General features: G+C 46.5%; 2 protein-coding genes across 2 annotated transcripts; both read right to left on the reverse strand.

Moving 5' to 3' along the window:
* Positions 1–4,096: 4,096 nt before the first annotated feature.
* LOC126519313 (uncharacterized) lies at positions 4,097–5,365 on the reverse strand. The gene has a single exon (XM_050168940.3). It carries the CDS (start codon positions 5,293–5,295, stop codon positions 4,126–4,128), a length of 1,170 nt encoding a protein of 389 aa, XP_050024897.2. The 5' UTR covers positions 5,296–5,365; the 3' UTR covers positions 4,097–4,125.
* A 6,150-nt stretch (positions 5,366–11,515) lies between these two features.
* Positions 11,516–66,591, reverse strand: LOC126519172 (acetylcholinesterase-like). The gene is made up of 4 exons (XM_050168786.3): positions 66,503–66,591; positions 31,554–31,839; positions 24,415–25,637; positions 11,516–11,684 (listed from the first exon to the last, which is right to left on the reverse strand). The coding sequence occupies exons 2-4, from the start codon at positions 31,818–31,820 to the stop codon at positions 11,543–11,545; spliced, it is 1,632 nt and encodes a 543-aa protein (XP_050024743.1). The 5' UTR covers positions 31,821–31,839; positions 66,503–66,591; the 3' UTR covers positions 11,516–11,542.
* Positions 66,592–134,978: the final 68,387 nt, after the last annotated feature.

The raw sequence follows: 134,978 nt of genomic DNA on the forward strand, positions 1-134,978 counted from the left end.
TGAGCAGAACAGACTGCGCATGGGAAAAGTATTACGCTGCTGAAGAGGCGTATTTGGTCGCAGTAAAAAACGCTAAACGTTCCTTTTACCACATCGATTTGCCAAACATACTTACAGATAACCCGTCTAAATTCTGGCAGCTTTTAAACCCCCAATCTTCGCGCGTTGTTACCCTGACTGACAATTCTGGACGTGTTATTTCAGACGTTGAATGCGCTAACATATTTAATTCTGCCTTCGCATCTGTATTCACTAAAGAACAAAAACCACCACCCCTCATGACAGCCAGTGACCCTACAATTGCAATGCCAGCCGTTACGTTCTCAGAAACCGGCATATCCCTTCTTATAGATAAGTTAAAACTTTCTTCATCTACTGGCTTTGATGAAATCAACACAAAGGTCTTGAAAAACACTCGCCACACGTCTGCCAAGTTTTTATGCTTATTATTCTCGCAGTCCATTTCTACAGGTATCATACCCCACGACTGGAAAGTGGGGAAGGTCGTCCCAGTCCACAAGTCGGGTAAAAAAGATTCACCACTTAACTACTGCCCCATATTACTTACCAGCATACCCTGCAAGCTCATGGAACACGTCATTTACTCTTTAACAATGCAGTTTCTGGACTCAAATAATCTCTTTCATTCATCACAGCATGGATTTCGTAAAGGTTACTCCTGTGAGACTCAACTAGCCATTTTCGTTCACGACCTGCATGCCAACCTTGACGCTAACCTCCAAACCGACGCAATCTTCCTCGACTTTGCTAAGGCATTTGACAAGGTACCCCATAACCGCCTATTTCTGAAACTTTCCAGCCTAAACTTGCATTGTGACATACTAGCATGGATAAAAGAATTCTTGACTCACCGCTCCCAATCAGTCGTCATTAATAAACAAATGTCTAACTTACTACCAGTTTCCTCAGGGGTACCCCAAGGATCCGTCCTAGGGCCTCTTTTGTTTTTAATTTATATTAACGACCTACCTAAGAAATTAGATTGCCATATTCGGATGTTTGCCGACGATTGCGTTATTTACAAAACAGTTACTGACACCTTTAACCAACAATCCCTACAAAATAACCTAAATCTGGTACAAAACTGGTGCAACGACTGGCTAATGACACTTAATATAAACAAATGCAAATATATATCTTTCCACCGTCACAGTAATCCTCTCCTGTTTCCCTACACTATCTCTAACGTTCCTATCGACCCTGTCCAATCATATAAATATCTCGGTGTTCATCTTAGTCATGATCTTACGTGGAATAGCCATATCGCGAATATTATTTCATCTGCTAACAAAACGCTTGGCTTCTTAAAGCGTCATCTCCACTCTGCCCCCCTGCATGATAAGCTACTCGCATACAAATCACTAGTTCGACCAAAATTATAATACGCATCGCCCATCTGGTCCCCGAAACAAGTATACCTTGCTAATTCACTTGAATCAGTTCAAAACAGGGCAACTAGATTCATTCATTCCTCGTACTCTTTTGATATCAGCATATCATCTTTGAAATCGCAGTCCAACTTACCCACTCTTGCACTTCGTCGCCACATTTCTAGTTTGGGCTTATTTCATAAATTCTTTTATTCCGAGCTATCACAGGAACCGTACATCTGCCCTCCCCCACCACGTTTCTCTCTTCGCACCGGACATCAGCAGCAGGTGTCTCGACCACGAGCACACACAAAAACTTTTGCTTCGTCATTCTTCCCCCGGACTGCTTGCGACTAGAACGGCCTTCCCCAAGAACTTGCTGCCATCACATGCCCATCTATGTTCCTTAACCAAATTACGCGTGCGCTTGCATCACAATAATCATTTTTGTTTGTATACCTCGTTCGAAATTCTTCTGTATACTGTTGTTAACCTATATGTGTCCCACCCCTTATGTAATACCCTCACATGAGGGTCTTTAAGGAAATAAAGTGAAGTGAAGTGAAGTGAAGTTTAGTGTCATTAACCAAGTGGTACACCATTCTGAAATATTAGTAAGGTCACTTTGTAGGGTTATCTGATCCGAAGTGTTAAGTTCGGTGCGGTAGATAACGCAGTCATCCGCGAACATGCGCATATTACAGGATACATGCAAAGGTAAGTCGTTGATATAGATTAAGAATAGGAGCGGGCCAAGAACCGATCCCTGGGGGACGCCTGACGTTACTGGAACCGGTGTGGATAGGTGGTTATTTATAACAACGTACTGCGATCGATTAGTAAGAAATTCTGCAATCCATCTTAAGACAGTAGGATGTAGATTTAGCGGGGAGAGTTTCGCAAATAATCGTTGGTGAGGGACTTTATCAAACGCTTTAGCATAATCAAGAAAGATCGCGTCAGTCTGTATGTTACAATCCAGGTTAGTGTGGATGTCATGCAGAAAAGCTGCAAGCTGTGTTTCACATGACAACCCCTTGCGGAAGCCATGCTGTGAAGGATGGAAAAAGTGATTACTGTCAAGGAAATTTATTATGTGGGAGTAGATCACATGCTCCATGATTTTACAGGGGACGCTTGTTAGAGAGATAGGGCGGTAATTTAGTGGGGAATTTCTGCTACCTGACTTCAAAACAGGAACGACCTTCCCTGTCCTCCAGTCGTCTGGAATGACTCCTGAAGAAAGTGACTGTGAAAAAATTAGGGTGAGATAAAGTGAGACGTTGTGTTTGGTGTTTTTCAAGATTTTGGTATTAATTTCGTCCATTCCAGCAGAAGATGACAATTTAATATTTTCTATTATGGATGAAATTCCATTTTCACAAAAATTTATCACTGGCATGTCACAATGAAAGTGAAGCAAAGGTAAACATGGGGGTGCGGTCCCTTCATCCGAAAAGACAGTAGCGAACGTGGTGTTGAACAAGTTCGCACAGTCCACGTCCGTAATCCTTTTATTCAGGTCACTGGTGAGTACGATTTCTCGCGGTTCGTCGTCTTTCAGTGTTTTCCAAAACTGTTTGGGATTAGTTTTTAGTAGCTTGGGCAATTCTAAGTGGTAAAAAGAGTGCTTTGCTTGATGTAGAGTAGAAAGGTAGTTTTTATCTGCTTCATAATATTTCTCCCATGCTTTTGGTTGATCTCTAACCTTTGCAACCCGGAATAGACGTTTCTTTTTATTTTCAAGCCTTTTTAATGTTTTCGTAAACCATGGTTTGTGACGACTGGCTCTGAAACTTACTTTAGGTACAAATTTATCGGTTAATTCTTTCAGGTTTTCTTTAAAACGTGTCCAATTGTCGTCAACATTATGGTGGTTGAAAGTTGTCTCAAATGTGGGAAAAAATGTGCAAAGGCCCTCATTTATCGCTTCATAATCGCCTTTGTCATACAACTGTATCGTTTTCTTGTACATTTCGCACTTTGTTGGTCGAAAAGAAAAGGCAGCATGAATTACTTTGTGGTCACTTATTTCCTTGAGATAATGGATCTACGAAAGGCTTTCGGGGTTGTTGGTTAATATTAGATCTAAGATATTGGATGTATCCTGTGAAACACGTGTTGCTTCAGAAACCAGCTGGGTCATGTTAAAATTGAGGCAGATATCGTGGAAGTTCCTGGCTTCGGTTAGTCCTGTCGAAGAACACAAATTGTCAGTGTGCCAGTCTATTTGCGGGAAGTTAAAATCGCCAAACAGTAGTATGTGTGCATTTGGGTGAGCAGCAATAAGCTGACACATGGTTTGGTTAAGCTGGCTGCAAAATTCGGAAGTAGTGTGGGGAGGTCTGTAACAAACGCCTAGTAGTACGGTGTGTGGGCGTGATTGGATAGTTACCCATAATATTTCCAGCTGTGACCGAATATTGATGACTGCACAAGACAATCGTTCGTGGAATGCAATCAGTACACCACCACCGCGCGTAGATACACGGTCATTACGGTACACACGAAAGTTCGGTAGGTCCGATAGCACTTCAGTATCGCTCACGTCGTCAGTGAGCCACGTCTCGGTAAGTATTAGTAGATTACTGCTAGAGGACAATACAATGCTAGATATACGTTCACGTTTTTGAAGAAAACTGCGGATGTTAGTGTAAATTACAGAAAGTGAAAGAGCATCGCGAGAGACAGCATATGCTCGGTTCTTTTCTTTCTTTTTTTGGTGCTTCGTCTGCTATGATAATTCTTTGATGCTGTTAGTACTGTCATCGAAGACGTAACGCTTTTGGTTCATATACAGAGTTTTGAAACGGACGGAAAATGGCTTGTTCTTACTTTTCGCAAAAGCAATTAGTTGTTTACGGGCATTTTGGACAGGGCGCGAGAAATCCTCACCGATGCCATAACTTGTCCCTTTAAGCATCTGGCCATTTGACAATATTGCAGCTTTGGTCTTGTGTGATGCAAGCTTTACTATTATGGGCCGGCAGCGACCAGCTGAGGGACGGCCGAGGCGATGCGCACGCTCTATATCCCTTGGTTCCAAGGTTACCTGTAAGTTATCCCGGCAAAGGTTTGCGACCAACTGCTCTGTCTCTGCGAATGTTTCCGAGGAGGAGGGGTCGGGGATGCCGTAGAAGATTAGGTTATTTCGCCTCGAACGGTTCTCGGCGTCATCCATACGGGCTTCCAGCTCCGAAATTCGAGAGGAAGTGCGCTCTGTGCCAATGCGCATGATTTCAATTTCTTTCCGCAGTGGTACCAATGCCTGATAACGATTTTCGAGGTCTGTTAGTCTTTCGTTCAATTTCCCTATTGTTTTGTCAGTATTGCCGAGTTGAGCTTTCAGGCCTTGTATTTCTGTAATTACCTGCGCATGGCCGTTAGTCAGTTTACGCAATTCCGCGAGAAGGGCTTCAGTAGAATGGCCAGGGTTAGATTCAATATCTCCAGCTTGGAGTAGTAGCGAGTGCATTACATCAACACATTCGGCAATAATAGTAACACAGTACCGTGGGCTCGGTAGTTGTACCAGGCAATAATCACTCGTTTTTTTTTTTGCAAACATAACGTAAGGTTCACCAACCTGCATAGCGAGAGTGAACTGATTAGTGGTCCGTGCACTGGCACAGTCACCAAGCCCACAGGATTGTGCCGAAGGTGCTTGTTCCTTTATAGCTGGTAGACTCGTTGCTGTCGATGATGATGCGGCAGTCCAAGCTTTAGAGAGTTCCGCTGTGCAGCGTGCCCCATGCGGCTTAGGCAGGAACTGCAGCCTGCCGACAGGTAGGAGCCGGGCAGTGGGTCCGTAGCTTCCAGGATCGGTGATTCCGCAGTCCGATGTGGTTTGCGATGCCACATGCGCTAGTGCAGGCAGCAGCAGGCGCACAACGCAGTAAACCATCTGCAAGTTTTCGCCCTTTTGCTGAGCGCGACCACGCAAGCGTTGTTCTGCGCGAAGCTTGCGCACAGCAGGCGACCGAAGACTTCTTTGAAAGGATGGGTAAATGCTGTGCAGGTGGAAATGTTGGATTCATGATTCCGGAACCAGAGATTAGCGACCCTAGAAAGATAGAAGATGACGTTAGTCAGTTTAGCTTTGTCATCCTATTTGTTATGCGCACTCACGCGATCGTACGACGAGAGCCAATCCTCCACGTCATGGTCGTCGTTGCCGCTGAAGACCGGAGCATCTCGTTGACGTCGAGCACCGGAGCAGATGATAGGCAATGCCAGGGGAGGATCGGGCTGCGCGGCGTCATGAGGCATGGCAGAAACGGTAGGGAGCGTACGGCTTCGGAGTTCCAGGTTTGGGAAGGGCCCACCACGTCCACCAATTGTCAAGAGGCGTTGAAGTTCAATGGATAAAACGCTAAGATAGCATAGCACCGCAGCGAGAGGACACATAGCTTCGGCAACACAGGCACAAGGTTTCCAACCACTCGTCGTCGTCGTCTTTCTCGAAGCAGTGCTGCTGCTCGTTTTTCTCCAGTACATCTTACATATGTTCTCTTTTTTTTTTTTTGGGGGGGGGGGGGGAGGGGCGTGATTGATTCCCGTAATACCTCAGAGAACTGGAACTCAAAAGAAAGAGCCACAAAAGGTGGCTTAGGAGTGTTCGAAGCTCGGAATTTAACGTTCTGACTCGTAAAGCACTACCAGAAAGGAAACGTTTCTAATAGCTTTGATTTTATTAGCTGGCCACTAGATGCGTTGTCGCGTTTGAGAGGCTATGTTTTCATCGGCAAGAAACAGGTGAATGCACTGGCACCTATATCAGTTTCGGAGCACTCGCGCAAACAATATTCGTGTGCACGTCACCAACCGGTTCATGCACGGAATAGACGGCGGTCTTGTTGACAGGACGACCGATCTGTCTCGGCGCCGCAGTAGAATATCTGCGCTGCCGAAGCGTTCCAGAGGGTCGCATCGGTCCGTAAAACGCTGTCCTAGAAAATGCGCCGCATCATTAACGAAAGAAAAACTGAGGAGGCAACTGGCGTCCATCTGAAAAAGCCCACGAAGTGAGCGACAGATCACAAGGCAGCGATTTTTACGCACTAACTGCACACGAAGAGCAATTCAATGTAGATGCGGGTCGACCTTGAGACCCACGAGTAAGCCGCTCGAGCTTTCTTTTACTCAAGTTGCGTTTCCCGTGGCGGACGATTTGCGAAGTGAATAAGCGCCTCAAGGAGCATTTTTAGTGTAGGGTCGAGTGGAAGTGCATTTGTGAATGCGTGAGTTAGCCTCTCGTCAGAGAAACACGCGGTTGTGCTCATTAAAAACGACAGAAACCGCACGCTTCTTGCAAATTATTGGTCCAGCACGTTTTTCAATGATCTAGCAGTTTTTCTTCAAAGAACGTCATTTTATTTGTGAACAAAGAAGGTGCACTTCATCCAAGTATTGTACGACTTTTCTTTTGCACCCTATTCGCTCCTAAATCGGAAATCATATTTGCAACTCTTAGCTACTAAAACACAGTTTTCTTTTGTGTTTATCAATGTTCGGCATTTGAAACACAGTGTGATTTAGCGGCTAGCATGGTTCCTGGCGGCTTTAAGCCATTTTGCCTTCCTGTCGAAGCAGGTGAAATTTATGTGGTTTTGCGCTGCAGAAAAAAGGGAAATCTCGCCCGTACAAAAAAGCGCGTACAACTATAGTTGTAATAAAGTTACAGCTAGGAGGCCTAATTGTACATTTCTGTGCCGATATGTTCGCCAAGGGCTTAAAGAAAGCTGCAATCTGCTTGCGGAGAACAGAAAGGTGGTTATGAACGCTTCGAGAGGCACAAAAAGTGTCCATTTACCTTGCTTCGTTTTGCTTCAGATCGACAAACACACATAAAAAAGCAAACCTTTCGTCCCGTTCATTCACAACTGCCTACGTTTGAGGGAGAACGTCGTGGCACTTTGGCATCCACGGGTACTCGCCATCACAAGTTGATACCATGCCTGGCGACCGTGAAAGCAGCAATCGTGGTGACAGTGTGAAGCGGAAATACTCTTCTTGGCATGTGTGCTGCGAGAAAAATTTCACATTGTGCTATGGGAGGGCAGATGCACTGGAAGTGAGATCATGAAGAGGCAACATTGATAGGAGATTAGTAAACCGCATTTAGTGACGGGAGAAAGCCTAATGCTATTTTCGGATGCTTAATTCTGCTGTCCTAGTGTAAGCATATGGTGACAAAACATTTGAATTCATTGAAACTCCATAGTTTTCCATTATTCCTACTTTTACCAACTACAGCAGATTTCCTCCCCCTTTTTAATGCTGCCCACCGATTTCACGGACGCCCCCTTGCATTTTAGCCTCATTTTATTCATTATTTCTCAATATTTTCACCATTTTCTCATTATTCATCCGGTACTACAACGGGTTCTGAGAGAAAGGAGAACTGCCCGCAATAATGAAGCACTCAGAGGTCACCATGATCCCCAAGCCCAACAAACTTCTCAGCGTGGACAAGCTACTCCACATCTCCCTCATCTCGTGCGTGGAAAGCTGTGCTAACATATGAGGCACGACCGCATTACCCAAAAGCTCGAAGATAACGGCCACTTATCGGACACCATGTTCGGCTTGAGGCAGCACCTCTCAACGCAGGACATATTCTAACAACAGTAAGAAGACCTTCTAGACCAAATAACATTCGAAGAAAGTACTCCATAGTGGCAGTATACGTAAAGGGACAACGTGAGCAACGACGCGATCCTCGTCAACCTCGAACGCATCAGCTGCGGCACTAGGGCCTACGCGTACGTAAGAAATGTCTGACGGGCCTTACTGCAACCGTCGGGATTGGCAACATCCACAGTGAGTTTCCAACTTCCAAATAGAGGCACCCCGGAAGGGTCGGTCATCTTACTGCTGCTCTTCAATGGGGCTACGATCGAGCTACCCAAACACCTCCAGACCATACCAGATCTGTGTCACTCTGGACCAGAGATACTAACATTTCAAGGCAAGCAAATAGCTTACAAGGAGCAGTAGACACCACTGAAAGCTATCTCTGGAACTGCGGCCTCCGCTGTGCACCCGAGAAATCTGAACACCTCGTCCTGAAAGCAAGACCGAGAGCCCGACCACTCAGCTACGAAAAGTACGTCATCGTCAAATGGACAATAATCTCGAAAGTCGATACTATACGAATGCTTGGACTCCACATCCACAAGGACGGATCGAGAGCTGTCCGCCTACCGAGACTACAACGCACCCTTTCGCAACTAACACACCTCGTCGAGAGAATCTCCAGCTAATGAATAGGGCTGAAGAAGCAATACATGCTCAGAATAGCAAAAGTACTGCTCACCATCCGCATTACATACGGCACGCTGTACTTAGCTCTAAAACGATGAAATAGAAGAGCTCAACATCATAATAAGGAAGGCAATCAAAGTCGCCTTTGGACTCCCCCCTCCCCCCCCCCCCATGGCCTCCACTACACGTCTCCTTAAGATGAGCATCCACAACACAAAGCGAAGAACAGCAGCCAACTGGAACGTCTCAAGCGCGCGTCCACCGAGGGATCAGTACTTCGACACATGATCTACTGCCAGACGTACGTCGCAGACACAGGAAAGGGGGAATCCCAGGGCACGTTCGAAAGTCCATTTGTATCGCAGGTACGTGTCCCACACAACATGCATCCCATATACCACAAGAGTAGAAGACAGTCTAGAGCCGGAGCGATAAAACGAAGGTTGAAGCAAGACCCGTAAGGCGGCTACACAGACTCAGCCAAGTACGCTCTCAGCGCCGTAGTCTCCCGAGGCTGCGAGTTAACATCGGCAACCATCAAATCACGCAACCAGGAAACGGCTGAAGAAGCGGCAATTGCTCTCGGCACCACTACATGCACAGACGTAGCGCTTATTTACCGACTCTCAGGCCACCTGTAGAAACTTCTCGAGGGGCCGCATCCCGGCGATACACTCAAGATGCTAAGACGACGAAGCACTGCGCTCTCTTACACCTGTGTAACCCGGACACGAAAGACTAGAGGGGAACGAAGCGGCCCACGCCGCGGCCTGCGAGCACATCAGCCGGGCTCCACTCGGCCCCTGCGCTCTCCGACCTGCGGCAGAAGAGGCGGAGGCCGCACCCACCAACTTTTCGGCCATATTAGAACACTACCAGCCGGATCATTGAGTGTACCCTCCACCGCACCCTATTTTCGTTCAATGACAAGAAAGCACGATCCTCAGTCGTCAACAAAGTAACACGCACACTCACGAAACAATATTGCAACACGTCTACCCGACACTCCACGGCTATCTCTGCCCACGCTGCAACGTTCTGACACCTTGGCACACTTGCTCCTGGAACGCCTTTGGCAGGAAGGCAGTAAAATGCAACCGGAAACAGATCCGAAACCAGCACAACAAGCGAACGAAGACAACGTATTCGAAAGGTGGGAGGCCAAGCACGCCTTGGGGGCCTGAAAGACGAACGACAACTAGTCGTCAGGGTCAAGAGGGCAGTCAAAGCCATATGGTTCCTGGACTAAGGAGGCTTCCCACCTCTGGGTGACAGCGAGCCTTGCTCGGGACACTGTTTGGAACAGTAAACACTTCTTTCTCGCTCTCATTATTTGAAATCCGGGTTCTTTCCAGTCGATTGTTGTGGAGTTATGAAGTTCATCTACCGACCCATCCTATTTGAGGTTAAGACAAATTTAATTTTAGCATCAGTTGAATTTCTTTCGTTCTCCCAGGCTGCTGGGCAAGGTCGTCGAATGAAGCAGTTATATTTTCCTTTATATATAGCGGTGCATCTTCTCCGTAATTGCTATAACATCAGTGATCATCTTACATCTAGGCCGGAACTATAGCGTTCTTTTTTACTTTCTGTTGTCTTCTGATTGCTAGCTGCTGTGCTTGCTATCTGTTCGTCTATAAAGTTTAGCCTGGTGCGTTTTCTAGCACGTTTTTCATCTGTTCTTTATCGAAATTGCTAAATGATGCGTTTATTAATATAACATACCTTTCTCCTTTCTTCCTCAGCCATTACAGAATTGTTCGACTTACTGTACTATTCTTTGACACCACCGTTTCATGAATAGATGACTGCCATACCTTTATTTATTCCCAGGTTATTTTATATGCACACTTACTTTTCCTGTTGATGGCTACCAAATTGAGCTGTTTTTTTAGGACATTTCGGCTTAAGTGCCACCGACCACCACTGGTTCAAGGTGGTCCCCGTACGCGATCTCACCACCTTTTTGTCCATGGGAGAGTAGTATGTTTACGAACATCTGATTTTATTACAACGCGCTCTGCACTATTACACTGGTACATTGAGACTCCTCCTCGTTCCCCACATCTCCGGTCCTAGAGGCGCCTTCTTCGAATACCTTTGCTCGCACGGAATATTTGACCATTCTAATGCGTCACCTACATAAACTTCGCAAGCGTCAGAGACGAAATCTAGAGAGGTCAAATACAATTTAGTGAAACCATTACAGACGGAAGCTACCTGACAATCTGGTAACCAGGAGGCCAACACTGTGCCAAAGCAGTGCAGAATTATTGAACTGGAAGCGGATGGAGGAAAATTATTTCATTTCATGCCGCCTTGCGGATGTCCAAAGAATTGATTTGATATATTTGTTGTCAAAGTGCATCGAATAGTCGCATAATTCGGCCTCGCTCTGCGATCTGTTAGCCTCTTGGTTAGCTCACAGTTAAAGTGACCATCCCGTCAGCGCGTTCGTCGAGAGTTTGATTGCCGGACAAGGGCCCGTTTTCGTTCGGTTGCGAAGATTTTTTTAAGAGAAAATCATGTGGATTTCATTTGTGCAACGTGGTGCGTGACAATCGCACTTTTGAAATTTCTAGTTTTCTTCCATTGCGTCCGACAGCAAATTCAACTGAGTGTATGCTCCAAAGACAAACTCAAGGGAAGGAAAATCCATATTGAACTGTTGCGATGCCTGTAAGGGACTATGTGTGCTGTCGCTGCCATTAGCTCTGAAACTGAACACTTCTAATGGTGCACAACTTATTTATGAACAAGCGAACTTTACTTCTTCCAGTGGGGAAAAAGACTAGCGAATTCGCCAAATTAACCACTATCGTCATAGAATGTAGGTTTGATCAATCATAATACACATGGATAAGTAAACCCATTTTTAATTTCTTTTAGAACAGTGGCCTCCATCGCTCGCAGTGACTTGCACGGAAATCCTGCGTCTGGTTGAAGGTATCGTGGTCCATCACCACCACGATGGGAGAGCTCGGCGTGTACGGTGGCCATTGCTGGTTGTTCGGTAATTCTGGAACCCTAGGAGAAGAGAGATGTTGTCCTTGTCCCGGCAACTTATTTACGTAAAAAATAACGATAAGAGAAATGGCAAGGCTTATAATGTGAGCAGTCCACGGCATCGGCGCATTTTTTGTTACAGTGAACCTGTATATGGCTAGGATCTCGGGATTCCTGCTAGGCCGTCGACAGAAAACTGTCCCCATCGATGGCTCATACCCCCGTAAGGAAGCAAAAATGTAATGGCTCATGCCCCCGTAAGGTAGATGCTACAAGCACTCAGCAAAGTGCAGCGAACGGTGCATACATTCTTTGGAATCACTCATACGACACAAAGAACAACATATGTTTGAATAAAGAACAGGCTCAGAACAAGCATCCGAACCACATAATTCATGACAAGGCGCTTATGATAGCAACGCGAAGCACGTGAAGCTCCCCGTATACGTTTCCTGATCAAGATTACTGCTGCGCAAGCTGCCGCAACGACGCTAGCTTGCGACGTGGGCTGGGACGTCCCAAGCCTTTCGTTTATAAAATCAGCAGCCTAGCAACTTATTTCGAAGTTGTTGCGGCACCGCCACGGGTGGATGCATGCCTTCGGAATCACGATTACTCCCATTCCTACCATTACTTTAGAATAGCACTACAACCGTCACTCTAAAGCCATAAAGCATTGCACACAACCTTCAGCCGTTGCAATGGGGGTTTTCAACAGCTTCGCTGAACATTCGCTTTTGCAGGGCCAGGATGGCGAGTTCTTTTTAGGTTTTATTCATTCACAAATACTGCAGGCCTTCTTTGACCCTAGAATGAACGCAACCAAATAATTAAAAGATCACAAGCAACAGTACATGAGAATGACTAAACCTTGCAGCAGAAATGGGTAAAATACGGTTGTACACAATACATGTAATAGAGAACTTAAGATGCAAATTAACAGAGACAATTATACTACAAAATATAAAGCAGCATAAATAAGTACCATAAGTAACCCAAATTACGATCACATTCTGCCGGAGCGTCGTGTACACAATAACAAAATAATGTTATCGAGCTGGTCAGCAAATTTATAGGACTCAAAAAGACTTACTGGCAGGGAGTTCCAATCATTCACTGTTGTAGGAATGCTATAGTTTGAGCAGAAGTAGGTACCAATGAATGTTTCGGGTTTTGTTTTACACACTCTGTAAATTCAGTGAGATTTGACTAGAAAATAAAATTGTGTATGACATGTGTCAGCGAATCATGTCTCCTCTACTTGCCGCCAATAAACCTAACTGCTTTTCTGTGTGCCCCCTCTAGTGGGGCAAAATCTTTTTAAGTATGAAACGCTTGTCGCCCTCGTTGTCGGCGACCTTCAAGTGATCTTGAGTTTCAAGAACAAAACAAGATCATCCGGGCAACCAGCCAAAACTTGATAATATGTGGTCTCTGGCCTCCATGGAGGAAGGAAAACTAAGGAGAGGCCCTAGCTTCTCCGCGAGCTAGGAGAAAAGTGTGGATGAAATGACGTATTAGGTGCGTCTCTTTCTTGCTGTTCTTTTGTTTCTTTTGCTGTAGCGGCCACGTTTTCGGGACACAATGGCGGCTTTGTTATGGTTCTGTGCGCCCGCACGTGTGGCTCCGTAGGTTTCGTACCGTGGCAAAGGCGCCGTGTGGGTAGGTTTGCGTTCGTCTCCGTGTTTTGTTGCGCTGTGTCATCGGGACCATGCTCTCCCGGATGTTGTTGTGGCCACGTGGGACAGAAGGGAATAAAGCTCGTGAAATGAGCGCGCATGCAACACTGTAGGCAATGTACCGCGCCACGGCAATAGGAACGGACGAAGGATTTGGCGCGAGAAATTTTGCCCCCTTCGGCGGAATCATTCTAACATGCAAACGCAAACCGAAACCCATGCGTTTCAGAATCTATACAATGAACGCCTTGCAGGTCAGTGTTTCCTGCTTTTTACCGCGCATGGTGTATTTGATTATATAGTGTTCACTAACTTGCTTTTGGGCAGATTAAAACACACGTTGCTTAACTGTTTTTAGGCTTCCTCCGTTCCTGAGAGCATGTTGAATTCTATCCATATTATACTTCCTTATGTCAGCTGTCTTACGCTTGTTGATTAACTTCGAAAGTTCTGCCAGTTCTATTCTAGCTGTAGGGCTAGAGGCTTTCATACATTGGCGTTTCTTGATCAGATCTTTCGTCTCCTGCGATAGCTTACTGGTATCCTGTCTAACGGAGTTCCACCGACTTTTATTGCACACTCCTTAATGATGCCCACAAAATTGCCGTTCATTGCTTCATCACTAAGGTCCTCTTCCTTAGTTCAAGCCGAATACTTGTTCTGTAGCTTGATCTGGAATTCCTCTATTTTCCCTCTTACCGCTAACTCATTGATCGACTTGTTATGTACCAGTTGCTTCCGTTCCCTCCTCAGGTCTAGGCTAATTCGAGTTCTTACCATCCTATGGTGACTGCAGCGCACCTTGCTGAGCACGTCCACATCTTGTATGATGCCAGGGTTAGCGCAGAGTATGAAGTCTATTTCATTTCTAATCTCGCCGTTCGGGCTCCTCCACGTCCACTTTCGGCTATCTCGCTTGCGGAAGAAGGTAGTCATTAACCGCATATTATTCTGTTCAGCAAACTCTACTAATAACTCTCCCCTGCTTTTCCTAGTGCCTATGCCATATTCCCCCACTGCCTTGTCTCCAGCCTGCTTCTTGCCACCTTGGCATTGAAGTCGCCCATCAGTATACTGTATTTTGTTTTGACTTTACCCAACGCCGATTCCACGTCTTCATAGAAGCTTTCGACTTCCTGGTCATCATGACTGGATGTAGGGGCGTAGACCTCTACAACCTTCATTTTGTACCTCTTATTAAGTTTCACAACAAGACCTGCCACTCTCTCGTTAATGCTATAGAATTCCTGTATGTTACCAGCTATGTTCGTATTAATCAGGAATCTGACTCCTAGTTCTCGTCTCTCCGCTAAGCCCCGGTAGCACAGGGCGTGCCCGCTTTTTAGCACTGTATATGCTTCGTTTGGCCTCCTAACTTCACTGAGCCCTATTATATCCCATTTACTGCCCTCTAATCCTCCAATAGCACTGCTAGACTCGCCTGACTAGATAACGTTCTAGCGTTAAACGTTGCTACGTTCATATTCCAATGGCGGCCTGTCCGGAGCCAGTGGAATGCTATTCCGATGCTATTCACAGCGTGTTTACAGGAGGTATTCAGAGACCTGGATTGGGAAGGATTGGGGATAAGAGTTAATGGAGAATACCTTAGTAACTTGTGATTCGCTGATGATATTGCCTTGCTTAGTAACTCAGGGGACCAACTGCAATGCATGCTCACTGACCTGGAGAGGCAAAGCCGAAGGGTGGGTCTAAAAAATTAATCTGCAGAAAACTAAAGTAATGTTTAACAGTCTCGGAAGGGAACAGCAGTTTACAATAGGTAGTGAGGCACTGGAACTGGTAAGGGAATACATCTACTTAGGACAGGTAGTGACTGCGGATCCGTATCATGAGACTGAAATAATCAGAAGAATAAGAATGGGTTGGGGTGCGTTTGGCAGGCATTCTCAGATCATGAACAGCAGGTTGCCATTATCCCTCAAGAGAAAAGTTTATAACAGCTGTGTCTTACCAGCACTCACGTACGGGGCAGAAACCTGGAGGCTTACGAAAAGGGTTCTACTTAAATTGAGGACGACACAACGAGCTATGGAAAGAAGAATGATTGGTAAAACGTTAAGGGATAAGAAAAGACCAGATTGGGTGAGGGAACAAACGCGAGTTAATGATATCTTAGTGGAAATCAAGAAAAAGAAATGGGCATGGGCAGGACACGTAATGAGGAGGGAAGATAACCGATGGTCATTAAGAGTTACGGAATGGATTCCAAAGGAAGGAAAGCGTAGCAGAGGGCGGCAGATAGTTAGGTGGGCGGGTGAGATTAAGAAGTTTGCAGGGACAACATGGCCACAATTAGTACATGACCGGGGTAGTTGGAGAAGTATGGGAGAGGCCTTTGCCCTGCAGTGGGCATAACCTGGCTGATGATGATGATGATGATGCTTAACTGTTACTTGTTTCTCGCAGTACTAGCGACAGCATGAAGTATTTTAAGCAGAGTGAGTTCGAGGTTCACGCACACCTGCACAGGTGTAACACGATGCACGTGCTCATAGAGCGTTGGGCAGAATATGTGCATTTTGATGCCCTGGGCACCGTGCGCTGGCAAATCGACGCTTCATCCGGGAACACGGGAAAGAAGCAGCTGTTTTGACTTTAGGGACGAATCTTCCCTACTGCAGGCGTATATTATCTGTGCACGCGAGAAGAGCAGGGAAGTGAAGATTAGCGGATGCGCTGCAAGAGTGAGGAGGCTCCGGAGAACGTTCTCCTGCGAACACATCAAACAGCTGTTCCATGGTGGCACATAGACCCGTTTTACGCGCGTATAAGGTTCTGCACCCTGCACCGGCCATTGCAAAACTTTGGTTCTGTGAAGCTTCACTTACCGTTGGAAGAAGACACCTGAGGCCGCAGTCAATGAATCTAAACGCGGAGTCAGAAATGGCATTGTGCCTCTTCGCCGGCGTGCTGTCGTGGTGATGCACGGCCACCGGAAATTTCTTCAACAAAACACGGCGATTCCTAAAGCCACAGCGAGAATGCGTGTTTGTGCTCGTAAACTATGGACGGGTCGCAAACGGGTCGGTATGTCGTACGCGTCTCCAGTGCATTCTTGCAGTGCAGTGAAAATGCGTATGTTTTTTTTTCGTATCGCCACACGCCTAGCTTGCAAGTCCGTCTGAGAGCCCCAGGAAGCCCAAGTAAAAAAAAAAGCAACTAAAAGGCCGTGATTAAGGCGACCTCTTTTTCAAACACGGGAGAACTGGGAAGCGGTCGGTACTTGCGGTTGATGAGAACAGTTCGGTTGGCTGACCTTAAAAAGCATGTTTCTTTTCCTAAAAGCTGGTAAAAGCAGCCGATTCGATCTCACGGCGCAATTTGTTAAGTTCATGATGAGCTTCCTTCAACATGATTTCGGCAACGGTAATGCAATGAGACGGCGCGATTGCATCCTTTTGTTTAGTAGTGCTGCGGAGCGCGCGCTTCCGAGCAGCCCGGTTGCGCGCAGGGCGGCGTGGTTTCGCGAGAAATGTAAACAAGAGAAATGTAAACAAAGGTACGGGGCAGAAACCAGGAGGCTTACGAAAAGGGTCCTACTTAAATTGAGGATGACGCAATGAGCTATGGAAAGAAGAATGATGGGTGTAACGTTATGGGATAAGAAAAGAGCAGATTGGGTGAGGGAGCAAACGCGAGTTAATGACATCTTAGTTGAAATCAAGAAAAAAATGGGCATGCGCAGGACATGTAATGAGGAGGGAAGATAACCGATGGTCATTAAGGGTTACGGACTGGATTCCAAGTGAAGGGAAGCGTAGCAGGGGGCGGCAGAAAGTTAGGTGGGCGGATGAGATAAAGTTTGCAGGGACGACATGGCCACAATGAGTACATGACCGGGGTAGTTAGAGCAGTATGGGAGAGGCCTTTGCCCTGCAGTGGGCGCAACCAGGATGCTGCTGGTGCTGCTGCTGATGATGTTGGTACACAAGAGAGGAGAACTGACCCGATATAATGTCGGAGCAACGCCAATTTCCGGCTTCACTTAGCCCCTCCTCAATTTTTATTCCCCAATGATTGCCTCTATCCCTTTGTACAGTACGGCATTATATCCGTGAGTTTCTGCGAAAACTAGTTAGAAAAGATATTGCTTCCGAGTTCTCTCTAACGCTTCTTCACAATATCACTGAAGCAGTAACTTTTGGTACGCTGAAGAATTATTTGTCATTTCCAATAGCGACGTTCAAAAGGCACATAAAGGGCACCATACACTTTACTGTCATCTTTTTAGCATGCCAGCGATTGCATGCGGGCCGGCGAAATTCTTCGTTTTTGTAATAAAGAGGTTCTCTCTCTCTCTTTCTCTCGGTCTCTATTTTTGGCGCTGAGACAAAGCAGCCTGCGCGCGCGTTTTGCGTCTTCTCGAGAGATGGCACCACGCTGCGTGGTGCCTTCGTCATGCGCATTTCATCTTCTAGTTGGGCCGTGCGCTCTGTGTCCCTGGCGTCTTTCGCTGCCGGTTGTGCCACCATCAGCCGGTTTTCTTATTCTAGGCGGGAAGCGCCCATACGTACTAGTGCACAGTATGGCGTAGTGCTGTGTGGTGCGGTGTGGCGGGGTGTGCTGTTGCGAACATGTAGTTTGTTAAGTCGAACTTTGTTTTAGTACAGAACTCTGCAGTTCCGAAAGTGGCGCTAGGAGCTCTCAACATCGCTCTAATTTGTGGAAATATGCATGTGCAAATAATTTTTCGCAACACGTTCTGGTGGACTAATGTCACTGCTCTAGTTGACTTCTTCCTATTAGCTTACCAGCCGTGTCCATCCCACACAAAATATTAGTTTGGGGTCTGAAATATAAGGTTCCATTGGAACCGACGCTCCAGCAAACAATTCCGTTACAAATACAAGTAGTATTGAAGTCCCACGTGTGGATTCCTTGACCATTTGGTCAGGGCTAAGTGAAAAAAATATGCCTAAAACTCTGCCATACGAATTAGAGAATCCATAATTAATCGCATTACAGTCAATTGCTGGAACATTGAAGTCAGCTAGTAATATTAAGTTCGTACTGAGCCGCAAAGGGTGATCGTAGAAAAAAGATAGTAGTGATCAGCCTCAGGTCTTCGATACAGCACACACAGAAAAAATGAAGCACCAAACACTGAAAGTTTGAAAGCAAACACTTATGCGGAAGAAATCGCTCAGCAACTGAGAGTTCATAGCCATGCTTTGTAACGACGGTGATACCACCGCAAAGCGATTTCTGAGCACAACGGTAAAGCCATAGAGTTTCATACACTAATTACTAGAGGGAACTTTGGCGCTAGCGTCTACGGCAGCCATAAGCACGGTAATTCAGCCAGCATGTGAATGAAGTGTAGTACATGGATTTGTGTAAACTTCATCCTTCCTTCTGGCTTCTCAAGGCTTCTTGACATTGTAAACTCGTCGCTTTTGCCAAAATACCGTGTAATAAATAATTAAGTTAAATAAATATAATCAAATTGTACGACGGTAAGATTTCATTTGAACAGAGGACCTTTACCACAGAAGACCGCTGCTCAGACCATCACGCCACGAAAGTATGCATTGAGAAGTGGCATAAAACGCCCTTGTGAGTTTCTCGCGGAGAAGCCAGCGCATTGGCACGCTTGGCGTCTTTCGATTTGACTACTATGCCAGGCCGAACCACTGCAATGAGCAGCGATTGAACGTGTTTGCAGTCTTCTGCACTTAGAAACGTATAAACAGTAATGAGATAAAGTGTAATGAACAAAGCGAGAAGGGCGTCGGAATTAACAAGCATGAAGATCAGACAAATTCTTGTATTGCCATTCATTCCTATGGTGGCTCAATGACTACAGCGCCATAGTTTCATCTAGTAGTTATTGTGGGAAACTCTTTGAGTAAAGCGATTTCGTCTTGATAATGGCGTCATGCAACTAAGGCTCAGTTATCACACATATTTGTCGGTCATGTGTGAGCAAAATGTGTTCCAGTTTGTCGATTTTTTTAACTGCGCTTCGTTCGTTAGAGCAAACCGAAGTTGGTGTTCCCCTACACGCTACCTGCATTGATCAGTGCTGCTCTCTTGTGACATGTCCGTACGCGCATTTCATAAAACATCCGAGTATTACAGGGTACTCTCAACACGAAGTTTGTTGTCAACAACAATTGCCTTTCTACCTCTCTCGTTATATTGTTTTGTCGTTGCCCAGAAACGCTTTCTTTTACGTAAAGTGTCTGCACAGTAATCATATTGTAGATAGACATCTGACTCCCTGACATAGCACGGGCGTCGCCGTCGCCTCTTGTAGCCGAGCAGAGGAGCACAGCGACAGAACAAAGCGAACGCGGTACGCAGAGGGGGATGAAAGACGCGAGGAGGAATGAGGAGGAGGAGGTGCAGCGGAACCATGAGGCTGAAAGCGGAAGAGGATGCTATGTAGAAAGAGTGAGAGGAAAAGCGCCATAGTTGCGCGCATCGTCTGGGAGGTCTGTCGGCGGCGGCTGCTCTGAATCGCGCCTGCGCGTCGCCCACACGCTCGCTCTCGCGAGCTCCCGATTAGCAAGGCAGTGGCGCCACACTTCGCTCCGTTCGCAACCTACCGCATGAGACAGATTGCCCGTGGCAGCCAATATACCGCGAAATGAAAACATGTATGGAGCTGCGTTCAAATTTCGCATTAGGGAGCATCGCAATCATTGATGAAGTTTTCGGCTTGTTTTTAGGTTTTTATTTATGACGTGACTCAAGAGGCGTCAAACCATGTCCGTTTCTTCCGTACAGGAACTACGCACCTCCTAGGAGGTGCTGTACAGTACACGGAACAGCACCATGGAAGGCGCCATGACAAAGTCGAGACCATTCTGCAGCAGAGATGCTTCCGCCACGGCTGAACAAAAATTAATTTATTCAGTGGATACAAGTGATTTAAAATGAAAACAGTGCTGGCTGAAGAAATAAGTGCGTGCTTACAGTTTAAACACACGCAGAAAAATACACTGCAATTAGGAAATCAAGAGCAATGTCTTGTCTACTGCAAAGTGATCTACGCATAATGGTTTTCCACAGTAAACGCCAGCCAGTATGCCGCAAATAACAGTCTAATCTTGATGGGAAAGCCTCGATGTTTTTGCAGTCACCTTGGACGATTGAATGTATATATTGTGTTCTGTTTATTCAGTGAATTAGTTGACATACACCTAAAGATCGATCAGCCCAAGCACTCCGCACAGGTTGTTAACAAGAGAAGCATAAGCGTGCAGCCCCGGTGCTTATCACTGGGTAAATCCCGAAGGTTTATTATTTCTCAATTATGTTCTTCTTCTTCGTATGATTATCATTGTTATTATATCTCAACTATTCCCAAATATTCCTCAATTACGGGTTACGTGTTTGTGTTCTTGGTAAATAATTAATTAATCACGATGACGAACGCGGGAGCAGTGGCACGAGCGCGTTCACGTGTTATCTCCGAGGGGCACCAACGAGCCAGCTGTGGAAGAAGGCGATGATGCTGGAGCAAATGCTGAAGATAGTTTTTTCTAAAGACCGACACGATACTGGAGAAAGTAGCCCTTAACAGCTTCGCTGTAAAATTACTGATAGGAAATTTCGTCGTCGTTCTCTTCAATCTATAGCTATGGACCTAGTCATCATACCACGAAGTAAAGATGCTGCCAGTGTGCAAAAATATCTAATTATATCGCATTATAAGGCGAATTTATAAGCAGCATCGCTCAACTGGAGAGCGTGCCATGTATGTTAATCCAGAAGCATGCACTAGCAGTCACTAAAGGAAAAAGATTGATGAACGTTTTCACGTCCATGACACTTCCTATGAAGCCGATACATGGCACGCATCTCTGATGAGGATGAACAACACTTGCTGTGGCTCGAGAACGAGTTCACTGTTATATACTACAGGAGGTTCAAATAAGATCAGTCGCCTGAAGGAGTGGCACTCGGGGAAGAAGCTTTACGAACTTTGCTTATACAGTACAATTTACTGAAAAAGCACCAGCCATCGTTCTGCAGAAAAGTGTTTCTTATCTGCTGAAGAGGGAATATTTGGCAGAGTTGGACTCATATGCCGCGGAAACGAATTGACCGCTGTTCTTGATCAAATTGCGCAATCTAAGTCACCTAGCTTGAATATAGCCAAGATGCCCGACATCAGTGCTGAACAACTAGCCATTAACATGTCTGGAAAGGAAATTGACGACCTAAGGGAAAGTTAAACAGCCGCTCCGCAGTCGGTGACCTAGTGTGGCTTGTCATATCTAGGTGGCTGCATTGGTAAGTTATTAGTTGATTTTTGTAGTGGATCTTATGCCAACGTGCAAGAATAATGATCTCCGTACGCTTTCATTTAAGGCCGAAAAGGAATGGCTTGTTTTGTCGAAGGCCAGAGCTCCTGTTTCAGAACAAGCTATTGAGTTTGCATGAGACTGTTTCATAACACCATCGAATGGTGATTATGCTCGAAGCCTTAGGCTGAATAATAAGCCTGAGTTTGACCGTGCGCTAATACGACGGTTGAATGTAATAATGGCAACCCCGAAAAGGGGAAATAAAGGAGCATTGATTGTGAACGGAGTCCTCATACTACATGTATGGTATACCGCAAGCCCTAAACCACAAACACACGCCTTCCGGCTACTCGCACAAGCTATGGAATCATTATGAGGGCTTGTGACAGTCACATGGTATTTAACAAAGAGATAGCCCGACATTGCGCTCTTTTCAGTGGTCCAATGTTTATCTTTGTTTGTCCGGAATGCTGCTGAAACGCCCACTGCCAATGGAATGGTCAATGTTTATTATATTAGCCCCCCTCCCCCTTACGCCTTATGTAACCCATTACAGAGGTATCACAATATAGCCGTCGTCTATGCCTGATTCCATTTCAAGTGTTGAATCATCCCTCGACCGTAAAGAAGGAAGCAAATCAATAAAAGAAAGCAAATTGATGTAAAACATTTCGTACAGCTGAGCGGTAATGCTGAATATATTTTTCCTGGGCAACTGGGACTCCTTTACGGGTACGGGGGATGCAAAATTAAATACATGTGCTTATTACACTACATATAGTGAAGCTTAGTAGTTCAAGACGTCAATAACGGAGTGCGTCGCAATAACCTTATTTTAAAAGGAATCCTTGAGCAATCTTCAGAGTCATGGAAGGACACGGAAGTTGTTGTGACAGAGTCAAAAAATTGAGCGTGCATATAGAATAGGGACGCAAATGCCAGATTACCCTCGGCCGATCATTGTGAAGTTCCTCCACTTCAATGACAAAAGTAACACACTGATAAATGCACCTAAACTGGAAGAACTAAAATCCCCAGGTGTTTAGATTGAAGAGGACTTTTCGCCCCGGATGTAACTTATAAGGCAGAAGCTAAGAGACTTAGCTTGTACTGAGTGAAAGTCTGACTACAAAGCCAAGCTTGTATTTCAAAAGACTGTCCTAGACAACAAAATTTACACCCTCGGCCGTACCATAAGCAGGGTAGCGGCCCTTTCGAAGCACCCTGCACCCTCTAAAATCCAGTGACGAAAACAGGAAAGCCAGGACTCTTCTCTGTCAATTCTTGTATCAGCCTTCCGTTGTCTGTATCATAAGCCAGATCAGCTGTGTTGCTACGCTCAATCATCTTCAGCAGATACTTTTTGAGACGCAGAAATCTGGCTATCACCAGATAGTGTAAACTGCGAGTTGTCATTATGTCCTCAATTTACACTATTCCGAAATTATAGGGTGAAGTTGTGAGGTGACGCTGCGCTAACTGGCAGTAAAAAACATTAAGGAAGCTTACATTTTTCATATTCATTCGTGCCTCGAAATTTTGTGGGCAGCCCTATGGTTGTCCTCACGCGTCACCTGTGTAATTTGCGTCTGCTATGGCCCACCTGATTCATCTGAGGAATTTTGAGAGTGCCTGAACTTTTATCCAAGACAAGTACCCAACTTCGTCAATATTTTAGCTGTCTATTTCCATTATCCAGCTATTTAATGGAAGCCATGCAGGCCTGTATGTAGCGCAATGAAGCGTGAATGACAAGATTTTTGTGACGTATTGTCGTCATTCGAATTACACCAAGTGCTGTCTGCTTCAACACGTGGAAATTCACTTTTAGATCTTGTATTACCTACAGAGCCAAACAGTATCGCAGTAACTGTCGCGGATGGCATGAACGATTACATTATCTTGCCTTGCGGATTCGTATGCGAGCCGAAAAAACGCACTCATGCATCCCATGTATGAGAATATCGAAACATACATACATACATACATACATACATACATACATACATAGATACATACATACATACATACATACATACATACATGCATACATACATACATACATACACACATGCATGCATGCATACACACACACACACACACACACACACACACACACACACACACACACACATGCGTTCCTAGGGAACAGAAAAACTAAGAGGGGAGTCGAAATAACGGAGGCATTTTATATTAGAAAGGTCGGACATAGCTGTGCAAGCGCTCCATCTAGCGCTTTATCAGAAAGAGAAATGCCATTTTTTGCATGGTAGGCTATGACTGTATAACGTATACGTATCTGGGGGAGGGGGGGGGCTGTACTCATGCATATTCTGCGCAATAAATATAAAAGCTGGCGTGCTTCAAATAAAAAGTCAGTATTTTGTCAGCGCTTTCTCTCAGTTATTCGTATCTCTGTTTATTCTTGTTTTACTCGAGTTGTTGAAACTTTGTTATAACCTTTACAAACACACGGGGCGAAAATGCATTATATCGTCTGAAAACGAGATCACAGGTTTCCTTCCCACTGGTGTCAGCCGCAGTACGAAGGTGTTCGGTGTGCAACAACATTTGTGTTTTGACATTTAGGTGCACTTTGCGGAACTCAAAGCCGTCAACGTAATGGGGAGTGCATGCGCCATGGCGGTGTTCATGATTACTTCATTCCTGTGCACTTTCGGTAAGTGAAAACAAATACCTTATATTTCAGTTAAATATATGCCTCCGGACATGCTCACACTAAACATAGATTGGTTCTTAGTCAAGCGAAGGTGAGAAAACGTAACAAACCCATTTTCAGAGAAGGTGGCCACCATCCGCATGAAGGTCTCACTCATGCGGCCGTCCCGCGATGCTAACTCCGCGGCGTACTTCTCTCCGAAAACGAACGGTATTTCGAAGGAATGGGGCGTCCCCATCCAGCCAGGCAGCGGTGCTGTCGCCGACTTGTGGGCGAAGACGTAGGTGAACACTTTCCCTCCCCGTTCGCTGTGCTTGTCTGCCATGAACCGTAACGGGCAGTTGAAAACCCTGTCCGACGAAAAGTCGACGTACTGCCTCCTCAGAGCGTTGTTGTCACCTTGCGGTGCGTCGTCAACGTACATTCGTAGCACGTCTGGTGTGTCTTGCTTCCACAAACGTGACAAACTGGCTTCAAGAGACTCAGTGACTCTATTTGGAGACACCGAAACAAGGTCTTCAATTATGATGTCAGGCGCCGGCGGGAACAAGAAAAATATAGCCGCTTCGTCGGAAGTGACTCCCGCCATGACATCGACAGGCGTGAAAAAACCACGCTTCATTGCCTCTATTGGATTCTTGGGGAGGAAGGCGTCGTGATAGGTTGGAAAGAAAGACATAAGTTTGGGGGCCACACTCTGTCCAGCCGCGGCAACGAGCTCCTCTGCGGACTTGTTGCGGAGGCAATTTATGATATTCTGTGGATTGGAAGACAGGTCGATCGTACCCCCCTCGGAGCAGCCGACGATGGCAGCCACCTTGTCACCCTTGGCCATGCTCTCATGAACCGTGTCCCATACATCAATGCTGAACATAGTGCCACTCATCAAGAGTGCTCTCTTGAAGAGACCCTCGCTCATCGGTGACATGATGTGTGCGTGCACGGACCATGACCCCGCACTCTCTCCGAACAACGTGACTTGTTGCGGGTCGCCTCCGAAAAATTCGATGTTCCGCTGCACCCACTTCAGCGCCATGACCTGGTCAAGAAGACCGACGTTCCCCGGCGCATCTGGGGAGTTCGCGTTCAGGAAGCCCAGGATACTTAGGCGGTAATTCATGGACACGACAAGGACCTCCGCGAACGCAGTCAGCACGGCTCCGCTGTAGTTCGCCTCATTGGCGCTGCCGAACGCGAAGCCCCCTCCGTGGATCCAGATCAAGACAGGTCGACTCGAACTGGCGTTCCTAGCGAGCTCGGGGACCCATACGTTGAGATAAAGGCAGTCCTCCGTAATGTTGAGGTGGTCCATGCCGAAGCCGGGAAAGGTTACCTGCACATCAAAAACGTAGGCACCCGACTGTGTAATGTGTGCGTAACATCGTGTAATGCTTGCAGTGAGTTTTGATATTCATCTGACACTGACGCTGGAATAAACTTAAGGGCACCAGTACAAATTTCATCAGTTATGCCCGCAACGGCGAACATCTACCCCGACAAAATTACTCGCATCCTATTTGCACTTTGGACATTTTACGAGCAGATTGGAGGCGGGAAACAAGAAGGTATTTAGAGTAGAATCATCATCATCGTCAGCCTACTTATGCTTACTTCAAGGTGCAGGCTTTTCCCGGCGATCTGCAATTACCCCTCTTTAGCGCAATAGACACTATGTCACGCCTGCAAATTTCCTGACTTCTTCTCAACACTTAGTAACGTGCTGTAGTTGCCATTACTTGCTTTGTCTAGGCGCTTAATTTGTAATTGTTGTAGACCATCGCTTATCTGTATTGTGCATCACATATGGTCAAGCCATCTCAATTTCTTTTTCCTAGTATGAACTATAATATCGGTTACGAAAGTTCGCTCTTTAATCAACACCGCTGTCTTGCTATCTCCTAATGATATGCCTACATTTTACGTTGAATCACTCGTTGACTGCTTCGCGAGCTTCTTTGCTAACCCCAGTTTTTTCCCATTCCTTAGTGCCGGTAGAGTGCATTGATTTCAGGCTGGCGGTCATGATTTATTAATGCCTGCCCTATGCGGTCTGTCCCAGCAGGATTCTTTTGTAAACTTATTTCCTGTTGCCCCGCTCACCTGTGAGTAAATAGTATTGTAAATGTTACTTGTGGATATATTTTAGAGGTTGAGTGTTAATCACAAATTCTCGTGCTCTACAATTCTCAATTGTAGTCAGCATGTTTGAAAACTGTTTTCAAACGTACTCTTACACTTTATCAGCTAAAGTACTCAATAATTTCTTGCTAGTCATTTACAGCGATGGTGGAAAAGAGACTGTCATTTGCAGACTGCACGTGGAAGATATGGTCTCCTTTTATTCTCACTCCTAACTGTTCCCACTCTAACCACCGTAAATCTCCTAAGCATGCAGTGAATAAAATTGTAGAAGTTGTCTGTATGCGCCAGCCTGACCCCTTTCTTGTTTAGTATTTTTCCGCTTCTTTGTGAAGAATTGAGGTAGTTGAGTATTATTTATACACATTCACAAAGATATTTACATGTGATTCCCCTACTCCTTGACTAGACAGCGCCGCGGTGACTGATTGTATCCTTACTGAAGCGAACGCCGTTCTGTAATCTGTGATATCAACTAGGAGCAGTACTACACCCCAGATTTCTTAATTACTCGATTTACTACATGGATCTGATCCACTGTGACATATCCATTCCTTAGTCGGCTTGCACTCATGGTTCAATGCTCTTTGGGTCGATTGGCTTCAGTAGGCTAGAATTTAACAAATATATCGCCTCAAAGCATCTCATGTGGTCTGAAATACTATAATTTCACCTTCCCAATTTCTTCTTCCTTTATTTAAATGCACAGACCATTTGTAACTCCCATGTGGAGCGACATATTTCAGAACAAGCTTGGTACGGAGTAGGAAGGCAATGTTTCTGAGCTTGTTGATATATTTAGATATGTAGACAATTTGTGTATTGCGCCGCAACGTGACTAATGCCTAACGCGATGTCGCACACATTTGAAGAAAAATTGAGAGACAAGGCATCAAGTTAAATATTTTTTTTTGCCCTATGATTATTAGTTACAGTTCATCGAACCAAGATAGCCCATTAACGTGCATCATGTCTGCTTTTATCAACTACTCAGATATGTTAATGCTACTCTTGTTTACAGTTAAGTGCCCTTTAAACTGGCGAAAATAGGAATCGTGCACGTCAGTGATGGTTCAACGTAGAAAAAATCGTGCGAACCCCTAACCGAATTGACCTTACAATCACAGGTCGACAAGTCACAACAAGCTAGCTATGCGCATACTGTTACCACATTAAACTGTGCTAAATTTATTAAGAAATTGAAAGGCACCCAGAGAAAGGGGCGCAGCCTTAGAGATGATGGTAAAACAAAATTTGCAGTTACTCCGTACCTACGCAGGATAACTTATAAAGTGAAGCCCCTAGGAGCTGGACTTAATTTTGACGTCCTGCTTCAACGCATTTCTTCCCGTGATCTTAGAAAGTTCTATAGCTTTGCTACTGTACACAGCGACGAATGTCTGGTATATATTTCATGCACTCTATTACAGTGGAGCTGTTAGAGCCTCGCTGGGTTTCTCTTGACGTCCGCAGCTTACCGGAGTTAGAGGAGAGAGAGCTACGAGAGTGAAAGCAAAGCATAAAAATAGCATTGCGCAGTACAGCGACGCGGCGAGAGTGGGTGGAGCCTAGCGAGGGAGAAGCAGCGGTGCGTACGCGAGCGAGGAACGCAGCCCGGATGCGTGCCCTCTCCTGTGGCGCGCCAAGCAGGGGGGCGAGGCGAGGGAGGAGGGGTGTTCTCCTCCAGCTGCTGCTAGGGTGCCTTGATGTCCGCCTCGCCCGCCGCTCCATACAGCGTTGAGACAACCGCGGCGTTTACTACGGAGTTGGCCACGCGGATCGCGGACGCCGTAGTGGACGCCTTTAGGTTGTTTCACATGGCGCAATTGGGACGAAAAAAATCGTTCTGCCGCGCACGTCGTGAATCTATTTTCGCTGACAGCTTTCACATGCGTCTGCGACAGCGCGATTTCCGTCGCAGCGATGCGCAATGTTGCCCCTTGCTCACGAACTATCCATGCCTGTACCATTAAATAAAAGCAACATGGAAACTAGTCCTATATTAGATTTTTTCTATTATTCGTCTATAATTAAATAAGTACACCATATTTTAACGTTTAATAGCGTTGAGACTTCACTATCAGATGTGGTGAGTGAGATGTTGCACAACACCGCAAGTATGAGCGTGCGGCTCGTGCAGCGTCGGTGGGGTGGTTCCGTTTAGTGCACTCTAGTTTCGTTGTTACTATGGAAGCCACAACTTCTTTCCTGGAGCATTTGCTTTTGCAGAAGAACATGCTACTATTGAGTGTGCAAGTACAAGCAGGTGGGACAATTTGTAGCGATGAGGAGGTTGACGACGGTGGCGATCAAGTGGGCACGCGCCTTATGTTGAGGTAGCGTCCGCTCCCGACCTGGATGGCGCGCAGCTTCTTCTTTTAAACGAATCGTGTAAGCGTAAGACGCCGTAAAATGCTTACGAAGCTCCTGAGCCGCAGGCGCTGGTGGGTACGCCCTACTAAAACATAACCAAAACAGGCGCGCGACATTGCTTCACAGAGCTATCAACGCGCCGTAAAACGGAAGAGTGCCTATTTTGACGGCGCTTTGTTTCCTCCCGCGTTGCCCCTCTCACATCGCACCGATCGCTGAGACTCTGCGACGGCATGACCAACTTGTTGGAATCCGGCCGCGGAGAACCCACCACGTTGCGGCAGGTCGCTGAGCGGCGGAATTCGCTGTATCGCTGACTGAAAATCGCGCCATGCGAAAGAACCTTTTGGCGGAAACCCTAGGGATGCGTTGCCGGCACTCGTGAGTCGTGTTTGCAGCTTGGCACTATTTTACTGGCCTTCCCCCAGCGCCGCTTGTCTCTCGTGTTTGCGACAGCAGAGCCACGCATAACTTTCAACTATGCGGTTTAGCTGTCGCAACGTTCATGTAGGCTTATTTGGTCATTGTATCCCCGTACATATAAGACATCATCAGACGTCGTAAAATCATCTGGGATGTCGCATTTGTTGCCCATTGCGGAGGGCGTGGGAGCGTTCCCGTTTTATGTGAGACAGAGATAGTTTTTACAACTTTTTAACCAAATCATGCGACAATTATCATAGGCCTTTCATTAGGAAAAGAGGGGATGCTTGCGTCAAGCCATGCTTTTGTGGTGCTAACATTTCACGAATGGTGGCACATATGTATTTTCAGATTTGTGCTTTCGGCTCTTTAGCGTGTAAGTATCGGTGTATCGTTTTTATTTTCATTCCGTGCATTGTTTGGTATGTGCGCTGACTTATATGTGCATAGTTGTGATGCTTCTTCAATACATCCTTTCACTTGGAGTAAAAGCCTTGTCGTGTGGTTTCCCATGTCTTAATTGCGCTTTAAAGGTTCTCATAATAAATGTTACGTTTTAGCCAGGCTGTCCATTTTGGAGCAGCGATATATTGCTCGTTGTCATCAGGAGTCAGGCAGATTAAGTTTTAAAGTTTGATGAGTTTTCAAGGTAGGTAAATGTATTCGAGCAAATTTTTAGTGGTCATTTAAACAGGTTGGCATGATTGGAAATGATGCAGACTGTACTCGGCTTTAGCAACACCTAAAGAAATACTCTCTTCGCGCGTTATCATTTGTGAGGGTAATGTTGCTGGACTCGGAAGAAAGCCCACGTAATACGAAAATGAATGGCGTCATTGTCTTCTGGTGCGTCTGATGTCGAGCGCTTTTAATCAGGTTTCCGTAGAAGGAAGGCCAGCTTCGCGACTTGAAGGCGTTGTTTCTGTATTACCCTATAAAATGAAAAGTTAATTATTGGCATGCGTTTTAATTGACCTATAAGTTCTCCACACAGCGTAGTTGAGACAGACTTTGGCGGTGGACAAATCTAAAATTTGCAGCTCTTTTGGCACGTCTGATGCATATGCTAAGCTTAGTACGTATGTGTCAATGATGCGGCATTTACAAGCGTTGTGCCCATGTTTTACTCGCGTCCTGGACAAAAAGCCAGATTGAGTTTAAACTTTAAAAAAATAGGGCACAGTGCCTTGGGTGAGAGCGTTAGAGCGTGTGGTCTAATTAGCGGCAGCCAAAATGTTCAATAGAACTTTTTGTAAAAAAGAAACTCTTCGTTGAAACTTAAGCTGTGACTCCACAAGGACGAAAAAGTCTACTATGCGTGTTGTTTTTCTTCTGGATTATCATTTAAATGTTTACAATGAATTTGACTCTCACAGAATGCAAACAAAACAGTAGCTGACCAGGAGGTATGAGGTCGAAGTGATCTAGAGTTTGTTCAACACGGAATGTCGTTGGGGCCAACATTTCCACCAAGGAAGTGATTACGTCAATGCAGCAACTGCTTTCCTTAGCGTTGACGTACGCGTAGTTAACTACCCCCTATACTCAATAGGAGAGTGCAATATGCCTGTGTCAGACTAGCCTTTTCTACTTCTCCTCCTCCTGCACTGATGGCGGGGGATTGCGAGCTAGGAGCACATAAAGGCTAAACAAAGCATTTGCTGCTCTGATGAAATCAAGTCCGTTTGTTGAGATGCTGGCTCAAGCGACGTTCCTTGTACTATGACTATTGAGCTCCCGTGGTATGAAATACTGACACGTGTACTTGTTCATCTTGATGGGGTGACCGCGTTTCATCGACCAACAAATGTTATTGTTTGGCGCAGGGCGCACCTGTATGTATTGGAAGTTTCTGGAATGTTATCGATGGGTCTATCCGTTGTCTGGTGTCACCGAACTATGTGTAATCTGATTGCATGTATGCGCTGCGCGAATTGTGTAGTAATTTCCGGAAGACACGCGGGCGCCAGCCGTTTCTCTGGTACTTTCGATCACTCATGTATCAAAGCCGACGCGCTTGACCCACTCATCAGATTTTCGACGATCGCCGACTGTGTTCGCCACTATTGTTCTGCTTTGAGTGTAAGTTTCTTTTGTGGGCACAGGTTCGCCCAATAAAAAGTCAGTTTCGTCATTCACAGTTTTTTGCGACTGCAGTCTTCATCTACACTACAATGTGACAATACTAAGCGCGTGCCCCTTTTGTCAGTTTTTGATTTGCCGCATGATTTCCGGTTACGTGTGTCGTTCCACACGTAACAATATTAAGCAACCTGCCCCTGTAGCACGTTATCGCAGTCTTCTATACACGTACCTGAGGGCAAGCTGTAGATCCTGCAGTGGCATCGAACGTTCCTTCCCACGGTGCCTTTGGCTGTGGAGGACGGAACCTGAGCGTGCCCACGGGAGGCTCGGCGAAAGGAATGCCGCGGTACTCCTCCACAATCTTGCCAAGGCTGCGCACCACCTTGCCACGGACACGGCCCTCCGTTGTTTGCCTCTCGACGTGCATGTCTTCAGCCAGGGCACTCTTAAGGGCCGTGAGGGCAAGGAGCGCCAACAACGCTGCTTTGACCGCCATTGCTCTACACTCTGCTTACCTGCACGTTGAAAGATTTTGTGAAAAGGAATTACGCGAATAAACACAATAATCATTTGTTACACTGGTTGATTTATTGCCCTGCTTTTAAAGGGACACTGAGAGCGACACTTGGTCAGGTTGGGCTTGCAAAATATCCTTTTTTTCTAGTATTTCTAGTATTCATTTCTAGTATTTCTAGTAGTTCTAAAATTTCTAGTATTCATTTGGCTGAGCAAAGTTGAATTCTAGTCGAGAGACCGGACGCGAAACGCCTCACTTGCAGAATCTTGCGGCGGCAACTCAGCTTCGACACGTCAATGTGGCGTCGCTTATTTCATATCGCACGCATTTTCGAGTACTTGGGCCGTTTCGGCACAGGAAAAGCTTCTGAAACCACTTCAGTCGTGCTTTCTTTCGTTAGTATACAGTGTAACCCTTCTTTATCTTAAAAAGTTGGATGCGAGTAAGCGCTGTTATCACAGGTGTCGCTAGAGGGAGTTGGTGCTCCAATATCATTTTAAGACAATTCTGATTCAACTAGGCTCTTGTCATGGTTAGTGCGGCTAGTGGAAGGAATCCTTTCTATTGTCATTTTCACCACCACGCCTTACATCATGTGCCATCATCATCAGCGTCGTGTGTATGCCTGTACATAGCCTCCTATATAACTTCTGTTCCTGCCGGATGATGGGTGAACCAATGGAAAGCGGCCGTAGTTGGAACTATGGCTGTGGCGCCGCTTACGGAGGGTGGTATCGAGCACACTTACGTTTTTGGTGCTCGCTGCTGACAACAAAAAGCATGTGCATCAATAAAAGAGCAGCAACATACATCTGACTGCCGAATTATTAGCGAAGCTATAGCGAATCAATAAATACCAGCCGCTGTTTGAATTTCTACAGAGAGGCGCCACTTACGTTGAGGTCTCCGGCTAGGTCACCCCACACGGGCACGGCACTTGAGCCGCCCGCAACCGCTACTCAATATCATTATTATGTGAAGAGTGCAAATAACTTTGGTGGTCTGCTGCCGCTACTCTGCGGCAACGCCATACCCTGGTCGCCTAGCGCCTGGTGAGTGTTGCCACTACCCTCAATATGCTGATTTTCACCCTAAGTATGTGGCATTTCCACAAACGACGGCCGTTTTTCGGTCATCCGACAGGCACGGAAGTTATCTAGGAGACTGGTTTGTAGTTCGCGGCTCTCCGCGAGCCGCGAATGCAACGCGCTTTCTGCACCGACCGGCTACTGCCGCTCGATTCATGGCTAATCCTCTGAAACCAAAACCAAACTTGTACGCGGCCGCCACTTCGCTCACCGCTTTGCCTTTGCCTTTCTGAATAAATGCAAGGTCGCTATGTGAGGCGCCGTCAGGTTACCCTATAATGTTACGTCAAAGCGAAGTTTTTTTGCCTCATTCAAGGCTCTTTGTGGTAGGTAGGTAGGTAGGTTTGTTCCTTTCTTAGTTTCAGGTCTCTTCCATTAAAGGAAATGCAAGGCCGACGGTGGAATCAAACGTCTGACCTCCTGCACAGAAGTACAATGCTCTAATCAATAGGCCACAGTCGCAGGCGCACATTCATCGTTCCAAAGAAAACCAGGCTCTTTTATATGCTTGGCGGGTGCGTCACGTGCCAGCTACTCGCATTCGTCCCTTGCGCCAGCTAGGACTTTGAGACGATGTGTTACATGGAAGTGCAACTTCGCGATCGGCCCACATGCTCCAGTCCTTTTTTCGGAACAGCTAACGCTACGTAGAAGCTGTGAGACATTGTACCACCTTCATGGTCGGCACAGGTCGAACAGGTTTTGTCTTTTCCTCGCAGGAGTACGAAAGTAATTGTGAAAACCTTGTGACATAGACATAGATTCACATCCTATGACGACCCGACGCTGTTTCTTAGTGGCTGTGGCGGTGCGTGCTAACCTCGATGCGGACGCGGTGGCCGCCTTTCGATGGGGAGAAATGCAAAACACATTTATGTTAAAAAGCTCGTCAACTTAGAATTAGGTGCACGGTAAATTATCCCAGGAGGTCAAAATTAATACGTAGTCCCCCTGTACTGCTTGCCACATGTTGAGATGATGGCTTTTGCCGAACAAGAATAATTAATTTAACCTATCATTTCATAAATCGTAACATGACAAAGATGACGCCTCAAACCATGTTTGCCTAGCACATGGCCGTCCAGCAGGTATGAAGATCTCAAAATGCGGTAGTGTTGTTAGGCACATGCTTGTGTTGCACACACAACTGCTCTCATTAGGAGCACGTTGTTCCGCATGGTAACGCTTTACTGAACCTCGAGCCATGCTGGGTAGACATGTACCTGCAAAATGCTTCGCATAGCGTCAATTCCCACGGTGCGTAAGATCTGCATAATTTTAATGAAATGGTTTTCTTGACTGGTCTCCCTAGATTTAGGCCACTGACTTCTGGTATGAGCCAAGTATACGCGTGGAATTTGGATCACTATGCCAGAGGCTATTGTGTCAGCCACTGCCTCGCACGATTGCCGTTTCTGGTGTAGTGCAGAACAGCGTGAGATATAGTGCAAAATAAGGCGGCCAGCGGTGGAATGTCATATTTAATTTCATTTCATTTCATTATACCCCTCAGGGCCAAGCGTATTACAGAGGGGGAGTGGTAAATACAAGAACATGAAGAAAACAGACACAGTTGGTTATATGAGTGTTTAAATGACCCTTGTATATAAAGTATTGCTACACGCTGTTGGAATCTCAGCGCTGACACCCGTTGTTGCAAATGGGTCGCAAGCCCCAAGGGTAGCGTTGGCCTGGCGGCCTGGGGCACAACTGGAAGCATCCGAAGGTCCCGGCAAAGCATGAGTCGACTGGTAACAGAACAACTTGTTTATTCTAGCATCGCAAAAGAGCGGGCGGTCAGGTCGACCGAAGTGGAGAGACAGGAGAGCACGTAACTCAACGGAAGAAATCGGAGCCTCTCTCTTGGCGTCCGGGGGCAGTTGCTCTTATACTCTCGGAGTTGAGGGCAAGAAGGAACGCCTCGTCAGAGGCGCACGTGATGCGGGGCACGGACAGGCTGAGAGACATGTTGAGACGAGTGTAGTGACGCATCCGCCGGGCCGGCGCCGGTCAGACCTCCTCGCTTCACACTTGGGGAACTCCTCTCCCCGGCTGCCGCGCTTTGACAAGCGTGGGCACCAACATGCACACACACACACACGCACACTTGAAGACACGTGGCACTGAAACATGCCTGGACGCGCTTGGCGGGGAGGCGTATCGGCGGCGCTGAACGGGCCAAAATGTCCGCCGCTTTGAACGAAGCCCCGGCGTCCGTTGCATCAGCGCCGGCTATACCGCGCGTTGTAGGCGAAACGTAACAGACCGCCCCACCGGGGGAAGGAGATCCCGATGGTCAGGGGACTGCATCCGCTGTCCGGAGGGATGTCGCTCGATGATGCTCATAACCAAGTCGGGCGTCCTTCGGCGTTTCTTGAGCGCAGCGCACAGAGAAGGCCTCGTTCTCTCGTTCAGGTTCACACAGGACACTGCAAAGTGACTTCGGGAGAGTTGACATATTTGTTCTCGTTCCCGGCAAGCGTTATAACTACGCCGAAACTCAACCGCTCAGTCAGCAAGCACGAAACAACCCTCACCAAGTCCTGCCAGGCTCTTTCCCCTTTTATACCACTGCCTAGTTCCTTACAGTAGTCTAGCAGCACTCAGAACGCGTCCACAAATTGGAAAATTGCACTAGAAAGCACGTCATCACTTTGAAACACTAAACAAAAGCAATATGTTAAAAATCCTGCCTCAGGAGGAAAACATCAGTAACAAATAACGTTGAGGCTGATTCCTACGTTAGGGGCTTCGACCTAAGCCATCGGCGTTACCGTTGAGACTCCCCTTTTTGTAACGCACCTCAAACGAATATTGTTGCAAAGCGAGGCTCCAGCGCAGGAGGCGGCCATTTGTTGAAGAGATGGTCTGCAGCCATTGGAGAGGGCAGTGATCCGTGATCCTCATCGCCCACTTCAAAATGACGGGCACTGGCTGTCCGATCATAATAAACCTTGGCCCTCTGCTGGGCCTTTGCCATTGCTTCACCTGACAACTCCTGTGCCCTTCTTAAGCGTTCGAGGAGCCTAAGCACGTACTCCACCACGACTGGGTCGTCGCCCCTGCCTTCCCACGAGTCTCGAAGCATGCGAAGCGGAGATCGCAGCGAGCGACCGTACACCAGCTCAGCTGGCGAAAACCCGGTAGACGCATGCAGCGCTGTCCTAAATGCAAACATCACCCCAGGCAGACACAGCTCCCAGTCAGTTTGGTGTTCAAAACACAACGCTCTCAACACGCGCTTCATGACGGAGTGGAGCTTCTCAACGGAATTCGACTGTGGGTGGTACACTGAGCTGTGTAACAGCTTTACCCCGCACCTTTCGAGAAAGGCTGTCGTCAAGGCGCTCGTAAACACAGTGCCCTGATCTGACTGGATTTCCGCAGGAAAACCAACTCGCGCAAATATGGACAGTAGTGCATTGACTATCTCAACTGAGCTGAGTTCTTTAAGCGGCACTGCTTCAGGGAACTTTGTCGCTGGGCAGATCACAGTCAAAATGTGTCTGTACCCCGTGGCTGTTACCGGCAGAGGTCCCACTGTATCAATAACGAGCCGTCTAAAAGGCTCCGTAATGATAGGTACCAACTTCAACGGCGCCCTCGATTTGTCCCCTGGTTTGCCCACCCGCTGACAGGTGTCACATGTCCTTACAAAGTGGTCTGCGTCCCGAAAACACCCTGGCCAATAGTACTCTTGCAAGAGACGGTCCTTAGTTTTCTTAACTCCTAGGTGTCCGGACCACGAACCCCCATGCGACAAGTGCAACAGATCCTGACGGTAGCACTGAGGCACGATCAGCTGATCGAACTCCACTCCCCTGCGGTCTAGATACTTCCGGTACAGGACCCCACCTTTTTCCACAAAACGAGCATTTTTCTTGGCGATACCTTCCTTGACAATGCAGCGTATGTTTTCTAGGCTGCCATCCTTTTTTTGCTCGGCTATCAAAGCCGCCCTGCTGACTTTTAGCAACCTATTAAGTCCGTCTGACGTAGTCGCGATGAGCAAATCTGCAGATAGCTCTTCTAACTTTCCCGTGTCGGGCATTTCCTCTCCAGTATCTGGTGCCTTCAACGCTACAGGCTCAATTTTATTCAGTTCGGACGTGCTCTGAATATCAGCTTGCTGCGCCTCTGACCCTTTTTCATTGTTCGACAACGTCGGCCCCGCAACTACCGCCTTTGCAGCGAGCTCGCGAACCTTCGATCTGGTTAAGGCCTGAACGCTAGCCTCACCAAACAAAAGCCCCTTCTCGCGCAGGAGGTGATCGGACCTGTTCGAAAATAGGTACGGGTACTGGGGGGGGGGGGGGGGGGGCAGCATAGATGACACTGCGGCCTCCGTCTCAAGCGCTCCGAAGGGTCCTTCAATAAGCACTTTTGCTACGGGCAGACACACGCTATGAGCTTCCACGGCTTGCTTGATCCATGCGCACTCGCCCGTGAACATATCGGATTCTACGTAGGAGGGGTGAACTACATCCATCGTAGCTGCGGAATCGCGAAGCACTCGGCACTCTTTCCCGTTCACGAGGAGGTCTCGCATGTAAGGCTCGAGAAGCTTCATGTTCTCGTCAGTGCTGCATAATGACAAAAACACGACTTTTCTTTTTGTTTCTGGACACTGCGCCGAAAAGTGACCCGGCTTCTGACACGTATAACACACGCGCGCTTGCCTCATCTCGAACCGCTTTCTGCGTTCGGCTTCGGCTGCCACCGTCTCCTTACGTTCGGTCGGACTGCTTTCACTCGCATCCGAACTAAGTGTGTCCCCGTTTGCTCTCATGGGCGTGAACTTCGGCCTCTCAAACTTGGAGCCAAATTCACCCTTTTGACCGTCCTTAGCTCCGCGAGCCCGACGCGTCACAAACTCCTCGGCTAGCTCAGCGGCTCTAGCCACCGTACTAACGTCTGGCCTATCCAAGACCCAGTACCGCACGTTCTCAGGTAACCGACTATAAAATTGTTCCAGCCCGAAACACTGCAGAACTTTCTCGTGGTCACCAAACGCTTTCTCTTCTTTGAGCCACTCCTGCATGTTTGACATAAGCCTGTAGGCAAACTCTGTATATGACTCACTTCTGCCTTTCTCATTTTCCCGAAACTTCCGACGGAAAGCCTCCGCTGACAGCCTGTACTTTTTTAGCAGACTCGATTTCATTTGGTCGAAATCCTCTGCCTCCTCTCTCTTCAAGCGAGCGACTACGTCGGCCGCCTCGGCGGGTAACAAAGTGAGCAAGCGCTGTGGCCACGTTTCCCGAGAGAACCCCTGCTTCTCGCACGTTCGCTCAAAGTTAACCAGGAACAAACCAATGTCGTCTCCAAGCTTAAACGGCCGCATCAGGTCAGTCATTTTGAACAATACTCGTTCTCCTGCACCGTGTGCCTGACTTCCATTACGAGCGCGTTCCATCTCAATCTCGAGACGCTTCATTTCCAAAGCGTGTTGACGGTCGCGCTCTTTTTCTTTCTCTTGTTGCTCTCGCTCTTTCTGTTCTTTAAGTTCGCGCTCCTGTCTTTTTGCCGTCTCCCTCTCCTCAATGGTCTCAAGGCATTCCGACAGCTCGTCATCCTCAGCTTCTAACTCAAGAATAGCCCTTAGCAGTTCTGGTTTTCTGAGTTTGTCTGAGACATCCAGACCCAACTCTCCTGCAAGCTCCAGCAATTTCGGTTTGCGCAACGACTTCCAATCCATGGCTACCCTGAATGCTGCTTTCTCTACTGCCTACTATTGTCTTGCCGCAAACTAACCCGGCAGCAACGACAACCACAATTACCAGCTCTGTTTCTGACACTAACAAAAGCCTGGCAAAACTCAGAAGAAGAAAGTCACGCACTCACCAAATCTCGCAGCCAAGAATTCAGCGCAGTCGTTCCGCTGCAGGCAACCAGTCATCACACAGGGCTCGTTGGACTGCTCCCGGATGGTCGTTGTGCTGCTCAGCATACAGTCAACCGCATATCTTCGCTGCTGGCCTCCGTTGTCGCGATCTCACCGCTGGCAGACAGTTGTTGGAATCTCAGCGCTGACAACCGTTGTTGCAAATGGGTCGCAAGCCCCAAGGGTAGCGTTGGCCTGGCGGCCTGGGGCACAACTGGAAGCATCCGAAGGTCCCGGCAAAGCATGAGTCGACTGGTAACAGAACATCTTGTTTATTCTAGCATCGCAAAAGAGCGGGCGGTCAGGTCGACCGAAGTGGAGAGACAGGAGAGCACGTAACTCAACAGAAGAAATCGGAGCCTCTCTCTTGGCGTCCGGGGGCAGCTGCTCTTATACTCTCGGAGTTGAGGGCAAGAAGGAACGCCTCGTCAGAGGCGCTCGTGATGCGGGGCACGGACAGGCTGAGAGACATGTTGAGACGAGTGTAGTGATGCATCCGCCGGGCCGGCGCCGGTCAGACCTCCTCGCTTCACACTTGGGGAGCTCCTCTCCCCGGCTGCCGCGCTTTGACAAGCGTGGGCACCAACATGCACACACACACACACGCACACTTGAAGACACGTGGCACTGAAACATGCCTGGACGCGCTTGGCGGGGAGGCGTATCGGCGGCGCTGAACGGGCCAAAATGTCCGCCGCTTTGAACGACGCCCCGGCGTCCGTTGCATCCGCGCCGGCTATACCGCGCGTTGTAGGCGAAACGTAACAACGCGTGTGATATTTGATTGTTTGAACTGGGCTCGCGCTGTGAATCTAACCGGTCAGCGCTGCGACCGCTGTTGTAAATATAAGCTGTAAGTAGTTGCTCGTCTTACTGACTCGTCCTTCGCGTAATATTGTGGTGGAGGGTGGCGTTCCCCGTCCTCACCACGGAGCTCCACAGCGGCCGCATCCTTTCGCTTTCCGCAATGGCTCCCAGTGACGACACCTCGACTCCCTCTACTCCTGCGACCCCGACAACAACGTAGGTTACGGTTACATATCCCCGCGATCTTGGCGTATTCTCCGGCCAAGATAATGTCGACGTTGAGGAATGGCTCTACCTATATGAGCGTGATAGGTAAACCAACCGCTGGGACCCTACCATTATGCTAGCCAATCTCCTATTCTACTTGGGCGGAACTCGTCGTGTCTGGTTCCGGACACACGAGGACGAGATCTCTAGCTGAGAGGCTTTGAAGAAGAAGCTGGTCGACCTCTTTGGAAATCCCACCGGTCGGCAGCTGGCTGCTACAAAAGAACTCACTATCCGAGTTCAGTTTTCCACTGAATCGTGTCTGGTACATACAAGACGTGCTCGCTCTTTGCCGGAAAGTCGACGAGAAAATGGCTGAGGTTGACAAAGTCGGCCACGTACTTAAAGGGATCACGGACGACGCCTTCAACTTGTTGGGCTTCAACAATGTGTCCACCATCGACGTCATTGTCAATGAATGCCGTCACGTCATTTCACAGTTCTCCCGGCTCCGTAACACGGCTACGATGTCGTCTTGCGTCCACCTGACCGCTTCACCACCTTTAATTGAGCACATCCCACGTATTGTTCGCCGCGAGTCTTGCGCCGTTCCTTTCACGCCCACTTGAACCCACCATTGACCAACCAGCTCCAATGATCTCCCTCATTTGCAAATGAATTTGCAAATGAATTGCAAATGAATTGAAAAGAATTTGCAAACCTAGGTTTTCCAGCTGCCTGCTCCGTCTACCGCCCTGATGCCCTTCCGGTGCCGACTGCTCCGCCTCACGGCGATCTGTATTCCCCTACCAGATACCGCAACCCTGCCTAGTGGAGAACTCCGGACGACAAGCCCATTTGATTCCGTTGTCTCTGCATTGGCCACGTCGCTCGCCATTACCGCAACTCCTGGACGTCGGCGTATTCAAGCTCCTTTTCCCCGTCTCCTCGTCCATATGCCGACCCGCGCCGTTACTTTCCTCGCCGTATGCCGCCTACTTCTGACGTATCCGTCAATGTCATTCGTCCTGCTCGCTCGCCGTCACCTTAGCGCCATCGGTCCGCGTCCCCCCAGCCACGCCGCTATTCGTCGCCGACCAATTATGGACCATGCCGGACGGAAAACTAGGCCATGTAGATCTTGCATCACGTTCTTCCTGTCCGAATCCTCCGCTGACGCTCCTCACGAACACGAACCTAATTGAAGTAGACGTAGATGGTGTTCCGTACACAACATTAATCGATACTGGAGTCCAAGTTTCAATGATGAGCGCTAATCTATGTAGCTGCCTCAAAAAAGTTCTTACGCCTACCGTCACTCGAGCTGTACGCGTCACCAATGGAGTCACTGTAGCCGTCAGGGGTATGTGCACTGCTCGCATAGAAATCGCTGGCCTCCAAGTTCCAGTCCTGTTCACCGTGCTGACCAGTTGCCCTCATGACCTAATCTTCGGGCTCGACATTCTGACGACGCATTCTGCCCTCATTGACTGTTCCACCGGTACGCTGTCTTGAGCTTCCTCTTCCTTAAGACGTTCGCCCCGAACAACCGAGCACCCTCAGCACTACCGCATTTGTTCGCTTATCTCCGAAAGCATTAACCTTCGTCGAATTGGCCTCAACGGCAACCATGCCCGATGGCGACTATGTCGTCGCACGCATTCATGATGTCCTCCTTGTGCGCGACATCCCTGTGCCACACTACGTTGTAACCCTTGCCGCTAGTCAGATGTGTGTTCCTGTTATTAATTTTGGCTCGACGAAGCAAGTGTTACCTGAAGGCATAGCGGTGGCAACGCTCCAGTCTGTAACAGACGACCACGTCACTGATTTTGCAGCCGACGAGTCTCCAGATCCTCCTGATTACCCGCAGGATGCCTTGAACCTCAACGGCCCATTACGTCCCATGGTCGCACTGGACCTCGCTCCTGACCAAACAGCCGCCCTAATTCGCCTTTTGGTTTTCGACAACGACATATTTGACACTGACAATCGACCACGTTGTCAGACGTCCCTTGCTAAGCATGGCATAAACAATGGTGATGCCGTTCCAATTCACCACTGACTCGTGTGTCCACGGCAGAGCGGCAAGTTATTCAGCAGGAAGTAAACAAGATGCTCGCCAGAGGCACTGTTGAGCCCTCGTCGAGTCCTTGGGCGTCGCCGGTCGTGCTCGTAAAAAAGAAAGATGGCACGTGGCATTTCTGCGTTGATCACCGCCACCTAAACCGAATTACTAAAAAGGACGTTTACCCTTTACCATGAATCGACGACGCTCTTGATTGTCTTCACGGTGCCGAATACTTTTCGTCAATCGACCTTCGATCTGGTTATTTGCAGATTTCCGTCGATGAGCAAAACGAAGAAAAGACCACTTTCGTCACTCCAGATGGCCTCTACCAATTAAGGGTTATGCCGTTCGGTTTATGCAATGTCCCCGCGACGTTCGAACGGATGACCGACTCCCTGCTTCAAGGTTACGAAGGGTCAACATGCCTTTGTTACCTCGTCGTCGTCCTTGTGTTCTCTCCTACATTTGAAACGCACCTTGCGCGCATCGCAGCTACCTTTGACGTCTTACCCAAAGCTGGGCTCCAGTAAGCTCATCAATGTGCCACTTTGGGCGCCGACAGATTACAGTGTTAGGCCATCTCGTCGATGCTTCCATAGTACAACCCGACCCGAAAAAGGTTCAAGCAGCAACGGCTTTTCCTGCAACTGAGTCTGTCAAGGACGTCCGGAGTGTTGTGGGGCTCTGTTCTTATTTCCGATGATTGGTCAAAGATTTCGCAGCAGTCGCTCGACCACTCACTGAACTTCTGAAGAAAGACGTGCCTTTTACGTGGGGTTCCCCTCAGGCTGCCGCATTTTCAGCCTTATCACGATTCTCACCAATCCACCGGTCTTGGCCCGCTTTGACCTGTCCGTACCTACGGAGGTCCGAAACCATGTCAGTGGTTATGGGATCGGCGCCGTCTTATCGAAACGCCAACACGGACACGACCGCCTTATACCCTACGCAAGGCGGCTCCTGACAACTGCAGAGCGCAACTATTCGGTTACGGAGCGCGAATGACTTGCTCTCGTCTGGGCTGTTTCACAGTTACGCCCATATTTTTATGACAGGCCCTTCTCAACAATCACGGACCATCATGCGCTCCGTTGGCTTTCGTCGCTCAAGGATCCCACTGGCCGGCTCGGTCGTTGGGCCCTCCGACTACAAGAATATCATTACACAGTGACTTACAAGTCGGGACCCCAACACCAGGACGCAGATTGCCTCTCTCGCTACCCAGTCGAAGACGCGACCTCAACGTGTGATACTGACACCGACGTCTGTGTTCTCTGTTTTTACACTGCTCCATGTCGCCGAAGAGCAGCGCCGTGACCCGTTCTTGCGCATCATCATTGACCGCCTGGAATCATCACTTTTCGACAGTTCCCTTCGGTTATTCAGACTTCAAGATGGCGTAATCTACCACCATGACGTTCACCCCGACGGCCCTGTATTAATCCTTGTGATCCCTAAACACCTTCACTCTGCTGTTCTCCACGAACTTCACGACCTCCCCACTGCCGGTCACCTGGGTGTGTCACGTACCTACGACCGTATCTGCCGGCGCTTCTTTTGGACAGGGCTTGCTCGCTCCGTTCGAAGATACGTAGCTGCTTGTGAGAAATGCCAGTGACGCAATCAACAATCAAACAATCAATCAAACAAACAAATATCACACGCGTGTAGCATATTAGTTATGGCTTCACGGAACCGTTCATAATTAGTAAGGCCTACAACTTCAGTAGGAAGATGGTTCCAGTCACGTGAGGTTCGCGGCCGGAATGAATGTGTGAATCTTTTAGTGTTGCATGACAAAATGCCGACTTTGTACCGATGATCAATGCGACGGGATACATAAATTGGATGGAGGATGAGACACTCTTTTGCGAGATGCCAGCGATGGGAGGCAAATATTAGATTTCACGTTAGTTATACTCGCTGTGCAGTTGTAGTTAGCAAGAATAAAACGTACAGTCTTGTTTTGAACCATATCGAGGTCAGTGATTAGGTTTTCATGAACAGGGTCCCATACCGGAGTCGCGTAATCGAGTTTGGGTCGTAATAAAGTTTTGTATAAGAAACGTTTAAACTTAGTAGGCACGTTGAAAAAGTGGCGACGTAGGTAGCCAAGCATGCGATTAGCGTTTTCAATTGTGTTCTCAGTATGAAGAGACGAGCTGTGGTTAGAATTGATGTAAATATAAGAAACTTATTTCAATGACATGCCAATGTAGTACGACGGTATGGTAGAGGTTTTCCTAGACACACGCACGACGAACCATTCATTGCACCAGTTCCCTATTGTGGTGAGGTCCGACTGAAGTAATTCAATATTGTTACCACTGGAAATTTCTCTGAAAATGACGCAATCATCAGCGAACAGATGGATATGGGAGTTGATAAGCAAGGGAAGATCATTAATGTAAATTAGGAACAATAAGGGTCCAAGCGCGGAGCCCTGAGGAACACCTGAGCGGACCTCTGTAAAATCGGAGTCAATGCTAGCACAAACAAATTGCGAGCGGTTGAGAAGAAAACACTCAATCCATTTCAGAAGGTTACAGTCAACGTTAAGTTGTTTTAGCTTGTGAAGCAATAGTTGGTATACACCTTGTCGAATGCTTTATAATAATCCAAGAATATACAATCGGCTAGTGATGATTGGGGAACAATGTAGTGTAGTGCATGTGCAAGCGATATTAATTGGGTTTCACAGAAGTAAGATTTCCGAACACCGTGTCTTGCTGACGCAACAAATTACTTGAATTCAATGAAATAACCGGGTTGGTAAAAATAATATGTTCGAGCATTTTACAACACGTACTGGTGAGAGAGATAGGACGATAATTATTAGGGAATGCTTTGCTGCCGGATTTATAAACTGGAATCACCTTGCCTATTTTCCACTCATTACGTAGCGTACCATGGTCAAGGGATTGCTGGAAAAGTTTGGATAGTATGATAGAAGAAAAATCTGAAGTGTTTTTAAGAATTTTGAGTTAGAGAGAGAGAGAGAGAGAAAGAGAGAAGTTTAATGATACGAAATGCAGAGACGTCGGCCTGAGGTATATTCCTCTAGCCAGCTACTCTGCGTTGGGGGAAGGGGAAGAGGGAGAGCAAGAGGGAACAAAGAGGCGCATGATGGGTGACGATGACGACAGAAGGAGTATGAAAAATATATGGCGAGCAATTTGGCATGCTTAATGCCTACAGTCCAGGCCCGTTCTTTTTCAAAAGTTCAGTAACGTCTGGATGACCTAGAAACTCGATTGAGCGTCCTGCCAAGGGCCTAAAATAACATCCTCGACAACGGTGGGTTGTCGAGACACGTAAGGTCATTGTTCAAGTTTTGAGCCTCTTCCACGTACTTAGGGCAGTCACAAAGTACATGACCTATAGTCTCATTCGCATCGCACAACTCACAGTCTGTGTGTGAAGTGATTTTTAAGGAGAAATGGAAGAGATAAGTGCAGTGCCGTAACTGTCTCTCACAGGAGGACACCTCAACAGCACTGCACGGGGAAGGGGTATGGGGAGAAAAAGATGAAGGAGAAAGAGATCTGAATTAAAAACGAGAGATCGACCGCAATAGTAAAAAAAAAAAGACAATGTAGCAAAGCATTTGCGGGGCCTACAGCCGCGCTCTGAGGTGTGTTGCTTCACAGAATTCCATCAATGCCGAAAATGCACGCTTGGTGATGGAACTGTAAGCATTGGGGAAAAGTAGGCACTGCAGGGTGGTGGATGGCAAGCCACATCGGTGGTAGGAGGCGTACAGAGCCTCCCTCTCGGTCCCGAAGACCGGGCAGTGACGCAGAAGATGCTCGAGTGTCTCCACACCATGGAGGAAGGAAACTGAGGAGAGGCCCTACCCCCTCCGCGTGCTAGGAGAAAAATGTGGAGGAAGTGACGTAGTACGTTCTCCTATTTTTTGCTGATTTTTTATTTCTTTGCCGTTGCGGCCACGCCTTTCGGGCCAGAATGGCGGCTTTGTTTTGGTTCTGTGCGCCAACACGTGTTGCTCCGTAGGTTTCGTACCGTGGCAAAGGCGCCGTGCGGGCAGGTTTGCGTTGGTCTCCGTGTTTTGTTGCGCTGCGTTATCTGGACCGTGCCCTCCCGGATGTTGCTGTGGCCAGGTGGGACAGGAGGAACTAAAGTGCGTGAAATGAACGCGCATGCAACGCTGCACGCAATGTACCGCGCCACGGCAATGGCTACGGACGAGAGAATATCCGCAGGAAATTTTGCCCTCTTTCGCGGAATCATGCTAACGTGCTAACGATTGCTTAGTATTGCTGCGGAGCGCGCGCGTCCGAGCAGCACGTTTGCGCGCAGCGCGGCGTGGTTTCGCGAGAAATTTAAACAAGAGAGGAGAGCTGGCCCGATAAGCGGAGCAACGCCATGAGCAACGCCAACTTCCGGCTTCACTTTAGCTTCACAAAGAGTGACGTCAGGGCCTCTCCTTAGTTTCCTTCCTACGTGCTCCACACCGTCCCAACTACCACACACGGGGCTGCCGGTTCCCGTGAATCTGTGTGTGCGCACCGCTGTCCTGTAGCAGCCGATGCGCAGGCGGAGAAGGAAGGCGCAGTCAGCCCGAGAGAAGCCCGCACGCGGGAGCAGGCGCGGGGGCGTTCCCGCCGCGACGCGCCGATGGGGGTGTCGCGCAGTGAGGTTGCGCAGAACCGCTGCCTTGGCCGCGTCGAAGCTCGTCACCAAGTGGGGGAGGGGAAAGCGCTCACCTTGCGACGCCTTGGCGAGGGAGTCAGCCTCCTCGTTGCCTGGCAATCCGATGTGTGCGGGTATCCATTGGAGCGCCAGCGACGATGTGTCGCAGCTTGCAGCCAACTCGAACAAGGGGCACTCCGGCGTAGTCTCTGGCTAGCATGCAAAGCGCCGCACGAGAGTCAGTGAGAATGGCCGCTGACACAATGTTCGGATGTATCAAAAGGAGGTCGGCAGGAAGATCGATGGCGGCGAGTTCAGCCACTGTCGACGACACGGCAAAGCGTAGTCAGCACTGGCGCGTCTGCGAGATGTCCGGTGCCGTGCAAGCCGTAGCGCCGGACCCGTCCGGCGTCACCGAGCCATCGGTGTAGACGAGTAGTCATCCTGCCTGCCAGTCGCTCGTGCAGTAGGGAGGCGGTCACCTGTCTCATGGCGCACACCGCAGTTCGGCGCTTTGATGCGACGCCAGGAACCGCCATGTTCACGTCGAGCAGACTGGAGTAGTACGGGAGGGAGACGAATTGCGGCGACGACACGATGAGCTTTGAGAACTCGGTGGCCCGCTTGCCCATACCCGAGTTCGGCAGGGAGTGGAGTCTGCAGACAAGCCGCTGGCCCTGTGGTGAGCGCTGCAGGCGCTCAGTATGGTGGAGCGCCTGCTTTCTTGCACGAAGGGATAGCGGCCAGTTGCCCACTTCCGCGAGTATCGCCCCTACTTGGGAGGAGCGAGGGAAGCCGTATAGTTCTCGCACCGCAGTACGGTGCGCCATGTCAATAGTATTCCAATTCGCTGCTCGAGCGTTGATGGTGGGGAGGGCGTAGAGTGCCCTCGATGTGGCCACAGAGTTGTACACGCGCAGTGCGAGTTGCGGTGTGCATCCGTGTCCACGCGCGAGAAGAGAGCGCGCGGCGCTGGCGACTTGCCTTCATTGCTTGAAGATGTGGGAGACGGCCGGATTGAAGTTGACGCGGCAGTCGATCTGCAGGCCGAGGTAACGGACGCTCTTGCGCCACGGGAGAGGGCAACGGCGCAGAGTCAGCGGTGGCGCTTCGGAACGTGCTCGCGTGCCTCGTGGGTGTACCAGCAGTGCCTCTGTTTTGGTCGCCGACAGCTGGAGGCCGATGCGTCCCATGTACTGGTCCACCGCGTCGATTGCAGTCTGGACGGATGCACGCACCTGATAGCCGACTTCAGTAGGGCCAGTCGCGAAGAGGGCGATGTCGTCAGCGTAGATGGCCACCCGTACTTCGTGCTGCATCGCTTTTGGGATGTAGTCCGGAAGTCGCGCGAGGGCAAGATTAAACAAAAAGGGGCTCAAAACACTGCCCTGCGGAACACCAGAAAACACACTGCGCGGCCGGCTGAGCGCACCCCCAACCAGCACTCGAAGCGTGCGTTCAGACAAGAAGGCTCGCACGTAGTCGAGTAGCCGGTCGGTGATGCCGTGGAGACTCAGCGCGTTGCATGAGGTGCTCGTATCCGCGCGTAAACGTTACCCCCAGTCTTAGTCTGTGCAGAAGATTGGCACAGCTGCGTTGAATTTTCGGTGGTAGCCTAGGCGAATATCATGGTAGGGTTTGATCTCTGGAGTCGTCTGTGGCGATTATCCGGATTGTCCCAGTGTTTTTCTGTCGATTTTCGGATGACAGTGGAGAGGGTGCAGTTGGCGTCCGCTCCTGAAAAAGGAATCGCAAGCAATGACTCTGGTTCTTCGATTGCTTTCTTGGCTTCGGCAATGGTCAGTTCGTTGCTGTGTATATCACAGTGACTTGGAATACACTGAAATGTGATGTGGTGGCCGTTGTATTTTCGTTAAAGTGTAGAGCTCGTCATTTTGAAGAGCCAACACTCTGTAAGCGCTTTCTTTCAACACCTTTCTAAGTAGTTGCAGAGCCGATTTTGCATCACTGAAGACTGTCCATACTTGAGGAGGCTGTCGCGAAATATATTGAACGGCCTCTGTCATTGGCACTAGTTCCGTAGATGTTCTAGTCGTCTTTTTACACGGAAGAAACCGTTGAATGACTTGATGCACCAACACGACGAAAGCCGCACCAGACGCACACGACGAGACCGATCCGTCTGTATACACATTCACCGAGGAGTCATATTCTTTCCACATATATTAAAGTGTTAAATGTCTGAGGCCGACGGTAGGCGTTGGCGATTTTTTAGAAATTCCGATAATAGATAGACGCACCCGTATTTTGGGCATTACCCATGGGGCATACGTGGAAGGTCAGCAGGGGCAAAGTATGATGGTATGGCAGATTCTTGGCATTTAATGGCTCTTGAAAAAGTGGAGTCCGGCCATATGTCGGGACCTGTCGGTAAGGGGTGGCGTCCATGACGGCACAGCCGTCGCAGGAATACTCGAAGAGGTTCGCATGGTAGATAGACAGGTAAATAGGTGACGCTAGCCTCCTCAATTGTTCCGTAGGTTGAGGTGCAACGTGAAACACCAAGACATGTTTTCAGCATCTGTCCCTGGGCACTTTCCAGCGTACGCAAATATGACCAGATCATATTTGATAAAACTGGCAGGCTATACGGAATGTAGACGACGTAGAGAGCCTGGTACAGCCGGAGTAGCGAATGCTCAGATCGACCCCACTTCATACCGGCCAGAAAGCGAAAAACTTGAGCGAGCACAGTTAATTTTTTTTTTTAGCATTGGGACTTGCTTCGACCATGAAACACCGCGGTCAATGAAACGCCGAGCAATCTGCGGTGGGTCACTTGTGGGATGACATTGCCGTTGATCATAATTGGATACCAACACATAAACTTCCATGTGAACGCTATCGCAGCGCACTTATCTGGGGTAGTTGCAGTCCTTGGCACTGCAGGTACTCAGACGTTAAAGAAAGAGCTCGCTGCAATCTTGCACGAATTTGCGGTCGCGTGACTGCAGACGCCCATATGCAAATGTCGCCTGCGTAGGTACTAATGTGTACTGTATCAGGAATTACTTGCGCAAAGCCAATAAGGGCAACATTGGAAGGAGTCCGGCTGAGCACGCCTCCTTGAGGCACTCCACGGACCACAACGTGTCTTCTCGCTTCGTCATCATTCGTGGACATGAAGACTGTGCGATCATCTAGGTAATTTTCAATCCACCTGTAGAGATGGCCGCCGATGCCCAAATTACTTAGGGAATGAAGAATGTCTTCGTGCAGTACATTGTCATAGGCTCATTTATGTCTAAGAAAACTGATCCTACAATCGGTGTCGCTTTTTTCCGTGTTCGCTCGTGGACACGAGATGGATGACCCCCTCTATTGCAGAGCGTCCACGTCTAAATCCGGTCATCATTTCAGGATAAAGCTAACTCTTTTCCATGAACCATTCTAATCTAGTGAGCACCATCCTTTCCCTCACCTTACCGACACAGCTAGCTAAAGCTACTTGCTGGTAAGACGACATTTCGTAAGGCGATTTTGCTGCCTTTAGGAGGGCAACCAAACGGCTGGTTTTCCGTTGCTTCGGGATTGCATTGGAGGACCACATGGCGTTATAGTACGACAGCAGGACTTTCCGACCTTCCACAGCAAGGCGGCACAGAACAGTGTATGAAATACCGATAGGTCCAGGTACAGATGATCGTCTCGAAGCAGCAAGTGCAGCTTCTAATTCCGGCATCGTGAACGGAAGGTCAAGACGTGCATCTTTACGAGGTGGCACGGGTCGATCCAATGTTGGACATGTTGAAACATTGGTACGGGTGACTCTCTTCCAGAAGTCTTCGGCAACCTGCACTCCCGTCAGCGATTGGTGAAGTGCTAGAGCACGGAAAGGATGTTTCTGCTGAGGAGGGGCACGAAGGCTTCGTACTACTTCCTAGATCCTAGAAAGTGGTTTTCGAAGATCCAGAGACGAACAGATGGTCCTCCACCGTTGTTTTCCCATTTTTCAAAGGTGACGCCGTATTTTTCGTTGAGATCGTAGACATAAGACAAGGTTTAATGACGATTGAGTTCGCCTAACCTTCCTTCCCGCTCTACGACGGATCGCGCGGCACCGTTCATATTCTATATCAATCGTCCTTCTGGATGTAGGTGCACTGATAAACTTAGTTATCTTCTGCACTGAAGATACAATAATGTATTCTATTTCAGATGGTGAAGTGATGTCTTCGCAACACTCTTCGACACATGTAGAGAATGTGGGCCAATCAGTGCAACCTACAGCAGATGCAGTTGATTGCACAAACTAGTTCGTCTGCACATATGCTGGTATAGGATCACTCCCATGCGTTTCTATGTCCAAGCACCAGCTCATTGAGGACAGGAGGCTCGGAGATACGACAGTGAGCTTTAGGCAACTTCCATAGGTAGTGCCGCGGATGTAAGTTGGAGGCCCATCGTTGATGACAGTCATACCTTCAGTGTCTATGAAGTCTATTAATTTCCTACTCCGACAGTTCATTGCGGCCCTTCCCCAGTAAGGATGATGAGCATGGAAGTCTCCAAAAATAAAATGAGGGCATGGAGAACCTTGTAACACAGTGGATAGGTAGGAGAGGTCACGTCTTTGTCTATGAGGTATGCAGGCGCCGATGATCGAAAATACATGTAGTTTATGTTTTAGTGTCACACTCACATATTCATTGCTGTCATGTGGAGTGATCGTGTGCCGAAGAAACGTCGTGTCAGTACGTATACACATTAACACTTTGCTCTTGTGTCCATATTCACGTGAGCGGAGCTTAACGTATCCGGAAAGGCGAAATTCAGAAGTGAGATTTGGCTCGCATATCACGATCACTCGGAAGCGGTATTTGAAAACCGGTTGCCTAAAGTCAGACATGCGGCCGCATAGACCTCGAGCATTCCATGGCATTATAACAGAGTAATGCATCTTCTGTTCCGATCTACAGTGTTTTACCGGGAGAGCCATGACTGCCCCCCTTATTTTAGAGCCGCTAATAGCGGCTCCATAGCATTTAACGCCTTCACGATAGATAGTGCAGTTGGCGTTGCCAGTCCAGAGATCAATATACGCATAGTGTTTACTAGCTCTTTAAGCATTTCTATCACCTTTTCATTTCCAAGCCTTTCATTACCATCCCAGCTATTGGGGAGCGCCGAAGGAGTATCTCCACCTGAAGCCCTTTATGGTAGCGAAGGCCACTCTGCAGCCGAAGAGGTTCGACGCACGTTGGATGACGCTTCATTCTTTGACGGGCGCGGAGGTACTGAGCGGGGCACATCTTGTGTTTGCCGGCCTTGCTCTCTCTGTGGCAGAATGAATGGATAGTCCATCAATAAGCTTGCTGCTACTGGATTGAGCAACAATTATGGAGGCCATGTTAGCATAGTTAAAATGCTGTGTGCTTGGCATATGTTCGCTAGATGTGGCTGTGAAACTTTCTGAAAATGTATGGTTTAGTATGGTGACAGAAAGTCGGAGGGAATTCGAACACCGGAAGAGTCAGTTAAGACAAGGCTGTTTTCAATCGAAAGAATAATTGCACGACAGAATTTTTTAACAATGGTGGCAAGCATTGAAGGGAGAACATGTGAATTAATGGAAGTGCTTTTTGGCGTCTTTGAGCGATTGCACATATGCGTTTGACGCCGCACTATATGATGTCCAGCGTTCAATTGTGGGTGAAAGCTTCTCAATGCGGTAGAGGCGCTTCTTTCTATTTGATAAACGCTTAATGTGGTTACTGTACCACGGAGAGTTTGTTTGAATTGCAATGGTGCGTTGAGGAATGTACAGTTCAGTTAGATGGGTGACCATAGCTGTGAACACGTGCCAATTAGTTTGTACACTACGGTGTTCGAAGCTCCCAAGGAAAACGCCCATAAAAAAAGACAGTGCATTAGTTACGGCCTGATAATTTGCTCTGTAGTAGTCTCGTATTTTTTTTCTTCTTGTTAGTTTCCCGACGGTCTAGTTTAATATCAAACTGTAGAAGCAAGTGGTCGCTAATTCCTGGCAGGTACATTGCAGGTGATACTATGTCGGGTCGATTAGTGAGGGCTAAATCTAGTGCATTCGCCGTGTTAGCTGTTGTTCTAGCTGCCTGAGCGCACATCTGCACGAGTGAGAATACGGAACACACATATAAAAAGTCGCGAGCTTGAGATGAGAGTGCGGATATTAAAGGGAGGTTGGTATTCCATGTAATGCTTGGTAAATTAAAATCACCAAGTAGGAACAGCGGTGATGAAGGAAAGCTTGTTGCAACGATGTTAACAGCGTCATAAAGTTCGTTGCTAAGGTTAGGTGACGACGAAGATGGACGGTAGCATACCCCTGTTGCAACTTTCTGATGATTAAATGTTATTGCTGACCATACTGATTCTAGATCAGTCTGCACGTGTATACATGATGATGGTATATCATCGGAAATTGCGAGAAGCACGCCGCCGCCTCTCTGGCGGCTACGATCAAAACGATAGGATGAGAAGCGATGAACTATGAAAAACATATCAGCGTCGCAGACATGCGCAGTGAGTCATGTTTCCGCTGGGGCGATTACTTTAGCGGAACACGTATCGATTGCTGATGTGAGTTGCACCTGTTAAGGACGCTTCTGATATTAGTAAAAAGAAGCGATACTGAAGCTGAGGCAATCTAGCCACTACCCCTCACTCGCCCCAAAGAAGTGTTGGCAGAGATAGTGGCAGAGGGCGAGCTGGCACGTGCGCGTCTCGTATCAGTGCAAATGCGCAAGCATTGACGTGATTTCAGACAAAGAAACTTTTGTTGTCACGTCGTTGCCTTCTTGGTAGGCAACGCCATCAGAAAGCAAAAGCTCCGGACTAGGCGCTACATTACAATAAAACTTCTTTCATTCTCTTTGTTGACATCGTTCATTCGTGTTCCGTGTATTATTATCATCATCATCAGCAGCAGCAGCAGCAGCAGCAGTAGCCTATATTTAGGTTCAATGCATAACGAAGGCCATTCTCCCTGCGATCTCCAATTGCCAGTGTTTTGCGCTAGCTAATTCCGGCTTGCAGCTGCAAATTTCTTGACTTCATCACCTCACCTAGTTTTCGACGTCATCGAGTGCACTTCCCTTCCCTTAGTGCCCATAGTGCACCTCTAATGGCCGCCGGTTATCTACCCTATGCATTACGTGGCCAGCCGAGCTCTATTTTTTTCTCTGTATGTCAACTAGAATATCGGCTACCCCATTTACTATCTGATCCACACCGCTCTCTTCCTGTCTCAACGTCTCCCCTAACATTTTTCGTTCGATGGTCGTTTGCATGGTCCTTAACTTGTTCTAGAGCTTCATTGTAATCCTCCAACTCTCTGCCGCATATGTCAGCAGTGGTATAACCCAATGATTGTACACTTTTCGTTCTCGCGACAGTGGAAAGCTCCTAATTAGGGTTTCGTAGTGCCTGCCGTATGGACTCCAATCCATTTTTATTCTTCTGTAAGCTTCCTTCTGTTGATCAGCGTCTCCTGTGGGTAGTTCACCTAGATAAACGTACTCCTCTAAAGACTCAAAAGGCTCACTAGCGATCCTGCATTCTTGTTCCCTTGCCAGGCTATTGAAGATTGTCTTTGTCTTCCGCATATTATTCTTCGAACCCACTCTTACACTTTGCTGATTAAGGTCATCAATCATTTGTTGTAATTTGTCATCAGTGTTTCAGAATGAGACAATGTCATCTGCAAGCCGAACGTTGCTGAGATATTCGCCGTTGATGGTCACTCCTAAACTTGAATACTTCTAAGCATGCAGTGAATAGCATTGGAGAGAATGTGTCCCCTTGCCTGAGAACTTTCATCATCATCATCATCATCATCATCAGCCTGATTACGCCCACTGCAGGGCAAAGGCCTCTCCCATACTTCTCCAACTACCCCGGTCATGTACTAATTGTGGCCATGTTGACCCTCCAAACTTCCTTATCTCATCTGCCCACCTAACTTTCTGTCGCCCCCTGCTACGCTTCCCTTCCCTCGGAATCCAGTCCGTAACCCTTAATGACCATCGGTTATCTTCCCTTCTCATTACATGTCCTGCCCATGCCCATTTCTTTTTCTTGATTTCAACTAAGATGTCATTAACGCGCGTTTGTTCCCTCACCCAATCTGCTCTTTTCTTATCCCTTAACGTTACACCTATCATTCTTCTTTCCATAGCTCGTTGCGTCGTCCTCAATTTAAGTAGAACCCTTTTCGTAAGCCTCCAGGTTTCTGCCCCGTACGTGAGTACTGGTAAGACACAGCTGTTATACACTTTTCTCTTGAGGGATAATGGCAACCTGCTGTTCATGATCTGCGAATGCCTGCCAAACGCACCCCAGCCCATTCTTATTCTTCTGATTATTTCACTCTCATGATCTGGATCAGCAGTCACTACCTGTCCTAAGTAGATGTATTCTCTTACCACTTCCAGTGCCTCGCTACCTATCGTAAACTGCTGTTCCCTTCCGAGACTGTTAAACATTACTTTAGTTTTCTGCAGATTCATTTTTAGTCCCACCCTTCTGCTCTGCCTCTCCAGATCAGTGAGCATGCATTGCAGTTGGTCCCCTGAGTTACTAAGCAAGGCAATATCATCAGCGAAGCGCAAGTTACTAAGGTATTCTCCATTTACTCTTATCCCCAATTCTTCCCAATCCAGGTCTCTGAATACCTCCTGTAAACACGCTGTGAATAGCATTGGAGAGATCGTATCTCCCTGCCTGACGCCTTTCTTTATTGGGATTTTGTTGCTTTCTTTATGGAGGAGTACAGTGGCTGTGGAGCCGCTATAGATATCTTTCAGTATTTTTACATACGGCTCGTCTACACCCTGATTCCGCAATGCCTCCATGACTGCTGAGGTTTCGACTGAATCAAACGCTTTCTCGTAATCAATGAAAGCTATATATAATGGTTGGTTATATTCCGCACATTTCTCTATCACCTGAGAACTTTCTTGATAGGTAACTTTCGACTTTTCTTGTATAGAACCAACGTCCGGCCAGGTATAGTGGATGCTAGATACCGGATGTCATCACTCAATTGTCGTCATTCTAACGTTATCTTTTCTTTGTCGTATTTTGTTCACTTGCAATCTTCGTCAGCTCGTCCTTGTCACGCCATGATAATTCTGTCGACTTCGCATCATCGTGAAGTCGTCGGAATGCCTTAATGTCATGCCGCTGTCAACATTGCGTCGTGGTCATGCCGGGGTCGTCCAGCCTTCGTGGTTGCATCATCACCCTTCCGCGTTCTTCACTATGCACTCGTCACTCCCGTCCTGGTTATATAGTGATCGTGGTTATATAGTGGTAGTTACTCTGACGTCGTCAATCAGTAGTGGCCATTAGATTGCGGTCATCCCACTTTTTAGTCCTTTATTATTGCCATTAATGGCAGCATTCTTCACGTCATTCGTGACATTCCATGGTGACACCTTTGTAAGCATGCAGCGTCGGCTTAGCGTAATCGCCATGTAGCTGTGGTCGTTGTGTAGTGGAGGTTCTACCGTCGTCGCTTCGGCGTCGTAAATCTGTCGTCGTCACATACTCAGTCATCATCTTTTCACGGGCGTCATTCAAATGCCGTGTTTGAAACGCATGGGAGCGGACATCAAGACAAAAAAGAAGACTGAGGGTACAGAAGATACGCGCAGTGCAAGCAATAAAACGAAAAGAATGAACATGTCGCTTTTTCTGAATATCCCGTCTACTGACAATTCGATTTTTGGAAGTGTAAGCAGCTATGGAGGATATTCGACATCTGAGTTCCAAAATTCATTTCTTGGCAGCATGTGATCAACAGCTAGCACTTTACCAGATATACATGCGGTATTCAGGATACACACACGTCTATACCGATGGCTCCAGTACATCAACCTCTTCAACTTCATCATTAATTAAATCGCACCTCAACAAACAAGAATCATCTCGTGCGACTTCGTCCACAACGGCTGAACGGTTCGCAATGCTGAGTGCGATGAAATTTATATTGTCAGTAGGAGATGCGCAAAAATGGGTAATTTTCAGCGATTCACAGGCGGCTCTAACATCACTCTGCAGCACAAAAGGGAAAACATTCAGTGATAGTACAGTATACGAGACACTTAAAAACCTCACAAAGGCAAGCGCAGCGAAACATGTAATAGCATTTCAGTGGATACCAGGACATTGTAACATTCCTGGCAACACAGCAGCCGATGAAGCAGCACGACAAGCACACCTGAAAGATAACGTGGTTCCGCTCCCAATATCAAAGAATGAGTTACGTTGCATTATAAGGACAACGTCTTTCTAAATGTGTAGAAACACTTGGTTTGACCAGAATTCCAAGAGCTCGGACTTATACCTTGTTGATCCGCTCATTGAATTCAAATTTGCATTATGATTAGACAGAACTATAGAAACCCTTATTCATCGATTAAGGCTAGGCACTGCCTACACAAAGGATTTCTTAGACAGAATTGGCCGTGCGCAAACCGCCGAATGTGATTGTGGATTTGTAGACGAAGATATATAATACTTCCTTCTAGATTGCCCATGTCACGACACACCAAGATGCCGACTTAAATCAACCCTAAATAAATTAGACCGCAGACCTTTCAGTTTAAAAAAACTTTTGGGTCCTTGGCCAACAACGTCTTTGCAGAAGAGCGCTTTAAGAGCACTACAGACTTTTCTTCAAGACAGCGGCATTGTTGGACATTATTAACGCTTTTATTGTTCCTTTCATTTCATTGTCGCTGTATATATGCTTGTATTTGTGAATTATGTTATGTTGGCTGTTTTGTTTATGATCTTTATGTTTATGTTGACATTATGTTGGCTGTTTTTACGAGAGACTGTCACTACGTGACAGTATCGTTTGTATTTTTGAGACATTTATCTACATATCTGTGGAGACACTTACCTTGTATACTGTATGTACCATGTGTTTATTACGTCATAGTATTTGTGCGAAAATGTTGCGTGTTTAAAATGTTGCATATGGTGGGGGAATAAGAGGAAGAAATCTCCAGGAGGACGCCACGGACATCAAATCAAATTGATGTGTATCATCGAACGAGAACCTTGGTCGGGAGGCTTCTACGAAATAACAGTAACACGAACGAAACCAGCAATGAGTAAAATTATTGGTAGAGACTGTTGTCAAATAAGGAATGCAAACAATCACAACGGAAGTGTAATCAATCCTTATTAAGAGAGTGTTGACCGATGTGTACAGTGAACTGCATGAGCATTTGCTTGGAGTTTCAGCTGATATAATAGGTGAAAAACATAGGCTGAAAAATAGTACCGAATTTGAAAAGAAAGTGAGCAAATAAGTACTGTGGAGAAACACACTAAGATTGAGAAAGGATTGGTAGAAAAGGTGGAACAGAAAATACCTAAAAGTACATAGAGAGCAAAGCAACACAAGAGAGCAAGAAACGACAGTTGAACGATGGGATATCATTTTAACCTCTGCAATCACTCCTAGATTCTTTTGAATGCTGGCTGGAAGTATACCCTGGGGCAGAGGGGAAGACGCCCACTAGCCTCTTTCATAAACCAAAGAAAAACTCTTTCGCAAACCTAAACAACATCTTGACACCCTTGGATGCTGCTTCCACTGATGAGAAGAAAAATTTTTCGCGACCCGGAAGTGATTGAGACTCATGGGAGCGGTTAAGAAGTGAAAAAGAAAGACTCTGGACACTAAATGAAGTAGACAATAAAAGCAATAAATGAAAGATATATTTGATATCATTAGCATCGAACGCTGGTGTCTCGCTTAATTTCAGCGACAGTCGCCATTGCATCGCCTCGTCCCTCCTTGGTCGTCATTGCTTGTTCGCGCTAGTTCGTTTTACCTTCGTAATTTTCTAGTCGTCAGCATACCGTCATTGTCAAGCAGAGGCGTTCTCTCGGTGGCCGTCGTCTGCTGTTTTCAGGCCATGGAACTTTCATTTATTTGTTCCATCTTCATTATAGCGTTGGTATCTCATGGCCTTCAATAACCACTACTCTTCACAAGAGGCAAACAATAAATTAGCCGACAACCGAGAAGCCCAGAAGAAGTTGCCAGCATACGCCACCCCAGTGCCGGGTAGCAAAACAGGACCTCGCTGCTGGTTAGCCTCTTTGCATTTTCTTTCTCTCTCTTTCTATTGTGCATTTATGTCCCCTGTAAATACACGGCTCGCCGGTATCTGAACATTTGCGTCATTACGTTCACCTTATTGAACTTTCTTGACGGTGTAACGCAGACTTCAACATTAAACAGCTCTTTGGTCATAAAATCTTCATGGATAATATAACCCTACACATGCATAATCTTTTGATAGCATTTCGGTCATAAGGGTCCCGTTTGCACATAATTTGCCATTTCCGCAAGCATCACCGAAAGCTCCACTTAATACCTATTGCCGATCCGCCAATTTTCGCAACTGTTGGTGACTTGTAATGCCTCTTGCTACCAGATTTCATCTACCAGTTTAGTGCCCCATTAAAACAGCGCCCATGAGACCTGTCGGTTTCTGCCATGATGACAATCAGTTTTCGCGCAGCTCATGCATAAGTGTCGTTGCCAATTTTTTCAGCGTTCCAATTTTTTTCGGTGATTATCGATTCTCACTGATAAAGTCAGAAAGTACTATACTTTTGGTGATATTTTTTGACCTACTGTTCTTATCTGTTTTGTACCACGCGCCGTTTTATTTGAGTAATGCTATTCGTCCAAATGAAAAGATATGTTTAAAAATATTTCATCAGACTTCACTACGCCATGTAGTGCACTGTCGCAGGCTTTAACAAGTGCACACTTTAACAGAAAGACGAAAGAAAGGCATACACGTGTGCTTGTTATGGACTACTTATGCCCTGCTTTGGATGTATATAGGAGTAGTTTCGCTGTTGAGATATTCCTGGTGAGCTGTACATCTGGTGCCAACAAAAGTTGTACTATATTATACTTATGTCATTCATTTAGTTTCCAGATATTCAATGGAAAGGTTTCCTTTCTCTATCTAAATTAAACTAGCGTATCCAGAAAAACCAATAAAAGAAGACGAAGCATATCGAATTACACCCCACGCCGTTGAGTTTCTTCATTTAAATTTTTATGTGCTTTATCCGTACGCTTGAGAAAACGTAATGGTTACGCAGAAATGTGTTATAGTAAACTTATCCTGATTACCTGGAACACTGTTTCTCCATATATTTCCATTTCATTCTGAACAGTGCTTCAAACACGTATACTCCACACGCTTAAACATCGTATGAGGTGATTTGGGGATTATTTTATGCACGAACCAGCTGTTACAGCACGAACCTGCTGTTACAACCATCCCGTCGTGTGATGCATTTTTACCGCGTTCGACATGTGAACTGATGATTCGTGATGTGTACATTCACCTTGCAGCAAAAATCTGTCTTCTGTCATGGTTTTCTATCTTTTTTCTTCTCTCGTCTTTCAAACCACGTGCAATCTTTTCTGCAAATGCTATTTTTGTTGTATATAGCGTTGTTGTACAAACCTGATACAACCATCTCGTCATGCGTTTTTCCCTCTTTTTCTGTGTTAGTTATGTGTCGTATTTTTTGTAAACCTTGTCCTTGCTGTATATGGTGTTGCTCTACGAACCTACTGTAACCATTCCTCCACACAGTTTTTTTATTATTGTTGTTTTTGCTTTCACAGTGAGCCAATTCCGAGAAATGACATTGTCCTTGCGCTGCAGGAAAGCAGAAGTTCTTCTCGAAATTTGATTTCACATAGGGCCACTGGAAAGTCCCCAGGGCCTCAGACAGCCGCGTAAGAAGGCATATTCAAGAATGTCGGTGCTCTGCCACTTCAAGTATATGCATTTTGGTATTAAGTTGGCCTCAGCGATCTTTGCACGCCTTCTGAGGACAGTTCTCACTTCATTTCATTTCATTTTATTACCTTAAAGACCCCATTTGGAGTATTACATAAGGGGTGGTTAACATGTGGATACAAGAAAAGGCAGGTGTTACATTGAAATACAAGTTTGAACAGTTTCTAGAAATTGTGAATGACATGTGATGGCAGCGACATTGAAGGGTAGGTCGTTGCAGTCCTTGACAGCTCGAGGAAAAAATGCATACCTACTGAACCTGCATCGCAATTTTGACGACGTCGTAATCGCTACCACCACCTGGCAAGAACACATGGAGGCCTTGCGATTTGCCTTCGAGAGAACCAGGAGTGTAACCCTCACAATGAAACCGAGCAAGTGTGAGATCGGACATCGTACTATTACATTCATCGGAGATTGCATTGGAGACGGGAAAGTAAAACCAATGCTAAAAATGCTGCACAAGATTCCAGCCGCCAAGCACCCAACTAGTAAGGAAGCTTAGCAGAATGCGTTGTTGGGCAAGTTGGTTCATTGTATTTGGAAAGAATGGATGCGCTTTGTAGACGATCACAAAGAAGAAGACGGGACAGGCGCATGAATAACTTTTTAACTTTTGTCTTGTATTTTGTTTGTTCTTGTACGTTTTTTTTTTTAATCTCTCTTTCGTTATATTTTTTCTCAGCGAATAAGTAGCACTTCAAAAGATTAGGTGAACGTTTCAGCACGCAATTCTTGGCCGATCCCCCAGCGTGGGTATGAGCCATAACATGAGGCCATCATCATCATCATCATCATGTCCCGTCTTTGCGGGACAGGCGCATGTCCCGTCGTTTTGCACCTGTCCCGTTGTTTTGCACCTGTCCCGTCTTCTTCCTTGTGATCGTCTACAAAGCGCATCCAATCTTTCCAAATACTAAGGAAGCTCTACAATCTTTTCTCGGTTCAACCGGCTACTATAGGAAATTTACTCCAAACTACGCTGAAATTACCAAGCCCATTACTGACCTTACAAAGAAACCTCAAAGCCATGTACAGTGAACTCTCACTTGAGCGAATTTCAAGGGACCGAAGGAAATAGTTCACTTAACTGAAATTTCACTAAACTGAATATTCACTAGACCAACATAAGACATGGCATACAGAGTCAAAAGTTTGAAGTACAATCATGGAGCAAAGGACATGACATCCATAGTGTTAGAAATGTGTGAAATGGAATTTGTACTTGTCAACAAATATAAGGTTCATAACAGTTATAATGCTGCCTTTCTCACTTAGAAGAACTCTGTAATCTTCTTCTGCACTTGTACTTTTTAAGCACAGGAAGTAAAAAAACTGTCCAAAGAGTCAATGTTTTTGTACAATTCTTCTGGCACAGCTTGCTGTTGAGACACAGTCTCTCAACTTTCCAGTGTACCCTACAACCTCAGCTAGAGTTATAGGGCTTGAAACTGGCTCGGCAGTTGCCTCTTCTTCGTCTCTTCGTCTTCTTCGCCTATTCGAAAGAAAGAGACGACGACCATGCCACGACTAGCCGTTCGGAAAAAAACACACACCACGTGGTTTGTGGTGTGACAGATCGCCGCTTTGCTCTGGCGGCGTTGTAGGCCAGCTATGTTACTTTGTTCATGGCCTCCGAGATTACATGCTTGCTCGTTTTGTGTGGGCGATCTCGGAGTCGATGCCTCGTTGCCATTTGTTTTCCGCGCCGCCACTTTGCCCCAGGGGCGCTGTAGCGCCAGCGACGTTACATTGCCGCTGGAGCGGCGGTTTGATGAGGCCGGGCATCGGTTCTGATCGTAAAAATAAACCTTGGTCCTCTGAGCGAGTTCGTTAAACTGAAATATTGATTGTTCCGAAATTCGTTTAAGTGAAACATTTTTGCATAGAATCTATAAGAAAACTGCCGGGGATTTTTAAAAAGTTCGTTATTCTGAAATATTCGATAAATCGACGTTCGTACAACTGAGAGTTTACTGTAGTATGTTGGGGACCGACGCAGGAAGAGCATTTAATGTGCTCAAGGACAAGCTCGCCGCTAGTGTGAAACTTCAAGCACCTGACATCAAGAAGCCATTCGTGTTTCCCACGCATGCCTCAAACATAAGTATAGGTGCTTTCCTCCTGCAGTCGGGCACTGAGTACGTTTTGCATCCCGTTGCTTATGCTAGTCGCAGCGTACTGCCTTGAGAAACACGTTATTCTACAGTAGAGCATGAATGTTTGGATCCGGTGTGAGCTGTTAAAACATTTTACGTTTAACTGTGCAGCAAAACATTGATTAATCAGTTCGGCCATCAGTCACTGCAGTACTTACAGCCAACCAAACATGTAATTATCCGGGTTCTACGATGGAGCTTGTTGATACAAGGTTACTGCTTTAACGTCAAATACATAAAATGGTCGGGCTATGTAGGAGCAGACTACTTAAACCGCATATGAACTGTATCGCCCTCTAGGCTATCACGTTTGATATCACATAAAGAATTCTGTTTCTCGTTTTGTTCTGTTTTAAAAGATACTAACTGTTCCTGTTAAGCCACGTACTAAACTTGTTGTGGTGCCTCTGATGCATTTCATGCTGCCTGCATATATGTATGGGCGCAAACGTATCCGCAGAGATAGTGACCGGTCAAGCAGACGGCAACCACCTCAAACCCGGGAAGATAGGCAAAGGAAGCTTTGATCCAAATGCCGGTGACCTAATGTGTAGAGCATCGGGCAAATGCCCTGGTTCGAATCTGGCCAGGAACGACACTTTTCTTTTTTTCTTTATACAAGTAAACTAAATGATGCTTGCTTTCTCACGTCGACTTTCGAATCTCCCGATCTCTTCCCACAAATTTTCTACATACATTGAGCCACCTCACGAAGCCTCGTGGAATACGGCAAACGCTGAAAAGCTGAAGAAAGAGGCGACGAAAGCTGGACTTTAAGAACGAGCGCTAAAATTTGAGTCAGCAATATCACTAGGCTTATAAGAGCCCTACTAGGCAGTAGCACACGGACGTGAGCGGGAACTTTTCCAATACGCTGAACGCGCAAGAATCTGAACGCGCACAACTCCTTTTCAAATTCATTGACTATCAAACAAATATTAGTTATAGCTCCACAGAACAATGAGCATAGCCATTGAAAATATTAAATAGAGAGAATGCCTATTAACACAGAAGTACGAAAAAAAGGATCATCGGTGTAGTTACTGTTCCAAGCACACACAAAAAAAAAACATATGCAGACCTAACGCGCATGGCGCAATCCAGGTAACGCGAAGCTTCACTGAAGCACAATGTTTCTATTTCAAAAATTTTTTCGCTACATTTACCTACTTTTCGGTTGCTTTAGCGAAAAATATTTAGCGAGCGACCATATTTTTCTACCGATGTGGCACATCTATTAGCGAAATTGTATTGAATAGAAGGTTAAAAATATGTTTGGCTCAAAAAATTATTTCTCGAGGGCGACTTATTGCTCAAAAGCTACAGAAAGGCGGCCGAAATTGGCTATAGGCCTTGTAAGCATAACAAAGTGGTGGAGGTCAGTGCTGTCGCAGGACATATGCGCGCTTAATTGCGCGGAGGCACAAATGCTTTGTGTTGTTCTCTCCGAAAAGAAAATTTCTCCATTGTTTCCCCATCCTTGTGGATTCTGCACTTTCTCTAAGCAAGTTCGGTTTTTGACACCCGCATTCGTATCAGTAAATGAACTTACCATATCTAACTGTCATAAATTCATAATTATTAATGAATAATAAATGCCATAACTTAAACCATAAATTCCGGGGCTTCACTTGCTACAATCACGACTTGATTATGAGGCAGGCCCTAGTGAGGGAATCCATAATAATCGTGACCACATGGGGTTTCTTAACGTGCACCCGTTGTATGGTACACGGACGCTTTTGCATTTCACCGCCATCGAAATGCAGCAGCGGCGGCCAGGATTCAATCCAGTGCCCTCGGAGTTGTAGCCGATACCATAGCGAATATTGCACTAGGGCGGGTACGGTATGATGAGTGGGTATGGTGAGCGTTAGAACTCAACAGTTGAATAATTGGGAAGACCAAAAATAGGAAGGCGTACATATCGGACTGGCTATACCCGTTTACCCGAATATGAACACCTCACTTTCGTGAATTACGCCTTGCTAATAAATCGCTACTCCACGGAGCTTTCCGGTAGACCAAGGGGCGGAAAGATAGTATTTGGCCTTTAAAAGCGTCATGAATTTGTCATTGCTTGGTTAACAATGTGCCTAAAACCTTGCCTTGTACTTTAGTTCTCCTTTTGCGAGTGCCGAAAGTTATGGAAAGTTTGCAGGCATAATGTGGGAGAAATGTGTCTTTGTGATATGAAATACGTGGACCTTCTTCTTTTCAGCAGTGCAGGAATTGTAAACTGAAACTTTGAAGGTAAACGCAGGATTACCGCTATCATTGCGCACTGTTATTATCTTTAAATGCATTACTAACACAAAAATCTGTTCCACCCTGCTGGAAAACTCACTAGTCTACTCTTCACCTGCACGCTCACTAGATAAACCTGAGATAATTTGGTGGATGTGTTAGGTCGTGTTGGCTCTAGTGCAAAACCCAGTATCCAGTGTCATGCCAGATTAGGGCCACAGTGTCGCGCGCAGGATGCTGGGCCATTGAGCAGGCGCGCCATACTGGGAGGCGCTAGGTACTGGAGCGAAAACCAGCTGTAGAGCTAGAAATACGCGGTGCCTGACTGACGTATATATCTTTTAGGATACGCAAAGCAAGAAAGAGCGTTTTAAAGCAATAAAATTAAGGCAAATATGCCACTATCCGTATTCGATAGTCTGACCTATTGATCCAAGCCCAGTTCATTATCACTGCACTACGCCAGCAGATCGCAATTTGTAAAACATTTGCCCTATTAAGACTCAAGTGCTGTTTCAGTTTCGCACAGGCATGTCTATCGTAGATAATGTAGATGCGCTGTGGCCCCGCAACTAAAAATTACGCCTGCAGAAGAATATTATCGGAAAATAAAACGGGGTTGGAGTGAATATGGCAGGTATTAGCACATTCTGACTGGAAGCTTACCATTGTCGTTAAAAAGGAAAGTGCACAATCATTGTGTGCTGTCGGTGCTAACATAGGGACATAAACTTGGAGGTTAACAAAGAAGCTTGAGAACAAGTTAAGGACCCGCAAAGATCGATACAGCGAAAATATATTGTATGCGTGACGTTAAAAAACAGAAATAGAGGGATGTGGGTCAGAGAGCGAATGGGGATAGCCGATATTCCTGAAGACAATAAGAGAAAAAATGGAGCTGGGGACGCACTGTAGCGCGTAGGTCAGATAACCAATGGCCATTAGAGTGACAGAATAGATGCAAATGGAAGAGAAGCGTAGTCAGGACAGCAGAAAACTAAGGGGGGAGGGGGGAGGGGCTGATGAAGAAATCTGTAGGCGCAAGTTGGAATGAGCTAGCGCAAGACAGGGGCCATTGGAGATCGTAACGAGAGACCTTCTTCCCGGAGACGACATAAATACTTGATGGTGATGATGATAACGATCACGACTACGACGACGACGAAGATGATGATCTATACACCACAGTGGAACGTAACCATTCCGGAGGAATGACCAGGTGGTCACATACCGAACAGCTACAGCAGCAGAACTGAATTAAATGAGTGAATCCGTTATGCAGGAAACAATACTTTTGTGGAGAAAGGAGCTGGCGCTTACTGGCGCTGCTTCGTCGGCAAGCATCACCCAACAGTCACCACAAGCCCAGAATTGCAGGCAAAGGAAAAGTCGCCAAAAATAATACAACTCGAGCCCTACAGCACAAATAATATTGGCGACAATAAGGGCATAATTCTTTTTCATATTTCATGGGGTAAAAATAGAAAACAGTAACACTACTGCTCTAGTGAAAACGGCAAGAGCAACCGACAGCAATGCTCACAGTAATTGCCTGTTTCACCGTATACTGCACAAACAAGACCGACCTAAACTTTAGCAGCCACTGTGCCACAACAGAACGTCTTTGCCGCACTTTCCCGACCGAGAGGCAGAGCCGCCGTCGCTTTGGCGTCTAGTACTCACCGCCGTCCGAGGAGAGCGTCTGATGTCCGTGAAGCCCAAAGCACAATGTTGGCTATACAGCGCAAGAACAAAAAAAAATCTATTTAGAAAAAGATAGCACGTGGGCTGCGGGTGGTTGATAACAAGTATGCTGCAACAGAACGTGGCCGTGGAACACAAGCCGCTTGTGCGAGGAGGTTCAACTGATATAAGATTAGTCTACCGCAGGGAATAGCAAGAAAAGAGAGAGACGGCGCCTTCCGCTACTGCGTCCATAGCGCGAGAGAATGGAGTTCCCACCGTTGAAACATGTTTCGCCGGAATGTCATAGTATCCATCCAGCGACAAAACTTGGCGCTGGTGGCATGCCCGTTGCCTAGAGGTTTGTGGGATAGTAGGTAAACTAAGTGGGATTTCTACTGGAGACTTTGAGGCGACCCTCAAAATACTGGTTAAAGAAAATACGTCTAGTGGCCCAACCTTTACACTTTGATCACTTTGGGGCAATATTTCTAAATTACTAAGATGCACCTGAATGGTAGAAATAACGAGTTTCGAAACACATTCCATGCGCCGCGTGTAAGGTACAGGACCACACTACCTTACACTTCGACCCGGATGTCACGCCGCTTGTAAACTTTTTCGGCCAGTTTTCTTGAAGCGAACACAACTTTTGCTCCTTCACAGGGAGGGCCATATTTCGTTTACTGAAACCTTGAAACCAAGAAAAGAAACCAAAAAGGGAATATTAAAAATATACGAAATTTATATTCGTTGTGGTGCATCAAGATGAATGTGTGCCGAACCTGATGCCCAAGCAGCGGGGTAGTATATATAAATGCGGTAATAGCTTGTGCATATGCAAATAGCTTGTTTTAAAATATAGCGCAAGTGCCATATATAATCTTGCAGTTCATTTTTGCTGATTGTTTGTTCTCACTATACATAGAGAAGCTCTTGTCCCATTCGCGCTATTGTTAAATAATATTTATTTTCATTGAAATGACATGAAGGAAATGGCAGTATATTAAAGTTCTTTGACGCTTATTTTTTGTTGTTCTTCTGTTTAAGACCTCTTCAAAGAAAACCTTCAATTATTTATGGTTGTGTAGCATCTGAACATTTGAGATGATCGTGTGACGTTTACTTTTTCTTTTATTCATATTGTCACGTAATAGTGACGGCAAAGAACACAGTGGAAATACTGTGAATGACGAAACTAACTTTTATTGGGCGAAACTGTGCCCACAAATACAGGCTGCTATTAAAGCACAACGATAGCGGCGAACGCAGTCGGCGACCCGCCGTGGTTGCTCAGTGGCTATGGTGTTGGGCTGCTGAGCACGAGGTCGCGGGATCGAATCCTGGCCACGGCGGATGCATTTCGATGGGGGCGAAACGCGAAAATACTGGTGTACTTAGATTAAGTGCACGTTAAAGAACCCCAGGTGGTCGAAATTTCCGGTGTCCTCCACTACGGCGTGCCTCATATTCAGAAAGTGGTTTTGGCACGTAAAACCACAGAGTTTAATTTTAACGCAGTCAGCCATCATAGAAAATCTCATCAGCGGGTAAAAGCGCGTCAGCTTTCATATATCAGCCATGGATCGTTCCAGAGTAATCGCTGGTGCCCGCGTGTATTTCAGAAATTCCTACACCATTCGCGTCGCGCATAATTCAATCAGATTACACGAGGTTCGGCGACAACAGACAGTGGATAGAATTATCGATAACATTCCAGAAACTCGCGATGCATGCAGGCGCGTCCTGCGCTGCGCGATAACATTTCTTAGACGGTGAAGAGTGGTCAGCCGAAAAATATATACGAGTACACGTGTCAATATATAGCAACGCAAGACTCGACGAAGATTAGAAGGCAGAACATGTCAACGGACAATTGAATGTCCGTGGTTACTTCATTGGTGCAGCAGGAGTACTAATCACGACACTAATTGCGCACAATCGTAGCTGTGCACGCAGCACGGCTAGCGCTGCCAGCCGAACAAGCTAGCGCCGGTGGAGAGATCTGAATGATGCACAATGAAGTTCCCGACCAGTGCAGTGAAAATAGCACGTTATAAAAATGACCCATGCTCTCAATGTGTGACAGGGTCGTGGAAGCTGCACTGAAACCTTTTTTTTTTCCACAGTGCTTCTCTATTCGCCCTTCTTTGTTTCTGTTGTTCGGTGCTACCTGAGAGAAGAAAAAAAAAAGGCTAAATCGCTCTTCTTCGGCAATATTCCTCTTTGGAGCCCTTTTCGTGCTATCACCTACGCACTCGAAAAATATCGCAGTTTCGTCCGAACGGCGAAGCATCGATAGCGATAGAAAATTAGTAGACACCTATAAAAAGTAAGGATAGTAGTTTTATCGGCAGTATAAATTTGTAAATATTGTATAATATTTAACTTGTATAAACTTGTATAAACTTAACATGTATAAACTTGTAAAAGCATGGTGTCACACACCGACATGCAAATATGGACATTTCTTACTCAAAGACCGCGGAAAGTCGATGTCAAAACCCTGGAAAAAGCACGGCAGCAGAAGCGAGCGAATACACCTTCGTCCTGCCTCTCGCTTCAGCACGAAGTAAGCGGCGAATGCAGAGCGCACATTAAGCTATCAGCACTCGGCTCGCAACTTGTTCCATTACAGACGGCTTTCAAGATAGGGCCCCCGCTGCCACGCCATACGCAGCAGCCGCCGGAGTAGAACAACCCCTTCTATCCCCTCCACTAGGTGTCCTGAGCTTTTGTCCCTCGAGCGTGCGAGATGGAGACGTCATCATGGGCTCACCCTCACACGTTTTCACTCGTACGTATGGCCTGCGGCACGCGACGACGATGTTAGCGCACTTGGATTTTATACGGAACAGTACGATGACGGCGACGGCGGAAACGCGTGTGGAGTGTCAATATATTTGCTGTCGCAATAAAAAAATTCGGTAGAGACATTTAAGACTGCTTAGGAGTGGGAATGCGAAATCGTTAAAGTCGATTTGGTGAAATGTTCTTTCTTTTGCGCGTTCCTTGTCCGCGCAAATTCTCGCCCGCATTTTACCTGCGGCTTGGTAATGCGAAATGCAAACGCGCCAAGCATCTCAACGCATCGCTTGCCCGCGAGGAACTCGTAACTTGGAAAACCGCTCAACGGCGTCCAATTGGAGAATAACGGTTTTTATTTGATACACTCATTTTGCATGCTCTAGACGTGGCGCCTCCTCCTACCCATTGGCTGCGCCGTCACGTGCCCAACGAAGCACGCACTAGGCGCACATTTAGTCAACCAGTGGAGCCGCTATCGAGTCGCGGAAGCATGCCCGTTTGGCACCCCGGAGGCCGGGGCTATATTCCCACTACACTGTAAACAGGTTTGACCCTTTTAGGGAATTTTGGCCTCGTTGCATAACTCAAGCCCTTAAGGGAGGACGATATCCACCATTCGAACGGAGTTTTTTTTCACACCCTTGTGTTTGGTGGTTTTATGGGGAATTATGGGAGTTTTTTAATTCTCCTTTGAACACCAACCCCTGAGCGGTTGCAGGAGTCTTTATGGAGAACGTTGGGAGTTTTTTATTACTCTTTTGAACACCAGCACTATGGAAGTTGTTATGAGGGGCTTTGGGAGGTTTTACAAGTTGACATGGGTAGTTTATTTTGCTCCTTATAGGAATTTATAGGAGAAGCGATGGGAGTTCTTACGCACATATTTTCGGAAACGTTTGGCTTCTTAAGGGAGTGTTGAAGGAGACCTTTGGGAAATTACTTTGCCTCCTTGTAGGAGTGCTTAGGTGTAAACGTGGGAGCAACTGTTCCCATATTTTGGGAGCTTTGCTCAAAGGAGCACTTATGGTTAATTGTGAGAGTTCAATTTTTGCTTTTTATGGGAATATATAAGAGAATGTTTGGGAGGGTATTTTTACAGCTTTAGGGAGCTGTTTTATTAAGGGAGTTTTAAACAGATGTTTTGGGAGTGCATTTAGCTCTTTATTGGAGCTTTTACAGGTAGGTCTGGGAGCTTATTATGCGCCTTTTGGGAATTTTACGAGGTTGAAGGGAGTTTTCTTGTGTGTGTTTAGTAGATTGTGTCTAACGAGGCGCGAAAATTATGACAAAGCAATAAAATGTCTGCAAATTTATTGCAGTTCCAGAATCAAACGTGCCAGCATGACAGTACAATCAATGACTATTAGCATAACGAAAGTGGAATAATTCAATAAATTGGATAGAAACAAGCAAACCAGTTTGACAGGAAATTCAAGCATGTTGTAAGCTTCAGCACAGTTGAAAATCCACAAGTTGCAGCCAAGACTGAAATTGAGTGGCTCAAAACATCATGAGCTATTGGGCAGTCCTTGCATGCATTAGAACAGGCCACATTTGTTTTTGCACGTAAACAAGCATGCTACAAAGAATGATGCAAGGAGGCCAGACAGCACCAATGATCTAGAACATTATGAAAGTACCTTTGGATACCTATGCTATTTCTATCGACATCTACGTATAACTTATTCTCTCATGTAACACGCAGCTGCAAAGAAAAAGCCGAGGTAGTACCACCCACTCTGAATCAATTTCCTTAGCACTGTACAATACCTGAAATTCAAGCTTGCCAGCTAGAGAACATGACAAGTTCACAGCAAAATGGGCATAATGTGATAACAGCAGTCAAACAGGTGATATTTCAGGCTGAAGTAAATTCAACAAGGGGACTAGTCATCGTCAGGGAAAGAAAATCCAAACACACAATTTCAGCTCACACTTACATGCATACACAGATGTCACTACGTAGGTTCTTGTTGTGATGCCCCATGACCTAAGTCAGCATCAAAGAGGTTCGTTAAAGAGTGGCACATATGCAGTGGCACTACCCAGTGTACATACACAAGTTTGTGTCAAAAAAGTTCATTGAAGAGCAGCATCTACGCAGTGGCCCCAAGTGCTTATAACCAATGGCCACAGTGACACATACCTATGGTAGCCCCAGGGGCACGTGCTGAATTTCCACAACTATAAGGAGTTTTTTCAAAATTTCTGGCCTGAAAAGACGCCTCGCATTATATAACCGACATAGACACAAACAACAAGATCACTCATAGAAATTGGTGTCAGCAACCTGCCAAACTCCCCTACTTCTACGCACCTTGCTATCCCAACTAAATCCCCATGTTGAGCATTTAAACTTGCCTCACCCTCCCTATGCACTCATTCATTTTGCTGGATGTCCATAAAGTGAAGAAAAGTGAACTATATAAACACTGCCAAGGAAAACAGTTGTTACCCTAACGAAGAAGTCCCCTTCTCAAAAAAATTTCTCCACCTGATATAACACTTGTTCGACCTCTGCTGACCACCTTCAGCTGAATATTGCATATCCCACAAAGCAGCAATTCAACTGTATTTTTTGTTTTATAATGAAACAAAAATTTCTAATACAGGAATCCTTAACAGGAACCTGTAAGTAATAACAATAATACAGGAACCCTTAACAGTATCCGTAAGTGTGAAATTTTCACACAGGCAAAGAGGCCAACATTTAGCCACCACGGCACACACAAGGCATCATTACAAATATTTTCTCTGCAAGAAGCCCTAACACCCCGACGGCAGGTGGTGTTGCGAGGAGCCATGCACGCATTTCAAAAAATAGGCATTTTGTATTTTCTTCCGCAAGATCAAAGCAGGCAGGCTGTGATGCTGTGCAAGCAGTGGTGGCCTTCAAAAGGGAAGGAATCCACACACAAAGCCATGGTACTGTTGAGATGGCAGTGCATGATAGGGAGCTACCTGAAAAACCAAACGTAAATAGATTATGTACTATTGTATTGCAAACTGACACCACATGAATATTTAAACATAGCATCACGAATTATTCAACAGTGCTGGGCCATTCAATGCTACCACGCCAAGTGTATCTTGGCCACCTAAGATTTTATGAAAAATTGCAGCCCATTGTACATTGTATAGACAGTTGCTAAGGATTCATTATGCAAAAAAGGTGAGGCGTGCAGACAGGACACAAGAGTAGAGAAGTGGACAACACGAGCGCATTGTACAGTTGCAGACTGCATGAAGTCGAGAGTATGACAAAAGCCCGTCTGGTCGGGATGATGCATACTAAAAGGAAGAGGTCCAGACACCGACCAACATGACTTAAAATAGTTATTTACGTTTTGGCTCCTCCACGGGAGCCTTGTGAACCCCACGGGAGCCTTGTGAACAAGACTACAAGGGGGAGCCAAAATGCAAATAACTATTTTAAATCATTTTGGCCAGTGTTCGGACCTCTTCCTTTTAAGTTGCAGAACGCACACACAGAATACTTCTTGAAAATTTCACATCATGTGAGCATCGTTATCTTGTAGACTAAGGTTGAAACATCACGGCACTGACAAAGGTACAAACAAGTGTTTCTATGAATAACCACAACGCTTTCCAGAACGTTTCATTAATTGAGATGGACCATTAATGTTTTGTATCTGCAAAGAGTATCTTCTTATTCTGACTTGATTAAATATAATAAACATTCGAGCAATTTCTGAAAAGTATCTTAATCCAGCTAGGGTGATTTATAGGTATGAATAACCAATTTAGGAACCCCTATTTTGTAATGAAGAAAGAGCTTATCATTAAAAGAAGCTATAGCTGCAGTGATTAAAAGTTTCCGAAATTTTGAATCAACTCTTTACATCTGCAGAAGCTCTTTAATTAGGTATTAGGATGCCTAGCAGCACTGACAATGAAAGGAAATCATGACAACACATTACAAAACGTAATAAAATCAATGTGTTCTTGTGTTTCATTAAGTGTTTCTGTAAGCAATATATCGTTGTAAAGTCTATAGATCTTATGAATGTATACGGACGTATCTTGTATATACCTTGTACTAATTGTCTGCCCGTCCTGCAAGGACCACAATGTGGTCTGCAGTATGTACTAAATAAATAAATTGCAACGGAGGTGTTCACCTAGCAAAAGGGTCACTAGTTATAGGTTGTAGCGCTAGGCTTAAAACAGGTCGGCGCTATATCGTAACAGGGAAGCAAGCACTTCTCGTCGTCTTCTTCTTTTTCACAAGCACACCAGCACCGTGCCCACTGCCCAGTGCCTTCAGTACAATCACTACCCACCGAAAGGGTAGCCATCCTGGCGACCTAAGGACAGGGGAACACAGGGGGGTCATGGCACTGCTTGAGCCGGGAGACGTGGACAATTTCCTGGCCCCGACGACGCTGGTCGGAAGGCGTTTCAATTGGCTCGATGAGGTAGTTGACCGCGGATGTTTGTTTCAGTACCCGATAAGGACCGTGGTACTTGGAGAGCAGCTTGGAGGAAAGGCCTGGAGGAGTAGAGGGCACCCACAACCAGACCAGCGAGCCAGGCGCAAAGCACGTAGCCGTAGTGGATGAATCGTGGCGAAGCTTTTGGCGCCACTGGTCCTGGGATGTGAACGAACGAGCGAGCTGGCGACATTCTTCGGCGTAAGCAGCCGCTCTAGAAACAGTCGTCCACTCCGAGGCATCTGGCCGATAAGGTAGAATCGTGTCCATAGTGCATGAAGGTTCGTGTCCGTAAAGGAGAAAGAAAGGGGAGAACCCAGTGGTGCTTTGCGTGGCGGTATTGTAAGCGTAGGTGACGAAAGGTAGAATGCGGTCCCAATTCGAGTGGTCAGATGAAGCATACATGGCCATCATGTCACCAAGGGTGCGGTTGAAACGTTCTGTCATCCCATTAGTTTGAGGATGATATGCCGTGGTAGTGCGGTGAATGATGCGACACTCCTTGAGCAATGCTGCAATGACGTCTGAGAGGAAAACGCGACCGCGGTCGCTCAGTAATTCGCGAGGTGCTCCATGGCGTAAAATCAGGTTTTGCAGGATAAAACTGGCGACGTCTTTTGCTGTGGCAGATGCTAGGGCTGAAGTTTCAGCGTACCTCGTGAGGTGGTCGATAGCAACAATAACCCAGCGGTTGCCGCTTGGAGTGTTGGGAAGCGGACCGTATAAGTCAATGCCGACGCGGTCGAGCGCGCGCGCGGGGCATGGTAAAGGTTGTAAGGGGCCGGTGGCATGTTGAGGTGGCGTCTTGCGTCGTTGGCATAGGTGGCATGACCGGACATACTGGCGAACGAAACGGTACATACCGCGCCAGTAGTACCGAAGCTGGAGGCGAGAGTATGTCTTTAATACACCAGCGTGGCCGCATTGTGGGTCGTCGTGGAACGTGGCGCAGATGTCGGAGCGTAGGTGTCGGGGTATAACAAGCAACCACTTACGGCCGCTGGAATTGTAGTTGCGGCGGTACAGCAGGTTATCTCGAATGATGAAGTGCGTGGCTTGGCGACGAAGCGTCCGAGAGGTCGGTGCTGGCGACTGGCTGGACAGGAAGTCAATAAGCGAAGAGATTCATGGGTCTTTCCGCTGCTCTGACGGCATGTCCGAAATGTTGAGGGCGAAGGCACCGCAGGTAGAAATAGACGAGTGGACAGCACCAGAGGGCAGGGTTGACCGGGATAGAGCGTCTGCGTCTGAATGCTTTCGGCCTGAGCGATAAACAACGCGGATGTCGTACTCTTGTAGGCGCAATGCCCAACGGGCAAGCCGACCAGTCGGATCTTTTAGTGAAGATAACCAGCATAGGGCATGATGGTCGGTCACGATGTCAAATGGACGCCCGTACACATAAGGACGGAATTTGCCGATAGCCCAAATGATGGCCAGACATTCCTTCTCAGTAACCGAGTAGTTCGCCTCGGCTTTGGTAAGGGTGCGGCTGGCATACGCGACGACGTACTCTTCGAAGCCATCCTTGCGTTGTGCAAGAACAGCGCCGAGCCCGACACCACTAGCGTCCGTATGGATCTCAGTTGGAGCAGAGGGATCGAAGTGTCGCAGCACTGGAGGCGAGGTGAGAACGCGTCGCAGTTCTTGGAATGCATCGTCGCACGCCGAGGACCAGGCTGATAGGTCAGAACTGCCGGTGAGAAGCTGCGTCAAGGGGGCAATGATAGAGGCAAAGTTACGGATGAAGCGTCGGAAATATGAGCACAGGCCGATGAAGCTGCGAAGCTCTTTCATGGTGGTTGGTTTAGGGAACGCGGATACGGCGCTAAGTTTTGTGGGGTCCGGAAGGATACCGTCTTTTGACACTACATGGCCGAGAATAGTAAGCGTACGAGCACCGAAGTGGCATTTCTTCAAATTTAGTTGCAGTCCTGCAGTGGTGAGGCACGCAAGTACTTGCTCGAGGCGGTTGAGGTGCGACGCAAAGTCGGTGGAAAAAACCACAATGTCATCCAAATAGCAGAGGCACGTTTTCCACTTCAGCCCTCGAAGAATGGCGTCCATCATTCGCTCGAAAGTGGCAGGCGCGTTGCAGAGGCCGAACGGCATGACAGTAAATTCATATAGCCCATCAATGGCCTCTGCCATTGGCACTTGCCAGTAGCCGGAGCGTAAATCCAGCGAGGAAAAGAATTCCGCTCCCTGCAGACAGTCCAAGGCATCATCGATGCGCGGCAGAGGATAGACATCCTTGCGCGTTATTCGGTTAAGGCGGCGATAGTCGACGCAGAACCGAATGGAGCCATCTTTTTTTTTAACGAGGACAACCGGAGATGCCCAGGGACTGTTAGAGGGCTGGATGATGCCACGCTCCAGCATGTCGTCAACGTGCTGGTCGATGATAGGGCGTTCAGCAGCCGACACACGATACGGACGCTGGCGCAATGGTGTTTGTGGACCGGTGTCGATACGGTGAACGACTGCGGACGCTCGGCCCAAGGATGGTTGGTCAATGTCAAATGAGGAACGAAAGCGTTGGAGGAGCTTGATAATTTCTCTGTGCTGCGCAGGTGTGAGTTCTGCGTCGACGGCACGAGCGAAGACGTCTACAGGGGCATCAGTCGCGGCGGGAGGAGTGACGGAACAAATCGGAAGTGATGCCGTATCACCAAACGTGGTGGCCGGGAGAACGCTATCGAAAGCTTCAGCGGTACCCAGGCACTCGCCGCGGAGTAGGGATGATGGGCAGGCGGACGGATTGCACACGTAAAGGGCAGCAGAACCGTCGCAAAAAGTGACGACAGCAAACGGAAGCAGAAAGTTCCGGCGGCGCGCACAAGTGGCCGACGGTGTAAACAGAACAGATGAGTTTGCAGCAGAGTTACATGACACAGGAACCAGAGCGGCGGAGAAAGGTGCGATATCGATGTCAGAGGCGGCAACAACTTTAGGAGAAGAATGGTCGTCAGGGTCGAAGCACGGCACTGATAATGTAAGTTCGGCACGAGCGCAGTTGATAAGTGCTTGGTTGACAGATAGGAAATTCCATCCAAGAATAACGTCGTGTGACGAACGAGATAAGACGACAAATTCTATAACATACATAACGTTTTGAATGACAACCCGGGCTGTGCACGACGCTGAAGGCTGAATGCGATGCGAGGTTGCCGTACGCAGAGAAAGAGAGGTAAGGGGAATGGTCACTTTGTTCAAATTGCGACAAAGCTTCTCACTAATAATAGAAACGGCGGCTCCGGTGTCGATAAGTGCGTGTACGGTGACGCCATCTACGGAGAGTTCAATTTCGTTCGCCGGGCTAGAATGAGGCCTTGAAATGTTCGACGTAAACGCAGTTCTTGCCTCTTGAACTGCACTGTTAGTTTTCCTCTCGGGCTGGGCTGGGTCGGCGAACCATCGGGGAAATGGATCGGCGACGTGGGGAAGGTGACCGACGGGCATCGAAAGGGAGGCGACTGTAAGATGAGTCCGGAGGAAGGCTAGATGGGTCCTGACGCGGAAGTCGAGCAGGCCTGTAGCTTGAGGCGCCCCCACTGTCAGGTAAACGGGGGCTGCGACGGCGGCAGAATCGTGCTACGTGGCCCGGAAGATGGCAGAAATAGCATATTGGCCGGTTGTCAGATGTACGCCACGGGTTGACGACAGGGGCTCCAGCGGCCGCGTAAGGGACGACCATCGGGCGTGAAGGTGGCGGCGGCACATGGAAGGTGCCAGTGGCCCGGTAGGCATCAGCAGCCGGAGGAGCGTAAGGCCGGGCGACAACGTCAGCGTACGTTAGCGGCCCAGCTGCAGGCTGCGGAGGAGGGGCAGATGGCAGCGCCGCGGCAACTTGGGTCTGAATGACGTGGCGAAGCGAAGGAGCCAAGGTTGTCGACGGCTCGGGTGTGCTGTTCGCCAGAGAGAGTTGGCGCGCAACTTCCTGACGGATAAACTGCTGTATCTCCGGCATTAAAGCAGAGATGTCGGCAGCGTCGCGGCCGAAATCCAACGGAGATAGATCCGTGGTGTCCTGCTGAGCAGCGCGTGTTGATGCACGCTGCTTGCGCAGCTCGTCGTACTGCTGACATAGCTGTATGACTTCGGCAATCGTCCGCGGACTCTTCGCGACGAGCATCTGGAAGGCATGGTCATCAATGCCTTTCATGACGTGCTTGATCTTGTCAGCTTCGTCCATAGATGAGTTCACGCGCTTGCATAGCGAGAGGACGTCTTCAATATAACTGGTGAAGGTCTCGTCCTGGCGTTGAGCTCGACCACGCAAGCGTTGCTCAGCGCGAAGCCGGCGAACGGCGGGACGGCCGAAGACCTCTGCCAAAGTCGCCGTGAAAGCCGACCAGGTGGTAAAATCGGCTTCATGATTGCGGAACCATAGGTTTGCCACGTCAGTAAAGTAAAAGATGACATTTGTGAGCTTGGCGCGGTCGTCCCACTTATTATAGGCGCTTACACGGTCATATTCGGCGAGCCAGTCTTCCACGTCGTGGTCGTCTGTGCCGCTAAATATAGCCGGATCGCGCTGGCGGATCACGCCAGAACAGACGATGGTGGGGGGCACGGGAGCAGCAGCCTGGGACGGTCCTGGTTCATCCATTGGAACAGCTGGTGGTAGCGTTCGGCTGCGGAGTTCCAGGATGTAGAAGAGAAACCCAGCAGCTCCCCCAAATGCAACGGAGGTGTTCACCTAGCAAAAGGGTCACTAGTTATAGGTTGTAGCGCTAGGCTTAAAACAGGTCGGCGCTATATCGTAACAGGGAAGCAAGCACTTCTCGTCGTCTTCTTCTTTTTCACAAGCACACCAGCACCATGCCCACTGCCCAGTGCCTTCAGTACAAAATAAATAATATAATGCGTTGTTTTGTTATACACAGATTACACAAAACACCAGCAGTAATGCGCATATCTTCAGAGTGCGCACACAGTTCACCAAAATAATAATAAATACAGGTCAACGTCATAAAGCAACACAGGTACTGGGGTTTTTCTTTCACATTGGCCTAAAAAAACAATCACATGAGCATTCAGCCACCTTATAAACAGCACCTGCTTGCATGAATTCAAGGAACTTTCTGATGTGCAAAATTGTTTTGGAGCTTTTAAGCAATGGGCATGACACTACTATTATGGTTAATTTGGTGCCTGTAAAAGCAGTAAGTCAGGTGAACTGCTAGTTGCCCTTCCGGTGAAGGATATTGCAGAAAATGTGAGGACAAAAACATTATAGGAGCTATTAAGTTATGTTAAGAAAGAAGACAATATGCAATGTTACCATGCTGACAGACAGTCAGATAAAAGATGATACAAAGAAAAAGTTATATATAGATTACACAGATGCAAGCATTCTGCTTCTTTATTGCTGCAAAACTCGGCAGTTACAGAAGTGCTTCATCCCCTGAAAAATATTTTTAGCAATACGTTCACTATGGAGTTCTATTGAGGATGCATCAGATTTGCATGCTTCAAGTGGTTTGGGCTGTTCAGAGACAGACATCTGGCTTTTAAACGCAAGAGCATGACAAAATACTGCAAGTGCTCCAGAAAAATGCTTACATGGTAAGGGAAATGACAAAAACAAGAACGTGGATGTAAAGACCAAACTGCCCCAAAGTCTAATTTTAGCAATGTAAGGTTTTACGAAACATAATTACAGTTCTAAGACAAAACAAAATACCAACATGATATGCAGAGAATGGGCGCTGGAAATGAAATGACCTCACTAAACAATGACTACATATATAAAAACGACACATTCGCAGGAAATTTCACAATACACGACATATAAACTATGTGATTCATGATGCACCCATGTCATACATCATATTGTTCAAGTAACCAACTTCTTAATTCAAGACCACTGTAGAAGGTTTGTTAATGCAGTTATTGGTTTCTTAGATGGAAAAGGCCTAGTATGCAAATCTGCACTTCCCTGCCTTATATTTGCAATGGGCATGTGTACAGTCAAATTTCGGCACAGTTTGGCATCTTTTGCAATGTTTTGTGAGATATCCAGATGCTGTTACAACCTACATCTGTGCACGATGCTCCTGCAGCCTGCCATTACCAGAAATCCTGGTCTATCATACGTAACACTTGCTGCTGAAGGCATTAAAGGCACTCAAAGGTGGCCCAAAGACAGCCTGAGCATTCTGCGCAGGTTAGCAAGGTCTGAAAAACTTGCAGGACATTGTAAAAGATGTCAATACATGGCAAAATACAACAGCACAAAATACTCAGAAAATGTAAGGCTAAAATGCACACTGATATATAAGGGCCTTCTCAGACAAACCGATAAATGCAATAGCACACCTATTGAAATCTCGAATAGAAGAATTGATTACTTGAAAAAGATGTATGGTACACGCAAAATAGAATGAGTGATGTATCTTATATGTCACATATAGTCAAATTTTGCTGCAAATGTGAGCCTTTCATGCATGCATATAATCACACTCATGTACTAAAACAAGTTCATGTGCAGTGCTCATCCTGTGCATTTCATGTGCTTCATCTTATAGTGTAGTAACTGTTTTCTAATGCCAATAACCAACTCTCCCAGCATTCAGCAATAGTATGCAAGATTATTTATTCTTAGAAGTACGATAGTATGAAAAAATAAGGAGAAAGACCTATCAACAGGACCAGCACCAATTACAAGCTGATTTTGCTCCTGGATGGAAACGAGTATTAGTAACCATAACGATTATCAGTGTTTCAATGAGGGAGTGGGTGAACCCAGAACTTGCATGAAGAATAACTACAGTAGCCATCTGGCTGCACATATGAGCCATGGGTGTTTCCCTATCTTCCAGCACATGAGATTAGTTTCAAAGAGCCCCGACAGAGCTGAGAGGGATGTGATTGAGGTTTTCCACATTAGCAAACAATGATCGACATGTGTCAGAAAATAATCACCATCTCTCGTCAAAAACATGAAATTTTTTATGAGCATTTACCCTCGATTCATTACACACATTGCGTTAGGTGACTACCGTATTTACTCGAATCTAGGCGGACCCCAATTCTAGCCGACATCCTAAAGTCCGAAGCCAACAAAAAAATATATTACCTCCTCGAATGTAGGCTGAACAAAAAAAGCGAGGACAGCGTTCACAAAATGCAAACAGCATTTATTGAATCTGAACGTGCAGAGCTCATTCAACGTCATCGTCACTGCTAGACTCTTCGCTGTGTTCCTTGTCCCTGTCACCTTCAAACAGTGCACCACCTTCGGTACCATCAAGCGCATTACATATGCTGCACTTTTTAAAGGCGTGCACAATCAATGTACCTGGGATGTCGTCCCGGGCTGAGCTACCCAGCCCGCCAGCTGCAATAGCGATGCACGTTTGATGCGGCCGTTGCCATTAGCATGTGGTCTTCAACAGTCAACCAGTCCGTGTAATATTCCCGCAGACGATCCTTGAAAGGTTTGTTGATGCAGACATCAAGTGGCTGCAACTGGCCCGTCATGCCGCCCGGTATGACAGCGAGGTCCGTGTTCGCTTGGGCGAGTGCAGCCTTCACGTTGTCGGTCAAGTGCCCACAGTAAGAGTCGACGACAAGGAGCGAGTTCTTTGTCAAAAGGGCTCCTGGACGCCATCGGCACACAATCTTAACCCACTCTTCCACAATCGCACCCGTCATCCATCCGTTCTCATTTACCTGCGCAATGACATTTCTTGGTAAAGCTTCTCGAGCAGGCACGGTCTTTCTTTTAAATATTGTATAAGGAGGGAGTTTATGTCCATTAGCTGTGCAGCACAGCATCACAGTTGCGCACTGCTTGTCGTAGCCCGCAGAAAGCACCTTCACCTCCTTGGCACCCTTTTCATTCACGGTGTACGCCACTGGAATATCAAAATACACAGCCGTCTGGTCGACGTTGCCGATTTGCCCAAGGTTGTAGCCTGCCGCTACTCTCTTTCGCAGCACATAGCGCTGAAAAGCTATCAGCTTTTCTTCGAAATCGCTTGGCAGCTTCTGGGTGATTGAAGTGCAACATCGGAGGCTGAAGCCAAAGCGCTTCATGAATTTCTGAATCCAGCGCCGGCTGCCTTTGAAATCCTTTGGCATTTGGCCTCGCTCCCTCGAAAGCTCCCTAGCTGTTGCATGGAGCACTTCTGTTGTCACTGGAAGGGCAGCTGCTCTCTGTGTCCGAACAAAGTTGGCCAAAACTGTCTCCACTTCGTGGTGATGGCCTTTCTTTGGTCCGCTAAATGCCATCCTCGTTGCGGCGCACACAAAGAGCTGCTGTCGTTGTGCCCTCCAACGACGGGCGTTTTTCTCGTCGACACCGAAGTCCCGCTCGGCTTGAAGGTTCGACGATGCCTCTGCGGCTATCGCAACTTTTCGCTTGAAAGCGGCACTGTAGTGTCACCTGCTTGGTGCCATAGCAATAACACCATCCCGCACACCGATACGGCTGACACAACACAGGTCAAAATGGCAACCTCGCTTGTGTACGGTTGGCTACTGGCATGGCTAGTAGCGGCTGCGATACTGACTTTTCTAGATGGCGCTAAGTATGCACCATATTTAGCAGTTTCAATTAAAAACTGGTGCGTGTGTTTTAAATCTTCGAACCTAAGCCGACCCTAGAGTTAGTAATAGATTATTTGAAAAAAAAAAAAAAAACTATCAGCCTAAATTCGAATAAATACGGTAATTTGTTTCACTACTTTTCTAAGTGCCCCATACAAGATTAACCTTTTCCATGCCAATTTTATTTTCAGAGAACCACCGAAATTTCCAAACTATTTTTATGAGCTATTCTTTGTGAAGAGTTTTCACTACTGCAATATCAGCAGTTCGTTTACAACTTTCTGCTGTCTTTTACTAGCTGACTGTCATGTTTTTAGGTTGCAAACAGACAAGGACGCAGAAACAGTCTACATGAAGCACATATTTTGGAAGAAAGTCAAGCGTACTTTTCTTATCCTCCATGAAACATGTTCTTCCAGGAAGAAAGGGGGTTACCCGAGGGCCCCGATTTTTATTAGTCATATCATAAGAAGGCAACAAGCACTAACACCAAAGACAACATAGGAGAAATTACTTGAAATAATAAATGAAACAACAAAACGATAAATTAATGGAAATGAAAGTGGATGAAAAAAAAATTTGCTGTAGGTGGGAAACGATCCCACAACCTTCGCATTTCGCGTGCGATGCTTTACCAATTGAGCTACCGTGGCGCCGTTTCCCCTTCGACTTTCTTGGGTATTTATTTCCTTGTAGAACCCTGGGAGTGTTAGCCAGCGCCACCACTCACAGACCTTGGCGGTGGACGTGGAACATTCCTTCTGCCGCAGGCGTCATGAGAACGTGATCTTTTTTGGGTGAAGGCAACCGGTCAAGAAACCCACACATGCTATCTGAAGGCATCAATGTTGCCAGATTCGAGACCCTCGTTATGTAATAAATGAGAAGAGGGGGTTAACCGTGGGGCCCAATTTTTATTAGTCATATCATAAGAAACTTGAGCTTAATAAATGAAATAATGAAAGGATAAATTAGTGGAAATGAAACCGGATGAAAAAACAACTTGCCGCAGGTGGGGAACAATCCCACAAGTTGCGGCAAGTTGTTAGTGTATTAGTGTTAGTGTATTAGTATTAGTGTTCCATGCTTTTAATGCACGGTAAAGGGACACTAAAGGAGAATAATGAGTTAAGTTAGAGTGAAGGTTAGCCTTTCATAATAGCAAATTCATCATTTGTAGCAAGAACAGAGCTTTTCTAAGCAAGAAAATTAGAGAACTGGAAAATCAAAGAGCACCAGCTAATAAATTGAACCAAATTCTGCAGTTTTATGTTCCAAAACCACAATATGATTATGAGGCATGAAGTACGAGGGAATCTGGATTAATTTTAACCCCTTTGCTTACTCTACTGTGCATACAATGTACAGCACACATGCATATTTAAATTTAACACCTATCAAAATGCGGCTACCACACCTACAATTTGATCATCCACCCTCAGGCTTGGCAGCGCAACATCAAACAGCCCAACTCAAAGCCCATGCTTGTCAGCAACCTTCTGCAGTGAGTGCGTCACTTGGTGCTCATGAGGCAGTACTTCCAGCTGCTTCAGCTGCTTTTAAGTGTGTGCATTGCTGGCTTTTGCTGTTTTACAGCCCTTAAAGCCCAACTGCAACAAAAGTTAGGGCTGTGTAAAAAAAATGATTCAGACAGTGTAAATACAAAACAGCCTTCTAGCATTCTTGATAGCGAGACTGAAATGAATGCCACAATTACCAGTAACTGGCAGTGAGGCATGACTCAGATTGCAGTGTTCCTTAGTGTGGCCTACGAGATAAGGGAACACCTGCAGCTGCCTGCAGTGTGATAAAAACCTGGAGGCGATGTGGACTCTCGTCATAGCCACTAACCACAAGGTTCATGCGTCATCTGCTAATGCACTATTAAAATAATGAAAAAAAATAGACAGTTACCAGCCCCGCAGCTTTGCCAAGATCCCTGCAGTAGTATTTACTACTCATTTATTACCAATTTAGCCAAAGTGAAAGTTCATTGCATTTGGCATTTAGCTTTTGCAGTAGTAGTATTGAGATGTGATAATCCCAATGCTCCTGTGCTTTGTGACATTACATCACTACATACTTGACAAGGCCGTGGTTCTAAGTGTTTTAGATACTCGATATCTTAATTCTTTTACAACCTAACTCTAATATGACACATGAGCATACAGTAGATTACATTTGAAATCTTTTTAACGGGCATGGAAAAGGAATAACCTTTACACATGAGGCAAGCATGGCGAAAGCATTTTAAGCAAAGCTCCCATGAGTTTTTAAGTAATTTTTCACTTTGGTCAGTGTCAGTTCTGTTTTTTCCCTTGACTCTTCCTAACAGGAGAAGACTTCTTCAGACTCCACTTCATTAACCCATTGACAATGCGCTGCATATCTTAGGTAAACATTTGATGGTCACCCTAAAGCATGTTTCCCGAAGTTACCAACCAAGAGCAAAGAATGGTTAGCTACTGTATGAACCAGCCTACACCCATGTTAAACCCACTATTGCCCCAATGTGCCTTGAATAGGCTCTAAAAATGTGTATTCACACAATGTGCAATAGCTTTTGTGCTCAGGTTGGCAGGTTCATAGCAGCTGGCCTCCCTCACTCTCATCATTGGAATCTCAGAATCCCTACTGCGAAAACTTCAGGAGCTAAAAGCAGCAAGATAAAAGTGTGCAGTTTGAAGCAGCCAGAGGCACTGCTGCATGAGCACAGCAGTTGCACTCACTGAAAAAGTTTGATGACAAATATGGGGCCCCATTTGTGCCGCTGGTTCCGAAGAAGCCATCTAAGCTTTGTTCCCATGCTTGAGTGTAAAATACAGCTGCTTTTAACAGAAGGCATGCAACACCGTTCGTGAATTGCACCATTGGAATGGTTTACCAAATAACCTCTTACTTGTGGTAAGCTCTACACAAGCCAAACTGGACACTGCACTGATGAAAGGGCAAGAGAACATTTGCAGAAGATAAAAACAAAGGAAGCCCAATTTAGGTGAGCATTGTAACGAATGCACTTCTCATCCCCAACTTGAAATATATTCTTGGGAGGAGTAGAAACACGAATGCACAACTGATATCATTAGCTCTTTTAATATCACAGAGTGGGATTGACTGTAATTATTCATTTTCTTATTTTTCTTTTCTATTTCTCACAAATATGCGTATGAATGTTTTTTACTTTCGGTTTACACAGGTTGCTACACCTCAATTTGTTTGACCCTGTTCCCTTCTTTGCAATCCTTCATCCCTCCCCCTCTTTTATGAACTTCGAGAGAGAATATATGAGCAGGTTCTGCTTTCTTAGAAAACATGGCACACTGTATTGGCAGTGCCAACCACTGCATGCAAATTCTTTTGTTTCTGGTTTTATCTCAACTCCTGAAAGAACCCAACACTAGTAGCCCCTTTCCTCTCCCCTTCTACCACAACTCAATACCTCGCTTTGAAAAATTCCATTTACAGTCTGTCTTTCTTTTCCTTATTTGACATCCACTACTCTACACAACAAACTGGCTAATATGGATTTTTGCTCATTTTATGTCGCATCGATATTTACAACAAAAAAAATTCTGTTCTCATATGTATTGAAGGATGAGTTGGCACAAGCATGTCTAGAAATTTTGGACAATGCACCTTCCGCTATTTGTCTATCTTCACTGCTATGTGTCGTGATCAAGTGACGAGCATACAACACTTTTTTTTAACTGACAACTGTATACTAATACGTTACATATGCAACACATGCAAGGCTACATGCCAGCTTTGCTCGCATGGTTTGGGCCACTCTCCCAGAGGCATCGTTCCGCATCTCACATGATGGTGTACGTAGCGCCATCTCGTTGCGGTGGCGCACACACCTCCCTTTCTTTAAAGTGGCTCCAGTCATAAGTAGAGCCGACTTGAAGCTCTTACTTCTCACGTCCTATTCGAACTCTTACGCCCACTTCTTGTGAATGCTCCAGGTTGCAACGGCTGTAAATGCTTACTTGTGCATCGAGTGAGACCACTAGCTGTGCTCACCACATATGAACGTTAAGTGTGCGCTGGCCTAACCACTGTCCCTGTTGCAGCACCGAACAGGATACCGATGGCAGTCTGTGGTTGAATAGGGTGTTTCACCAAAGTCCTGTGTTGCCAGTCGTATTACCTGCACTGCTTGACCGTACATGCTTCATTTCTTTTCTTGAATGTCCCGGTGTTCCCCAGTGGCTTCAGCATTCTTGGTGCCACCGGCACATCGGTTCTGAGGCATCTTCCTATGAGTTCAGCAAGTGTGAGCCCTTCTTTGCCTGGAGGTCATGATGAGCAAGCAGAGCCTTGTGAATGTTGGATGACTTCTTGAGCAACTGCTTAGCCATCTGTACAGTTCTTTCTGCAGCGTCGTTGCTCTGGTGTAAGTAGGTGCTACTGGTTACATCACATGATTCCCATTGCTTGACAAACATGCTGAATTGTGTGAAAGCGAACTGAGGACCGTTTTCCTGTCATATAATAGCTGGTGTCTCAAGGTGAGTGAAGATCTGGCTCAGTGATTGAGTTATGTTCTGTGTGGTAGTACGCCTCAACTTCATGTGTTCAAAGAAGCCCGAGTAATAGTACACCACTACGAGGTAATTCTCTCCATTCTCACAGAAGAGATCAATTCTAATAACTTCCCATGGGTGTTCTGAAAGTGGGGTGTGTATCACGGGCTGTGTCTGGTTTACAGTGCTATTGACAGACAGGACATTTTGACACATAACTCCGGATGTGTTGGTTAATATCTGGCCACCAGACTGACTGAGTGGCTCAAGCCTTACATCTTCCAACAACCTGACGATCAGTATGCAAGCGCTCAAGCACATCACTTTGCATGTTCAGTGGGATGATAATGTAACTGCCTTTGAGTGAAATTCCATCCACCAGTGTCAGTTCGTGGGCAAATTCTGCATACCTCTGCAGTTCTGGGGGCAGCAACTTGTTTGGGCCATGACGTACAGTAGTCCCTGACCCTTGCTAAAACGGGATCATTCATTTGCATGGCCTTTATCCTCTCTAGCAAGTCTTGGGAGGCAAGCGGCAGTTCCATCGTAAGAATGTCGTGTTCTATGATGGCCTCACTGAGGGTCCCTGGGCTGCTATTGTCTGTTTCTTTCTGCAGTTTCCTTGAGAGCACGTCACCACGGCATATTTCCTTGCCAAAGATGTGGGAAATGGGGTAATCCAGGAGTCTCATTTGGACCTGTTGGAGATGTGGACTCGGATCACCCAGGCAGTTTGATGACAGCAGCGGCACTAGCGGCTTATGGTCTCTTTCTACATGAAACTGCAGACCTACCACGTAGCAGCGGAAATGCTTGCAGGCCCATGTAACTGCCAGTGCTTCTTTCTCTATACAAGCATATTATGCCTCTATTTCAGAGAGGGACCTTGAGGCACAGTCAACTACAAGCCTACGACCTTCTGTCTCTTGTAGGACTACCCCAAGACTGTACAATGATGCATATTGTCACGTGGTGGTGACGTAGAAGAACACAGTAGCAATACTGTGAACGAGAAAACTAACTTTTATTGGGCGAACTTGTGCCCACAAAACAGGCTACACTTATAGCACAACGAAAGCGGCGAACACAGTCGGCGATCGTCGGAAAATCTCCCCAGCGGGTCAAGCGCGTCGGCTTTTATACAGCAGTCATCGAATGTTCCAGACTAATCGCTGGGACCCGCGCGTATTCCACAATGTTCTACGCCATTCGCGTCAGGCGATGAAATCAGATAACATAAGGTTCGGCGACAACAGACAGCCGGGTAGAATCATCGATAACTTTCCAGAAACGTCGGATACATGCAGGCGCGTCCGTCGCTGTGCGATTACAGTTGTTAAGCGGCGAAACGTGGTCGCCCGATAAAGATAAGTACACGTGTCATTACCCCCCTCTTAAAAAGCATCGCCCCGATGCTGCTAACAAACGAAAGTAACAAAGAAAAGCACTCGTAGCAAAGAAAACAACAAACTAAGGAAGTTCATCAGCGTCCGTAAAATGGTTTAAGGCGCACCACGTGGACCCCTTCAGATCGTGCGCGGCGCCGCTGTGAGTGCGAAATGCCGTCTGGCACGACCTCATAGTCTAGTGCGCCAATACGTCGTATGACCTTGTAGGGTCCGAAATAGCGTCGCAGCAGCTTCTCACTGAGTCCTCGCCGGCGTATCGGGGTCCATACCCAAACACGGTCGCCGGGCTGGTACTCGACGAAGCGTCGTCGGAGGTTGTAGTGTCGGCTGTCGGTACGCTGCTGGGTCTTGATCCGTAGGCGGGCGAGCTGTCGGGCTTCTTCGGCGCGCTGGAGATAGGTAGCGACGTCAAGATTCTCCTCGTCAGTGACGTGCGGCAGCATGGCGTCGAGCGTCGTCGTCGGGTTCCTGCCGTAAACCAACTTGAATGGCGTGATCTGTGTTGTTTCTTGCACCGCCGTGTTGTAGGCGAAGGTGACATACGGCAGGACCGCGTCCCACGTCTTGTGCTCGACGTCGACGTACATCGCTAGCATGTCGGCGAGGGTCTTATTCAGCCGCTCCGTAAGACCATTCGTCTGCGGATGGTAGGCCGTTGTCCTCCTGTGCCTTGTCTGACTGTAGTTCAGAATGGCTTGAGTGAGCTCCGCTGTAAAGGCCGTTCCTCTGTCGGTGATGAGGACTTCTGGAGCACCATGTCGCAACAGGATGTTCTCGACGAAAAATTTAGCCACTTCGGCTGCGCTGCCTTTCGGTAGAGCTTTAGTTTCAGCGAAGCGGGTGAGATAGTCCGTCGCCACGACAATCCACCTATTTCCGGAAGCTGATGTCGGAAACGGTCCCAACAAGTCCATCCCGATCTGCTGAAAAGGTCGGTAAGGAGGCTGGATCGGCTGTAGTAATCCCGCTGGTCTTGTCTGTGGTGTCTTGCGTCGCTGACAGTCGCGGCATGTCTTGACGTAACGGGCGACATCGGTGGTTAGGCGCGGCCAGTAATACCTTTCTTGTATCCTCGATAGCGTCCGGGAGAAACCGAGGTGCCCAGCGGTCGGATCGTCATGTAGGGCGTGCAGTACTTCTGGACGTAGCGCCGACGGAACAACAAGAAGGTGGTTGGCGCGGACTGGTGAGAAGTTCTTCTTCACGAGTAGGTTGTTTTGAAGCGTGAACGAAGATAATCCACGCTTAAATGCCCTTGGGACAACGTCGGTGTGCCCTTCCAAATACTCGATTAGGGCTTTTAGCTCAGAGTCTCCTCGTTGCTGTTCGGCGAAGTCTTCCGCGCTTATTATTCCAAGGAAGGCGTCGTCATCCTCGTCATCTTGCGGCGGCGGGTCAATGGGGGCGCGGGATAGGCAATCGGCATCTGAGTGTTTTCGTCCGGACTTGTAGGTTACAGTGATGTCGTATTCTTGTAGCCTGAGGCTCCACCGTGCCAGCCGTCCTGAGGGGTCTTTTAGGTTAGCTAGCCAACACAACGCGTGATGATCGCTGACCACCTTGAATGGCCTGCCATATAGGTAAGGGCGAAATTTCACTGTGGCCCAAACGATGGCGAGGCATTCCTTTTCGGTTGTAGAATAATTGCCTTCTGCTTTTGACAATGATCGGCTAGCGTAAGCTATCACGTGTTCATGTCCATCTTCTCTCTGGACTAGGACGGCACCGAGGCCTAGGCTACTGGCGTCAGTGTGTATTTCGGTATCGGCGTGCTCGTCGAAGTGCGCAAGTACGGGCGGCGACTGCATGCGTCGTTTGAGTTCTTGAAATGCGTCGCCCTGTGGCGTTTCCCACTTGAACTCGACGTCACATTTAGTTAGCTGTGTCAGCGGCTCAGCGATGCGTGAAAAGTTCTTGACAAATCGCCTGTAGTAGGCACACATGCCAAGAAATCTACGCACTGCCTTCTTGTCGGTGGGCTGCGGGAACTTTGCAATGGCAGCTGTTTTCTGCGGGTCGGGGCGTACTCCGGATTTGCTGATGACGTGGCCTAGGAATAGAAGCTCATCGTAAGCGAAGCGGCACTTTTCTGGCTTCAGAGTGAGCCCTGATGACTTGATGGCCTCTAGTACTGTGGCAAGCCGCCTAAGGTGATCGTCAAAATTTTCGGCGAATACAACGACGTCATGCAAGTAAACGAGACAGGTCTGCCACTTCAATCCTGCTAAAACCGTGTCCATCACGCGCTGGAACGTTGCAGGCGCCGAGTACAGTCCAAATGGCATAACCTTGAACTCGTAGAGGCCGTCTGGGGTGATGAAGGCGGTCTTTTCACGATCTCTTTCGTCGACTTCTATTTGCCAATAGCCAGACTTGAGGTCCATCGAGGAGAAGTATTTAGCGTTGCAGAGCCGATCCAATGCGTCGTCTATCCGTGGGAGAGGGTATACGTCCTTCTTCGTGATCTTGTTCAGACGACGATAATCGACGCAGAAACGAAGGGTTCCGTCCTTTTTCTTCACCAGCACAACAGGAGATGCCCACGGGCTTTTCGACGGCTGGATGATGTCGTCGCGCAGCATTTCGTCGACTTGTTCTCTTATAGCTTCACGTTCTCGCGGCGAAACTCGGTAAGGGCTCTGGCGAAGTGGTCGAGCGTACTCCTCGGTGATTATGCGATGCTTGGCGACTGGTGTTTGTCGAATCTTCGATGACGTCGAAAAGCAGCCTTTGTATCGCCGGAGCAGACTTCTGAGCTGCTGTTGCTTAATCACGGGGAGACTTGGATTAATGTCGTAGTCTGGTTCGGCAACCATGGTCGTCGGGGTAGATGCGGCGGAATCCGAGAGGACAAACGCATTGCTGTTTTCCAGAATTTCCTCGATGTAGGCGATCGTCGTGCCCTTGTTGATGTGCTTGTACTCCTGGCTGAAGTTTGTCAGCAACACTTTCGTGTTTCCTCCGTGCAGTCGAGCGATCCCTCTTGCGACGCAAATTTCACGGTCTAGCAGTAGACGTTGGTCGCCTTCGATGACACCTTCTAAGTCAGCGGGTGTTTCGGTGCCGACCGAGATAACAATGCTGGAGCGAGGCGGGATGCTCACCTGATCTTCGAGCACACTCAAGGCGTGGTGACTACGAGGGTTCTCCGACGGTATCGCATGGTCTTCCGACAAAGTTATTGACTTCGACTTCAGGTCGATGACTGCGCCGTGTTGGTTGAGGAAGTCCATGCCGAGAATGACGTCTCGTGAACACTGTTGGAGGATAACGAAGGTGACAGGGTAAGTCCGGTCGTGAATGGTAATTCTTGCCGTGCACATTCCAGTCGGCGTTATGAGGTGTCCTCCGGCGGTACGAATTTGAGGGCCTTCCCACGTAGTCTTAACTTTCTTCAACTGGGCGGCGATGTGTCCACTCATGACGGAGTAATCAGCCCCTGTGTCGACTAAGGCGGTGACTGCGTGGCCGTCGAGAAGCACGTCGAGGTCGGTGGCTCTTTGTCTTGCATTACAGTTCGATCTTGGCGCCGGATCACGACTGCGTCGCGTTGACTTGTGGCTGGTATGTGACGTCGTCAGGTCGTCTTTCGTCGTCGCATTCTTTCCTTCCATACTTCGTCGGGATGGCGGCGTGTCGTTATGTCGTCGAGGTAGTTTCTTCGGCGTCTTCGTCGGCGGCGGAGGATCTTCGACAGTTCGACGGACAGCAACCGCACCTCCATCGGTTGCTGCTTTTAGTTTTCCGGATATGGGCTCGCTGACCGGCCCCGAGCTGGGCCAGTGTATGGTCGGCGCTGCGGCGACAGGTAGCGGCCTGGTGATGGTGAACGCGACGGTCGTCGAGAACTCCACTGAGTAGCCGCGAGGTAGTCAGCGATATCGCGAGGGCGTTCACCTTGCTGCGGACCTCGCAGTCCCATTTCCCGGTATGGACATCGTCGGTAGACGTGACCCGCTTCCCCGCAGTGGTAGCAGAGCGGGCGGTGGTCAGGAGCGCGCCAAACGTCGGTCTTCCTCGGGTAGCTCCGCTGGGCGACGGGTGGGCGCGCTGTCGGCTGCGGCGGCGCTGGTCGACGGAATTGCGGCGTTACAGGGCCCTGGCGCGGTCGCTGAGGAGGGCCTTGACGGCGTACGACGGCGGCGTAGGTCATCGCTTCGGGTTGGGGTTGCGGTAATTGAGGTTGCACCTCCGTAACTCCAAGCGACCGCTGAACCTCATCTTTGACGATGCCAGCGATCGAGGCCACTTGAGGCTGCGACGACGGGAAGATCTTCTGAAGCTCCTCTCGTACGACTGCCCTGATAGCCTCGCGCAGGTCTTCGGAGGCCAGTGATTGAACTCCGGCATAGTTTGTAGCGTTGGTGCGGCGGTCGAATTGCCGGTTTCTCATCTCGAGTGTCTTCTCGATGCTAGTGGCCTCGCGAAGAAACTCGTCGACAGTCTTCGGTGGGTTTCGTACCATACCGGCGAAAAGTTCCTCCTTAACACCACGCATTAGTAGCCGGACTTTCTTTTCCTCGGACATTTCCGGGTCGGCGTGGCGGAATAGGCGGCTCATTTCTTCTGTAAAAATTGCGGTGGTCTCGTTGGGCAGCTGCACTCGGGTTTCCAGTAGTGCTTGGGCTCGTTCTCGGCGTACGACGCTTGTGAATGTCTGCAGGAAGCCACTTCGGAAAAGGTCCCAGGTCGTTAACGTGGCTTCTCTGTTCTCGAACCACGTCCTGGCAGCGTCTTCCAATGCGAAGAAGACATGTCGTAGCTTGTCGTCGCCTGCCCAGTTGTTAAACGTAGCAACCCTCTCATACGTTTCTAGCCAGCTTTCCGGGTCCTCAAATGTGGAACCGCGGAACGTCGGTGGTTCCCTGGGCTGCTGCAGCACGATGGGGGACGCTGGGGCTGCCATTGGGGTTGCCTTGGTCACAATCTTCTTGGTCTTCTCTGGTAGAAGTCCGTGCTCCGGGGGCAGCTGTTGAAGACGGCGGCTTGCTCGATGGTCCGGGACTACGTTGGTGTTCTCTTTGCGGTCCGGGCTTGGGTCACGGCTTTGTGGGGGCGTCCGGTACATGAACGCAAAGCACCTCCACCAGATGTCACGTGGTGGTGACGTAGAAGAACACAGTAGCAATACTGTGAACGAGAAAACTAACTTTTATTGGGCGAACTTGTGCCCACAAAACAGGCTACACTTATAGCACAACGAAAGCGGCGAACACAGTCGGCGATCGTCGGAAAATCTCCCCAGCGGGTCAAGCGCGTCGGCTTTTATACAGCAGTCGTCGAATGTTCCAGACTAATCGCTGGGACCCGCGCGTATTCCACAATGTTCTACGCCATTCGCGTCAGGCGATGAAATCAGATAACATAAGGTTCGGCGACAACAGACAGCCGGGTAGAATCATCGATAACTTTCCAGAAACGTCGGATACATGCAGGCGCGTCCGTCGCTGTGCGATTACAGTTGTTAAGCGGCGAAACGTGGTCGCCCGATAAAGATAAGTACACGTGTCAATATGCAGACACAGTGAGAAGACTCACGGTTGTACTGGGTGGGCACCGGTATCGTCGTCAATGGTTTTTAGATGGATTCAGCATCACTGTGAAGCAGATCACATTTTGGTTTTGTGAGCTGTGAGAGCCCTGGGAGAAATTGACCAGGTGGCGGGCCATCCCAAGAAGGACCTAATTTCTACATCTTACGTCTGTTGGCTCTGCTACCTGACACAGCACATTGACCTTTTCAGGGTCAGCACTGATACCGTTTGCCAATACAATGTGTCCAAGGAATTCCACCGACTGCTGGTGAATGAGAAGGGGGTTAACCAAGGGGCTTGATTTTTAGTAATCATATCATAAGAAGCCAACGAAGACACCAAGAACAACACAGGGGTAATTACTTATACTTACTAATTGAAGTAAATTATAAATTAATGGAATTGAAAGTGAATGAAAAAACAGCTTGCCGCAGGTGGGGAATGATCTCACGTCTAAGCATTACGCATGCGATGCTCTACCAATTGAGCTACAGCAGCGCCGTCTTCTCATCCACTTTTTGGGGTATTTATGTGTTAGTACTACAACTAACCCTAGGAGTGTTAGCCAGCACCACCACTCAGAAACCTTGGCGATGGATGTGGAACATCCTTTCTGCTGCAGGCGTCACAAGTACGTGATCTTTTTGGGTGAAGGCAACTGGTCAGTAAAGCCCCACATGCCAACTGAAGGTATCAATGTTGCCGGATTCAAGACCCTTGTTATGTAATGAACGAGAAGAAAGCAGGTTAACCGAGGGGCACGATTTTTATTAATCATATCATAAGGTGCCAACGAACAAAGATACCAAGGACAACACAGGGGAAATTACTTGTACTTACTAATTGAAATAAAGAAATTAGAAATTAATGGAATTTAAAGTGGATGAAGAAACAACTTCCCACAGTTCGGAAACGATTCCACATCTTCACATTACGCGTGTGATGCTCTACTGATTGAGCTACCACAGCACCGTCTTCCCATCCATTTTCTGGGGTATTTATGTTACTACTAGAACTAACCCTGGGATTGTTAGCCAGTGCCACCACTCGCAAACCTTGGCGGGGGATGTAGAGCATCCTTTCTGCCGCAGGCATCACGAGTATGTGATCTTTTTGGGTGAAGGCAACTGGTCAATAAACCCACACATGCTACCTGAAGGCACCAATGTTGCCAGATTCGAGACCCTCATTATGTAATGAACAAGGGGGTTAACAAAGGGGCCCGATTTTTTTTACTGTTGGTGTAGTACACACTCTCCTGCGTTTAGAGTGATGCCAGCTTCTTGCAGGCGCTGAAGTACTTTGTGCAGTCATGCATCATGTCCTGCCTTCATGCGGCCAAACACTATCATGTAGTCTTGCAGACATGCTTGGCCGTCCAGGCCTTCTAGCGGTCTCAGCATTTCCCTGTGGAAAAATTCAGTTGCTGTGGAAATTCCGAAGGGCAATCGGAGGAACCTAAATGGCCAATTGGCGTCAGGAAAGTGTTGTACCTCTAGGACACAGGTAACCAGTAACCAATAACCGGCCCTTGCGTCAAGTTTGCTAAACCAGGCAGCTCCGGTGAGTTTGGCCAGACAATCATCGACGGTGGGCACTAAGACTCGTTCTCACAGAATGTTCTATTTCAACCTTCCAAAGTCACTGCATATTTGCAGCTCGCCTCCTTTATTTTTCGCAACTACCATAGGTGCACGCCACGCTGTGGTCTCTTCTACCTTTATGATGACACCCAGGCTTTCCATTCTCTCCAACTCACATTGGACACTCGGCAACATGGGCAGAGGTACTCGCCTCGAGTACATAATAGCACACTGCTTGGCATCAAGGAGTAGCGATATTTTGTAATCGGTCTTGAGAAGCCCCAGGTCTGTAGCCAGGTAGAGGTAGTGGCATAAAATGTTGGCTGGGTCGCTGACCTTGCCTGCTGACTCTGCTACTTCTAGGAGACTTGGAGGACATTGAAGGATTTGATTGCGGGATGTCAAAAAGGGCGTCATGCAGCTAGTGTATTAAATAAATTTCTTGACACAACTAGCCATTTCAGCACAGGGTCGCAGTGAAGACACCAACCGTTGCTATTTTGGTCCTACCGGGTCTGAGCAGCTATTCCTTTGCTTGCTTCAGGTTGCCCATGACTTGTTTGTCATAGAGGCTTGTTGGCATGGCAGTTACATTTGCGCCAGTGTCTACCTTGAACTTCATTGGCAAGCCATTGACCATCACATTGATTTTCCATGGCCCAGGATCCTGTTGGTCAGTTATTGTCCAAGTAAACCTCTTCCAAAACAGCTTGGTATGTGCTTCTTGTTCTGCTTTTTGGAAGCAGAAAAGCATACGGCAGCAGTGTTCCTTTTTACGGCAGGCACTGTATGTTTTGCCATTCGCTGGGTACATAGTGTGTGATGGTGAACCATAGGTGTTCTGTTGAACCCTATGAACCCTATGGACTTGCACGTCTGTGCAGTTTGGTCACGCTGGTTTTTTCGATAATTATTTGACTTTGCTCTTTGAGAAGCTGTGCATGGTGTCTACAGCTTCAAGTTGCTGTAGCTGTGGCCGTAGGTCCTTTTGCTGCTGTTTGATTGTCACCATGTTGTGAGCAGCATTGACAGCCGCTTCCAGAGTAAGCTCGGCGTTAAGTTACAGCTTCTCACTTACTTGCGTGTCTGTAGGACCGACCACGAGTCTATCACAGATCAGTTCCTCTTTCAGGGCACTGTACTCAAAGGCTTCAGCTAGTCTGAAGAGTTCGATGATGAACATATCGGCTGTCTCATGCGCGTCTTGCTTCCGGCTGTTGAACTTTGCACACTCATATAACACGTTCATCGATGGCAGGAAATGTTTTATGAACACTTGCATTACTGTGTTGTAGTCGAGTTTCTCAGCATCACAGAGCCTGAGCAGGGCTAGGATGTCTTCGGCTTCACGACCCATTGCATAAATGAGTGTGTTCACCTGCGTCTCGTCGTATTTCTTCTTTAGTCTGGAGATGGCTTTATAGCACTCCCATCTCGTGAACCACTGTTTCCACTCTTCGGGTCGCCAAAAATAAAGTTTTTTCGGCAGTTCGACGACGAACGAGTTGAGCGGAGCTGCGTGCTGGGCTGTGGACACTGTAGGCGAAGCCATGGGTAGCAAAGTTTCGTATTCACCGCACTGCGCTGCAGGTGTAGACTTCTACTTGCGTGGTGCATTTCTCACAGCGTTGTCGAGTATCCCACCACTGCCTCCATGTCGTCGTCAGATGACGAGCATACGTGATTTACAAAACATAAGTGTTAACTGGGGACTGTTTACTAGGTTGCATATGCAAAACACGCACGGCTACATGCCGGCTCGTCTTACACGGTCCGGTCCACTCTCCCCGAGGTATAGTTCTGCATCTTACATGACCATGTACGTAGCGCCATCTCATTGCAGTAGCTCACACGACACAGTGGACCAGCGTAACTCAATGGGCAGCTACTTCAAAAGAAGTAGACTTCGGAAGGCTGCCCAAGTTTAAACAACTCTCAGTTAATGTCAAGACAATTTGCCCTCTCATTAACATGCACATTTACGCCACTAGGCCGTAACCTCTTTGCTACATTATAGCACGGTTTTGGTCCGAATTAAAACACTGATATAACACAGCAGAAAAGTTACAAATAAGTGCCATAAATACGCAGAATATTAGATAGGCGTGCACTCTCATTCTTGCTAATTGATCATTTGTTGAAATTCCGGCAGTCTTCTGAATTATAATTTTTAGACATGCTGCGCATTGAGTTACGATAATGCATTGCGGTGAAATTTGATAGATGGCCGCAGAGCCAATTCAACATTTCAGTTTCAACCACAGCTAGTTACCCCTATGCTTTTCTTGGCTTCAGTGCCTTTATTCTTTATTCAGAGATACCCGGCTTTGCCCGGGGGCGTGCAAGCAGGGGGGTTACAACTTCGAAAAAGACACATCTTCATTCACACAGCACACTTGGTCACAAGATAATCGACTCCACTCTGTTACAGTTTGGGCAAAAAATTATAGCATAAAGGTTCGTTCCAGATCGGCATTCTCGAATTTTAAAGTCTCGATCTGTTCTCTTAGATACATGATGCGGTGGTTTAAAATAAGTGTCTCTATAATTCCGGTTTTGTTATTATATGTGCTAAATAGCAATTTTAGTCGCAGTTTCTTTCGGCGAGACGAGAGCGCTTCCCATCCGAGCTCACTTTTCCTTGCAGTGCAGCTCTCCTCTCGCTTGTATCGCCCATGAATGAACCTTGCCTCTCTGTTTTGTATTCTTTCGATTTGGTTGATCAAGGTTTTCTGACGAAGGTCCCAAACACAACACGCATACTCCAAGATCGGATGAACGAATGAAATATAAGCAGTATTTTTTAGGGCAAAAGGTGAAGATTTCAAATTTCGCTGAATAAAATTTAGCGCTCTGGCAGCATTTGCAACTACATTACTCACATGTGCGTTCCAAGAACAACCACTTGAAAACGTCACACCCAAATATTTATACATATATTGCTGGTCAATAATATCAGTGTTCAAAAAATAACGGGTTTCTATAATTTTCTTTTTTTTCGTGAAAGGCAGATAAACACATTTTCTTGTATTTAGTTGGATTTTCCACTTCTCACACCATGAGACAATGTTAGTAAGATTAACCTGCACACCGATGGAGTCCTGTTCATTTTTTATTTTTCTATACACTACGCAGTCGTCTGCAAACAAACGTAATCGCGAAGATATCCCGGCAAAAATATCGTTAATATAAACTAAGAACAATAGCGGCCCTAAAACAGACCCTTGAGGAACTCCCGATGTGACCTCGATCCAAGGAGAAGTAGCACCGTTCAGTTTTACGCATTGTTTATACTGCAACAAGTAATTGGCAATCCAGTTACACACTTCATGATTAACATTTGCCTCATGAAGTTTTTGAAGGAGCAATGAGTGACAAACCGTGTCAATCGCCTTTCGAAAATCTAAGAAGGCACAATCTGTTTGCCCGTTCTCATCCACCTGAGCCACTGAGTCGTGATAGAATCCAATTAGCTGTGTTGTACAGGACAGTCCCTTGCGAAAACCATGTTGATTATCAATTAATAATCTGTGTTGTAATAAATGTTTCATTATTTCTTTGTACAAAATATGCTCTAATATTTTACAGGAAATGGATGTTAAAGAAATAGGCCTATAATTGTTTACATATTTTTTGGACCACCCTTATGAACCGTAACGACATGTGCCATTTTCCAATCATCCGGCAGCACTCCAGTAGAAAGAGATTTAGCGTAGATTAGGTAGAGGTAGGATGCGATTGGCCAGGCACGGCGCTTCAATATGCTGGGAGAAATACCATCTGGCCCGGGAGCATTAGTTTCATCTATACTTTGTAACAATGATTTGATACTACCAACACTGAATTCGACAGGTTGCATTAATGGCTCAGCTTTCACATGAAATTTTCCAAAGGTTGTTTTGGGCAAGAATGCAGAATGAAAAAATCATTAAAGCAAGCTGCCTTAGCTGTATCATCGGATAGGACCTTATTATGGTGAACAATTTCATTTACTCTTTTTGAGTCAGAAACGCATCCTTTTACGTATTTCCAAAAAAGCTTTGGATTTGTTTTCTAATTATCACTAATTCGATTGAATACTGACTCTTTCCAATGTGAATTTTAGTTTTATATTCATTAGTTACTTCGACCTGCTTCTTAAACTGATAACTGCTTTGTGTTCTTTTGAATGCGTTATATACTCTTTTCCTTATTAACCTCAGAATACTAGGCTTCACCCATGGTTTCTTAGTTTTTCAGCCCAACTGAATGGACACTCAGTACGTACTTTTCCGTCAGTTCTGTAACTTTTGTTTTAAAAAGAGACCACATTTGCACAACACCAGAATTCTCACAAAGACAATCAAAAACAGACAAAGGAGCAAATAATTCCTGTGAAATGGCAGAATAATCACCTTTATCAAAGAAAAGCCTGCTGGCTTTATATGGTCGTGATTAAAAAAATGAAACCCTTTTTCCTCCTCATTCATTCTTGCGAGGGTCTGAAACCTCATAGCCTTGATGCCTTAAGGTAGCATGCATGGGTTTATTAGCCACATGCCTGCTCTCTTCAGTTCAGCTGTTACACGACACCATCATGCAGAAAAGGATGTTCCACGTCTGCCCACCACGGCTCTAAATGGCGCTGGCTAACACTCCCAGGGCCACGTATACCACACATAAACACCCAAGTTAGCACAATTGGTAGCGCATCGCGTGTGTACTGCAAAGGTTCTGGGTTCAGTCACCACCAGAGACAGTCTTTTCGTCTGCTTTCATTATTTTTTCAATATTTTCTACATTTCAATGTCAACCGCAGCTAATTACACTAATGCTTTTCTTGGCTTAATAGCTTGCGACCTTTATATAATCAGCAAACATAAGGTAACAAGAAAATGAAAAGAAATAAGTGAAGGACAGGGTCATCGGTGTTCAAAGAAGCACCTTCCTTTTTGTATCTTTAACCAACACGTGCGCCCAATAAGTAACTTCTCTGCCTGCACATCAAATGACAATGCAAGAGATGCGGCTGGAACCCACAGTCAAATATATGTACAGCATACCAATGCATCTCCTCCGAAGGTAGTGAAGAGCACAGGTGCCAGTAGAGTTGCGTGCCACGGTTCCTCTTGCCAACCCATGGAAAGGAGCATAAGTGATGCTGTAGAGCTTGCCGCTTCAAGCAGCATTCAGGTAGCAATTCATTATCCTGCACGTAGTATCCAATGTATTGTAGATATTAAGGCAGCTTTAGTCTTGCAGCAAATAAAGTGATCAGTTCTAACCAAAATGTTGAGACGCAGGCACTTTGGCAGACGGAGGCTAACATGTTGAAGTTTCTGGGATGTCAGTCATAATTTCGTTGCACATTAGATGGGCCACTAATACAAGGATGGAAGCAGTCAAAGAAGTTCTGGAGCAGCTCTGGGAGCAGCAAATTTGACACACTGGAGCATGAATTGCCCGTTTTGGAGCAGTAAATACATGTTTACATGAGTAGCTTGGTAAAGGTCAATGAGTGAAATACAGGCATATGAAGAAAAGGTGTTCCTTATTTTACTTTACAGAGCACTATTTGATTATGGCAGATCAGTTCTGCGGAAGCCTGCAAGGCAAGTAAAATTCATGACAGAATCAGTTATCACCCACACTATTTTATCATGAAGCTACGAAGGAGACCTGTACAGGTTTCTCAGAAACCACCATTAAATTACATACTGGATGTGACAACTAACTGTGGCCAAGAAAAAAACTAAATAAATGCTTTCCGTGAACATCGCCCACTCTATGTTGATAGGTTTATGTTAGTGCTACTCAAGTTTTTTTTTCCATTGTGAACAAGCAATTAGTATGTAATTGTAATGAGTGTTTATTTCCTTACTTAACCAACACGGTGCGAATACAAAGGTTGTGGAATACGCTGAGAAATGACCGATAACAGCGTTACAGCGACCTAGGTCAAGTGTGGTCTTTTTTTTTCCGACAAAAGAAAGATACAAAACATGCAAATTTTTCTTTAAAAATTCACGTGACAATGCGCCCCGTATCAGTAATATAAGTGGTCTCAGACGGAAACATTGTCATCAGCGCACTGCATATATTACGAATGTGCAAACCTGGGGCACAGTCTTGTAAAGGTTCGCAAAGTGAACGGTTACCAAAATCGCGCTACTTCGCGTTTGGTAGGGACTGTACTTGCACTCCAAAAACTGCTGACATGTCGAGAAAAAACTGCAGCTGTTCATTCCCAGTGCTCTTATTTGGCAAAGTTTGCATAAAGATTGATGCAATATTTGGTGCGCTTAAGCGTTGTCATGGTCAGGACAGTTTATTTTCACCTTTTATTTATTTCACGGGCGTTTTCTCGTTAAAGGAAGTCTTCACAAATCCTAGGCTGTTTTAAATGCTGTTACCGGCCATTTGTAACCATCATGCAAAACGTTTTCGCTGACATCTCATCGATTAGGTAAACACAAAAATTTAGCTAATGAAACATATTCGTGCACAATGAATGAGAAATATTTGCAGTGGCTGCCATGAACACTCATCAAGGTACAGTGAACACCATTCAAGTAGTACCCTCTGGTAATTTTTAATTCTTGGGAACCTGCAGTTGAGATAGCAGAGTATCGCAGAATAAATGTGAAGTGACGCACTGGTCATTGCATGTTTGACAGTATTTTACACATGTTTTGACACACTGGTTGGAAAAAAGACATGAACGGGCATGTTGATTGCCCTTGAGCTGTGGTATACAATTTTCCCTTGTCGTGCAAGGCATCTACATTAGACAGACAGGAAGGGGTATCAATGATTGCTTCGGCGAGCATAGTTACAACCTTCATAAAAGTTAATGAAGTAGGTCCCTTGCCATGCATCGCAAGACTTGTGGATGCAAACTAGTTCTAAAGAATGTGTCATTATAGGATGCAGTCGCACTCAACTGATGCGCGAGATTATTAAGGATAATGCCACAGTCAAATACGTTAGGATGTGCGTGAGTACACCCTCCTTATCTTTATCAGACAAGGAACTTTACTTTCTAAGTTGGTCGACACATTTTCAGTGAGCTGCAGCCGTATGCTTCTTGTAAGGTTGTTTCAATTGTTTTCTCATGTGTGCTATGAGCGGGGCATAAAATGTGCAGTAGGGTCATGGAATAAAACCAGTTGAAAGTTTGCGCTCACCCTGTCACCTGTACGTTTTCTCTCATACTCGAACTGAGTTATGCTAAAGCAAGACAAGAATCCATTCAGTCAGTTTGTGCCTTCGAACCAGTTCAGTGTCCACAGTGCACGATGATGCTATTATAAAAGGGACATTGAAAATATTGTTTATTTTCCTTGAATAAATAAAGTTTAGTAGTAAGTTTCACACTGCATTTTGCAAGTTTTAATTACCCTAGTATAAATTTGTATTCTAGAATGTGAAGGATGAAAACAAGCATTTCCAATCTTACACATTTCCAATGACATGCAATCGCTACAAATGAGAGGAAAGGCGCTACGACTCACAGTCGCAGCTTCTATCCACGGTTGTTGTATATAAATGCATTATCCACCGAGAGAATAAGATCAAATCTTAAAGCTAAAACTAAGCTAAAGGCTTGTACCAACTCGCTTAAACAAGGGAGAACATATCAAGACACATAGTGCAGATGTAAAAAAATATAAATCATGGAGTTTTACCTTTTAAAACCACGATCTGATTATGGGGCACGCCATAGTGGGGGGACTCCGAAATAATTTTGACCACTTGGGGTTCTTTAACGTGCACCTAAATCAAAGTACACGGTTGTCTCCGCATTCCGCCTCCATCAAAATGCGGCCGCCGTGGCCGGAATTCGATCTTACGACCTCGCGCTTAGCAGCCCGACACCATAGCCACTATAAGCAACCACGGTGGGTGCAGTGAAGAGCTGTGAAAATGTTTCCTATACCAGAAATATCTTTTTGGCCAGGGGCTCAATAACCGGGGGAATCGCGCCCTGTCTGGCGCTGCTCACAGTGCCACCTCAGCAAACCGGGACATTTGCACGCGAGAACGAGAGCACCAAGTCCGGCCATGGCTGGTAAACCATATGACGATACATTAACAAAATATACAGTAACTAAAACAAATGGACGAGTAAAAACGAGACGTTTCGTTTTTATTTAACTGACATATTATCTTCGCGTCTTTCCCCCCTGTACGATACAGAGGTTACACAGTTCTGCTTATTCCATATCAGTAGTATCGTCTTACATCATGCATGCGCACTGAGTACATCAATACGTTCTGGATATCGCAGAAGCCGTTGTTCACGATGTGAGACTCACGATAGCGAAGTCAAATGCGATCCTCTTAGAAATAAAGAAAAAAATGTTTTGCCTACGACAAACTCTGCAAACAAGAAATAAAATATAAGCTTACCGAAATGCTTCGTCCGGTTGGTGGTGGATTTCGTTGGCGTTCACCGTTGCGCATTACGCTGTGTTGTTAATCACGCCGCCCTCGCTTGTAGGCGTGAGAAGAGCATCAAAGTATTATTATTTTCTGTCAAATACTGCTGCCTCTTAAGTACAAACGGAAAATTTTGAGCTGTCTAGCCTACCCCGGCATACCGGCACACAGCAGCTCCCCGCGCTCAAATCTCGCCGTGGAGTCGAATTCGCGCCGCGTGCATTTCGACGAGCTGTTGGGGCGCCACCTAGAAGAGTTCGATTATGGACGGAACGAAACAAAGTTCTAACATATGTCCATCTAGATTTCTTTATATTTATTTATTTAAGATATAGGGCACATGCTGCTTAGAAAATACTCACGGCAAATAATGTTTTAGTCTAGTTTCTTTTGCCCCTCCGATTTATGTCCATTGTCAGCTGGCCTGCGGCCTTTAAACGATATCCCTTACATATTGTGACTCAATATTGAGGACACTGAACCTGGTTAAATTGCGTTTAAATAAAGGGACAATATTTTGTTCTGTAGAGTATTGCTACTGGGGATGGAGCGAGTATTAGGCTGCTTTCTCCTCGGCAAAAGGAGCCGGACGAGCAAATCACGAAATGCAAGAAAACGAATGGCTTGCATGATTACTAGTACAGTCTCGCTTGGTTGACCAGTGAGAAACAGCATAATTAACAAGCTAACAAATACAATGGACAGCCGCCAAATCGTTGGTCAATTAAACATGTCAATGTTGAGTCAGATTGGTGATTCTTTCGTGTTTGTCCGTTTGTAAACGTGTTGGGCAAAGCTTCGTTTATTCGATGTTGTGCCCCATTTTCACCAGAAAAAGAAAGAAAAAAGAAATGGCGTGTTTATGTTGACGCGGCACGCGCAAGTGAAACGGATTTACGGGCAAGCCGCGCGTGTCACGTTCACACATATCGCTCAATAAAGCACTCCGGCGGTATCGACATACCAGCCACACCACTGGTGCGGCTAGTGGTACCGGTGGTAAGGGGAGCCGAAAGGACCTAGAACCTCAGGGCACTACAAGAATATATTTCATGGTTTCACACCTGCTTACTGCATAAGTGTACAAAGTACATGCATCTTTGGTATAGCACTGTACTCTTAATGCAAAAATAAACGAATTAAAATTAATTTGTAAACTAAGAAACCAAGGTGAACCTTCAATAATTCACGAATAGGTAGGTTCACAATCAACTGACTCATGAAACAGTATGCTAGCTGTGTCAAGAATCTTAATTAGTCGAGCAATTAAGGGTGTTGACTGTCACGTGCTATGCTTTGGGGAAATGCATGCAGAAGTAGAACAATATAGCTGTTGCCCTGTCTTTGCTCATTCCCTATCAGCTGATTAATCACTTATTCATTTATTTATTTTTATTTTCACATACTGTTGCCCAGTTGGGCTATCACAGGAGTTGGTTTGTACACTGCATATAACAAAATATTCTTCTGCACAAATGAACTTTAGCACCTTAAGAAACATGATAACTTCAATATAAAAGATACAATCAGTATAATAAACACAGCATGAATCAAGTTAAATTACACAAAATTTTCTCTAAAGGCAGTGACCTAGTTTCACCTGGGAGTAATGAAGTTCCATTTTTCAATTGTATGAGGACAGAGGCTATACTTAAATAGGTTAGTGTGCGGTTGAAATGGTGCAAGGTTATGTTTGTGGCTATTCCTAGTAGGTTTCAATTTATCAGGAGACAGATAGTTGTTCTTTAAGGAGTAGCATGGGGTGTTAATTAGATTATGCAACAATTTAAGGCATTCACGATCACGCTGCTCAGACAGAGGTTGTAAATCGAGTCGTTATTTTTATTTAAGTCATTATTCTAAAAATTGGAGAGTTGGAATTTCCTCTCACAAGGCACTACTGGCAATAACATCACCTTCAGTGCTTGTCGAATGGGTGCCGCAGTGTTACAGTTGACCTGCAAAGGCAGGGCCGACCCTTTGCTCAGAAAATGGAAGAGAGCCCGGAATCTCTCGAGCCCTGGCTAACTTTGAGCACTGACTGTGTTGATCGGTATACAATATATTGTACTACCACACAGTACAACAACGTATATTAATTATTAATACAGTAATAATATGTATATATAATAATGATAATGATTCAGATCTGCATCTCCTACCTTCATGCCACAGAAAATGTCTATGAAATTCTTGCTGTCAAATCAATAAATATACTTCAGAGCACTGTCGCGTTGTCGTGACAGTGTAGAATAACACACTGGCAACATCACTTCAAAGCATTCACTCTTTCTTGGTCAAACCTGTGCCCAAAGAAACATGTGGCACTCAAAGCACAACAACCTAGCGGCGAGCATGGTGTGTCAAGTGCGTCACATGACTCGTCAAAGGTCGTAACGTAATCACTGGTGCTATATATATAGAGAGAGATATATATACGTATATACCTTCCGCAAAGTACAACACTATTTGCATCTCACGTTGACTGATATCTTTCAGTTGTTAGTAGGTGAAATGCAATCCACAGAAAAAGGATAAACAATTGCATGCATGTGTCAGTATAATCATGCAGTATCAGGCTGGGCATCAACCAAACTAATTCTTAATATCTGTAACTGTGGAGAGGAAAGCATATGCCGCCTTGAAGAAGACAAGCCCACTTGTTGAAACGTTGGCTCCTGCTTTCACCTTGTTCTCGTTTTGCTCATCATCTTCAATTTCCATCTCCCGCCTTCCCCATGTTTTCCCTGGGTTTGTATACACGGCATTTTAACACGCAGTCTAAAAGATTGCAGATTCTTCTTCTATATGCATAGTTGGTATATAATTGTGAATGAGCAACACACTAAAAAAACGTTTTCTTCTAGCATAACACTGAAGCATACAGAGCTGAAAATTTATTGTGCCTATCTGGGCGTCATTTTACATATTTAAGAGGTGAATCATTTTTCTTTGTGTACATGTGCATTGGGCTAGCTCCCACATCAAACTATATGTCATCAATCTGCATAGTTGGCACAGTAGGAATTCACGAGACAAATTTTAGCACAGTGCTTTGTTTACACTTTTCTACATTTCTGTGTGCAAGATATAACACTACAATTTCCGCTGTGCTTGTTGTGCAGGCCATGTTTTGATGCTAATGGATGGCACCTGTATAATCAGGTAAGGCATTTGTGAATATATTGGCACAGGAGCACCTTCTGTTATTTTGTATGTATATTTCTGACCAGCAACACAACCAAGCAGAGGTATATTGTGCTGTAGGCGAAACAAGTGGCCACTTAGATTTTGCAGCTCTAGATGGGCACATCGCATCTAGTCGTTCCTCACCCCACTTTAACATTTACATTTCACCGATGGGCAAAGGACAATGTAGGATTCCGTAAAATATCCAATTTCAAGTGCACTGTGGATGACTGACTTTTGAAAGAACAATGAAGTGATGCCTGGAAACCTGTGCACCAACTTTCTTCCCATATTAGTTACTAATGCCTTACAACGTGTCTTAAAATTCTTCATATGATGCACCTAAATTTGGCGCTAGAGTAGAGAGGAGTGCAGTAGTTTGACTTTACCTGGGGGGGCAAAATGCCTCACAACACTGCTAAATCAAAGTAGCAGTGTTGCAGCGCTCAATGGTGCCCTTAAAGGCATTCATTATAGCGCATCACATAACAGGGGAGAGAGAAGTACAAACATAAATGAGATTACAAAGTAATAGTGACAGTAAATAATAGGACAAAGTACAGTACAAAAGTATGCTAACATTGTTTAGCTATTAAGAAATAGAATGTAAGAAATCATAAGAATTGCAAAACTAAAGTTATGCACACATCACAAACAAATGTTGAAAATATACATGCCCACATTAACTACGATATTAATACAGGTATTTATTAGTAACTCACAAAAACAACTAAACAAGAATGTAATAAAAAAGGCAACTAATTAACAGTGCGTAGCACGTCGTCAAATTTTAGTGTCAGATTCTGTGGCAATATCAGAGGGAAAGCAGTTCCATTCAGTGATGGTGCAGGGTATAAAAGAGCATGCATATTGTAACGTGTGACATGGTGTGCACTCGAATTTGAGGTGGTGATCCCGGCATGAAAAGACGACAGGTGGTGTCTGAAAGAAATGGCCGCGAAGAGAAGTATGATTATAAAGTTTGTCAAGCAGGCAAAGACGCACTGTTTTGTGGCGAAGGGATAGTGCTTATAAATCAGTACATGCTTTTAATGATGACACGCAAGTGTAAGATGAATAGTCGGAAAATATGAAGGCGAGCAGCCCAGTTTTGAACAAATGCAATCTCGTCAACAATGTATAGCTGTCAGAGTACTGTATTAGCGATGCGTATTCGAGCTTTGTGTGGATTAGTGTAGTGTAAGCAAGTTTATGTATGTTGACAAGAGCATGCTTTAGGTTTCATTTGATGATGCCAAGAAAGTCACCAACTGCTGCAAACATGGAGTAAATGTGGTGGTTTCATGTTAAGTCGTAATGTAACTGAAAACCTGTGCTGGTAGTTGAATGTTCAACTGCGATCTTCGAAATAGTCGATGACGTGTGAATTAATAATGTGTTCCATAAGTTCGCAAATTGTACTGGTTGATGATCTTCATTGGTAGTTAAGGGGGGAGAACCACTCGCCGGATTTATAGAATGGGGTGACTTTAGCCACTCACCAGTCTTAGGAATGGACCCAGGGGGGTATATCGAGACACTGTGACATATTTTTGAGTAGCTTGTTATTAAATTCGCTGCTACCTGATGTAAATGAATTTTTTAATCTGTTTAGTAAGATAAAAATGCCAGACTCATTAATAACAATTTCAGACATGTCAGATTGCATGGGGAAGCCAGGGCATGCAGTGATGTCTTTGCAGGTGGACACTCAACAAAACATGCCATTTAATGACTGCACACACTATAACTAGGGAACTACGCCACCACCAGAATTAGGATTATGTCAGGCTGTGAATAGGGGTTTATTACATGCCATAATCACTGTTATTCATGATTAATCATAGCTGTAAATCTGCTGACGTGTGGATTTTAGTAGCATCTGGCATTCTTTGTCACATAATATGTATCTTTGCCATGCCTTGTTTTCTTTTTTGTTAAAGAGAAGTTAAGCAGACCTACTATAACTGCATGATCAGACAGCTCGTCCAGGTGAGTAATGCCAGAACAGATTAGAGGATCGCTCATTGAGATGAGAAGGAGGAATAAACATTTATTTTCGAAACAGTATCCCGGGTTAAACCCCAGTTCTACTCTAGGTGGGAGGTCTCCACATTCCAGGAACCCTCTGGCCTTCGCTGCCTCGTTGGCCCGGGCGACGAGGTGTCGTTGTTGTTCCAGGCCCTCGGAGACGAGCTTGGCCTCCCACGTTTCAATGAGGTCTTCGCTTTCTTGTCTGGCGTTATATTCTTTCGGTGAAGGCGATGCGTCTGTATCTAGATGCCATGGACACTCGAGGATCAGGTGCGCCAAGGTGTCTGGTAAGCCGCACATTGGGCAGTGGTATCCTTGTCGCATTGGGTATAGTCTGTGCATGAGTATTCCGTGGGTGTAAGTGTTACTCTGTAGTCTTCCGAGTGTGGTACTTTCTTCTTTGGTGAGCTTTGGGTGAGGTGGTGGGCACACCCTGCGTTCCAGCCTGTGATGTTGAAGGATCGCTGAGTAGGTGACGGGTACGGTCTCTGCCCCTGCTGACGCAGACCGGGCATCTTGAGAGTAGGAAGGGTTGGCCCGGCAGGTGTGGCCTCGGGCCGCGGCGTGTGCTGCTTCGTTCCCCTCCAGCCCGTCATGCCCAGGAACCCAGGTCACGCTGGTGTAGGGGATCGGAGTGCTGTCATGCTTCAATATCTTTAGTGCTTCTGTCGACATGTGACCCTTAGCATAGTTCCTGACAGCTGCTTCAGAATCAGAAAGAATGACAGCTGCGTCCTTGCATGTGGTAGTTGCTAGGGTGATTGCAGTCTCTTCTGCAGTCTCAGGGTTTTGTGCATGGACTGTGGCAGATGCTAGCTCTCTGCCGTGAGAATCTACGACGTTCAGGGCATAAGCATTTCTTTGCGAGTATTTGGCTACGTCGGTGTATCTGGCGTCCGGATCTTGCCTGTGTCTTCGCCGTAGGGCAACCACTCGGGTTTGTCTTCTTTTGTGGTCGTACGTGAGATGCATGTTGCGTGTGATTGGTGCTATGCACAGGGATTTGCGGATGTTTGGAGGAATTCTTCCTTTTCGGTCCATGGTGGCTTATAAAGGTTTTACCGTAGTTCGGCCGTTGCAGCACTGATCTCCTGGTGGGCGTGAGCTTAAGTCATTCTAACTGACTGGCTTTATAAGCTTCAGCTAATTATTGTCAGGGGTTGTGTATGCCCATTTTGAGAAGTCTCGTAGTCAAAGCCGTAGATGGTAGGCCCAGGGCGATTTTGATGGCTTTGCATATTTGAATGTTAATTTTTCTACCTCTGATGAGATCTAGAATATTGGCCAATGTACATGATGAACAGGTTGGGAGAGTAATGAGTTGAGGTAACGTGAAGTGTAGACAGGAATGAAGGAAAACATGCTATTGAGCATGAGCAGCTGCGACAGATTCTGTTGTCCAGTTAATAACGGAGAAATTAAAATTGCCATAAATGATCAGAGTAGAATGCCAAAATAGCATATGCACTTCATTTAGAATGTTTTGAAACTCGCTTGAAAATGCTCAATTTACATCCAGAGGGCAGTAGTATGCCCTTATAACATTCTGCTTGAGCACTGGAGTGAAATGAAAATGTGCTCTAGGAATGAACGAATGCGAGTTGGAACTGCAAGAAATTATTTTTTTAAAGCATGCCACGCCACCTTCTATGCAGTTGCATCATTCACAACAAAAAGTGTTGTATGCAGATGTGGAAAGAAAAATTTTATTGGAGATGGTATCGTTAAGCCACGTCTTGGTTAGTACAAGAAGAGATGTCACGCATGAATCAATGAGTGATGAGAGTGACATATATTTTGACATCACACTTCAACCGTTTGTGTATCAGAATGACAGGTTTGTAGAAGTGTTATTGGTGTGTGGTTGCATAAGCTGTCAGTTTCCACACTGGCAGAAGATGAAGGTTTGGCTTGTCATTCCAAAGAATGCTGAGACAGATGCAGTGCACAGTTTACTTCCGAGTCCCAAACATACGTGTCGTCGTTGACCAAGAACTTGTTAAAAACCAAGCAAGCTAAGTGTGAGCTGTCTCATACTGAATACAAACTTAAAAAATAATAAGAACATTAATATATCTGTCATCCTGATTGCTGATTTGCTGTTCTTAAGTGACGGAGTAGTGCAAAAGTTACATAAATATTTTATTTGTATATATTGTACTCAACCCACCACAACAGTAAAAAAAAGGAAAGAAAAGAAGGAAAATGTAATTATGTGAAATTATACAGATGGAGCATCCTTTTCTGACACGCTGAAATAAACAATCAATATATGCACATGTGAATACGATATATGTGCATGCATTAGAATAACTTTCACCAGTCATATTATGTCAGCAAGACTCCAAGGTGGACGAATTGGTTAGGATTTATCTTAGATTTGGTAACAGCTAGCGCGAAGGTACGATGAGTAGAAAATGTTATTAAATACACGAGCAGGGCTGTTAATGGTTTGTCAACACTTTTCTGTAACGTTATGTGTCATATCCGCGACCACAGCGAAATGCCGGTATGGATAAGCGTAGGTTATGATCGAGCTATTCCTTGTCATTTCACGCTCTGATAACCACGACTTATTACAATACGGCAGTTTCTTGCCGTTTGCTAATCCGGTTTGGGCAAAGCTTCCGTCGTTGTGTGCCGCCTCACGTCCGCCGTACGCAATGCCGGTCGGGCAATAATAGATTGACTTTTGGATGGTATGCTCGCTGCGTGAGGGAACCCCGCAGGTGAAGGGCATGGGAAAATAGTTCATTCTTACGACGCGGGGTTCGATATATGACCTGTGATTAGCCCGAGGGTTCTTAGATTAACTGCGCGTAGCAGTTGCGCGGCCCATTGCTTCGCGCTGCCCGATTGTAGATGGTGGATATTGTAAATATGTTGTCGAAATGAACATATTTGAATTTCGCTTGCGTTTCACTCGCGCAAGAACTTTCAGCGACTCGGTGACTTCCCGGCTGTCGCCAGTGGATGTTCCCCGGCCAGACGCTCCTAGGTCCAAGCCCGGCCCGGGCCCGAGTCAGCAATTGCTTGCCCGCCCCGAGCGTCCTCGGACCGAGTTTGGTATATGCGGCCGACAACGCTGTCTGTCTGGCCAGCGCTAGTCGTAAAATCATGTTTTGTCAACAGTTAGGTTAACGTGTTGACGGTACGTGAAACGTCGGCCGCTTCCGTATATCGCAGCTCTGTTAATGTGTTACACAGTAGGTGCGAGTGCGATCACTTTATTCCGACGGTTATGCTTAAAGCCAATATATATATATTTCCCTGTGACGTCGTCGGCGATAGAGCAGGCAGGCCGGATCGAGGTGCCTTACTCGCTAGGGCCTTTCGATCCTTGCGGTGCTGCGCGTACGCTATCACCGATAGGTCGTTTATATGGACGGTAAGTAATAATAATAACGGTAACCCTGAGAAAGGAATCCATGTGATATACTGGCCCTGAAGATAAGTTTCGTGTTTGCCGAATCGCACCGTATGTATGTATGACGTACTCGGTCGAATTGGCACGTACAGTTGAGAGGCTTTCATGAGATATATATTGCTCGCCGACGACATGCCTATGAAATGATGTTTAGTATTTTTCTCGAACACAACTATAAACGAACTTCCTATTAGCGTGTGGACGAATGATGAGCGCGGCATATACGTACAGTACTGTGCAGGCATATGTGCAAAACATATGTGCATAAGGGACAGGAGTTGCCTCTGTCTGAAACCCACTGATGTCTCCATTTTAAACGTAAGCAGCAGTGCTTGTGTCATGCCCTGCTGCTTAATTTCAGAGAGACTAAGAGATGAATGAAAGGCATGGATAGAAACATTGAGATGAGCGTTACTTATGTTCTTTTGCAGTATCATGCTGCACTTACCACAAATTATAAACACTGCATTAAACACTGCAATAGTTGTCTCTAGCTTGCTCATTTTAATAACAGTTCCATTCACAGTCTCAACGGAACAGTGTTACACAACATATTAACTTATTGCACTAAAGTCTGAAAGTGTCTTGGTTAGGCATGCATTTACGTATACTGGATGAGTGAGATGCATATGAACACAATCAGTGCTGCTTTCCAACTGAGATTATTCAATCCATTGAGCAACCTGACTTTAAGCCTTCGCAGGTGACTGTTCAAGTCAATGCACATACATTTGCCCACATCTACTGTTTGTTCTATATTGATTTCTCTCTTAAGAGTAATCACGGTGGATTGTATGGGATACTACAATTTTAAACATTGAAGGCCATAATAATGAAAATATAGCCTTTGAAAACAAAAAGCATAGACAGGCCATCAAAATGACAGCAAAAATAAAAATATATTAATTGTTTGTTTAAAAGAAAGCCTAATAAACTCGTAACCCAGCACGGAGGAGATACTACCTGTGGTGTCCACAATTTAGCTAGCGGGGAGGCCTGAATAATGGTCGGCTCAACAAAGAACGCCACTGGTGAGGCATTTTGGCGGCTATACTACACAAAAAAAACTACCACCTTTTCACAGCTGTACTGATGATGAAATGCCTGTACACAGTTTTAATGTGACAATTCCATCTGTCTGAGAAAATCCATGATTTAATCACCCATGACATGCCTCTTGGCTCTTGAAAGTTGAGTTCCAAGACTGGTATGCTGTGTATATCACCGACCGTAAGCTCCAGACCAGCAATACCAGAGTAACAGGGAAATCACCCATTGCAATCACCTCTGAAAATTTAGTCAATGGAGTTAGAGAGCTCTTCTGAATCACCTTTCTAACAGCGGAGCAACACTGTACCATTTCGGAATAATACATTTATGTTTCTCTGACATGACCCAAATACCTCAAATGGATCCCGGCACATATGGGAGAAGTAACCATGAATGGCTCTCCCAACCTCACGCGAAGACCTATCGAGCCGCGTGAGAACTAACCCACTGCGGCTCAGACAGTGACGGCCCAACACTCCGCAACCCCCGGGGAAAGAGGAAGGACTGCGGGGAGGCGACGACAACAAAGTAGCGATACGAAACAGGGACAGACCGGTCAGGTACCACGACGTACTGACACACTATACGAAACAAAAGGAAACACACCCACAACCCCGCAAACAACTCGACAGGTCTCAAGAAACAGATTGGAGAAGGTTGCAAACCAGAACGTTCCGAAACCCAGTGCATGTAAACAGAGTAAATTCACCACAATACCCAGACGCAAGCTGCAAGCTCTGGAAGCACGAACACGCAGACATGGCACACATCTTATGGAAGTGCACACAGATCAGATCAATATATGTAGAGGACAAGATAGAACCGGGCCTTCTCGAGGAGCGATAGCTAAGCGCTCTGACTAGCTCGGAACTACACAACCAACTATGGACTATCCAGTGCGCCTGGGCAGCGGTGGAAAGGCTATGCCTCACCGCACATAATGCCCGGGTGGCCCGAGTCTAGGCTGGCAACCTTGCAGATCCTTTTCTCACTAAAGTTTCTTCCATATGCCCCTCCCTGGTTAAAAAAAATTTACCTTCCTAAACGCCACATGCATCATTAGAGGCATGACTTATAGAGATACATTGGCAATTTAATATCTCCACCATGGATGCTAAAGTCTCAAAAGGCAAAATTCTACTTGCTGATAGATGCTCCATTTCAAAGAACATTTGCCTTTTTTACACACAATGCTTTGTTTAAGGTCACATTCAGAGCAAGTGAAAAGCACAATTAGGCCTATAATTCCCTGCCTGTAATCATCCTTTGTACAAAATTGCTGCGAAACAGTATTGCATGAAGCTACACTGACTCTCTACACTTGCAGAAGATTACTCTCTTCATTCAGGCAGCAGTGACATTTCTTTCCATTCATAATAATTGAGTCAAAATGCCTGTGCTCACATTATTAAAATTACGTATTTCCTGATGATAAATTGCAGTTAAGGATACTGTGTCCTTGACAGTGCTGGCTGATGCAGCAAAGGCTCTCAAATTTGAGCGTAAAAGCATGTGTCGCACCAGAGCAAACTTTCCGTGGTAGAAAGACGGTAAGTGAGCCTGGCACAAGAGGTGCGGGTAGATACATGTTCTTGATGTTGTGTTTGTTATCTGCCATGGCATTGAAAATGCCAGAAGAGTGCCCCTGTACCTAGTGTAAACAAACATTAAAAGTGAGTAGTTGTGAAGCTTGTGTATCTTCTGAAAAAGCTATGTTGCTTTACTGTCTTGCTTCAGCTGTTAAATGGCACTCAAGGAATTGTTGTGTGTCTGTATTTGGGCGATGTTTGATAAAAATGAGGCTGCCTCATTGGTGTCATGTGTGACTTTACCGTGTACCAGCCCTGTTCTGCAGACTCTTGTCATGTATGGTATGAAGCTCAAGTAGAGTTGCAGACATCCATTGTATATTCCTCATTTTTATAAAGAGGGAAGTACTTAAGGCTGACTCATACTATGCTTCCATCTCCTGTAACAGCAGTGCCTGTACAAAATACATTGGTCCAAAGGAACATCAGTGTACAGCCATGCCATAGCCTTAAGTCTGTTCTTGCACCCAAGCAATCAGAAGTGACTGCAACATGCAACCTCTTTAATTCATATGCTCATTCACGTTGAATTAGCAACGCTGCCATGGTGTTCACCTGGGCGTGTTCTTGAGCGAACAGAGGGAGAGCAGCTATTGCCCTCATCACGTTCTGAATAATCTCAATCTTGTCCCTCTGCTTCGGTGAGAGCCAGTAAAACTGAGCCTGATAAATAATACGTGGCTGGAGTACAGACCAAACAACATTACTGGCTACTTCGGTACATGCCCCTCCATATTTTGAAGCAATCCTTCATATCAGCTGGAAGGTTGACATTGGTGTCTTCTTTACTTTGCCTAGCCAATTTTATCGGGTTCCAGATTGGCAAACATCGAGACCAAGGATCTGTACTTCTATTTCTTGTAACAAGGACCAGTGCCGTAGCCAGGAATATTTTTGTGCGTGTGTTGGGGGGGGGGGGGTGGCGAGGAGGGCAGGGGGCAGGTGAGCATTGTCTGCACATCGTCTTATGCCAGGTAAACAGAAATTTTGGGTTCGGGGGGAAGAAGTTACGTTCTCGGTGTCGAGCATGCTCCAAGGCAATACCGGTCTAGTCTGGTGCGGTTGGAAACGCCTCTCTCAAACTAATTGCCAAGAATTGTTAGAAAGCTATATTGTGGCTCATTTTCCTTGCAGCAAGGTGTGTATTGTCCAAAATGAGTGATGCACGAATGATGGATGTCGCTGCACCTATTGCTGCCTGCAAATGTGAGCCGCCATTCAGGAGCACAGCAGTACTGGGCGGTAATACTAGTAAATTGACATAAGTAGCAAGGCTTCATTATGCATACACTGGAGTTAAATGCCATTTTTGATTAAAATGGCTGTGACATATGAGTAGGCTTTGTTTTTTGTGGCTATTATCTGGCTTTCGTGCACCCCCTGCATGGGCTGTATTATTCTCGCATCCCTCTGACAATAAACATTTGCTTGTGAGTACTTCTTGATACCTTCATTATTGATTTTTTTTCTTGATACTCAGATCCCCGTCCTTGCAATGTGGCCTCTGACTGTTTAAGTTCTTAGGAATGCAGACATGTATGATGTTAACATACCTGAAAAGAAGCAGTATACACACTGAATACTAGAATTACAGGAAGCCACTGCTGTAAAATTAATGGTTAGTCTTGAAAAGGGTCAGCTGAATTGGCCCCAATGAATAATTTACTGAAGCTATAAAAGCTGCTTTCCTGAATAAATTTTCCAAGACAAATACTGCAATATGTGTGTCATGTTTGAGTAGAATTCACAGTTATCTGAAACATATTTGCTTTGAGAATTTGTCCCAGGTGCGAGAAGCACACTTATTGCAGAAGCTTGAAAGCAATACAATGACAGCCACACACCTTTACCACGTGGAATAAAAAAAAACCAGACGGTGGCACACTACCAAGCGAGATAAAAAAAAACACATGTTGTCATTTACTGAAACTGGTCTTTATTTTTAGAAGTTCAATTCAGAACAAGTTGCTGCAGAGTGAATTAATGTTTACGTCGGTTTCCATATTACATGCCCCTCTGTGGCAACAAAATGTTGCACATACACAGTCAATCATGCATGCCCTCCGACAAAGAGTGCATTTTCTGGATGGAAAATGAGTGAATAAAGTGACATGTGGCTCATCTGTAATTGCACGTAAACTTGATGGCTGATAGCACTAAGGGCAAGTAGTAGTAGTATAAACTTTATTTCTCTTAGTGGTTTGGGCGGCCGGTGCGTCCCTCAGTTCAGGGCTCCATTGGTCTCTGTGGTTTGCTGGGCTTGATCGACAGAGCTCTCTGGCTCCCTACATCTTCACTTGCAAGCCAAACATCCCAGTGTCTGTTACTTTGGCACTTGCGCCGTAAGGGGCGAATTGGAATTTGGAGGCTGTAGTTTATACATTCATGTTACATAGGCAAGAGTTGGCAGCTCCCCGCATCAAGAACACGTACTTTCATAGAATGCAGGGTGTATCTTACTGAGTATTTGTAGGTGTAGATATGTGTTAGTCTGTACACAGTGCCATTCCCAGGCCTGTTCTCCCATAAGGTTGGGGTGTGGGCGGCTGTATTTTTGTCTCTCTTTTTCCTGGTTTTCGAAGGTGGTGTGGTGTGGTGTGGGTCAATGGGGGGTTCCTTGAAAGTACCGACTAGTGCTCGGATGCTTATTGCCCGAGCAGTTCGGTCTGGTCTCTCATTTCCCTCGAGTCCAGAATGCGCCGGGCACCAAATACCACCTGGTGCAATTCTGTGAATTTTGCATGGGACGGTACCCGTCATTAACAAACAGCATGCTGCCTTAGAGTATACCATGGCCAATGCAGATTCTTTCTTTTGCTTCTGCATCTGGAAAGGCCAGTGCTATGGCTGCTGTATCCACGGTACAGGTTGAAGGGTTCCGAATGGAGGTTGTTATCACTGTGAACCGATTGAAGGCCACTATTGTGAATTTGTCTGTTGCCACTCTACACGCATCTGTGTAGTATATGTCTGGATGTCTTTCATATTTCTTTTGTAAAGCCTTTGATTGCGCTTTTCTGCTTTGGTGGTGTTCCGTGTTCATATTCTTGGGGATTGGTGAAACTAGAATTTTCTCTCTTGTTTGTCTGGGTAGCGAAACTGTTTTTTCCCAGCCATACTGCACTCTCAGGGGATATCCCACCTTTTGCAATAGGGCCTTTCCTTGTTTTGTCGAATTCAGATGTGCTGTCTGAGGCGTGACCACTGCTGTGGCATGTTCTTCATATGTGTTGTGAATACCAAGAGCCTCCAGATTTTTGGCGCTTGAGTTTTGGGAGCCCTAACTGCCCTGATGATGGAGCTCACTTTAGACATTTCAGCCTTATTCAGTTTTTGAAAGGGGACGCTATAGGTCATCCTGCCAATAATGAATGCTTGCACAAGTCTGACTGCCTCCGCTTCTTTGAAGCCTCTTTGTTGTTTTGTGACTCTGTGGATCATTCATGCCACATTCCTTGTTCTTTGTTTTAATGTTTCTAGCATGTGTGATGCCCTACCATTGTCTTGGTACAAAAACTCAGAATACATTCAGGTATGTGGACACCAAGGGCAAGAAACAAGAAAAAGAATTGCGATTGTCTTGCTGCTTTCTTTTAATGCAGTGAAACGTAACTAAAGTCCAAGTATGCATTGACACGACATCTGCACATGAACATATGTTACTAAAATACGTCAAAGCCTGTCCAAGCAGACAAATTCGCAGGCTTCTTTGAATTTATTCCATTTATCCTTTTCAGCACTGGTCAAACGTGCAATACATGACTATGAAAACGCAGTTGGTGTCTGCATACAGAAAAAGAAATTGTATGCTGTAAATGCCTAAAATTTATTTATAATGCACAAACTTTTGTGCATAGACAATTTGGTACAAGAAAGTGCTGGTACGGATTTCCCAGTGAAAATGCATGCAGTTTTAAGCTTATTTCACAAAACTGATAAAATGAACATAATTGTGTGCACACGCTGCATGCCTCCATTTAACACAGAAACAGGCTGGCTGTTCGCATTGTTCATGCTGCATAACAGTAATTTGCCGCCTTAAAAATAATGTTGCTGTGACACAAATCGCTGTCACAACCGATATCGACACTTAGGGAATGGTTATCAAACACACCTCATGACGAAAATACAACACTCTTTGACCCGCCGTGGTTGCTATAAGTGTCCTTGGCGTTGTGCTTAGTATTAAGCACGAGGTCGCAGGTTCAAATCCTGGCCACGGCGGTGGCACTTCGATGGGGTGGCGTGCAAGAACGCCCGCGTGCCGTGCATTAAAGAGCTGTGCACGGCAAAGAACCCCAGGAGGTCAATATTATTCCGAAGTCCCCAACTGCATGCGGCGTGCCTCGTAATCAGATCGTGGTTCCGGCACGTAAAAAGCGAGAAATTGTTAAAAAAAATATCTTTTTTGTGCGGCACTAGCTCCTTCAGTTTTCTTGAGCGGACCGACGGGTCTCAACACCGCAACAGAAAAGGTGTGAGCATTATGTGCATTTCGCGATGGGTCCGCGCCGTACTCACCACCGCAGCTGAATACATAAGGCCGCGTGAAACATGAGGCAACTGGGCAAGCGGTAATCCGAAACGCGCCGTTTCCAAAGCAGTCGACACCGCACGCGCTCCGATTTTGTGAGCACTGTGGGTGAGGTTTCACTAGCCGCTTTCACATCGTGGCGCAGTAGGGAATGGCCGAGCACGGCCGCACGAACCACAAAAGTGTATTGTAGTACACAGATCACAAGGCGATGGCTACGCGGTGGCCGATCACCGCGGTTCTGCGAAGTGGGGCAGGTAATTCTCTCGTGAGAACGCACATAGACACACACGCAGAACTAAAGAGCAAGACAGGTGCCATCACCGGCGCCGACGCCAGTGGCGCTTCGCGGGCTTTGCCTTCAGATTCACTTTTAGTTGATAGGAAAACGAACAGAAGCGAGGACATTCTGCGGCCGAAGCCGTCGAAGTTTTGTATGGTGCCGCTTCCGAAGTCAGGTCGTCAGGTGCCGACCGGGGGTTCTGGCAGCGCGACAGGACATTGGTCGACGAGGCGAACAAATCGTCTATTATATCGGCCTAAATAAGCTGGCTTGCACTCTAGAAATGTATAAATTTGCAGAAATAAAAACAAAGAAAAGAACCACTTGGACAATATATCTCTCCTTTCTCGTCTCCCTCTCACAGATGTGTATAATAAAATAACATAACGCATAAAATAAGAAACAGAGAACTCCGTTTACGCTACAGGGAGGTCTATCTTCTAGACTCCCCCTTAAAAAGGATGTATAATTGAGGTTCTTTCTCCTTCTTTCATCTCCATTTTGCGAGGGAGCGAAATGGAGGACGCTGAACATTTCTGCACCACTGTAAGGGAGCACGGTTTTCAAGCACGTAGTCTCAAGGGAGGTCACATCCCTTAAAATACCCTTTTCGGCTCATTTACGTTTACAGTGTACTGGGCACACTGGCATGGAACAAAGAGCCTGCTTGGCACAAAAACTGGTTTAATCTGAACCTTCGTGGCATTTATATTGGATGGAATCATCCATACCAGTTTATTGCTTGACCAGCTTCAGACAAGAAGTTTTTTTGCTGTCAATACATTTTAACACCTGATAAAATATGCCCGGGGCTATTTTCAAACTGTGCAAAAATTGCGCCACCAATAGCTGTTATTATGATCTTTTAATAACGCTATCTGTACGCACACACACATACACAAAAAACGATTTCGCTGTCCATGTCCATTGAAAAGCACTTATTTGTACACTTTTCAAAAGGGCTGACGCACTAACGACGTATATCGCGCGCGCTCGCGCACGCACGCATAGGCACAGAACGCAAGCAGCGTCCCAAAGCGCTGGCGAGCGGCAGTACTTACGTTCTACCCGCCGTGGTTGCTTAGTGGCCATGGTGTTGGGCTAGTGAGCACGAGGTCGCGGGTTCGAAACCCAGCCTCGGCGGCCGCATTTCGAAGGGGGCCAAATACGAGAAAACCCGTGCTCTTAGATTTAGGTACACGTTAAAGAACCCCAGGTGGTCCAAATTTCTCGAGTCCCCCACTACGGCGTCGGTCATTATCAGATCGTAGTTCTGGCACGTAAAAGCGCATAATTTAATTTTTTTAGTAAGGGCATTCTTATATTGAGTACAAACACGTTCACAACAAAGGAAATTAAGGCACCGCTGCAGCAGCGTCCGATGACTGGAGCTAGGGCCCTACTCATGCACTGTACGCACACGCAGAACGACACACAATGACAAGCCGAAACAAAATGTAATGACGGGACCACTCTACCCCAAATGCGTCTTTTATTGCACCAGAGAAAAAGAGTGCCTAAGGTTCGACATGGCTTGAACTTAGCTATGCGAGCGAAAGCTCTGTTAAGCTTCTTAATGTTTTCGTCTTTGAATATTTTATAACGCATTAAAGGGTTGCCTAGGTCATATTTGCGTTTCTTCTCGAGTCGACCTTCTCGCTCATTTGTCTCTGTCGCTAATTAAGTACGCTTATTATTAACTTCTTCTTCCCGGCGAGCTATATCGACAGCGTGCTCAGACTCAGCCTGGCGCCTGCGGCGAAGAGTTGACGCGCTCGAAGCGGAGCGTGCTTAATCCATGGCGTGACTGAGCGTCCAAGTGCCCGCGAAGAAGCTGTTAAACCCTCGCCACAATCACGTGCTGCACAGTGGCAAGGCACGAGCGAGCGGAGCTGCGACGCCTCTCAGCAGTGAATCACGTGACCTGCTCATTTCACAACTTCACATTGGCGCGCTGGCGGCTGAAGGTCAAATGCGGGCCGAGATTATCCTTGGGAGTTGTACCTCCAGGAGTGGAGCTTCCGCTCTAAGGCAGGAACATCGATCTTGGAACATTCACAAACCAAACGATGATATGCTGCGAACTTCAAACAGACGTCCCGGCCAAGAGATCCATGCAAGCTGCTCCGGAGATCGCTGTACTCGCAGTTGAGGGCAACATTACTTAAACACGCCGTATAAGTCGCGTATCATCGAATTGCCACCACGGCTACGATCACCACAAGCATGATTCCTTTCGGAGCGCCCAGCAGTCGCTGCCCCAGGGGCATGACCGGTAAAATTACAGCCGATATTATTTTCCCGTGTTGAGTTCGTGCCTGAGCGCACAGTATTTATTCCGGCAGATGTGATAATTTATCGTGTGCACGGAGTGCCTATAGAAATGTGGTGCTTTTGGGTGCATTACTGATCACAAAACCCTTGGGAGCACGTAACGTAGCTGGCAGTATTACTCGTGTGGTGCGCCGATGTCAATTGTTGTAAAATACCTCGTTCATGGTTGCTCTGTTCGCTGCTCATGAAAAAGTTCGGACAATCTCGCATCGAATCACAGTGCACCGAAGCATTTGTTGAACATTGTCGTATCACGCTCAATTGTTCATTGGAATTCAACAATGTTCACGCTGAACAAGGGTCGGTGTAGTCGATGTCGCGGCACTTGCGACGCGAAGGAGCATTTGCCGAATACGCCTGGAAAGGTAAGTCCGGCGCTTGCGTGCATTCCTGTAGTCTACGGTTCGTGAATTGTGCACGGTTATACGGATCATAAAATGATTTGTAAAGCGACAAAAGTGATAAATGTGCTTTTCGAATGTTCGTTGCTCATGTCGCAAAGCACATATAGTGAACAGTTTCATGAAAATTGCACTTGGACGTATTCATGCTGCCAATAGCTTTATCTATCATTTGTTTGCTTTCTTCTATGAAGTATCTGAGCACACGCGATTGTTTAATCTGAATAGGCACCAAAACTCAAGCAGGGTGGTTTAGTGTTTGTGTACATAATATATCAGCGAGAAATAGTATAGGCATTTCTAGAAGTATGTCGATGTATCGTTCTCACAGCTAATGACTGATCGAGATGGCAGCCGACTAGTGTACCTGGTGCATGGCCAGATTTTTAGCTTGTATGCAAATTCTTCCATATATAATGTGTCTGACAACACTCTATAACCTGCGTTGGTGTCCTGCGCGTTTTCGTGTATCCGTAAAGGTTTCCGATTTGGCAGTGAAGCCAAGGCTACAACAGCAGTGTTTATTTTTAATTGGAAAAACCTTTTTATTATCTCTTCAGCGCATCGTCCTCTGGGACAGTGCTTTGTTCCACCGCATAAGCAAATTAGGTTTCGGAACGCGTTTCATATGCTATGGCATTTTCTTTATAGTGCAATTCGCTTTTCACTTTCTACAGGTGTGCGTTTGTGTGATGCTTCTGACAGTAGATTAATGTTGCTGAACTTCTATTTGCATTATAGATAACTGCCTGTGATATATCTATCAGATATTTGTACAACTATATGGAGCTTCATGTTGTCGTTTGAACGAAACTTTTCAGAACGTAACGTGATATTGTGATATGACAACTTCGCAGTTTCAGCAGGGATTGCAATAGATTGAACATTTATTAGGAATTTCACGATTTCTGTGAGCCAGTGACACCTCTACACCATATATGAACGTGCGGCACTTCTGCAGCATGAAGAGTACAGCAAGGCATATGATCTGCTCGCTGCGACAACGCGTGTACAAAGCGATCACTGCCACTAAGGCGAGGTCTAGGTTTTGTTGGTATAATTCATTAATGACGAATTTTTCGTAAATTTACGAATTTGGGCTCATTCTACATTTTTACGAATGTCGCGTCAAAACCAGAACAAAGTTCTGTTGGTTAAGATGTTTTAAACTAGTTGAGACATGGGTGGATTGCTAACATGCACGTAAAAATCCATTGTAGTGGTACTTATGCTGTTTTTTTATCAGCAACGGAAAATTTCTAACGAATACATTAGAGGAGGCTTTTCTTTGCTTTAGGCAGAATTGTTTATATAAATTCCTCAAGCAGGATAAATCGCCAGTAGCGAAAGCACTGAAAAATCTGTTTGTTAACTACAAGCAATGTTGTCAGTTGCTGGTGTTCAAAGTTCCCTGCTGCTTTGTGTGCAACCCGTCAAGCTAAGTAATGTTCAATAAAGTTTGTACGTGTCCAAAAATGTGGGTACTGAGAGCAAACTTTGAAAATAAAAGTGTGTGCTATCTCCCCAAGAAAGAATTTTTTTGTCTGCAGGATTCTTACAAAATATAAAGTTCACATGCTAGCAGATATGAGAATGCACAAGGCTTTTGCAGAAGATGTCATATTCATAACTTTCAGTCGGTCTGCTTGAATCGTATATTTAGAATTGGGACTATGTTCTATTTAATCGGTTTACGTGAGGAGCCACCTCTGAGTATATAATTGGGGGATATTGTATATATGCCTGATATGATCCCTACTGACTATACTGTGACAGATATTTTTAGGGACTGTCTTGTGAGGGATGCATATCCTTTTATATCTCCCTATGAGTTACCCGACGTAAGCTGAAGGGCTTTGGTTACCTTTATTATTACGCTTTCTTGTATACTTCCAAAAACCATGCCTGCGCAGATTCTGTGTTCCTAATTATATTTCCCTAAGTAGACATAGTTGTGTATTATATTCTTTCTTTCTAGTATTTTTTTGTGGGGGAGCCTGATTTATTCCCGTAATAGACCAGAAAACTGGAACTCGTAAGAAAAAGTCACGAAAGGTTGCTTAGGGGTGTTCGAAGCTCGGAATTCAACATTCTGACTGCTAAAGCACTACCAGAAAGAAAACGTTTCTAATAACTTTGATTTTATTAGCTTGCTACTAGATGCGTAGTCGCATTTGAGAGACTATGTTTTCGTCGGCAAGAAACAGGTGAATGCCCTGGCACCTATACCACTTTCGGAGCACTCGCGCAAAGAAAATTCGTGTGCACATCGCCAACTGCTTCACGCATGGAATAAGGCGGTGGTCTTCTTGACAGGACGACCAATCTGTCTCAGCGCCGCCTTGCAGGAGCGTTCGAGAAGGTTGGATCGGTCTGCAAAACGAACTCCCAGAAAATGCGCATCATCGTTAATGAAAGAAAAAAAAAAAACGCTGAGCAGGCAACTGGCGTCCTCTGAAAAAGCCGACGAAGCGACCGACAGATCACAAGGCAGCGATTTTTACGCACTAACTGCACACGAAGAGCGATTGAAGGTAGATGCGGGTCGACCTTGAGACTCTCGAGTAAGCCGCTCGAGGATTCCTTCACTCAAGATGCGTTTCCAGTGGAGGTCGATTTGTGAAGTGAGAAAGTGCTCTCAAGGACCATCTTTAGTGGACGGTCGAGTCGAAGTGCATTTGAGAATGTGGGGGTTACCCTCTTGCTGTAGATAAACGCGGTGGTGCTCATTCAGAACGATAGAAACCACACGCTTCCTGCAAATTATTGGTCCAGCACGTTTTTGAATGATGTAGCATTTTTTCTTTAAGAAACGTCATTTTAATTGTGAACAAAGCAGGCGCACTTCATCCAAGTATTATATAACTTTTGTTTTGCTACCTATTCGCTCCTAAACCGGAAATCATATTTGCAACTCGCTATTAAAACAAAGTTTCTTGTTTTTATCAATGTTCAGCATTTGAAACACAGAACGATTTAGTGGCTGGCAAAGTTCCTGGTGGCTTTAACCTAATTTGCTTTCCTGTTGAAGGAGGTGAATTTTATGTGGTTCTGCGCTACAGAAAAAAAAAGGAAATCTCGCCGGTTCAAAAAGGCGCGTACAACCATGGTTTTAATAAAGTTAAAACTAGGAGACCTAATTGTACATTTCTGTGCCGATATGTTTGCCAAGGGCCCAAAGAAAGCTATAAACTGCTTGCAGGGAACAGAAAGGTGCGGATCAACGCTTCAAGACACACAAACATGTCCATTTACCTTGCTTCGTTTTGCGTCAGATCGACAAACACACATAAATAAGCAAGCCTCTCTTCCTGTCCATTCACAACTGACTACGTTTGAGGGACAAAGTCGTGCCACTTCGGCATCCACAGGTACTTACCATCACACGATGATACCATGCCTGGCGACAGTGAAAACAACAATGTCGGCGACAATGTGAAGCAAAAATACTCTCTTTGGCATGTGTGCTGCGAGAACAATTTCAGATTCTGCTATGGGAGGGGAAATGCGCTCGACATGAGATTATGAAGAGGCAACATTGATAGATTAGTAAACCGAATTTAATGACAGGAGAAAGCCTAATGTTATTTTCGGATGCTTCTACTGTTCTAGTGTAAGCATATGGCGACAAAACCTTTGAATTCGGTGAAACTCCATAGTTTTCCATTATTTCTACTTTTCCCAATTATATGAGTTTTCCTCCCCCCTTTTAATATGGTGCACCGATTTCACTGACGCCTCTTTGCATTTTAGCCTCAATTCATTTTTTCTCAATATTTTCAACATTTTCTCATTATCCATCCGGTACTACAACGGGTTCTGGGAGAAAGGAGAACTCCCCTCAGAGGTCACCATGATCCCGGAGTCGAACAAACCTCTCTGCGTGGACAAGCTACGCCAAATCTCCCTGATCTCATGCGTGGGCGAGCTTTGCGAACATATGGTGCAGGACCGCATTACCCAAAAGCTTGGAAATAATGGCCACTTACCAGACACCATCTCCGGCTTGAGGCATCACCTATAAATGCAGAACATGCTCTTACAACAGAAAGAAGACCTCCTAGACCAACTAACATTCGAAGAAAGTACTCCATAGGGGCAGTAGACGTAGAGGGACAACGTGAGCAATGACCCGATCCTCATCAGCATCGAAGGCATCGGCTGCGGCACTAGGACATGCGCTTACGTAAGAAATGTCTGACAGGCCTTGCTGCAACCGTCGGGATCAGCAACATCCACAGTGAAAGTTTTCAACTTCCAAAGCGAGGCACTCCGCAAGGGTCGGTCATCTTTCTGCTGCTGTTAAATGGGGCTATGATCAAGCTACCCAAACTCCTGGAGACCGTACCAGATCCGTGTCACACTCGGGACCAGATATACTAACATTTGAAGGCAATAAAATCAGTCCGGCCACTCAACTACGAAGAGCACGACCAGCGCGTCATCGTCAAAGGGACAACAATCTCGAAAGTCGATACTATACGAATACTTGGGTCCATATCCACAAGGACGGATCGGGAGCTGTCAGCCTACCGAGACTAAAACGCACCCTTTCGCAACTCACACGCCTCGTCGAGAGGATCTTAAGCTAATGAAGCGGGCTCTGGAAGCAATACATGCTAAGAATAAACTGCTCACCAGGCACATTACATACGGTACGCCGTACCTAGCTATAGAAACGCTGAAATAGAGGAGCTCAACTTCATGATAAGGCAGGCAATCAAAGTAGCCTTTGGACTCCTCCCCCCCATGACCGCCACTACACGTCTCCTTAAGATGATCGTCCACACCACTTAGCGCAGAACAACAGCCACCTGGAACGTCTCAAGCTCACGTCCACCGAGAGATCAGTACTCCGACACCTGATCTACTGCGAGACGTACGTCGCAGATACGGACAGGAAAGAGGGAATCCCAGGGCATGTTCCAGAGTCCATTTGTATCGCTCGTGTTCCGAAAAACATGCATCCCATATACCACCAGAGTACAAGAGAGGCTAGAGCCGGAGCCATCAAACGAAGGTTGAAGCAAGACCCGGAAGCCCGCTACACAGACTCGGCCATGTACGCTCTCAACGTCGTAGTCTCCCGACGCTGCCAGTGACTATCGGCAACCATCAGAGCACGCAACCCGGAAAAGGCTGAAGAAGCGGCAATCGCTCTCGCCACCACTACATGCACAGGCGTAGCGGTTATATTCATCGACTTTCAGGCCACCTGTAGAAGCTTCTCTAGGGGCCGCATCTCGGCGGTACATTCAAGTTGCTAAGACGACGAAGCACTGCGCTCTCTTACACCTGCATAACCCGGACACGAGAGACTAAAGGGGAAGGAAGCGGCGCACGCCGCGGCCTGCGGGCACGTCTGCCGGCCTCCACTCGGCCCCTGCGCTCTCCGACCCGCGGCAGAACAGGCAGAGGCCGCACCCACCAACTATTCGGCCATATTAGAGCACTACAGGCCCGAACGGGGAGTGTACGCTCCACCGCACCCTAAACTCGGCAGAAAAATAAGCACGATCCTCAGTCGTCTACAAAGTAACACGTACACTCAAGAAACGATAATGCACCGCGTCTACCCAACACTCCATGACAACTTCTGCCGATGCTGCATCTTGTGACACCTTGGCGCACTTGCTCCTGGAATGCCTTTGGGAGGAATGCGCTGAAATGCAACCGGACACAGATCCGAAACCAGCACAGCAAGCAAATGAAGACAGCGTATTCGAAACGTGGGTGGCCAAGCACGCCTTCGGGGACCTGAAAGACCAACGACAACTAGCCGCCAGGGTCAAGAGGGCAGCCAAAGTCACATGGTTCCTGGACTAAGGAGGCTTTCCACCTCAGGGTGACACCGGGCCTCGCTCGGCATACTCTTTGGAGCAGTGAACACTTATTTCTCGCTCTCATTATTTAAAATCCGCGTTCTCTCCAGTGTGATTGCTGTGGAGTTATGAATTTCCTCTACGGTCCTATCCTATTTGAGGCTAAAACAAATTTAACTTAGCATCAGTAGAATTTCTGCCCTTCTCCCAGGTTGCTCGGGAAGGCCGTCGAATGACGTAGCTATTTTTCCTTTTGTATATCGCTTAGACACCATCTGTGCCCAACCACGCTGGCGACGAAGACGACGACCTCGTTGGTACAAGCGAGGTGCAAGAGAAGAAGCCTGAACTGAACGCTTGCTCTAATTGTCGCGATTAAATACGGCTCTCCGCTTTTGTCTTGAGTCAGCCGTGACACTGATGGAGGTGCTGGGTATCGCATCATCGCCTAATGATAGGGACGACTGCTGGGAGTAGCCGTGCATCCAGCCCTTCCCGACATCACCCACGGGTCAAGACACCTGTGCACCACGCAAGCCGCCACCTGCAAGGTCTGTGCCCGGAATTCGGTCTCTTGCAAGGAACGTTCTCAGCGACCTCACCGACTCAGGAAATGGCGCTTGCAAGTCCAACACAGGTGACTGTTCCAAACAATATAGTCCCCACAAGCTTCCATGGTGACATGTATGAAGACGCCGAAGACTGGCTGCTCCAGTACGAACGCGTAGCTAGGGTCAATCAGTGGCGTCCGGACCAAAAGCTTTCCAATGTGTACTTCGCTCTTGAAGGTAGCGCAAAGACATGGTTCCAAAACCGCAACGCACATTTGATAACGTGGACCGAATTTCGCCGTCGGCTACTTGATACTTTCGGAAGCACTGATCATCGAGATAATGCACAACGCCTTCTCAAAGTGTCTCCATGTTTGCCGAGGACATGTCTCATTTCTTTCGCCACGCGGATCCCAACATGCCTGATTCGAAGCTGAGCCATATCAAGCGCGGCATCAAAGAACAGCTATTCGCTGGTCTCATGCATAACCCGCCTACAACAGTGGAGGAATTCCTTAAGGAAGCCACAGCAATCGAGCGGGCACTCCAGCAGCGTTGCCGGCAATACGAACGCCTGACTAACGATGCGCCTGCAGGAGCCGCAGTACTGACAGTGACAGAGGAGACCTCGCTGCGTCAACTGATAAGAGACATTGTGCGCGAGGAGATCGCGAAGCAAACTGCGACACCGAAGGAATTTACTGTGGCTTCGGTCGCTGAAGTGGTTCGCCAAGAAATTGGGTAAGCATTCGCATCTCGGGAGCCACTCCAATGTCCCAAGCCATGCGCATACAGCTACGCAGACGCTGTCCGTCGCCCGCTTTTGACCGTGCCAGTAGCACCAGTGGCCACCTATTGGTGCTCGGATACCGAGGGAGCATTTCAGGCGACTCCAGCTTCGCAGGACCGACGTATGGCGCACTGCTGATCGCCGACCATTGTGTTTTCACTGTGGCGAACAAGGGCACATCTATCGTTTTTCCCCTTATCGCCAGGGTGGTATCCAGGAAGTGTCACCTGTCACTCCACGACAGTTTCCAGAGAGACATCCACGATTCGACGACACTGTTGCTCGGAAACAAGGCAGCTCAGCTAATCTTCGGTTGCGCTCGCCGTCTCCGTTACGTTATTCTTCGCCGAACCGTCGCCGTTTCGTCGATGTGGTAAGACGCCGCTCTCCAAGCCCACTGCGGGGAAACTGAAATCAGCGACCTTCGGGGGGAAGGTTGCAAGTCGTCGAATTGCCGAAAATCCCCCATCATTACAGAGAAACGAGCAGAGCAACCTGCAGAAACGGAACGCCGACGAATTTGTGAGTGTCGACCTAAAGATTGATGGGCACGCCGTGATAACTTTAGTTGATGCCGGCGCAGACTTTTCGATAAGGAGTGAGCAGTTGGCAGACCGGCTTAAGAAAGTCAAAATGCAATGGACGGGCTTTTACATTCGAAATGCCGGGGGCCAGAGAACGATACGTACAGGAAAATGTACTCCACGGCTCCAGATAGGACATACAACTTTTGCCGCCACTCTTATAGTTTTAAAAGAGTGCTGCAGATCATTCATCCTTGGAATGGACTTTTTGCAGGAGTACGGCGCCGTGGTTTACATACGGGACGGCGAGATAACCTTGTCAACTAGTACAGAGACGAGCCACGACGAAGAGCGCCAACGTATATCGTTACGTGTCGCCGACGACGACGTCTGCATACCACCACTATCATGCAGTCTTGTCTGCGTCAGTTACCGAGAACAGTTTAACAAGGACGGTGTAGCCGAACAACTAACTGCACTTCTGTTCCATCAAGGTGTTGCCATCGCTCGGGATACTGTCAGCCTAATCGAGGGTCGCACAGAGGTACTACTGACAATTTTACAATGAACGCCGGCACATCATTAAAGGCACCGCTGTGGCATACTTCGACGAAATTGACCGCGTCCAACACTGCTTTGCTGTAAAAGAGGAGTCAACCACCGATATGATGCCACCTGCACCCGTCGTCGACGTTGACGCAAGTTTAGCGCCGCAACAGAAACAAACTCTCAGGGAACTGCTTGACGATTTTAAGGACTGCTTCTCTACAACGTTCCAAGTGCGTCAAACACCACTGACGAAACACCGCACCATTACGGAGGAAACAGCAATACCCATCCGACAGCGTCCGTATCGCGTGGCTGAGAAAGAGAGTGAAGCAATACAGCAGCAAGTCAAGAAAATGCTAGAAGATGATGTCATGCAGCCGTCAAAAAGCCCTTGGGTATCGCCCATGGCACTCGTTAAGAAGGATGGTATCCTTCGGTTTTGTATCGATTATGGTAATCTCAATCGGGCTACGAAAAAACATCTGTATGCCTTACCACGCATCGACGATTCCCTCGACAGGCTATGGGAATGCACGTTACTTCTCATCGATAGATTTCAAAAGTTGATACTGGCAAATAGAGGTCGATGAGCGGGATCGCGAAAAGACTGCTTTTGTGACGCCTTATGGGCTCTATTAATTCAAAGTTCTCCCTTTTGGTTTGTGCTCCGCCGGAGTCACATTACAAAGGCTAATGGATACTGTTCTCTCAAACCTTAAGTGGAAGACTTGCTTAGTGTACCTAGACGATGTGATTATCTATTCTGCCACATTTCATGAACATCTCAGACGGTTACCGTCAGTTCTTCAAGCCATACGGTCCGCTGGGCTTACCTCAAAACCTGAAAAGTGCCACTTTGGCTATGAAGGACTACAGTTTTTGGGCAACATTGTAAGTCACACAGATGGCAGACCTGATCCTGAGAAAATCGCAGCTGTCGCAAAGTTTTCACGGCCAACTGACAAGAAGGTAGTCAGACGCCTCCTGGGTCTATGCGCATATTACCGGCGATTTATTGCGGGTTTTGCACGCATGGTCTCACCGCTCACCTACCTAACCAGAGAACATGTCACGTTTGTGTGGGGCCAGGAGCAGGAGGCGGCATTTAACGAGTTGCGGCACCGTCTACAAACTGCCCAATTTGACGTGGATGCGCCGACAATGATCCACACCGGCGCCAGTAACGTGGGTCTAGGCGCCGTCCTTGTTCAGCGGCAAGACGGCGCTAAGCGAGTCATCGCTTACGCGAGTAGAACACTGTCACGTGCCAAGTCGAACTACTCCACCACAGAGAAGGAATGCTTGGCTGTTGTATGGGCAGTTACCAAGTTCCGCCCTTACATACACCACCGTTCATTTCAAGTCATAAGTGACCACCATTCTCTGTTTGTTGACCAATATGAAAGATCCATCTGCACGTTTGGCACGCTGGAGCATACAGCTTTAAGCGTACGACGTGACAGTGGTCTATAAATCAGGAAGGCAGCACTTAGATGCTCACTGGTTTTCCAGATCGCCGATCGAGTCGTCAGGCGGAGATGACGAATCCGCAGGCTATTTAGGAGTTGTTGATGCTGCCACTATCTCTCAACAGGAAGAGGACCAGGAGCCCGCTTCACAAATTGATTTCTTAGAAGGCCAAACCACAAATAAGCCTGGATTCTTCTCAAGGGACTTGTCATAATTCTGCATACGCAACAGTGTTCTTTTTAGGGGGAACTTCTCTTCAACAAGGAAGAGATACCTATTGGTCGTCCCGCAGCGAAATCTTGCAGGCCTGTTAGGACGAAGCTACTTCGTGCCGCCTAGGCTACAGAAAAACATTAGCACGAATCAAAGAGATGTACTACTGGCCACGGCCCGCAGCACAGGTGAAGCACTACGTTCGAACTTGCCTTGACTGTCACTGACGAAAAGTGCCACCTACGAAACCTGCCGGACTATTACATCCCCTTCCAGTGCCCGAAGCGCCGTTTGCGCAAACTGGTATGGACCTTTTGGGCCCATTCCCAATATCTGCGGCCGGAAATGAGTGGATCATAGTTGCGACAGATTACCTCACGCGTTATGCAGAAACCAAGGCACTTCCGAGCAGCACAGCAGCCGAAGCCGCGCAGTTCTTCATCGAAAACGTCGTCCTGAGACACGGTGCTCTACCGGTCATCGTAACCGACAGGGGAACCACATTCGCGGCTGAACTTTTGCGAACTGTACTCACGTTCGGTGGCACGGCACACAGAAGGACGACAGCCTATCACCCGCAAAACAATGGACTTACAGAGCGCCTAAACAAGACTCTTGCAGACATGCTGTGCATGTATGTCGATGTGGAACACAAGAACTGGGACCAAATATTACCGTACGTAACGTTTGCTTATAATACGGCTCAGCGGGACACAATAATAATGACGCCATTCAGTCTCCTACATGGTCGAGAAGTGACTACAATGCAGGATGCTATGCTTGCTCATGATTTCAGCGATTCCGAGACTGACGCCGGAGATTTTACAGAGCGCGCTGAAGAAGCAAGACAGCTCGCGCGCGTTCGCATAACTAGCCAGCAAGACCGCGATGCCCGATGTTACAATCAACACCATCGATGCGTCGTCTACCAGCCCGGCCAAAGAGTCTGGGTTTGGGCGGAGAAACTTCTGCGCCGCTACTTCGGACCATACAAGGTCCCTACGACGCCTTAGCGACGTCAACTATGAAGTCGTTCCTGACAGCCCATCCTGCTGGAGGCGCCGGCAGGACCTGCCTGGGACTGTGCACGTGGTGGGCATGAAACCTTTTTTTTCTGAATGACATGGACACTCACTGGTTGATTAGACACTGGGTGCTACCCTCCGAGCGTCGGGACGATGCTCCTTCTGGAGGGGGAATATGCCACGACGCCATCTGTGCCCAACCATGCTGACGACGAAGACGACGACCTCGTGGGTGCAGGCAAGGTGCTAGAGAAGAAGCCTGAACTGAACGCTTGTTCTAATTGTCGCGATTACATACGGCTCTCCGCTTTTGTGTCAAGTGAGCCTTGACAACGTAGCGGTGCATCTTCTTCGTAATTGCTATAATATCAGTGATTATCTTGCATCTCGGCCGGAACTAATGCGTTTTTTTACTTTCTGTTGTCTTCCGAATGCTAGTTGCTGTGCTTGCTATCTGTTCGTCTATAAAATTTAGCCTGGTATGTTTTTTCTAGTACTTTTTCATGTGTTCTTTATCCAAAGTTCTAAATGATGCGTTTATTAACATAACCTAGCTTCCTCGTTTCTTCCTCGGCGATTACAGAATTGTTGAACTTACTGTACTGTTCTTTCACACCACCGTTTTATGAATAGATGACTGTCATCCCTGTTATTTATTGCCAGGTTATTTTATGTGCGCACTTACTTTTCATCTTGATCGCTCCCGAATTCAGCTGTTTCGTTAGCACATTTCGGCTTAAGTGCCACCAACCACCACTGTTTCAAGGTTCATGGTTATATTGCGCTTACTTTTACACTGACGATATTAAGTGAAGGACAGGACGTGGACGGACATAGCGCAATCACACCATGTTCAAGGTGATCCCCGCACGCGATCTCACCACCTTTTTGTCCATTGGAGAGTAGCATGTATAAGAACACCTGATTTTATTACAACGTGCTCTATACTGGTACATTGAGACCCCTCCTCTTTCCCCACATCTCCGGTCCTAGAGGCGCCCTCTTCGAATACCCTTGTTCGCGCGGAATATTTGACGATTTTAAAGCGTCTCCTACATAAACTTCGCAAGCGTCAGAGACGAAATCTGGAGAGGTCAAATACCATTTAACGAAACAATTACAGACCGAAGCTACCCGACAATCTGCTAACCAGGAGGCTAGCACTGTGCCAAAGCAGGGCAGAATTATTCGACAACTCGAAGCGGATGGAGGAAACTTATTTCCTTCCATGAAAATTTATCCACTTGGCGGATGTCCGAAGAATTGATTTTATATATTTGTTTTCCCAGTGCGTCGAGTTGTTTAATTCGGCCTCGCTTTGCGATCTGTTAGCCTCCTGGTTAGCTCAGAGGTTAAAGTGACCAGCTCGTAAGCGCATTCGTCGAGAGTTTGATTGC

This window comes from Dermacentor andersoni, chromosome 10 (assembly GCF_023375885.2).
Source record: "Dermacentor andersoni chromosome 10, qqDerAnde1_hic_scaffold, whole genome shotgun sequence".
Lineage (NCBI taxonomy): Eukaryota > Metazoa > Arthropoda > Arachnida > Ixodida > Ixodidae > Dermacentor > Dermacentor andersoni.

Bases quoted from the DNA above. Each gene is read 5' to 3' on its own strand.
- LOC126519313 (XM_050168940.3), bottom strand. From the start codon at position 5,295: ATGGTTTACTGCGTTGTGCGCCTGCTGCTGCCTGCACTAGCGCATGTG.
- LOC126519172 (XM_050168786.3), bottom strand. From the start codon at position 31,820: ATGGCGGTCAAAGCAGCGTTGTTGGCGCTCCTTGCCCTCACGGCCCTT. The intron at 25,638-31,553 runs GTACGTGTATAG...TTTGATGTGCAG, and splicing joins GATCTACAGCTTGCCCTCAG to GTAACCTTTCCCGGCTTCGG. The intron at 11,685-24,414 runs GTTTGTTACGTT...CTCTTCTCCTAG, and splicing joins GCCACCTTCTCTGAAAATGG to GGTTCCAGAATTACCGAACA.